Source organism: Rhinolophus sinicus, chromosome 8 (assembly GCF_057876585.1).
Source record: "Rhinolophus sinicus isolate RSI-liver-muscle chromosome 8, RSI-T2T, whole genome shotgun sequence".
NCBI classification, from domain to species: Eukaryota; Metazoa; Chordata; class Mammalia; order Chiroptera; family Rhinolophidae; genus Rhinolophus; species Rhinolophus sinicus.
This window is the reverse complement of record NC_142508.1, coordinates 20,024,357-20,135,875: the sequence shown is the minus strand read 5'-3', so window position 1 is coordinate 20,135,875 and position 111,519 is coordinate 20,024,357. Positions and strand designations below refer to the sequence as shown.

At 34.6% G+C, this 111,519-nt stretch overlaps 1 protein-coding gene across 6 annotated transcripts; it reads right to left on the bottom strand.

Moving 5' to 3' along the window:
• Positions 1-19,305: 19,305 nt before the first annotated feature.
• POT1 (protection of telomeres 1) lies at positions 19,306-92,865 on the bottom strand. Of its 6 annotated transcripts, none has more exons than XM_074315648.2 (20): positions 92,728-92,865; positions 91,811-91,995; positions 88,918-88,990; positions 88,061-88,152; positions 78,889-78,999; positions 78,189-78,236; positions 76,099-76,213; positions 64,549-64,679; positions 56,795-57,085; positions 52,106-52,261; positions 45,784-45,953; positions 44,559-44,641; positions 38,695-38,751; positions 36,453-36,609; positions 34,542-34,747; positions 30,797-30,932; positions 25,854-25,942; positions 23,732-23,823; positions 22,043-22,148; positions 19,306-20,460 (listed from the first exon to the last, which is right to left on the bottom strand). In XM_074315648.2, the coding sequence occupies exons 2-20, from the start codon at positions 91,931-91,933 to the stop codon at positions 20,348-20,350; spliced, it is 2,349 nt and encodes a 782-aa protein (XP_074171749.2). In that variant the 5' UTR covers positions 91,934-91,995; positions 92,728-92,865; the 3' UTR covers positions 19,306-20,347. The 6 variants fall into 6 exon arrangements, with proteins under 6 accessions (XP_074171749.2, XP_074171748.2, XP_074171751.2 ...); XM_074315647.2 differs by having other exon boundaries at positions 92,527-92,817; XM_074315650.2 differs by having other exon boundaries at positions 20,076-20,460; positions 91,811-91,992; positions 92,728-92,788.
• Between the last annotated feature and the right edge of the window lie 18,654 nt (positions 92,866-111,519).

Sequence of the window (111,519 nt, the reverse complement as noted above, 5' to 3'; positions counted from 1 at the left end):
CAGTAAAAGGACTATGCAGCTATTGAAATTCCAGAAAGAATACCTGAGATGTTTGAAGGGATGATGGCTAAAGATTTTCCAGAGCTGTTAAGGGACATCGATATTTAGACTCAGGCAGCTCAGTGAATCCCAACCAGAAAACAATGAAAAATTCACATCTTAAAACATTATAATGATACCAGACAAGAAAAGGCTGAAGGAGTTCATGACCACCAAACCCGTATTGGAAATTGTAAAGGGACATCTTTAAGAAAAAAAAGATAAAAAACATGAATAATAAAATGACAATAACTGCATGTCTATCAACAATTACTTTCAATGTAAATGGGTTACATGCTCCAATCAAAACACATAGGAAGGCAGAATGGATAAGAAAGCAAGATCTTTACATATGCTGTGTATAAGCGACTCCCTCACTTCAGATAGAAAGACACACAAAGACTGAACATACACAGATGGAAAAGGTATGTTAAGCAAATGGAAATGAGACAAAGAAAAAGCTGAGGTAGCAAAAACACATTATAATGAAACACAGGAACCTCTAAAAGCTAAGGAAAGCTACCCAGTTTTTTGTTCTCAATGGTCTCCCAATCTGGAGACATGTAAAGGACCCAGCTATCCCATTTTACAGCAGTTACTTTTGGAATGAGAGGCCCTGATGAAATTGCTTCTAAAATACTATCTTGCCCTCCATTCCACTTCCATTCCTCCCATGCCCTGGTTAACAGAAAAATTGACTCCTGTACAGTTATGCTTTCATTCCGGCTCCAGTTCAGTCTTGAGAATCCAGAACCTCCAGCACAGCAGTCCGTCTAAAACAGACGAAACGTCTCCTCTCTTAGTGCTGCTCTGTGATTCTCTCGCTTCTCACGTTTTCAATCTTTTCTGCTTGTCTATGTCCATCATGCACTCTGCCTGCATTTGTATGCTTAACAGACCTCTCAGCACATGGCTCACTTTTGTTCTCATCTGGACACAAGGATCATCATTTCTATGAGCCGAAAATGGGACACAAAAACTGTACAGGAGAATGATCATAACCTCTCCACACACACGCACACACACACACACACACACGCATGCACACACGCACACGCAAATGTTAAAATAAGAGAAGCCATTGGAGAAAGCCTCCAGGAGCCCGGGCGGGACTCAGAGGGACCACACAATGGCGAATCAGCAGGGGCTAACTGGGGTCAAGAGGTCAGAGATGCACCCTGGAAGTGAGGGCAGCTACTGCGCTCCTCAGCTTCTATCTGGGGAATCAGGCAAGCTGGAGAAGGATGTCACGGAAGGAAGTATTTTTCTGTCCGTTCCTTCTGAGACAGGTCCACGTACTCTGCAGCCATTTGCTCTATACTAACCTCTATTCCCCACCTCTGTCATCTACTGACTTCCTGGTAACTCCGCTCCACTTACTGAAGCCATTAGTGTCTCACTCATGGTTTTCATCTCCATCACAATTTTCACTTCAAAATTCAATTAAAAAAAAAAAGTGAAAATCTCACACAGCATCACCTTGGCTTTCTGTATCCAATGATGTTCAGCTTCACGCCACATCCGTCACACACTCCCAAGCCACACCTGGGCTTCATCATGACGTAGCATTTCTCCACCTCTGGAATCTTAACTGGAAAGACCCATTCTGTACAGATTTGTACTCTTCCAGCTCTTTCCCTCTGTTACTTCCATGAAACACTGTTTTCCTGCAGTGTGCTCAGCTCTCCTGAAACCACTTCTATGAACTCCTTTAGATATTCACATCGTTTGTAACTCAGAAGATCCCCTTCTCTTATATTGCAAGTCCTGGACAATAGATTCCTTAACTATTTCAGGAATCTGCACTCCTCTCTCGATCCCATTGTGATACTGTGACTTGTAATAAGAAATACAGATTTAGTTTTCATCTCGTTTCTGGTGTAGAGCTCCTAAATCCCTTGGAATTTCCGAAGAGCAGACAGAGCTATGTTTTCTTAGGTTAATGAGGTGACTTCTAAGGATGGGGGCTGGTTGCCAGTGGAGCCAACCATATGATTAGAGGGTTCGGACTTTTAGTCCCACCCTGACCTTTGGGAGAGGAAAGGGGATGGAGATGGAGTTTGGTTACCAATGACCAATGACTTAATCAAGCCTGGCTATGTAACGAAGCCGCCATAGAAAACCCAAGAGGACTGCATTCAGAGAGCTTCTGGGTTGGAGAACATGTGGAGACTGGGGAGAAGGGCGCCCCTGTAGAGGGCACGGAAGCTCCATGCTATAAGCCCGTGCCGTGCTCTATGCAGCTCTTCCACCGGAATGTTCCTAATCTACGTAAAATGCCTGAGCTCTGTGAGCCTCGCTAGCAAATTAATGAGTCCCAGGAGGTCGTTGGCACCTCCAGTTTGTCGCCTGTCAGTCAGAAGCACAGGCGACGACTGGGAGCTTCAGGTGGCCTCTGGAGTGCGGAGCAGGGAGTGTGACAGACGTGCAGGACTGAACCCGTAACTGTGAACTCTGATGTGATCTCTGGGTAGACAGCGTCGGAAGTGAGTTGAATTGTAGGACACCCAGCTGGTGTCCTGAGAATTGCTGGTTGGTGTGGGGGAACCCCCAACTCCACACTGGAACTGGTACCAGGACCTACTCACCATTGCCACCACCCCAGGTCAAGTCACCATTAACTCCCACGTGGCTTACTGAATAGTATCCACTGCTGTCTTCCTGACCCTTCCTTCTAAAGTTACCCTCCAGTCCGCTCTCTACACTGTAGCCAGAGTGATCTTTCCACAATACAAATCTGACCAAGTCCCTGCCCCATTTAAAATGATTTCCAGTTGCTTCTGGAATAAACTACAAAGTCCTAAATATCTCAGATCACTTATACATTTTCCATGCTCCAGCACCTACTTTCTTCTAAAGACTCTCTCTCTCTCTCTCTCTCCCTTTCTCTAATTAACCTACTCTCTTTACCCTCACTCCATATTTCAAACAGACTGAATTATTTTGGGCCTTGCTAAATTTGCCATGCCCTCTCCCACCTATAGGTTTTTGCACATGCTGGTTTGTCTTTCTGGAACGTTCTTATGTACTCTGTCCACTTCCTCTATTACGCCCTTAATCCTATTCATTCTTTAAATCTCACCTTAGAGACCACAACTGTCAGGAAGGTTTCTGTGACCTCCGAGTCTGAATTACCTACCCTTGCCTATGCACTGTACTTCCCCATCATGGCACTTAACCCAGGGCTCATAACTTCTAACTGTGGGCATCTCTCATTACATGGAGAGATGTAAGGAGAGCAATAGTAGAAACATAGTCTAGCTACTGAATAAACATTGAGAGAATGAGAAAAACAAAACACATCACAGAGTCAGAAATAGAGAAATTAAGTAGATATAAACCCAAATCAGTATATTAAATTAATAAACTAGAGAATTTCTGAGATTATATACCTAGAAATATGAACCTCATCTGCTATTCTGGAAGGCTACTGAAAACAAATCAGTATCATGATTTCCAAAACGATTATACAATTTGTCTTTATTTTATAGTACTACATTACACAAGCATTTATAATCCATGAATTCTACACTTTCTAAAAAAAGTCCATGTTGAGATGGACACATGTAACCTGCACACTCAGCATATGCATATTAAAACTAGCACTATAAATTACTTTTCCGATTTCAAATCACCATATTTTCTGAAGAATTCCCTTGTACATCTTTGCCTCAGTGTGATGGAAGGTTACATCTAGAGGCCTAAGAAGCAGATGTGTATCAAACCTGTCAGGACGTGGCTATAACGTACTGCCGGTGCCACTGGACTCGGGCATTTCTGACAGGTTCTCCATCTTCCGCACAGCTTTGGCTTTCCATACACACAGGAAGTGCTGCAGACTTGTCTCCTTAAAACGTCGGTACCAAGCTTGCTCAGGCCATCCACATGTGAGTGGACACAAGACATCATGATTCCCCTACAAGTCTCCTTTTCCTATAAAAATGGAAGGGTCTGATGAGGATAATTCTGTCTACATCAAATGCCTATAAAAGGCAGACAAACTGAGGTAAGACACAAGTTAGCAAGCAGTATGTAAGAATCCAAGAAAGAAACAGCAAGCTGTTAAAACTCCCCGAGGCTTTCCTAACTGCTGTCATTTTGATAATACAGTTCTTGCAGACCGTTAGGTCAGGTCGTATCCAGCTCCTTTCAGCAAACAGTCTACTAGGACTTAGTGCTCTTACAATGGAGTGACACATCTATATGAAGGAGAGATTAGCCTGTGAGAGGCCTGAACTTTCATAACATGTGGAAGTTGGTTAAGGTCTACCGACATCAGTATTTTCAAACATGATCATCGCAAAGTATCAATTCCTGAATTCCACCTTCCAATCTTCTGATCCACTAGATCTGTTTTTGTTAATTTTGTTTGTATGTTTCATTTTACTAAAGTAAAATTTTACATACAATGAAATGCACAGATGTCTTTCCCTCTTTTGGGTTAGTTAACTATTAGCATCCCATTTTAAATCTTTTTTGTTTTTTTGCTTTTATCTACAACTCTTGTTTTTTTTTTGTTTTTTTTTTTAATTTACATATAGTTACCACATACGCCTTTAGGTTATCATAGTCTACTAGGACTTAGTGCTTTTCTACTTGACCTAAAATGCTCGAGTCTAATAACAGCATGTCCTCTCTACAGCCATTTTCTGTGCTATCGTTGACAGCTATTGCAAGTCTACGTTCATTATACACCCTATAATATTTGCATTAAAAGGTAGTGGCCTTTTAAAGAAGTTGAAAGAAAAATAAAAAGATATTCCTTTGCATGTATCCACATATGTGTCTTCCCTTTGGCTCTTTGATTCTTCCTGAAAATCAGAGGTCCCTAGTCATGATTTTCCTTCAACCTACAGAAAATCCTTCAGCATTTCTTGCACTGAAAGTCTGCTGGTGGAAAATCACCAAGTTTTATTTATTTGAAAGGCTTTGTTTTGCTTTTCTTTTTAAATGATATTCTTTCTGGAAACAGAATTCTGAGTTGAGAGTTTTCTTCCAGCACTTTCAAGATTTTGTTCCATTGCTTTCTGGCCTCTACAACATTTGGGGAGAAACCTATCATCTTGGAATCCTTGTTTCCTTGTATATAGTAATTTTCCACTCTGACTTCCTATGTCCATTGCACTCTCCCTCACAGCTCCATGTAGCTAAATACGTAATGAGTGTCCACTATGCCTTACCACTGTGGTTAACGGCAAGGGATCAAAACACAGGAGAGGACCATTGCGTAGGCTCCACCCTGAAAAGAATCTACAGGAGATACAGGCTCATCAGAGGTCACCCGAATTCAGTTTACTAAATTGCATGAACAAAGTGCTGTGGGAGACAGAGCAATTGAGTCTACATTCACGGAGATTTGGTCATAGAAAATGACAGAAAGGAGGTGACATTTGCAATAATCCTGGAGAGGTGTGTGCTCATTTGCCAAAGAGATGGCTGGAGTGGACATGACAGGCAGAGGGCATAGCACGATAATGGGTCAGGAAGGTGTGACTTTGAATGTTGCATCTGGATGAAATACGAATTCTCGTGCAGACCAGGGTAAATGTGAGGTGGCAAAAGTGACTGGTGGAGATGCAGAAAATGGTTGTAACTAGGTTATGAAGTCCCTATGTCATTCTGCACGACAGAGGTAGCATTTTAATATGCTGGGAAAGTTGTAGTTTATCTCCCATCTTTCACCAAAATAAATCTAGGGAGATCAAAGATTTAAAAAGAAAGAACTTGACTATAAAAGTATTTGAGTAAAATTATGGGAGTCGCATGGCCTAAGAAATTTTAAGTATGATACACTAACCAAAAAGTATAAAAGAGGTTAATAATTTTAACTTCATAATAAAATTATTTCTCATGACAAAATAAATAACACCCCGAAGCAAAGCGAAAATGATAAACGAAAAATAGGAAAGAATGGATGTGGCTCAGGCCCATTTTTAATCATTGAAATATCCTGCTAGAAAAATGGGCAAAATGCATAACACAAAATGAATTTGTATGTAACTTTACTAACCACTGTCACCCCAGTAAACTTGAATTAAAAAAAAAAAGGAAAAAAGAAAAGAATTTCGGCCTCACCAGAGATCAAGTACAAGTCATGAAAACTATAAAGTAATGAGATTTCGCAGTATGATGGACATTGTTTGGATTCTAGTCTTGCCACTTACTAGCTGTGCAAAGTTGCTTACCATTTCTGTGCTTCCGTTTCTTCACTTGATAAATCCATTCCAAGCACACAGGGATCCATCCAGCCCGTATGCCAGCTTACCTGTAATAAAGCGTGGCTTTCCTCATGGTTGTCACGTGGAGTAAAATGTTTAGCATGGTGCTTGGTGCGTCGTAAGTACTCCATTAATAGCAGATAACTGAAAGGTTTAAAATTATAGATCGATTAGAAATGAATGCAGTTGCAAGTAACAGAAAACAACAAAAATAGAAGTTGAAGCAAACAGGGGTTCATTTTTCATACAGAACAGTGAGTCCAGAGGTGGGAAGTGAGTTCAGCTTCTCAGAGATGCTCTGATGGTCATGGACTCAGGCTCTTTTGAAACACTGAACTCCCTGACCTGCAGGGTGTAGGTTTCTGTACACAGTACCTCATGATTGCAAAGTGATGCTGAATCTTCAGGTACGATATCTGCATGCCACACAGGAAGGAGGAGAAAGTAAAGGCACAGAGGTTATGTTACAATGGGGTGCCAACTTAATGTATCTCTTTTTGTCAGGAAAGCAAACCTCTCAGACAGCAAAGTTCTGCTTACGTAGCTCTGATCCAGAAATGTATGATAGGCTCACCACTAGCTGAAATGTGCGGGAGCGAAAGAGGCTAGTACATGGGTCGGGGCTCAGCCAACCAATAGTGTTGACCGTAAAGGGTAACAATGAAAAAAACATCCAGACATTTAGAGTGGCTTTGCCCTTTACTCTTACTGAAACTCTTCATTGCTTCTTAACAGGAACATCTAATTTTTGAGAAAATACAACTCTGATACACTTCTCTTTCCACTTCACTAAAATCCCCCACCCCACACACATATACCCAAAGAAGAGGGAGAATGAGGGAAATATATTACTAGTATGCTGACATTTCAAAATGATTTTGGCACCTGAACACATTCACCAATTTTAATCTCTCTATTGCCGTAGAGTATTAGTGACATTTTTCTGTATTTGTGAGAGTAAAAAAAAGTGAAGACCACTCCCTTATACCACATGTATACACCTTTCTCTCCTTTAAAATAATTCTGAGAAAACAAGACAAATCGCACATGTTCTCAATGGATTTCTTTACTAAAGTTTCCTTCTGTTACAAATACCCACTTCAAGGACAAAGGCCTGAGGAATTTCACACTTAAACATGGAATAAATATTGGAAACAATTATACAATGCAGTTTCTCAAATGAAAACTTAATTGGATTCTTTTTTTTTTTTTTTAAGATTTTATTGGGGAAGGAGAACAGTGTGTACTTCTAGGACTTTTTTCCAAGTCAAGTTGCTGTCCTTTCAATATTAATTGTGGAGGGTGCAGCTCAGCTCCAGGTCCAGTTGCCGTTGCTAGTTGCAAGGGGCACAGCCCACCATCCCTTGTGGGAGTCGAACCGGCAACCCTGTGGCTGAGAGGACGTGCTCCAACCAACTGAGGAATCCGGGAGCTCAGTGGCAGCTCAGCTCAAGGTGCCGTGTTCACTCTTAGTTGCAGGGGGTGCTGCCCACCATCCCTTGTGGGACTCGAGGAATCGAACTGACAACCTTGTGGTTGAGAGCCCACTGGCCCATGTGGGAATTGAATAGGCAGCCTTCGGAGTTAGGAGCATGGAGCTCCAACCTCCTGAGCCACCGGGCCGGCCCTCGGATTCATTTTAATCAAATAATCTCTCATTTCTAAGAAAAGGTCAAGAAAGAAGAGAATGGTGTACCAGATAACCAGAGCTTCAAAACAAATACATTACAAGAGTGGAGAGCTGTCTCATCAACTATTATGCACCATGAGAACTATAGAGAATAATTATTTGATGTGATGGAGCCGTTAGCTAGAGCTGTGGTGGTGACCATTTGCAGTATACAAATGTATCAAACCAACCTTACACTTACACAATGTTATAAGTCAATTATATTTGTTAAAATAGGATTAAAAATGAATGAAAGCCAATGGATAACTATGAAGTTAGGCTATGTCTGCCTCTGCTTATTTGAAATAAAATCAATATTAAACAAATCAACTTTTTTTTTTTTAAGCTTATTGGGGTGACAATGGTTAGTAAAGTTAGTAAAGTACACAGGTTTCAGGTGTACAATTCTGTAATACATCATCTATATATTACATTGTGTGTTTACCAACCAAAGTCAGTTCTCCTTCCATCATCATATATTTGATCCCGTTTCCCCTCATCTACCATCTGCCTCCCGCCTTAACGTCTGGTAACCACTAAACTATTGTGTGTGTCTATGAGTTTTAGTTTCTTTGACAAACCAAATTCTGAACGCAATTTTTGTTCATATACAAAGGTACACATCTATAAAATATTTATTTTACTGTTTTGTGATATTTCAGGATAAAAGCAATATCTGGTATTTAGGGCATAATTGTAAATAATCCTTGTTATTTTTATTTAAATTGTGAAAGAAATTTAAAGGCCAAATGTATCTGCATTTGAGATCAGAAAATGAAGATTTCTAAAATCTTGAGAAGCGTTTTCTGGTGACCTTAATGAAAATGCTTTGTACTAAATTTGTAGCAGGCATATGCCCTGATAAACTTTATCAAAGTTTCTTTAATTCTTATAAAAGTTCACTACAAGTAGTTAATAGTGCTTCAAAAGATGGCAAATATATTTGCACTTGAATTTGAAAAAAATGCAGCCCGAGGAGGTAAGTCATTTGTGGTGGATCACATAATAAATTAATGCCAGAAACAATGAGACATTTCAGTCTGGCTGACTTTTCTCAGTTACAAGAACATCCCTGGCCTACCAGACATTCCCATCCTTATTCAGATTTTCACACATATAGAGTTGTCCAATTTGTTTTGATAATCATAATGGCTTATGAATTATTATTGTTCCATAGCAGATATTCATACATATATGTTATATGCATGAACAAAAGACTCTCCTCAATGAACCATGTAAACCATTCAGTAAAATGCATTGCCTAACAAACTCTGATGAAGAGACTGAAACTATGGTATCAAAGGTTTCTAAAGCGATCTAAATTCAATCACGGTTTTTAACTTTTAAACAAATACTGGCGTTCCAGTAGACACAACGTTTTTTAGCCTATTTGTTCTATCAAATAGGATAAGAACAGGAACGATTTGATTTGGATCTCGTAGAACTTTACTTCTGATACTTTTACTCAGATTTATTGAGGTCAAAAGGAGTTGCTTTCTAAAGAGAGATGTATAATGGCTACCTACAAAACTAGTTAGTGTTCTGACATTCTCCCTCTTACTCGGGACTCCCTGATACTAAGGCAACATTTTACACTTTGAAGTCTAAAGCACATGTCTGGAAACATGCACTAAGTTTCTTTAGTATTCACAAGCCCGATTCATCCTATTTTCCTTTTGAAAAGCAATTTCAAATGAACTTCTGATGGAGGAATGAACACACCCGAAGCACACAAACTACATCTGCTCTGAGTGAAATAGAAAGTTCTGAGTACTGCAGAAAAGATTTTTCTTTATGTATTATATCTAGAAACCTAGTGGAATGAAGTTTTTCCAATGATGACTATAAACTGATACTTAAACTATTTGATGCCATCTTTAAATGAGCATTTTTAACATAATTAAAAATGACAGACCGTACAGTGTCCTAGTTTATTCAGATATTAGATTAAAAGATTTCATACAAATTCTGAATAGCCAAAGCATGAATAATACAATAGGGTTCTTCCATTTTTGTCCCAATTCTTTCTGGAGACAATTTGACTACATTTTTAAAGAATACCTCTCTTAGTTGCAAAACGGAAATCTCAGAAAACAGTGTGCTCTTTTTAATTAGTTCCTGCCTTATCCCAGAGAGGAGTGACATGTTGTGAAGACTGTTGTAAGTGCCATGATGTAAGGGGACTGCTTTTCTCAAGCTGCTTACGAAAAGCACTTTTATTAATATTCTGCTAGGGTTTCTCCTCATCTATGCAGAGAGTAAAGTGAGTGAGTCAAGTTACAAAAATGTGTTCATGCTTTCATCTGACTATGAATTGATACATGATCCTCACAGGATTCTGAAAAGTATAGACAGGCTCAAAAAATCCCGAACAGTGAGGATTCAGACTGGTTCTGCCTGTCGTTTTTGGCATGCGTGTGATTTTGAGGGAAGGGACTGTCTTTTTACTGCTGCACTCCTAGTGCTCATGAAATTTGCTTGCTGAATAAATGCAGACACACACATCCTCAATGGGGTTAGACTGTGAGAAGGCTGGGACTGCACCTCGTTTTCTGACCCCAGGGCTGAGAGGTGGGGTAAGCGACCTCACCTTCTAGTTCTGCCTCCATTCCCAAACTTCCCCCAGGCTGGGGCCACCCCGCTGCAGCCTGTGTGAGGGGAGACCCCTGCAGTTGTGCAGTGCGGCCCTCTGACTTTTGTACTTGGAAACCCTGAACAGTCCTCTATTTTCAGTAACATGTCAGTTAAGATTTTGGACTACTTTTTAAAATATTCCTAAACAACATATGTTGCCTTTTCTCCAGACGTATTTGCATGGCATGAAGAAGGCCTAAGGAAAGAAGTGAAGCTCTTCCAAGAGGTTCAACCTCTCCCTAGGTGTTCCTTTGGCAGACAGCCAATGATGAAGGCCAGCGTGGAGTGGATTCTAGCTTTCCAAGAGAACACTGATTTAGAGTGGATCTGGGGAAATCGTGTTACAAATGTTTCCATTGTTGGATTTACTTACAAGGGCAGTTACTGAATCGTGCCGTGTGTTTGCACCCTCTTTGCCATGATCCTTCAGCTGTGGTCTGGTTCTGAAACGTCTGTTTCATCACTGTCTTAGGATAACCAAGTGTTGTGTTGTAGAGACAGGAATTCATGGAAGCCAGGTTTCAGTCAAGTTTACCTAATGTGTGTCTTCTCTGTAAGAACCAAATCTCATTTTCTGGGGCAGGTCAACTATGATATATGGCACATGCCCTTTTCGTGATCTTAGAGTAGAAAGTAATTTTGCACATTCAATTTTGGAAATTCAGTGCTTTCACATAGGTGTCAGTTATGGTCTGTGGAACTATAAAATAAGCATTAAAATATCTCACCAAGTATCCTGGCATAAAAAATGCATTTTGATTTGCATTTAGATTTAACTAAAACCATAGGGACTCAACACTAGTCGTGCATTACATCATTATTCTTTGTTTAAATCTCTACTATAAGAAGAGACAGGTACATGGAGTCATATAATAAGTCCATTCCAAAATTAGATCCTACCAAATATTAAGAAGGAACTTTCTTGATGACTCTGAAAAACAGCTTATGGCTAGTGAATGACTTATTAAATACAATCACTCTGGAGTGATAAAAGCATTGGGAAACCCATCACTTTGTGTTTTCATTTTAAGGGGTTCAAATGAAGAAACTGAAGAAACATTTACAGACTCTGTTGCAAAAAAAAGTCTCTAGAATTTACATGATTTTTTCTTCCTTTCCACCATTGTGAGTTTTTTTTTTTTTTTAATCAGACAAAATATTTTCTTTCTCAGGGCTTGCACACTGTGCTATTTTCAGATTCCTCCTGTTGTCACTTAGTTGAGTTATTCCCTATTTTAAAATAAATATTAGCCCTACTGCCACATGATTGCTGTTTATCTTGAGTTTCTTTGTTGTTTGGTATTTTTCACAAGAATGAAATATTGAGAACATGAGATTTGAATTAATAAAACTATCCGAGATAGCCATGTAAGGAGAGGATTCTTTGGTCAGCTGCTCCCGTGATATTCACTCCACCCCATTCCCACCGTGGTGACAGCCTCACTTGACTGGGCCTGAAATGACCCGGAGTGTCACTGGGTAGCTGTTTCTCTTTGTCACCAGTGCAGCAGGGCTTTCTTGGGTGTTAAGGAATTGGTAAAGTGGAAGGATAAATTTCAACTCTTCTTTACAGTGAATAGCATTAAAATTCATTTTTGTCACCAAAGCATACTAGTACATAACCCTTTAAGAGGGTTTCCTATGTGCCAGATGCTGAAGGTTTTACATAGATTATTTCATGTAACCCACCCCTCCATGGTTTTCTGAGGTGGGCAATATTATTAATACTATTCTGTTTTCGAGAGAGGCCAACCAACCCGCCTGAGGCCAAATGCACCTGGCTTGCAGACAGGTTGAATCCACGCATTCCTGAGCAACAACCCGCTGAGATGCCCCGAGACCTGATGCTTTTAAAACTCCCTCCTCAGGTGACTATCACATAAAGCCAGGGTTAAGAATTACTGACCGTTTCAGATTTGAGAGCAAAGTGCTACAACTCAAATGCTTTCAGGGCCAGGCAGGTACAAGTAATGAAGCAAGCCGATACAGACCCCATACTCTGAACGATATCTAAAACAATGCAGCTGAATCTTTTACCTGAAAGGAATCACCTGGGGAGATTAAAAATGCCAATTACTGAGCCTCAGCCCCACAAAATCTTTGTTCAATCTGCGTCAAAATTATCTAGGTTTTATTTTTAATGCAAATTTCTAGGAGCGGATATCACTTGAAGTGCTGATGGTACTTTAGATGCTCTAAAATCACTTGAAGCGCTAATAAAGTCTAGTATTCTCAGATTTCGAGGCTGGACTCTCGAATATTTTATGCATTCTAGGAATATTACTAGAGCACCTCTTATATGCCAGGGACTTCTGGGCACTGGGTAAACAGCAATGAAAAAACCAAATCACTGACTCTAAACTCACTCTGTTGGGGAAATAAAACAGTATGAGCAAATCAATACATGTCAGCTGGGTAAGTGCACGGGAGAGATATGTCAGGGGTGGGGTCGGAGCGTGGTGGGGTACACTGGCCTTCTTTATGGTCGAAGGTGGGGGAGCTTTCCGATAAGGTCACTTTTGTATAGAGGACATGAGGGAGTGAGCCATGGGACCTGGAGCAGCTCAACAATGTTCACACTAAAGTAACATCATCAAGTACAAAGTCCAGGAAGGGAACGTTTGCCTGGCATGCTGACAGAAACCCGGACACCAGTGTCTGGCGAGTGAGACAGGAGAAGATAGTACTAGATGTCAGAGAAGCAGGGAGAAAATGGATCGCACTGGGTGGTGAAGGCCATGGTAACTTCACTCAGTGTGACGTTAGAATATATCAGAAAATGACAGTCTGCCTTACATTGTAATGGGTGAGCCTGGTTGCTGTATGGAGGATATGCCTTTTGGGGAAACCGTGGACGCAGGAAGGCCAGTGGGAGCTGCGGCTCTTGTCCAGGCAGGAGATGGTGGCGCTGCCAGCAAGGTAGTAGAGGAAGTGGCAAGAAGTCTGGATATGTTTAAAGAGTGAGTCAAGATGACTTCTCAAAGGGGCTGTGAATGAAAGAAAAGAATCAAGGATGATGAGATCTGATGTCAGGGCGTTTAGAGTTTAGTAAATCCAGTGTAGACAGAATCCCCTCCCAGCAAATTCCCAGTCGGGCACCACTGTGAAGCTGGTTTTACTGATGATAAAGTAACACCTTCCTGCAGCGCTGAAGGTACTGGATTGCACATCTTCCAAATGACTGTGATTCATTAACACCCACGTTCTTCCTGACATGAAACACTGACTAGAAGACAATTCTTTTATTTCATTACCTATACGAGAAAAGGAAAAGGTAAGGAGAGCTCATTTTCTCAGTGGTATTTATATCAGAAGGGAATTAACTTTTTAATTTTCTCCTGTGGTAATTCATTAAAGCTTCTAATAATTCTTGAATATGCAGAGATATTTGAAACACTTTAATCATTAATAATAAAACCAAAACAAAAAAGTACCTCAAGTGAGACGCAAAGGTAGACAGCCAATGGAAAATCCCCCCTGCTCTGTAACTTCCATCTTCAGGTATTACCGTCTACCATTTGGATCAAATTTCTGCATTTTAAAAGAACTACTATTAATCTTAAAAATCATTGCTGGTTAGTATGCTTAATATAAAACTTCACTTTGTTGTTTCTAATATTAATAAATAAAAGGTTTGTATCTAATAACATATTAAGTTGGTGCAAAATTGCGGTTTTTTAACCTTTTAAGCCACAATTACTTCTGCACCAACCTAATGCATGAAGTAACTTTTGTTATTTAATAAGAGCAATTTAACCTGTTGCATTTTCATATATAATAAGTTTTTGTTCAAAACCTTAGCATCCCACAGGTTAAGGATTTAGAATTGTTTTAACAGTATTCTATTTAGCTCCTGTCTTTTTGCCTTATTTCTAAAAGTTGTGTCTAATGTTTTTTTTTTTTTTACTATAAACCATGTCAAATCCTTTTTGGACAGACACTGTATGAATGATAAATGAAAATGTATGAACAGACTTTTTTAAACACCTATTTTGTACTCGGTATTCTTCATTTTAACTTCTATTTAAGCTTTGATCATTGTACACAAACATTTGTCAATGATTCCAAAATTTAAGAACAAGTCTATCGTTCTTGAGTTTTACCTAATGGGGATTAAGTACAAAGGATTTCCTATCCAATCAAAAAAAAACTACAACCATGCCTGTCTCCTGCAAGCTCTGTTTTCATCTGACTCCACAAGTTAGTAATTCTCATTTTTAAAAATGTGTTACCTTTTGAATTAACTGTTACACAAGCTCGGGACAAAAAGTAATTTAGGAGGTTGCTAAACTATCCAAGAGACTTTAAATTCTAGAAAGACTCTGCCCTCCAACGGAGGACAAAAATCTGAGGAGTAGAATTATATGTCATGACAAACTGGCACTTACCTGGGAATTCATATTTCAAAGGGAAAAGTCATTCTAAAGGTACAGAACAAAAAAGGTATATACCAGAGCTTCAGGACAGTATACAAAAAGGTACTCATTTAGAAACTGCAACAATATTTGATGGAATATTTTATGAATAGATGATAAGTAGGTTAAGGTTTTCAACAAATGCTCCCAATCTTCAAAATACTGTGAACAGATGAAATAAAACCAACTTTTCACACAAGTTGAAAATGTCTTTCTTTGGCAGTGGGAACTAGTTTGTTAAATAAATTACAATATATAGTACCCTGCAAAGTGAACTCAAAGGAGAGAGTAAGAGCAAGAGGCACACACACACACACACACCACACTAATGTGACTTTGTGACCTAGATTTCAAGGGGAAAAAAATGGAAATTCATTAAAATCTTGCCGTCGTCTAACATTAGCTCAGGAGTCTGAACTATCCATGTTTCAGCAACTGGCACATCTGAACACGAGCTCCCATATACATCGATGCATTATCCTTATCATGTAATTGATGTCTGACTCTTCTCAACCCATCAAATGCAGTCCTGAATGGAAGGCACATTCATCTCCTTGTAAGGTGATCATCACTTTGAAACCGTAAGTGATCTCAAATTTCCTAACAGCTTCAATGACAACACTGCAGGGAAAAATAATACAGAGTGCTACTGATTCATTTCCTGACCGCCAAAAGATATGACCCCACATACCTGAGCACACTGGCGGGTCTCTGCTTAGTGAGTCCCAATACTATTTCCAAGTACCAGGGAAAGGGAAGACAGAACACTCTGCCTAGATGCTATTAGCTGACTGGTCCTCCTTTTTCCTGGAATGGGTAGGAGGCTTTGACACTATCCAGAGATCCTGAGGTGCCTGCACAGGAAGATATATTTTATTTCCCCTAAAATGATGCTCTATAACTTTAGTGTGACATCATCGCCTTCACAGAATGTGAATTTCATAATGAAAAGTATTACAGGAGGCATTTTCCTTTCTTACATTAACATTATTCTTTTCACAATGAGTTCTTTAAAGTATGAAAGAATATTTCAAGGTAACTAGGTCATGGCAGAATCCTAATCTGTATTAGGACGTGTGGACAGGCTTTCAAAATACTGATCACCTGAAAACCTCCAGGAGACATTGTGAAACCAGGTCCCAGCGGATCCAGATTTATTTAAAGTGAAAATAACACCAGGTAAAATACAGACTAAAATAATAAAAAGCAATACTATGAATAACTATAAAATAGTAAGAGTCAACAAGAGATAACATGAATATATTTTTACAAAAATGTAAAATTCCAAATTTGGCACAATAATAGAACACTTAAAATAGCCAAAATCCACTACAAAAATAGAAAGTGAAATAATCAGAGAATTTCCCATTTAAAAATTACTTACATTGAGTAGTTATAAACAAGTTTCTTCCTCCATGTGTATTGACATCAAACAGCCTATTCTATAGTGACAAAAGCAAGTTACAGAAATATATTTATAGCATGATGAGGCTATATTTCAAAAAAAGTACACACACACACATATATGTATATACCAGGGTGCCAAAAAATGTATACAACTGGACACTTTGGTCAATGTTGCTCAAGCAGTAGTTCGCCGTGATCAGAAGTGTCTGGACTCTGATGGGAACCACTTTGAGCACCTCTTGTAATTGCAGAAGTCACATATGACTTGTATTCATCTTTTGTTATCGGTATATATTGAGTATTACAATTTTAACAGTTTTCCTTTCTTAAAATGTATGTAGTTTTCGGGGCATTCTCTGTATACGTACACACACACATTCATACTTACATACATGTGTGAAAACAGTCTGGAAAATTATACACCAAATTGTTAAAAGTGGTTTCCTCTGGGGTGTTAGTTAGAACAGGAATTAATTCAACGTTACATACTTTTATGTTGTTTCAAATCCTAAGTGCATGTTACTTTATTAAAAAAAAAATTCTGGAGAAAGACAAAACTTGATGAAATGCACGGTCAAATTCAAAACACTGAAATAATCAGAAGAACCCAGCTTTCCTCCCAGATACCAAAGAAGGCTTCCAGAAAGTGTAGAAGAGAATTGGCTGGATTGAGTTACAAATAGTGACCAGCTCGGGCTTTGACTCTGGAAACAGAATGGCACAGTCAGCAGGGAGGTGAGTAGGGAAAGGATTCGGGCCCATTCCTGTGACCCACAAGTAGTTACAGCACAGGAGCTGCAGTGATGCAAAAACAGGGCGGCCTGTGCCCTACTCCACAGCGACCACTTTCTCAGGTGGACACAGATGGATTCAACTTCCTCAATTCCATGAACAGCAATGTGTAACATGACCAGGAGTTACAAAAACGGGAGTGGTGCACGGCAGTGGGGCATGTATCGTTTCCTATGATAAAGCAGTATATACACTGAGTGGCCACAGAAAGAGCCTGCAGGCAGTGCGTTTCTCATTATCATGTCCACAGAAAGAACAATCGCCTGCCTCAGATATTCTAGCATATGCACTCCCTTCCTCACACGGATCAGTGCAGGGGCCACAGAACAACCCCGTAGTGTCGAAAACAATGGATGCTGCAGACACTGGGAATTGAGCAAGAGGCTATACACACACATTCTCAGATTTATGTAATTTTAAATTTGACAGGAGGACTCTATCAGTATTCACGTGGACAATTAAGTGGGCAGGGCTCAAAGCTGCAAACAATAAACTACCATCTAGTTGCTGGTCCAGAAACGGATTCTCCTAATACTCCGGGTTCCTGATCAGCATAAGGCACACACATCAGCAGTGGATACGCTAGGTGTTAATGGAACTCGTCTTGCTCAAAACTGAAAAGTTACAAAACAAAACAAATGTAAACTGCTGGTGGGAATGCAGATTGGTGCAGCAGCTATGGAAAACGGTATGGAGGTTCCTCAAAATATTAAGAATAGAATTACCATATGACCCAGCAATCCCTCTTTTGGGTATCTACCCCAAAAATATGAAAACATTTATCCATAAAGACATATGTACCCCTATGTTCATTACAGCATTATTCACGGTGGCCAAGTCATGGAATCAACCAGTGTCCTTCGATAAATGATTGGATAAAAATGTGGTACACATACACTATGGAATATTACTAAACCAGAATAAAAGATGAAATACTGCCAGTTGCGACAACATGGATGGATCTTGAGAATATCATGCTGAGCGAAGTAAGTCAGACAGAAAAAGTTGAGAACCATATGATTTCACTCATATGCGGGATATAAAACTGAAAGCAACAAGTGAACAAGACAAATTAATAAAAGACAATAGTTTAGTGGTTACCAGAGGGTAAGGGGTGAGGGAGTGGTAGATGAGGGTAAAGGGGATCCAATATATGGTGACAGAAGAACTGACTCTGGGTGGTGAGCACACAATGTGATATATAGGTGATGTCTTACAGAACTGTGCACCTGACACCTATGTAACTTTGTGACTGACACCTATGTGACTAACCATTGTCATCCTAAAAAATTTAATTAAAAACAACAACAAATGACAATGTGGGGGTTTATTAAAAATAGGAAACGAAAGAGAAATAGACTATGTTCATGAGGATTCACAGGAAGAGTTTTATTACTAACTTGGAGATGGTGCAGGGTGACACTGAGCCTGTGGCACCTTCTGTCCCCTACTCTTCTCAGCTGGGAGCTTCCTGAAGGACAAGGAGATGTCTCTCTCCCCCTTGCACCCCAGCACATCATCGAGACTGAAACACATCTGTTCAATTTCAGAGTTCTTACATTTTTTCCTTGAATATGTTTTGAAACAAGAGTTTAAATCCCTCCAACAGCAGCATCAGTCTCTTTCGTGGTCTCAAACAAGCTGATAAATCGGTGATGGGGAGATGGGTAGTTAGGTCTGGAGATACGCTAACATACTCAGGAACTAGAATTTACTCCTGCACTCTATGATGAGTGCAGGAAATTAGATAGGAAATTAGATATTCTTGCCAATAAGGTGTTACAAGCCTTTGGTTAGTGTAAGAAAATGTAACAGTGACTCCTCTTATTTCCAGTGTTACTTCAGCTATTTAAGGCAGGACTCATTTACAGAAATGCCCATGCTAGCTTTTGTTCTAATTTCAAGTACAGACTAACATTTAATAACTGTGTGAACTTAGTCAAGTCAGCTAATCAATCAAGCCTTGGTTTTCTTATCAGGAAAATGGGATGTTGTGAGACTCAACTGCATGTAAAGTGCTTAGCATATTACCTGGTGTGTAGACAGTCCTAACTACCTGCTATCTTGGCATACCTGCTTTGATTCTTTGCCACAAATCATGCCTCAGCTCAAATAGGGCAAACAAATGAAACAATTGAAATGTGTACATTTATTCAATACTGAACTAGACAGATCTGTAACTCTCTTTCTTTAGCAAATCACATACATAAATCTACATATATAGAGATATACAGAAGGATTTGTATAAAACTGAATATTCATGATTTCAAATTGGACATATTGTCAGGTAAAAAGTAGACTATATACCCGAGTTAACATCTCACTGTTCAACCCGAAATACATTTCACATAAGACTATTTTGAAAAGGGTAATACAAGTAAGCCACTAACATCTGACCACTTTATTAAGCTGAGGTGAAATGGAATAACTTCTAATATCATGTAGAGAAATAAGCAATCAAAACACATAATTCTGGTCTGAATAAAAGGATTTAGCCTATATTGGTCAATATCAGCACTCAAAGAAAGCAATTTCGCCACTTTCACTTAAAGTAAACCACTCTTTTAAGTACGGTGTAGCTCACTCGGAAAAGCGTTTCTTTGACAATACTTGTTTAAGCAAATCCCTTTGTACAAACACAAAACAAAACAAAACCACCAGCTACTAAACAGCATACACTCAGTCAAAGCTGAGAGGTTTAAGGTAAGGACATCTCCTGATCCCATGCCCAGGCTAAAATTACCAACATTGCTGATATAAAAATCTGGGCAGGAAAGGAAGCTAAACCAGAGGTGGTGGACGGCAGAGAAATCAGTGGCTGATACATGGAAAAACCAACAGGAAAAGTGATTGTTAGTGCAGGGTAACAAAATAGCTTCTCTGAAGGGACCACAAAGAGTAAATGAAAACAAATCCTTATTTATTCAATCTCCCCTTTCTTTTATATCCTTAGCAGCTATCATACTCAATATTTGAGCAAAAGGAACATTTTTAACTTACAAGAAGGCATTAAGATAACACAATGTCCATTTATTAAATAAAAAAAATAAAATTGTGGCTAAAATAGAAAATAATGAGCTAAATCTTTTATGTGTTTTACAGCAATCTCACAGAAAATAGTAATGTTTTCAAAAATTACAACATTTTACATTATAGTAAGTTGAACGTCAATATTAGGTAAGATCATCTGCAACTGTGGTGTCAAAAATCTGATAGCAAATTTTCTGTTCCATTCCATTTGTGACATTATACGACTTGATGAAGCATTCCAACCATGGGTATGCATCTATAAATCCAAAAGAAAATGTTACTTACCCATTAAAACTAAACAAATAACTCTGAAATAGGTATCTAAGCATAATGCTTAGCTAGAAAAATTAACATTTACCTTGAAAAGCAAATAAATACATTTACCAAATTTAACATTATCTACTCTTACAAATTACATATTGGATTCATGTTATTGTTTTGCAGCAATTCCAACCAATTTAATTGTTTTCCTAAGAACAGGAAAAAGTAATTAACTGTGGGGTTTTCAGAATGTTGACAGCGAAGGTAATAAGCTATCTCATCAGTCCCAATTTTTATTCCTCTTTTCGCCCGCTAATTGCCTACTGACCTCCCTGTTTTGTTTGTTTGTTTGTTTTTCTCTTGGCTGACTGCAAAGAAACTAAAATCTCTCCTGAAGTTAGAGATCCAGCTGAAGCCCTTACAGTTGTCAAGCTGAAACTACCATCAGGTACCAAGTACCGAGTCAAGGCAAAGTTAGTGGCCACAGATGCTATTTCCTCGCTTTGGTTATAGCTATAGTGAAGCTATTTACAACATCTAGAAAAGTTTCGCAATGATTCTTCAAGTTTGAGTGTGAAAGACATGTATCTAGTCCTCAATATCGGCAAAGGTTAAGAAGACAGGCACTCTCCTACACAGCTGGTAGAACTATAATATAAATAGGTCAAATCTTCTTGAAAAGCAATATTGCGATATGTCTCAGAAGTCTACCAGGCCTGTGCTTTTTGATATGGAAGTTTTATTTCCAGAAATTAATCCAAAAGAATCCAACAGTCAAAATTAAAACTGACATCAAATAAAGGTATACGATAAACTTTGTTACAGTATAAAAACTATCTTTTTGGAATTGTTACCAAATGCAAAGATTGACCAGGGGAAAATAAAGCCTGATTAAAAATAATCTATAAAAATTAAATTGTTAACAGTTAAATCTGTAGCTGGTAAAATGTGTTACTGATAAAAAATTGTTAAAGAGTTTAACTGTCTTAATATGATTTCCATCTGTAAGTTGCACCATAAATAGAAATAATGGCCACAAAAGGGAAACTCAGTGGCAGTGGGTGTATTTGATACAATTTGACCTGACGATCTGGTTGATGAACCAAATGTTACATAGAAAACAACCAAAGCTGATAAAAATAATTAGTAAAATAAAAACTTGTAAAATCTGAAACTAGTTAATATTGAGTAGAAAATTCATCAATGTATTAAAGTGGCCAAATGGAGCTTGTTATAGGAAATGTTTGTCAAAGTTTCATCCATTAATATGATTTTAACTAAAACGTTTGTATGCATAAACATAGTATCAAATGTGTTTGTGATCAAAACTGCCTCCCCTTTATTATAGTTCAAAATATTTGAAAAGTCTTTTCATTTCAGGAATTATGATTAATACCCATTTTATCCCTGCCACTGTCTCCACCAAAAGGTAAATTATGCAGTCATCAGTCACTGCTGAGTAACTTATTTGGATTCACATTTCAAAGTTTTCATACCTCTAACAGTCCATAGGTTAGATATATGCCAGGTGCTACTTTAAGAAAAAGAATGAATGGGATTGTTAAAATACTGCCTACCAATTTTTGTTCCTGGAGGGCATAACATATCCATGATCGTATCCATACTTTGCTGAAGGTCATCACTGTTTAGGATTTCTGATGCTGGGATATGGAAGAATTCGCCCTTAAAAAAATTACAGACGAAAAAGGAAATGAATGATCTTAATCTTTTATTAAAGTTCTATTATAAAAGTATTTCAATACTATCTAAAATAATCTAGACTATGTTACTTTTATCAAGATTTTAGAATTCATAAACTAGAGTGTTAGTCTGAATCCTACAATCTGACTTACTAGTTTAATCTAAAAACAGCTTTTATATGTATGTAAAATCAAGTTAAATTGCTTTGACTTTAATAAAAATAATGATCAGAAAACAGCAAGGCTTATGATACTCTTGACTACGTACACTGAATGGCTACAATGTGTGTTAAGTTTAAGAGTATAACATATAGTAAATATTTATTTTTCTTTCTCCGCTACTAGATTATAAACTTCAGGACGGGATTTGGCTTGCTTTGCTTACTGATAGATCCCTATTCCAAAGAACAGGGCCTGGCACATAGAAGGTACTCATCAAATATTTTTAATAAATGGATAAATGAATTATTTAGGCAGGAGAAAAATTCTCCTCTCAACCTTACCTGAGATTCTTTTCCAATGTGTGTAGTAAAATATTTAACCTTACCAGCTTTTGCCCTTAGCCTCGGGGAGGTAATCTCTAAACCGCTGGAATATCATGCCTGATGGGAGTGTCCATATTTGCCTGAGGATGCTGGGTCACACTGGATAGTCTAACAATGTGATTTTAGGGTGAGGTGTTTGTGTCATGTAGTATTAGTTTGACCTCTGGAGGGGATGAAGACTGAGTTCAGTTGCATGTATTGTCAACCATGACTACATACATGATGGAGATCCAGTAAAAACTCGGGGCACTGAAACTCAGTTGAGCTTCCCTGGTTGGCAATACTCCATGTGTACTGTTAAACATTGTTGCTAGGAAAGTAACACTGCCTTCTAACCCGTGGAAGAAGGACAATGAACGTTTCATATTTGAGAGTTTCCTGGACTCTGCCCTATGCCCTTCTTTCTTCCCTTGGATGATTTTAATCTGTATCCTTTAGCTGTAATAAATTGTAACACTGAGTATAATAGCTTTTAGTCAATTCTGTAAGTCTTTCTAGTGAATTATCAAAACTCAGGGTGGTCTTGGGGACTTCTGAACTTGTGACTGGTACCAGAAGAGAGGGTGGTCTTGGGAACCCCCAAATTTGGAAATGTCAGAAATGAAGATGGTCTTGTGGACACCTCCCTAGCTTCATCCAGTGTAACTCCCTATCAAAGTAATTTTGTTCCCTCAGTAAGAACTGTGGAGGCTTAACAAGCCTAGTGCAATGCTGACAGATAGTGCCTGTAAGGTTTGGCCATACCTCTGTCTTTGCTCCTGGAATAGCACTTCTGTATGGTACAGAGAAGGGCTCTTTCCTCCAATTCCTACTCCTCAACTTTTCATTGTTTGGATATTAAGATTTACAGTGTCAAACCAAGAGATAAACACATAGACAATTTAAGATTTATGTGCTCGTATTTCATATTTCTAAGTTGCTTTAAGTCTTCTCAGTAATAAAGTAGGCATGAATAAATATATTAAAAATAAGAAAGGGATTCTTTTTAGTTAGAAAAATCTTCACTACCTCTGTTACTTACAGAATCCATGAGATAAGCGTCCAATACTCCTGTTCCATCGTCAAGAGTAAATGTCATCACAAATACATGTCGGAGGGGTACAATACCCAGTACTAGTGAAGGAGGAAAAAGACCAAACAAATCATATGAACCCTCTATTCCTTATAATCGAAAATTGTTTTAGGATAGTATGTACCTGTTAATTTTGTTTACTAAAATAATTCAAGAGAGAAAAGAACTTACGCCTTTTTGTTCTCTAATATCAATATATTAGGCTCATTTTAGCAGGCCCACTTTGGAACATCACACTATACCTATATAGGAGCAACGGCTTATGAACAATTGTATCTTTTTTGATTAAATAATAACGTATCTTTAAAATGAGTTGATCTCCATAGAAAACATAAAAACTGTTTCATGAAATACAATTCATTGCATGTTAGCCTTATCAAAGACAAAATTAAAATACCAGAATGTTCTAAAAAATAGCATGCAGTTCATTATTTATGATTATGTAACACGTCTCTTCCTTTTGCATTATAAGCATAGGGATCATCACATTTTTTAAGAGATACCATTTGGTTGAATGGGCAAAAATGTCAGAATCTGGGATTTCATAATTGAAGAGGAGGAAAAAGGAAAATGAGGTACTAAATTAAATCATATGAAAATGTACAGGTTAAAATGATCATCTTACTTTATGTTTGGAAATGGAAGACTTTCAACATGTTTATAGGATGGAATATTGTCTTTCATTTGTGGAATCATTATTTAAATAGACTTGATTAAGAGGGCAAGTAAGAAGAATAAATCAGGGCACACAGACATGACAGAAATTATCAACACAGAGGAACTGAGTTTTAGGAGTCTAGAGGTCTCAATAGGTTTAAACCGTGAGCTAAAACCAAGAAGTATGAACATTAAAATCTACTCTGAGGGACCACACAGACAAACAGACACACCTGCATTAAGAATACGATAGGGAGAGCAAGCAGGATTGCAAGATGCTCATGTGAAAGTAACCTGGAATTTCACTGGACCACAAACAAAAGACGAGATAGCAGTATCACAGCTGGATTAAAGGAGAAGGAAAACAAAACCAAACAGAAATAAATATCTACGTAGTAAGTCCTTACTTAAAATTATCAACATGTTCTTGGAACTGCGGCGAAATGATATGACAACCAATTTTACCATAGGCTAATTAATATAAATGAGAGTTAAGTCCTTGAGGCATCTCATCAACGTTGAATGAGATGACATTATTCTACAAGGCAATGTTCAGGCCAGTAGAAACAGAGTGTCCAATTTTAGGGAAATAAAGGTTTTCTTTATATTCTGAATTGGCCAACATCTGCAGCCCTATTTCCAGCTTTGAATGCCAACCTTTGAGAAGAGCACTGGCAAAATGGAATGTTTACTAAGGAGGAGAAATAAAATAGTAAAAAACGTGGGAAAGTACCAAGGGATGTGAGATGCCTGCTTGGAGAAATACTCAAGGAAGGCTCGACAGATATGTTCAAATGCACAGAGTCAGTCCATCTTATAGAAGAGGGAACAGATTTACTCTAATTCTAGTAGATAGAATGTGGCCCATGTTAAAATTATAGGTAGGCACATTTTGACTTACTATTAAGAACTGCCTAAAAATGAAGGGGATAGGTTGCCCTGCAATGTAATGAACCCCGTCACTGAGAGTTTTAAGCTGAGGATGAATGACCAGAATTGAGAACATGATTTAAAAAGATTCTTATTGTTCCAGCTAAACTCTTGTATTGAGTGAAAAGCTGTAATACCTATCTCTAAAACTTATTTAAATCCAAAGATACTATGAATTGGAGAGATTTTTGAGAAGTTATATTTATGATTAATGATTAATACTAAAGCAAATTACTGAATATTAAAATGTGAGTAATGAATAAAAGATACTAGCAGATGCTTGAAAATAAACTTCCCAATATTTTAAACATTTACCTTATACTTTTATTACAATCACTGTGGATGGTTTTGCTTAAGAAAAATTAAACTTTAGCTCAGCCTTTGCTTTGATATTGTTTTACTATATCCTCAAATACTGAAATATAATCAGTGAGATCACCTTATTCAAAGACAGTTAAAAATGGAAGACAGAAATTTAGCCAACCTTCGGCTACAGAAGAAGGAATCCATGATGTTTTATCAACCACGGAATTTAGATTCCGTATTGGTCTCAAACTAGAACACTGTTTACATCTGAAATTAATAAAAGAAAAAATATTTATTAATAATTTATTATAATTTATAATTAGAAATAATTTAATATTATAGCTTATTTTTGCTGTTCAAATATACAGTTTAAAACGTAAAAAGTAAATTATTAAACAAACGTACTGACTTCCTATATTGTAATGTGCATAGTACAAAAAATAAGCTTTTTACAATAGAAACAATCAAAAAGATAGTATGGTTCAGAATAAACAACATTAAACTGAGAATAAGAGAAAGGTTCTAAATACACATTATTAATTAATTTGGCTGATTTCCTTATTTGGTAAGATGAAAAAGTTTAAACAGACAATCTCTAAGGACTTTCATTTTGTGGCTCTGTGAACAATATATAATAGCCAAGGTCTTAATTAAATAGAGCCAATATAAGAAAATTATTCTGACTAGAATTGTCAGCGCTAGCAACATTTGGGGTAATATATTCAGCAAGCACATATTTAAAGGTCTATAGCTTATGATGCCTAATACTAGTTATTCTTCGTAATATAAATCTATTTAAAACTACACATATACTAAAATTATACATTATTTAGCTTAGGTACTTTGTTTTATTTATATACAAACATACTTTAATTACAAGTGATTTTTTAATTAATACATCATAATGTTTAGGCGATGATAAATATATACTTGAATACAAATACTATAAAAATTAATATTCAAAAGGTTCATACAGACTCCTTTTCATTTGTAATCTGGGGAAAAATAGTGTAACTGTATTTAAAAAGGCAATATTAATTTACACATTGATAAAGCAGGTATACAAATTAGAAATTAAGTATACAAATTAAAAATTAAGGGTAACAAATAGAAATTAAATAGAGAATTCATTACTTCCAAAGTAAAAAAAAGGAAAAGATAAAATTATAATCAGTTTTATAACTCAATTCAATAGAAGACTGATGAAAAATCTAAGCAAAATAATAATAAAAACTGAAGGAGAGGTTAACAGTCTTATAAGTGAAAAACAACATAAAATGCAGAAATACAACCTAACTATATTAGTAGTTAACATATTTTAAACTCATCTATTTAAAAAACAACTAAAATCTAGTCATGAGTATTTATTTATGAGACTGACTAAAGTATAACAACAAAGGAGCATAAAAGCAAAGGGTTGATAATAAGATACCAAACAATTAGGAACCAAAAAAACGCTTGATACAGCATTAAAAAAATACGTGAAAAAAACAAACTTTTGGGCAAAAAATCATGATTAGCGAGGAAACCATTATCAAAAGATATACCAAACAACGAATTCACCAGGAATGCTGAACCTGAATGAACCGGCAAAGAGCCTCAAAATATATAAAACTCACCCTCAAAATATATAAAGCTCACACTGATAGACTGAAAGGTCACAAAACCACAATCACAGAGGCCACGATGCACACTCTCTAAGAAGTGACTGAACAATAAAATTACAAAGGAAAAATAAGTTTTGAGTATGATTAACGAGCTTGTTTAAGGGACCTACCTAAATACTATTAAATACTAAATACAACTCTTAAAGAATACATGTTCTTATTAAAAAAAAAAAAAACAAAAAAAACCTATGTAATATATTCAAAATCTAAATGGACTTATTCTAGAATAAAACAAAGCTAAACAAATCTTGAAATATCATTACAAGATGCATTACATTATTTGGTTATAAAGTCATCAAACCAAAATACAAACAAAAAGATAGCACCTAAAATGTATGTGTAAAATTTTTAATTCATGGGACAAAGATATAATGGAAATCATGAAACATTTAGAAGTGACAAAAACATTATCAATCTTGTGTTAAAGCCAAGGCTATTTTTTCAAGAGGAAAATTATAGACTTAAATATTAAAAAATGTATTAAAAACATTCAATTAAAAACATTTTAAAAGGAAATACCAAAGAAACCTAAAGAAAGTAAAGGAAGAAAGTAAGAACAGTAATAATAGAAAACAGAAAGCATCAACAAAAACAATAGCTTCGTGCTTTGGCAAAAAAAAAAGGAAAAAAAAGGTGCAAATAATATTTCATGAATTCAAGAACAAAGTGGGGATTTAAAAATCATCAGGAAGTACTATGAACAATTGTATGTCAATAAATTTAAATTAAAAAAAATAAATGAAATGAACACTGCTCTAGAAATTTTTAATAGAAGAGATTAAATAAGAAACAAATTCTTAAAAGATGTGTAACTATTCAAAAGACTTAGGCATTAGTTTAAATTCTTTAAAAAAGCATCAGGTCCAGAAATATAAGTAAAGTTTTATAAAACCTTTAATGTTTTGACAAACATTTTGGTAAATGTGACTAAATTAATGTTTTAAAAAATCTGTTAAACAGAAGAAACCATAGTTTTAAAAGGTACAAGACAGACTAGAAGTTTATTAAAACGCATGTAACTGACAAAAGTAGTATCTCTCACTTAGAAATAATTCTTACAATCAGTTAAACACACAAGCACCAAAACAGAGACCAGATAATAGAAAAACAGGTAAAAGGGTATGAATATAAAATTCATAGAATAGAAAACACCATGGATACCCTCTGATGCTCAACAGTCTAACAAAACTGCACGAAGTGTCCGAAAACTTGAGGGAAAGTTGAAACTCGCACACACTGTTGATGGGACCATAAACTGTTACAATCATTGGAAGAACAATTTGGTATTTTCCAATAAAGCAGAAAATATGCATACCACTAATTATAAACACCTTACAGTAGTAACTTTCAAATTTTCTGGCAAGAACTCAGTAAGAAATTTATTTTATATCATGACCCAGAATGTAACATACACACAATTGGAACAAAAGTTTAGGAAACAATCCTAACCATTACTAAGTAAAAAGGTCTCTGTTAACCATTTTGATTTATTCCATTTTATACCATATCATGCCACACCATCACATATCATATCATTAAAAAAAAAATACTGGGCATGATCTAGTGAACTTACATTATGACAAAGGAAATATGTAAGAAAATACATAAAAGGACTTCATTTACCATTGCCTGTAAATGTAATAAATGAAAATAACATATATCCATGAATAGGAAAATGGATTAATAAACCATAATATATTTTATATGAAATAAAATTCTATATAACATTAAAATAATTACTAATCTACATGAATAAATATGGATAACTCTTGAAAATAATACTATGTAAAGGAAAAAGGCAAGTTGCAAAATGAAATGGCATACTATGAAACAGTTTACATAAATTTTAAAAGCACAAAATAATACACTTATACTCCTTAAACGTTCACAGATACATTATTCTAAGAGCATGAAAACAGTGATGAGAAGAGCTGACTCCAAGTTTGGAAAAGTAGTTACTTCTGAGAAGGAAGGGAAAGAAGGGACTGGTATGGTGTTTCTTCTGTTCTGTACAACTTTATTTTTAAAAAACAAAGACTTGAAAAATATGTTAGCATGTTAACATTTGTTGAATCTAAGTGGAGGATGCATAACTGTTTATGATGTCATTTTTGATATTGTTCTGTAGTTAAAATTATTTTCCATAATTAAAACTAAAGGGAAAAGTCAATAAAAAGATGTATTACCTTTTGCTGATGACAAACTAAAGGAAAAATCTAAAGAAAGTCTTAAAATATGGAGCGTGAGCAGAAAATTTCTTGGTTTATGATTAAAATCGGGGGAAAGTTGAGAGTCATACAGAACTTTATTTTAGCCTTCTAGTAAGTGAAGGATATTCCAAAGCTTATAACTAATTATTTGCTTTCCTGGTTCTAGACTGGCCAAGGTGACTGATACTAGGAAGGCAAGAGAGAAGACAGGGAGAGGAGAGAAAGAGCAAGTGAGGATGGGCACATAAAAGACAGAAGGGCCATGTTAATGACTTATTAAAAAGAAACAAATAGAGTTTGATATAGTTTTGAACTAATTATAAACCTTGATAAAGTTGATTCTGAGGTCATGAATCCAATGAGAGATACAATTATAGGCACTGGGCAGATTAGAGTAAAAATAGATCTAAACCAGGGATTTTAACTCAGTGACACTAGTTCCAACTTATAGTTGAAGTTCTATGATATGTGTTTTGTATATGGAACAGAACCCAGGACAGTCTCCACCTACCTCCCAATGACCTCAGCGGTGACAATCAGAGAGAGATCATGACTGCAGTATGTGATTTTCAATTGAAATCAAGATTGATGTGTTACGAGTATAACAATGAGTAACAATTGCGACCAACAGGAATATAAAAGGTAGAAGGATGGTACAAGACGTATTCTATAATCCAAGGTTTCTCAAAACAGAGTATTTTCGGGGTGATTGTTTCATCAAGCCGAGAAGCAAAGGAGATTTTATCTCCACTGCCTCCTTCCAAACCTAAAAACCTGTTTCTAGCTCCTAATGTATTCTGCCATCTTCCAATTACTTAGTGACAATTAATTTATAACTTTGTGCACAGAAATTCTGGAATTCAATCACTTAACTTTTATTAGAATGCAGCTATGAACCTTTCTCTGTAAAGAGTATCTAAATCCTTGTGAAAGAAAATAAATGGTAATTGGCCTCTAGGACAGCTTTATACCTAGCCTAGGGTAGGTTGTCAATATATGTGCTATCAAAAGAATAAATATATACAAAAAAATCTAGTATATATAAACTGGTAGTCAATAAGCATCCACAGACTATATATTAGGTTGGTGCAAAAGTAATTGTGGTTTTTGCAATTATTTTTAACATTTTAAACTGCAATTACTTTTGCACCAACCTAACAGTAGTAAGTGGGATAAGATAATAAAAGTAAAAATTACTCTTAAACAATTTTTAATTCCAAAGAATCCAAGAATTGAAAACATACCCATAGTAATGTGTTTTTCCTTGTATAAGGAATGGTGCTGAAAGGTCAAGGACTTCCAGGTCTTTACGGCCAGATTTCACAGGAATTACACTATGAAAGTTGTTTGCGAGTTTCTGGATCTCACGGAGTGTACCACCTATCAAAGAGAATAAATAAACCCTTTAAGTAGTACAAATGTAATGTAAGCAAAATAAAGCATCTATTAAGTAACACATGAGGTACAGTAAAAGACTAAAGGGACTGACAGAAAAAGACAATGAAAACAATGAATTTAGAGATTTAATTCATTTATACATTTACTGTGAAAAATAATGATTTGTAAACTTAGGATCCTACACAATGATTAAAGAAACCACCGCACAAAAATGCTGAGACTTGAGCAAATGTATGGCTTGAGAAATTTTAATCATCTTCTTAAACTTATACAAATTAGTCTCTATGGCAGGAACATGTTGGTTCAGAAAACTCAAGATAATAAAGTTGAGAGCCAAAGCATGACAAGGTCCTCCGTATTAAATTTGCTATATACTACTAATGTGTAGGCAAATTTAGTCCTGAGTTTGAAACATACCTTTTAAATTTTCAGGTGAACATTAAATTTAAATATAGATGCAAATAGTTCATGTAATACGAATTCGTGTACAATGTTTGTGCATTTTTCCTGGGAAAACCATCACAATCACCCCAATTCTATGACAGAGTGGAGATTAAACCATCATGTTGGCTGAAAAGAAACTGTGCCCAATAGTGCACTGTTATCAGAAGGATATTCTGTAACTCAAAGCTGCTGGTAAATTTTCTGGTGTGCTTTTTACTTAACTTGATAACCATTCCTCTCCAGGAAAAGAGAATATAATTTATAAAAATACTTCTGTGCATTTCCCAAAATTTGCATAAAATTTGTAACGTTAAAATTTCACTGCGAGGGGAAGCACTTCTGGCATAGCAGACTAAGGATGGCCAAAAATAACACTTCTCCATAAAAGCAAAAAGAACATTTACAAAAACTGTTAAATCCTACTTTTTCAGAACTCCAGAAATTAACCAAAGGTTTGCAACAATCCAATAAAAAACTTTTTTCAAAAAAAAGTGGATACACTTTGGTAAGAACAGCAAGCTTTGTGGTTTTAACTTAATTCGGCTCCCATCCCTCTTTCTGCAGCTTAATGACAGTTCTGCCATGTCAAGCTGCAGTTAAACCTTAGACTCTGGTTAGGGTTATAATACTCAGAAATACGATAAAAATGTTAACATTTTGATGAAACCCTTTTATATTTGAAAGTGCTTTCACATACACTTTCATTTGACTTTCATTAAAAAGCTCTGTAAGGTAAGAAAGACAAATACCACATGACCTCATTTATATGTGGAATCTAAAGAACAAAATAAACAAAACAGAAACACTCATAGCTACAGAGATACAGAGATGGTTGCTGGATGGAAGGAGGATGGGGGGCGGGGTGAAAAAGGTGAAGGCATTAAAAAGTACAAATTGGTAGTTCTGAAATAGTCATGGGGATGTAAAGTACAACATAGGGAATATAGTAAAAAATATTGTAATAATTACGTATAGTGCCAGGTGGGTACTAGACTCATGGGGGTGGGGGTGAGGAATCATTTTGTAATTTATATAAATATCTAAACACTATGCTGTACACCTGAAACTAACATAAAAGAATATTGAATGTCTACTGTAATTGAAATTTTTTTAAAAAGTGTCCACTTGAAAAAAAAAAAGCTCTGTAAGATAAAATGTTACTTCTTTGGATGTACTTATTTATTCAATAAATATCTGCTGTGAGCCAGTTACATGCCAGGTGCACTACTCAAGGTGAAGATACATCGATTAAAATGAACATATATCCTGTCCATAAGGAGCTTCCATTCTAATAAGGAAGCAAATCTATAAACAGACAGATATAACACAAATATAATACCAGAAGAAAAGTGCTCTTTTGGAATTTCATACAGGACATAATAAGAACCACTCCAATCTGCCTGGGGAATCAGAAAAAGCGCTTGGTATATACATATAGGTGGTCATTAAATATTCAACATGAATTGCTGAATAAAGGGAATTATTGAGTTTATTTCTGAAGATGTACTAGAGCAGAAATTGGCCAGAGAACAGCAATGGAACGGCCAAAAGGCAAAGGAAATATACTGGGACTCGGAATTGTCAGCAGTGCGATATGGCTGGAGGGTAGGATGGTAATTGAGGCACTGCAGGAGATGAGACTGAAAGTTTGTGAGATGAACGGTTATTAAAGAGGATTGGGAGCTTAAAGGACTTCTTTATTCAAGCTCCCTTTGGACGTTCAAAGCCAACGTGGCCAGCACAGAATTCTGTGGGAGACAGGATAACACAGGGGAGCCCTGAGGTACGCATGGCATCCTTTCAGTTGGCCCTACAAGGACAGTTCGTACAGAATCTCCTAAAACCATGGCTTTATTTTCACAGCGTACAAATACTCCAGTTTTTCTTGTATGCATGTGTCTGTTGTGTCTTTTTGCTTTTACATCAGTCTCCTGGTACAGATTAAAATATTGCTAATGGAATAAGATATCACATTTCACTTCTCAAAGTAGCCAAGTTTTTAAAGTGCTAGTATATGATGATGAGGGTAGGGGAATAAATAATCTCATATGCTGCTAAAGCAGATGCAGACTAGGATAACTTTACTAGAAATTGGGGAATGTTTACTTCATTACTTGTGTCCCATAATTACACTTCACCCAGGGGGAGATGAAGTTCATTAGAGTTACTATGTCAAAAAACTGGGACACTTAATTTCTCTGTGGTTCAGTTTTTCTCATGCATAAAAACAGCTTATAATAGTACCAACTACATACGACTGCTGCGATGATTCAATTAATACACAGAAATTAATTAAAATAGCTTCTGGTATACTATAGATATACTAAAACAAGAGATGTTCATGAAAATGATACCAATGTTTATACACGTGTATTCTTATATATACATATTTTCTAAAAGGATTATGTATTACTTTTACAAATAGAAAAATGTCAGCAAAAATGACCATGACCCACTTTAGTAAAGATCATTCATTTATAAAATGAAACTAAAGATTTCTATAATGCAAATTAAAGAGGATGTTTTCCTTTTATTATGGATTATTAACGAAGAAAAGTCTCAAGGAAAATAATGAAACATTAAATTTGGCATGGAAAAAATATGTGGTATATATATTAGATAAATACTAGATAAAAATAAGACAAAAGTGGAAAGCCAATACAAAAATAAATATGACTCAAAGTTTCATTTTTTCAAAACATGTCAAATTATTTTAAATTGTTTCATGGGTCCCTTCCTTGATTTAGATGATCAGTACACGACTTTCATTCTACTTTTATAAAACAACAGTGACATCCAGAGGCTAAGATAACAGAAACTATATATAACAAGCAGCCTCTATGTTATTCAGCTCGATAATCTGCTTCGATCTGATTAAGATCACAAGTAGCAATCTAACAAAATGAACAAATGTAAATACTTGAGTTTAATGTATACTTTCAAAATGTCAATCAGATCAATTTACATATGTGTGTACGTATATATTTGAATCTAATTGTTATAGATAATATATTCCATTTTATGAAATTTAAATTAACACTGTTTTGACTTTATATGTCCTAGGTAGCCCCTAAAATATATTTAATAATTACAGAAAGATATAAGCAAAAGCTGTAATCTAGTAAGGCAGTAACATAAATATCTTACCTTCTATCAAAATTAGGCAATCATTTGAAAGTGGGAGATTACCATTATTTTTCACAAAATGAATAGCTACTTTTCGTCCTCCTTGATGTTTAGTGGTCCAGATTTTTGAATCATATAATGATGTATTTTGTAGTTTGGTATTTGGGGTTTTAGCTGCACCCTTTTGCAAAATTATATCCAAATCACCCTCATATGGAACTTCTCGCCTAAAATCATCAACAATGCAACAACACAAAATAATTGGCATAAGGTTGGAAATTCAAATTTCGCAAATTATCCAATTAAAAAAAATTGTTTATATACTGATAAGCCAGCTACTTATTTTAAAATAGGGAGATAATTCACTTTGCAGATTAAATGACTGATTCAATAGAAAGATATTTGATAATATTTCATGTCTAAGTAGATCGATATCATAATTACATTAACTGCCAGCAATTTCCTTGCCTGGTTTTGTGATACCAAGGTTACTTATAATTGTTTCTGGCACCAATTTGTTCTCCTCTGTAAAGAATGCTAAACTTCCGACCGAGAAGAGAAAATGCAGCTGTCCCATCTTTACTTACCATTTTAAGTAATCTCACTTTCCTAGGGCACCTACTTTACAAACCAATATTACTTTCAATTCCTTTTAATCTATAATAATAATTTTAGAAAGTCATATGGTCAAGTATGATAGAGTACAGATGGAATGATCTAAATCCAAAGGTCTGTGTCCTCATCCTGGTTCTGATACCACCAGCTGTGTACCCGTAGATAACACCTCTTAACCTTTCTGAGGTAATTTCCTTATTTGTTTAAGAAATGATCATAGACCGTGGTTTTGTTTCAAAAGTTGTTACAGAATTTGATGAACTATAATTTGATAACACTTCAAGAATTATCTAAAATCTATATTTATATTTTAACTCCAACTACCATTTCAAGCTTAAACAGGTAGAGGACATCCCCATTTTATTTAAGGAGATGTGATGATAAAAAATTTCCACAAACAGTATAATGCCTAGATTTAGGAGGGGAATATATGTGTATTAATGAACAAAGAAGTGTACACAAATAATATATAAATACATAAATATAACGGAGGTGTGTGTGTGTATATATGCATGTATGTATATACACACACACATACAATATAGAGGGAAGACAGTCAACTTGCATTAAAAAAGGAGGGGGATTAAAAATAATTTTCAGAATATGGCTTGAGCTAATAAGTACACATTCATTGTCTTATAATTTTATTTATGTTTATGAAATAATTGATGTTTATTAGAATAAAGACTGTGGCACTGAGAAATTCTCAATTACTAAAATAATAATTACTATACTGTAGTTATTAAGCAGGACAGAAATAATTCCAACAAGATTTTCTGTATCACTTAATTAAAAATTTCAACTAACCGGAAGTCTTTTCTATTTAAGAATTTTAGTCCGTAATGGCTTATTATTAAGAATTTTAATTTTGTGACAAATGAGTAAGTCTCTCCAAATATTTTCATAGTTTTTTGTTTGCATTTATCAGAGCTAGTAAATTCAATAAAAATTTACTCATTGCCAGGACTTCACACTCATATATACGTATAAACATACCATGTTTCCCCAAAAATAAGACCAGGTCTTATACTATATTTCCCTGAAAATAAAACTGGATCTCACATTAATTTTTGCTCCAAAAGATGCATTAGGGCTGATTTTCAGGGGATGTCTTATTTTTTCATGTACAACAATATACATTTATTCAAATAGAGTCATGCCATCTTCTGGAACATCGTCATAAGGTACTAAATGTGTCCGTCTGTCTGACGATCTTAACTGGCGTTTATTTTTGGGGTAGGTCTTATTTTCGGGGAAACATGGTATATATACAAATATTATGAAGTGAAAACTTGTTTTATTATAGAAAATACTTACAGTGAATGACATTTAGTACAATGAAGTTTAACAGACTGAAAGAGGCTTCTGGGCTTATATGACCTCAGTTTTGCTCGGATGCGAAATTGTTGAGGAGCTTTTTGTTTCAAAATAGTACATAGTCGGCTGTTCTGCAAATACTGATGATCTGTAAGAACTATAAAAAATTTTTAGATTAAGAATATTAAATATAGTCATGACTTGAATCCCCGTGAACCAAACAGATACAACAAAATCTAAGTTGTATTGCCAACCTTATGAACATTTTACCACATTTATTATCTCCATTTGTCTCTCCAAACACACACACACCTTACAGATATACAATTAATATACATATGTGTGTGTGTATATATGTGTGTGTGTGTGTATATATATATATATGCATCATTTGAGAATAATTTCCAGACATCACACTCCTTTATCCTTAAATATTTCACACTGTGTATTTCACTGACATCAAACAAGAAATTTCACTGACATAATACAGTGCAATTTTCAATATCAGAACATTTAACATTAATGTAATATTATAACTGAATTCAAATTTCTCCAACTGTCCCCATAATGTTCTGATTTAGCATTTTATTTTTGGATTGAGGCTCCAATCCTGATGCATGCAATGCATTTACTTTTCCTGTCTCTTCAAACTCCTTTAACATAGGTTAATGGTTCCTCACTTTTCCTTGTCTTTCACGACACTGATAAATTTGAGGAGAGGTCATTTCTTTTGGTGTGTGTGCTTTTTCTCATGATTAGATACAAATTATGCATTTGGGCAGGAATACTACTACATGAGCCACACTGTGGGCATCCTGGTGCATCACATCACCAGGCAGAGGACATCAGTGTTTCCATTCCTGGAGGTAGCACCACTACTCAGTTAGTGAAGGTGGTGGTGTTCAACAGGTTTCTCCACTATAAACTTATTTTTCTCCCTTTTATCTAATAAGAAAGTATTTGGGGAAATATAAATATCCCGATCTTACACTAAACATTTAGGACCCTGCTAGTTTAGAACATATGGGTAATTCACAATTAAATGAATTATTAGTATCATGGTTGCAAAATCGTGTTTTTTCCTAACTCCATCCTTCCCTTCACATTTATTAGTTGCCATTAAACTTTAATAAGAGCTTTCCATTCAACCTCATTTATTTGTTTTGTTGTTTTATTTACTATGCACATGGAGTAATAGATTCCTACTTTACTCAGTAAGTTCTATTCTAACATCAGTATTTTTTATTTTGATGCTCAAATTGTACCATATTAAATATGTTTCATCATCAACTGAGAATTATTCTAGACTCATCTTGGAATTCTCCTATCCCAACCCAGGAATGTTCTATTACTCCAAGGAGCCCTGATTTCTTTTAAGGCAGAATATTATTTGTAAACTAAGATCTGTACACTAAGTGTGCTCATTGCTACTGGGTGCCATTGTTTCCATGCCCTTTCGTTGACAGAGGTTGGGCATATGTGTACACATGTTCACACCTGTACTACACACATCATGACCTACAAATATATGCATGAATATGCATGGGTGATACAGATACACAAATAATACACATCTATACCTATTTCTGTATCTATCTATAAAACCATGAGTACATACTGACACTACCAATTCCAATACAATATCACCAGCTTCTTTCTTCTAGCCTTCCCCCATTTCATAGTAGTTATATATCTTTTCTCCAATAATGAGAAATGCATTTTATAATAGTACATTATAGATCATCATTTAATATACCTGTACTTAAAAACACTTTTTTCTTAAATTTTTATTTTTTATTTTAGCTGAAGTAACAGAAGGAGGGCATGTGATAGATTTACTATTTTTGTTAATATTAAAGTTTTGGAGCATATTGTAAGGAACTCTTTTATGGACATACTGCTAAGTGCATAATGTGAACTGATTAAAATTAATGCCATGTAAGATATTTTACATTCTCAAACTCAAATAAGCCCCACTGTACTGTCAAAGAGTATACTCGCAGGTTCCATAAACCTTGCAGACACATGACTTAAAATACATATTTAATGTAAAAACATATGTCTTTCTGGGTTCCATTTTATGAGTTAGGATAAGGTGGAGGAGTAAGATAAATATAGATATATTTTTGCCCTCATGGATATCTGATCTCAATAATAGATAGGAATGAATTTGTTGATAAGCATAAGGACAGGTTTTATGATGCTATTCTGCCCGTATTTCAAAAATGAAACATGGTCTTACTTGTAGCTGATAATTGCTGACATCGTTCTTCCTCATATAGTGATACTGATCCAGAGCCTATAGAAAGGAGAAGGAAAAGGAATTATACAGTTTTAAAATCCGTTCAAAATTCAATGTGGTATTCAAAATTATAAAGCATTGCTGAGAGAAACTCAAAAAAATCTAAACAAACAGTGAAATATGCCATGTTCATGAATTGGAAGACACAATATTGTTAAGGTATCAGTTCTCCCCCAAATTGATCTGTAGATTCAATACAATCCTAATCAAAATTACAGAGGCTTGACTGTAGAAAGAGAAGAGCAGACTCTATCCCTTGGGTGGAAATGCAAACAATCTAGAATCTAATCTTGGAAAAGAACAAAATTGGAGTACTTATACTACATGACGTAAAGACTGACATTAAGCTGTACTAACGAAGACAGTATGGTGCTGACATAAAGACTGACCAACCTAAGAACAAAATTAAATAGAAATAAATCCACATTTACATAATCATCTGATTTTTGATAAAGGCAGCAAAGCAATCCAAAGGGAAAGCAAAACTGTTTTCAACATGTGGTGCTGTAACAACTTGAAATTAGTATTAAAAAAAAAAATGCTTACGTCATATTTTTAAGTGTTAAACAGAAAGCCCAGAAATAAATCCACATATCTACCCATGTGATTTTTGACAAAGACATCAAAGCCATCTTACAGAAGAAAGATGGTGCTATAACAACTGAAAATTCATATTTAAAAAAAAAGGTCTACCTCATAGCATACTACTAGCATCAAAAAGGAATAAACTACTGATATATGCAACCATGTGGATGAATATAAAAAAACATACAGTATGTACAAAAACATATAACGTATTAATCCATTTATTTGAAGGTCTAGAACAGGTGCAGCCAATCTATGGTGGGGAAAACTCAGAACTTTGGGGATGGTGGTGGTGATGAGGACTGACTAGGAAGACGCATGAGGGAGTTTTCTGTGACAAGTGTATGTTCTACATTTTAAGAGGGATTCAGGTCACACAAATTAATCAAAACTCATGAAATAGTACTTAAGTTGTCCATTTCATTGCATATAATTTTACCTCAAAAATAAAACAGAATCCGAAACAAATACTGAATTCTAGTTAATGATGTCTATTCTGAAATCTTTAGGAGGTATACTAATGTCTGCAACTTACTTGGAATGCATCAAAAAAAAAGGATGAACTGACAGATTAAGAGAGAGATAGATGACAGAGCACATAGAATAAAATGTTAATTGGAGAAAGACTTTGGCTGTGGGTATATGAATATTTACTGTATAATTGTTTCGATTTTTCTGCACATTTGAAAATTTTTATTATTTTGGAAAAATATGTTGTGAAGGAAATAAAGGGAGAGATGCATAAAAATCATAAACTTACTAAATTCAATTGGATGACTTGCTGATCACCATAAAATAGGATTTTACTTTAACAAGAAAGCAAAAGTAGTGAACACAGCAATAAGTTTAATAATGCTTTCTAAAATGAAGAATTTAAGACTTGAAAAATATCCATACTTTGTAATTACTTTAACTTACATTGTATTATGTACAATAGAATGTATAATAGAATTACGTTTTGATAATTTATGGGGCATCACATATAAACATGTGTCTTTCTTCCTGGGCATAACTAATAAATGGCGTAAGAATCCACGGCAACATAAACTGGTAGTGTATGATTTCAATGAACCTGATTACTTAATATTTGCCATTCTGCATGAAGTGAAAATAATGGCAAAAACCTTAAAAGTAGTCAAATAATGAGAAAATATGTGTAAAATGTATACACGGTCTCCTATAAACTGATAAAAAAACATAAAGTACCCAAAAGAAAATCAGATAAAGGGTAAGAGCAGATAATTCAAAGATGGAGTAAAAAGGGCTGTTAAATACGTAAGATTTTTAAGTTTCCAAGTTGTCAGAGAAATTAAATAACACATTTTACCTTCCAAATTGTCACAAATTACACATATTGTTAACCTCCACTATGCTGAGTGTCAGGGAAGGACATTCTGCTACACGGCTATTTGCATATGAATCCTATGACATTTTGGCATGTAATCTGGCACAAGCTATGAAGCTGAGAAATATGCTTGCCCTTTGATCCATCAACCCCACTTTTAGGAGTTTATTTTACAGAAATAAAAACATGAAAGCGCAACTGTTCAGAATGTTTATTAAAGCATTATTTGTGAGAGCAAAAAATGGGAAATAACCTGAATGTCTATCAAAGGGAAAACAACTGAATTAACAATGCAAGATACATACAATAAAATGTAATGCAACTATTACAAGAATGAGTTTGAGCTATATAAATTATGCCAGAAAGAAGTCTACGATAAAGCAACTGGTATAGTATGGTCCCATTTTTGTAAAAATTTTAAACAGAGGGAAAAGTCCTATTTGTTTATGTACCAGTATATGTACATATGTATTTGTATAAACGTGAAGGTTTTGAAGGAATCACACTAAACTGTTAACATTACCTCAGGGAGTGGGCTTAAAGGCATGGGAAACCTATGAAACTTAATATTATGACTTGCATTACTTTTGTAATTTAAAAATAATTCTAAAATCCTTTTAAAAGGAGAAAAGAGAGTTCAAAAAGAGTAATTACAGATGAGATTGGGGACTGTCAGGGTGCTATGGCTGTAAAGACTCCACCAAAATAACTGTCAGAAACTAAACAAATGCAGTCAAGTTACAGGATACAAAATCAATGTGCAAAAATCCATTGTGTTCGTATATACTAACAATGAAACTTCAGAAAAGAAAAAAAAAGAGAAAAAAATATTCCTTTTGCTATTTCAACAAAAAGGACAAAATGGGAATAAATTTAACAAAGGATATGAAGGACTCATACACTGAAACTACAAGATATTATTAAAAGAAACTGAAAAGGACACAAAGAAATGGAAAAATATTCCATGTTTATGGATTGGAACAATCAGCATAACTAAAATGGCCATATCACCCAAAGCAATAACAGGTTTAATGCAATCCCCATCAAAATCCCAGCGTTTTTTAAAGAAATAGAACAAAAATAAAATCATCAGATTTGTATGGACTCACAAAAGACTAAATAGTCAAAGCAATCCTGAGAAAAAAGAACAAGGCTGGAGGTTCACTCCCTGACTTCAATTTGTATTACAAAGTGACAATAATCAAAACAGCATGGTATTGGCAGAAAAACAGACACAAAGACCAATGGAATAGAATTGAGAACCCCAAACTAAACCCACATATATACGGGCAGATAATTTTCAACAAAGGAGCCAAAAACATACAATTAAGAAAAGAAAGCCTCTTCAGTAATGGGAAAATTGGAAAATCATGTGCAAAAGAATAAAACTAGACTGCTGTTACCATATACCAAAATTAACTCAAAATGCATCAAAGACCTAAACATAAGACCTGAAAAAAAAAAAAATTGCATAGAAGGAGAAAGAAGAAAGCACAGGTACTAAATTTATGGACCTTTGGTTTAAAGAGGATTTTATGAATTTTATCTCAAAGGCAAGGGAAGTAAAAGCAAAAATAAATGAATGGGGCTATATCAAACTAAAAAGCTCCTGCACAGCAAAAAAAACCATCTGCAAAACAAAGAGGCAACCAACTGAATGGGAGAAGACACTTAAAAACAATGCCTCCAACAAAGGGATAATACCCAAGTATATATAAAGAACTCATGCAAATCAAAAACAAAAGAACAATCCAATTAAAAAATGGGCAGAGGACCTGAACAGATAATTCTCCCAAGAAGACATACAAACGGCCTACAGATATATGAAAAAATGCTCAACTTCCCTAGCTATTAGGGAAATGCAAATCAAAACCACAATGAGATATCACCTCACACGTGTTAGAATGGCTATTATCAAAAAGACAAGTAATAGCAAGTGTTGGAGAGGTTGTGGAGAAAAAGGAACCCTCATACACTGCTGGTGGGAATGTAAATAGGTATAGCTGCTATGGAAAACAGTATGGAGGTTCCTCAAAAAATTAAGAATTACTACATGGCCCAGCAATCCTTCTTCTGGTTACCTACCCAAAAAACTCCGAAAACATTTATCTGTAAATATATATGTACCCCTATATTCACTGCAGCATTATTCATGGTAGCTAAGGCATGGAAACAAACAGTGAACTTCGATGGATGACTGGATAAAGAAAATGTGGGACACATATACAATGGAATACTACTCTGCCGTAAGATGAAATACTGTTATTTGTGACAATATGAATGGATCTTGAGATTATCATGCTAAACGAAATAAGTCAGACAGAAAAAGTCTAGAACCATATGACTTCACTCATATGTGGGATATAAAATTGAAAGCAACAAATAAGACAAACAAACAAAAACTCACAGACACAGACAACAGTATAGTGGTTATAAGAGGGGGAGAAGGGGTAGTATGAGAGGGTAAAGGGGGCCAAATACGTTGTAATGGAAGGAGGACCGACTCTGGGTGGTGAACACACAATGCAATATATAGATGATACACTATAGAATTGTACACTTGAAACCTATATAATTTGACTAACCAATGTCACCCTGGTACATTTAACAAAAATTTTTAAAAAGTATAATTACTAATTATACTGTTTCTAAATGATTGTCAATCAAACTAAATTGGCCTCCTAATGGTTGTTCAAGTAATTATAGCTCAGGCTAAAATGCCATCACCAAGGCAGTAGGAAATGTGGAGAATTTTAAGGCAGAGAAAGAAGACATAAATTTAAAATATATACAAAAAAATCGAATAGCTTGCATTGGAATCTGACTTTGCCATCAGTTCAAAGCTAAGTAACCCTTGGCAAATTACATGATTCCCCCATTACTCAAAACCTCAATTTCCTTTCTGTAAAAAGGAGAAAATATTATCAGCCTCATAGGAGTACTGTCAACATTAAATAATCATGCATGTACGCACTTACTAAGTGCCTACCAAGACACACATGTTAATTTTAATGCTTATCATTACTGGTGTAGAATGAGAGTAAATCCTGATAAAATGATTCTTTGGCTAATAGTAGAGAAGGAGTTAGATTCTAAAAAAAATACATATATAGGATAGCTATACCGGGAGGGCCAAAACAATGTGTACACATGACTTGTATTCATCTTTTGTAATTGGTATATATTGAGTATTACAATTTTAATAGTTTTTTTTCCTTTCTTAAAATGTGTATGTATATTTTTTGGCACCCTCTGTATATATACCAGATAACATAGATTCTACGTCCCAGTATGTACAAGGAGACAAAATGATAAAAGAAAAACTCCTTACAGATTGAGTTTTAAAATTTAGAGATTTGAATAGTCACCTATTCAGGTAGACAATATTATAAATACACAACTGTTTGTCAATATATTTCAATTAGGTATTTGATTAACTCAATAAAGGCAGGGGGAAATCATGTATACATCTAAGATCTGTACAATCAAAAAATACTTAGGCTGTTTGAAATAAAGCAGCAAAAACAACCTTTGTTCCTTTTAGATACTGACATGCAAAATAGTTGCCTAAGAAATTAATACAGATATTTAATGAACACACACACATATACATAAACATATATACATAAATACTACACATATAACAAATCCATTAATCCCTACCACCCCAATTTGAGCATGTAATTATACAATTAAAGGAAGAACAATGTTTACCTTGGCATAGGACACACAGACTTAGCATGTTTGTTTACAATGAATATGGATTCAAAAAAAGAGAGACAGAGATAGGAAGATATTAAAAGGGAGAATTAATGTTGATAAAGGCATTTTACTTAGCAGAAACTGAACTGTTAATGTTAAAAATTGTACTTACTTGATGGAAAGCTGTCCTCATAGTCTAATTGACCCGTATCATCTGAACACTGATTGGCTGTCAAACGTGCACATTCTAAAGCCCTGTAAGTAAAAGAATGTAAGTTCAATTGCATAAAACAAAGTCAACACGGTCAGTTTAGCTCTACCCACAGAAATTAAGAACTCACTAAAATTGTATAAAAAAATTCCGTGTGTGTGTATCCATTCTTTAGTAGAAGGTCTGTAACTTTTATGAGATTATGTGGTGTTTCAAGAGAGCCCCCAAATTTATAAAAAAAAAAAAAAAAAATATGAGTCTAGAAAGATACAAGTGTAACAGTGGGATGATGAAATACTGAAAACAAAAATAAATTGGGAATTTAATGGATAACATTTTGAGTCAGAACAATCTCACTTTAGATTCAAGAAGTAAAATATTATACTGCTATACACTGCAACACAAAAAATAGAGACTTGGAAAAAAAACAAAGTAGTGAAACTGAAATGAAATTATTGAAAATGTATATGAAATAGGTAATTTAATTGATTTTAAATTCATTGATTTCAACATATTAAAACAGAAAATATCTACGTCATTTCAATATTCTGAATGGGTATTTTTTATATCTCTAAAGATACGCAAAATACTTATTTTTGTTTCTCTAGAACACTGGTCCAAAAGTTTCTGTAACAGACTGCTAGGAACACATCAAGGAAAAGAACTGCATGTAAAAGAGGATTTAAAGTAATATTAACTTTCTGGAAACAAATAAGTTTTAAAAATACCCTAAAACACTTTGATTACCTATTTTAGCAGTCACAGGCACTTTAGAAAGGCAGTCTTTTTTTTTCATGGCAGGATCATCTGTTTGTGATGCTAGATATGGATCAAGTTTTCCAAACGTTAGCTAAACTCCAGTCTTCACTGTTTGTTACTCTACTTGGAGAACGCAGTAAATGGTAGGAGAATGTAAGTGCACAAAGTAGATGTGAGTGTGTAAGTAACTAATGGAAACCTTAGACTATAACCCCAGCTCTGCTACTATGTAGCTATTTGAAACTACAACCACTTGACTTGTTTCCTTTAATTCATCTGTTTTGTACAAAATGGATAACGGCACAGAAGGCTATGACGATCAACTACAAGGAACCCATTAGCTCCCCGACCCCAGAACAGGATTATCTTGAAAATCAGTTGAATTAATGCATTATTTACAATTTCTATAGGTATATGATATGCTTACTTTTTCAAATGATCCACATCGGAGTTGTTTTCTGGCAAGACTCTGATTCCCCGACCATAACTGGTACCTCCATGGAGATGAAACTCTAGAACTAACGATGTCGCTTGGTCCTCTGAATTCTGTGACTGAAATTTGGTATGGAGGCTATAAATTCTAAGAAAGCTTCCAACCTAAAAATAGATTTTTTTTTTTTTTTTAGAAAATGGAGAACAATTCCTAATACTCAAAATATTTAACAACCATATGGGGCACAGATCAACAACCAGGACACTGACCAATCAGAAAGGATAATGGTGCATTATACTGGTGTGTATTGAATAACTAGCTGCCCCAAGGACACTGTATCCAAACCAAAACATCTGTGTGAGTGTGTGTGTTTTCAAATGTAAGATATATTTCCATTTCAGCGATGTTAAAGTATAAAATAAGATTGAGTCTTAGCAGTGATAAACTATAGTAGTTAAGAAACCCATGACCTAAATCAAGTCCAAGACCTCTGTTTGATTAATAAACCCATTTAATAAGGTTTCTGAAAATAACTTCTTTTAACTTTAGTTAAGGTAAGATTTAACTAAATGTGATCACTAAAGCACTGTCATTATAAGAATACTAGAAAATATTTTAAAATGTGCTACTATACCAAAGTAATACATCCCCTATAAGTTCCATGAAAAGAAAACATGTTATAAACTAATTTGTGTTTGTATATCATAATATGAAACACATTCCATGAGTTCAAATATAGGACTAAACCAATTATAGTTTTTAATTAAATGTTTGATAGTTAATTTCTATAGATATGCTAAACTTACTATTAAAAATATCTTTAATTATAGATTAATGATATGCTTTTTTTTTAAATTAAACCTTACTGGGGTGACAGTTGTTAGTAAACAAATGGCCAAAAGACATATGAAAAAATGCTCAACATCACTAATCATCAGAGAAATGCAAATAGAAACCACAATGAGATATCACCTCACCCCAGTCAGAATGGCTATCATCAACAAGACAAATAGTCACAAGTGTTGGAGAGGCTGTGGAGAAAAAGGAACCCTCATACACTGTTGGTGGGAATGCATATTGGTGCAGCCGCTATAGAAGGCAGTGTGGAGGTACCTCAAAAAACTAAGAATAGAATTACCATATGAACGAGCAACCCCTCTCCTGGGTATCTACCCCAAAAATCTGAAAACATTTATCCATAAAGATACATGTGCTCCAATGTTCATTGTAGCTTTATTTATGGTGGCCAAGACACGGAAACAACCAGTGTCCTCTGATGGATGATTGGATAAAGAAGATGTGGTATCTACACACAACTGACATGCTTTTAACGTAGAAAATTAAAATGAGGCAGATGCAGAATGTTTATCAAAGAAATTGAAACCCACTCAAAACAAGAAGCTAAATAACCTAAATTACATTTATTTGTATAAAGAAAAAATCATAAACAAAAAGAGTTACGAAACAGGAAATTTAATTCATCTGCATGAGGCAGCAGTCCTGACTGCTGATGACTGTGGGACTCTCATTCTCTTTTTTCTGTTCAAGGTCAGAATGAGTAACAGTGATGAGATTCTCTACAACAGAAACGCTATATAGGGGGAATATGAAAAAAGACGAGCCAGTAAACCAACCTCCCACCTCTGCTTATTACTGTTTCAGTTGATTATATTTTTCCTCATTACTGTCCGGATTTGAGAAATGAGAGAAAAAAGTAAAGGGGAATAAGCCACTCCCAGATGCTACTACTTCATTCCAGTAATAGGTTTTGTGAGGAGGTAAGGTATTTAGTCTTTCTTTCTCTGACCTCTTCCACTCACACCTATATCATGGCAGGGGAACAGGTTGGTCAGAGAAGGAAAAGACAAAAGACAAAAAAAAAAAAAAAGAAGACAAAAACTGATTTTCCTCATGGTCTCTAATGTAAGATACTGGAAGAAAATATGAAATGACCTGCATGTATTTACTTTTATCTGACTTTTTTGAACATTTATTAGAATCGGGTTTCTTTTTTATATACATAATACAGCAGCCCAGGACATCCAAGTCCCACAAAGGACTGAAGAAAGGCCAACGCAAGGAGGATGGTATCACATTCATAAATAAAAAGCTTCATCATTATGAAGATAATTTCCCCCTAATTAATCTTTAAAAATCAATGGAATTTCGATAAAATCCTCAGTGTCTTTCATGGAATTTGAAAAGTTGCTCTAAAAAGATATATGAAAGTGAATAGCCAGGTCAATTTTGAAGACTAAATGGGGAGTGGGTGCTTGACTTATGAAATAGCATTTAAAAACAAAGGTATAATAATTGAGACAGTCTGGTATAAATGCAGACACATCAATGAACATTGATAAATCCAAAAAATATAACGTCAAAGAAAACAGTAAATTACAGTATGATGCATATACATTTTTCAGACAAAAGCACATAAAAGTATAATAAACATGGGTGTACATACCTCCCTGTTAAGACACAGAAACAGACTATTGGGGAGCAAAAAATGAGAACAAACAGAGGTACAAAGAAGGTCCAATAGGTATTTATTTCTTGAAAATTAAAAGTGGGAAAAGGGGGTCAAATATATGACGATGGAAGGAGAACTGACTCTAGGTGGTGAACATACAATGCACTACAGTGGTACCTCGGTTTTCTAACGTAACCCATTCTAGAAGAACATTCAAGTTCTGGAACGTTTGAAAACGGCCGACAGCTAAGCCTCAGGATCTTGCACTTACCGGAAGCCGAGTAACATCTTCAACTTCCGAGGCATGCTCGAAAACCGAAGCATTTACTTCCGGGTTTACAGTGCTCGTAAACCGAAATGTTCCTTAACGGAGACGTTCGAAAACTGAGGTACTACTGTACATGGAGGATGCATTACAGAACTCTGCATCTGAAACCTAGATAATTTTACTAACCAATGTCACCTCAATAAATAAAAATTAATAAAAAAACTAAAAGTACCTAAAGTAAATGTGGCAAAACAGTTTGAAATGTTAAGTTTGAATGGTAGGCAAATAGATGTGTAGTACACTATCTTGTCTACTATGGGTTTCATAACAAAACAAAAGTTAAAGACCGAGATAATTTATTTTATATAAATGAGCTATAAAGATGATAAATTGTTATTTCCAGAAATTCCTTCTGGAGTCAGTATTGTATTTTTTTTTAAGGTTGCTAAATATACTAGGAAATATGCCAGATGCTCTATTATAATAGACAAATATTGCTTAGTCTTGTCTGTAATGTGATAGGATTCCAAAAATACAAGCAAAGGAGTCATAACAAAATATTATAAAAAATACTTTACAAATTGTTATAAAAGCCCATTTCAATACAGAAACATTAAAAATAAAGCAAAGCAAATATGGATTAAAGAAATCACTATCCCTTTAGAAATCATTTATATATATTCCTTATAAACTAACATGAATTTCACTTTAGGTTTAATATTTTCAATGACTGTATATACCTGAAAATAACCAAATTATAATTCTTGAGTCACTGAAGGCCAAACATAATTATTAATACATACATTTTATAATTATTTTAAAATTGTGTCAGCATAAGACTGGGGATTCAAAATATACTGCTTTAATTTCTAGACGAAAGATGTGAAATGTCAGTGTGAGTGAGTGAGTGAGTGAGTGAGTGAGTGAGTGTGTTTCTGTAAAATGCTTAGGGAATAAGATACCTTACTTAAAAGCAAGATTTAGGAAAAATGTTAAGGGCAACTTAGGCTGCAAACTGTGTTGTATACAGAAGTCAATTATGTTGTACTTTATAATTGCCTTAACTGTCTCTTTATTTAAAAACATTTTTTTTCTTGTTCTTGTACAACAAAAATACATGTCCATGTATTTTGGTATAAAAATGCAATTTTAAACAGCTGTCTTCAAGTGCGGGTAAGAGTTAATTTCTATCGATGTCATGTGCCTCTGGAGATTTCTTAAATTAATAGGAAATGACTGATAAAGACAGAGGTTGTCTCAGGACAAACAAAATGCGATGTCTATATACGTTAATAAAAGCCTACAGTTAAATTACTTATACACAGATAAAATACTTTTCATTTTTCTATTATAGCAAATAAATAATAAAATGTCCTAGCTGTAGAAAAAAATTGAAGCGCCCTATCTTTAATTATGTGTGCTCACAGCCCCCTCTAGTGGGTGAGATTAAGAAGACAGAAAGGGAAATGGAAACCATCTGAAAAAAAATGCAGTTCTCATTGATTCATTCATTAGCAGATACTACCATGTTTCCTTGAAAATAAGACCTAGCTGGACAATCAGCTCTAACGCGTCTTTTGGAGCAAAAATTAATATAAGGCTCGGTCTTGTTTTACTATAATATGTTATATAAAACTCAGTCTTATATAAGACCAGGTATTATATTATACCCACTATTATATTGTATTGTATTGTATTGTATTGTATTGTATTGTATTGTATTGCATTGCATTATATTATATTATATTATATTATATTATATTATATTATATTATATTATATTATACCCGGTCTTATAGTAAAATAAGACTGGGTCTTATATTAATTTTTGCTCCAAGAGACACCATTAGAGCTGATTGTGCGGCTAGGTCTTATTTTCTGGGAAACACGGTATCTACTTCATCATTTCTCCATGGAAAGCACTGTTCTGGCTGCTGTTCAGGACCTGGACGAGTAAGTCAGGACCTGCGGGGAGAATGGAAAGACCTATAGAAGCAGCATAGGGAAAGAGAAGGGGATTAAATGGGGAAAGTAGATCTAAAATGTAAATCTTTTTCACTTATAAAATAACTCTGTATTTTTAAAATGACTTTAGAACTTGCTTTATTATTATTTATTTTTTTTAAATAAACTAATCGATGTAGATAAAATCAGGGGAAAGCATCAAAATATACCTTCAACAGTCAATTTTCTCCAATGTCGGGTATGAGCACGTGCGCGTGTACGCACACGCACACATACAAAGGACAAGAGTGCAGCTGTCACCTTCCTGGACCCTGATTTTAATGTAATTTATTGACTTGAGTTGGGTGGGCTTATCTGTAACACAATGTGTGAGGGGAAGTATTTACAAAGGAAAACTGGGCATTAAAATTCAGTTCTGAAAATCTGCAATTCACTTGAACTGTTTTCTTCCTATAAGTAGATTGTATAACTTCTATAAACAGGCAGTATAACTCCTTAAAGGTGGGATGAGAACTATTTGCAATAAAGAAAATTATTTCTTTATCCTGGTTTAGAGAAGTGGCTCTGGAAACAGATGTCATAGGTTCAAATACCGGCTTCACCTACACAGCTGTGAATTCTTGGGCTTAATTTTTGACTGTCTCAGTTTTCTAATTTGTCAAATGGGAATGATATTATGTACTGCACAGGACAGTGCTAAATACATATGAAGGATGTAACAAATATTATTATTGTTATTATTAATGCCATTCTTTGCTAGAAAGAATACTTGCAAATGAGATATAATGAAGAAAAATATTCCTTAAAGTGCTATAACCATGTTTCTCCGAAAATAAGACCTAGCCGGACAATCAGCTCTAATGCATCTTTTGGAGCAAAAATACAAGACTGGGTCTTATTTTACTATAAATATACTTTTATAATATACTTTAAGGTCTTATATAATATACTTTAAGACCGGGTCTTATATTAATTTTTGCTCCAAAGGATGCTGTAGAGCTGATTGTCCAGCTAGGTCTTATTTTCAGGGAAACACGGTACTAAGCAAGAAGTGCGATATCTAAACAGTGTATTTTTACCTAAAAAACTATCTCAAAAACAGTGAGGAAGTGCTAATAAACTGTATCACACACACACACACACACACACACACACACACACACACACACAATTTATGATATATATTAGAGGTAGATTAACATTTTCTTAAACTAATGAGTAAAAAGTCACAGGCTAGATTTTATCTAACCAATTATCAAAGCTTAATGTTTAAGTTTACAAATCTTTTATGTATCTCTGTCATTTTAAAGCAGTATTATCTTGCACAATACTCGTACAATGTTGCTTTACTATTTTCATAGTAAAATTGTACACAGCTCTAAGATAATTCAGGAAACATTCTTTAATTTTAAAAAGCTGTTCAAGCCAATATAGTTTAATATATCTACCAGATATTTATTTTGAACATACATTGTATTAATAATACAAATTAAAAAGTTAAAAAAAAAAATTTGGAGTTCATTTCTAGACCTCAACTATCATCTATAAATGTGATTTACACCCCCGATTTATAAAAATGGAAAACAGCAAACAGGTTTGCTACTCAACATCACCTTCAGAGATTTTGCCACTTGAACATGGTTATCATAGACTAAAATGTCTACTGTCAGATTCTGCAGCCGCTGGATGTCACTTAAATCACTATGAAAATCAAGGTCTTGAATTAAGACTCTCCAAGATGGGAACGGGGTCCTGGTACCATCCCACACCTGCCATAAGAGGGGAGAGCCAAGATTAATGATCTTTTTGTAAAACCGCAGAGGCTAAAAGAGTTTTATTTGCTGGCAATGTAATTTAAAAGTAGTTAGAGGTATACTTGCAAATTTCTGCTAAACTTTAAATGATATTTTTTTCTGATTGTAAAAAGGACTACATATATACAGATAGTGCGGAAAACATAAAGAAGTTCAAACTGCTATGACTCTAGGAAAAATATTAATATATTGTTGAATTTATCTTTTTTGTTTCTGTGTACTTACAATACATAAGTCTTTTTTCTTTTTAACAAACTGGCATTATATTCTTTTTGTTCCTTAGTTTACTATTGAACAATTTATCAGGGAATTTAAATATTCTTCTGAAATACGATTTTCAATGGCTTCACATTATTTTATGGTATGGATGCACACCAATTTATTAAACTAATCCTTTCATCCATCATTTGGGTTTTTCAAACTTTTTGCTAATTTAAATAAATTAGTCATTACCATCCTGTATATAAACCTTTATGAGTATCTCTGCTAATTTAAGTATAAATTCCTAGCTTCTAGGAATGTATCCTGACCTTTGCCCATTTTCCCACTTTGTTCTGATTTGGAAAATGCTTTTTAAGGCACAGAGATGAATATTTTGCTTATGTTAGATGTTATGAATCCAAGGCAATAAACAGCACGGATTCTGGGAGAGGAAAAGGTGTTGGATTGCTGCGTAATGTACACGGAGATAAGGATGGAAACACCGGCACAGGCAGGGACGAAGACATTCTACCCCATCCTTAGGCCATGAGCTCGCCTGTTGGTGCTAGGATTTGAAGGGATGAGCTGGGCTATGTTATGCTATAAAAGGGTATGACAAATACATTGGTGTGAGGTTGGAATATCTCTGCATGTCAGAAGTTTGGCTGGACAAAAGTAAACAGGCTGTTTGAAGAAAAAACACTACATTTCTATAGAGAAGGTGTCTGCCAGTGTCAGATTACAGAGGAAGTACAGTCTGGTGACAGTGCTAAGTTTCAAATAAACAAGTACGCATTGGTGTCATTCACTCTGTTCCCTACATGATTCAAAGAACCAGGACAATCACTTTTGAGAGCAGTAACATCATTATTCACTAACATTTTTCTTCAAATGTTTTCATTTTGTGTACACTGTTTTTGCGACATTAAAATGGCTTTATAAACCAATCCATTAAGTCTTTTGGGTGAGGATTTGAGAGGGTAGAGTTGCTATATGCTTTTATGCTTCAGTTTTAATTGCCTAGAAGTCAGACTTTTAATGTTTCTTTACCAATTTGAACCATTACTTAATGTTATTTTCATCACATATTGAATAACTATAGCTATAATTAAGACTTTCTGAGGTTCCTAACCTTGTTTATTGATCAGTCTCACTATAGCTTTAATTATTATAATTTCATGTTTTAATATCTGATATGGAGCTCCCACTTGGTTTTCTTTGGCAAGCCTTTCTTGCTTTATTCCTGATCATTTAATGTTTCTAATAAACTTCAGAATTATAGCCAATTAGAAAAAAACCTGTGGTTTTAATTTAAATTACATTTTATTTAAAAACACTTTAGGAAAAAAAAATATATTTTAATAGTTTAAATTTTGTTTCAAGCTTCTCAGTAAAGTTATGTAGTTTTCTTGATAGAAGGCCAGGTATTTATGGCATAAACTTTCTTGTTTTACAATCATTGAGACTTTGAAAGATCTTTTGTTTAATTATATGTTCTATTTATTATTGATATATAGGAAAGCTATATTTTACTAATGTTTTAAACAAGTTAGGTCACTGAGTAATTTTATTAATCCAAATAGCTTTACAGTTAATTGTTGGGGTTTTTATATCTTGTCAATACTGACCTTTTTTTTTTTATTATTTCTTTCTTTTAAAATACTTAAATCTGGCATTTCTTTTATCTCAGTGAATTTCCTAAGACTTCCTAAACGACATTACACAACAGAAATAGTGGGTATTTTGTCCTGTTTCTGACATTATTGACTCCAGAATTCCAACACTACATATTGTCTGTTTATCTTATGACAGAAATTACTCACCAAGTTAAGGAAGCATGCTTCTACTTTGCTAAACAGTTCCATAAATATTTTAAACATTCATTGAAATGATCATATACTTTTTAACATTCATGGAGATAACCATAATTTTCCTGATATTGAACCATGTCTGATTTCTAAAAATAAACATTTCGGTTTCTATATTAATAAATAAAACTGGGATGCATGTACTTGTTTTGTGCAATATTGGTCTGTAATTGGTCTAACTCAGTCTGAAGGAGTTCACCATCTGGGCTCAATCACTTCAGTAGTTAATTCAACAACCTAAAACAACCTAAATTAAATTTAAATTTTAAAAATGAAAAATAATCAATTTAATCTAGACTCATATTTACTAGCATAGAAGTTGAATATAACATTTTATGAGGTTTAAATACCCCCACATATGTAAGCATATATCTTGCATCATTCCTAATTTAGAAGATTATTTCTTTTAAAAAATCATAATATAACTTTTTTTTAAAAACTTTTGAACTTATTTATCAATTTTATCTTCATCTTTTTCTTTTTTTTAAAATCATTAACTACATATAAGAATTCCTACATACCTTACTTACTGTTAGGAAACAGGTACTTACTATTGCTTCTTTCATACATGAAGGGTAATTTAGCAAGAGCTATCAAAATTTCAAATGTACAAACTCCTTGAATCAGCAATTCTATTTCTAGCAATTTATCTTCACAGCTCTATGAGCACAGATGTGAAATGACAAATGTTTAAGTCAACCTCCTAATGCATCAATAGGATGCAAGTTAAAAACATGCCATGCCTCCATCTGATAAAAAAAAACAAAAAACCAAAGCAGTTGAGTAGTATCCTAAAATTCATGTCTACATGAAACTTGTGAATGTGCTTTACTTGAAAACAGTATCTCCGCAGATATAATCAGTTAGGATGAGGTCATACTGGATTACAGTGGGCCGTTAATCCAATGTGACTGCTGTCATTATAAGAAACACAAAGGGAAGACGTCCATTTGACAACGGAGACAGAGATTGGAGTGATGCACCTGGCAAGCCAAAGAATGCCAGCAACCACCAGCAGCCAAGAAGAGGCAGGGAAGGATTCTTCCCATGAGACTTCGGAAGAAGCATGGCTCTGCCGACATCTTGATTTTGGAGTTCAGGCTTCCAGAACTCTGAGATAATACACTTATGATATTTTCAGCCATCCAGTTTGTGCCAGTTTGTTAGGGCAGCCCGAGGAAACTAATACAAGGAACTTTTTAGGTGGTGATGCAGAAAAATCTCTACAATAGAATTAAGTACAAAAAGCAATGGCAGAATAACGTGTATAGTATGCTATCATATGTACACAAGAAGAAAAAAGTATTTATATATGAAGTAAAATATGTCTGAAAAGATATTAAAAAAACCTCTCTTCAGTGGTTACCTAGTTTTTGGAGGGAGAGACTGAGAAGATGGTGGGGTGGGGGCAAGAGAGGGACTCAAGGAGAGAAACTTTTCACTACATATCATTTAAAAATATATTTTTAATTTCTGGATGTTAAAATTAACTATCCAAAATTAAACACCTTATTAAAATACCACTCCCCATGCTCTATATAATTTTGTGTTGTTACTTTATTCAACTTTTTGAGTTAAAAGCATATTCTAATACACTGTTTTTCTTTCTTTGTTCATGAATGTTTTAAATTTTGTCTTAGAGTATATCTCTGACTATAGCCTTTAATCTATTGTTGTTAACATTATATTCTTAGAAACCTGTAATTATAATTTCTCTTTGAAACAACACTGGGGGAACACTGTCTTTTTTAACATCTAAGTTTTTGGTTTGTAACAAATGTTTAAATTTATGTTTATTGATTTTAGTCAAAAGAATGTATTCTTTAATGTCTCTTTTTGGGGAATAAGTAATTGCAGTATTTTTGTTATGGTAAAATTATTACCTTAGATTCAATCAAACTGTTTTCATTGTTAAATTACAAATATCCCATAGTGTATTCTATTACATTTGAGTTCGAAAAGAAAAATAATTACCAATAAAATAATTTTCAAATTTTAACTAGGAATATGCATATGTAGAACTGCAGCTAAAAAATAGTAATATTCTTTAGTACTAAAATAAGAAACACATATTTTATTAGTACTAAAATACATAAATATATTTTACTAGTACTATAATTTTATTATTACTCCATATTTCATTAGTATTAAAATAAGAAAAACGTAAATAAATATAACATGAACTATACTACATTTAACACATAGATTTGATGATACTATTTTTCTCTGGAAGTACAGGATAAAAAAGAGAAGTTCAAGAGTAGAGTTGCATGGATATCCAGACTTATTAACAATGGTTTAGATTTTAAGTTCTTAACACATGGTATGCATAATTATTCCATCAAAATAAAAAATATAAGCTCTTTATATGCATGTAGGTGGTACCGACTTATAACTGCACGTGTTTAAACATGCCTACCTTAAGGAGAAATGATGCTCCATCCACTTCTGCTTTGCCCAAGAGCTGACAAGTCAGGTCAAAATACTGCATTGGCTGAACATCACACAATTTTACTAATGTCGAAGAAAGCGAAGTATTAGCAGATGCCCAAGCACGTAAGGTTTCTACCATTTTGTAGTCCTCAGTTGTGAAGTTAAAACACTTGTGTGAAGTACGAGGTGTGATAGGAGCTCCGACAGTTCCCTCAAATGTCAAAGACGCAAAGCCACTGCTGTTGATACCTTGAGTCTCGTTTTTATATATTTGGATCTAAGAAAGTGGGACACAGTAGAAAACAAAACAGAAACACACAACAGCTTACTGATACAGATCCAGGAAGTGAAGAAACTTGAGAGATTATAAAATTTTGCCAGCAGTTAATAAAAGACATCATTCTTTAATATTTCATTTAATTTGCATATGAAATTATAAAATTAACTGGGTTCTATCAAGATCCACAAGCACCATGTAAACTGTAAGACATTCTGCAAAATTTATTATTTTTTTAAAGAACAAGGTGGTAGACTCCCTAATCCTATCTATCTTGTACTTTTACATTTGTTTTTTATTAAGATATCATTTACAAAAGGAAAAAGAATAACAAGTGACAGTTACTTATGAAAGTAACATGGGGAACTAGAACACTTCAGAGTTTGAGGTGACTAAAATGCAGCTGAGGCTAAGGTTTCATCAGTCTGACTGAGAGCTGAGATACGCCCCCCTTGGGCTTTCCGAATTTTGTAGCTCAGTCATTAGATGCACATGCATTTGACTGTCACATCGTCTTCATAAAGCAACCCTTCTGTCCTTGTGAAATGCTCCCCCTTTAATCTCTTGTAATACTCTAATATTAATATAGTTATTTCATTTTTCTAATGCTAACTATTTGGTTTTTGCGTTGTCCCAGCTGAACAGTCAACATATTAAAGAGATATCAGGTTATTTTTCCTTTGACTAGGTTAGACCTCCAGCATCCCCACTGCTACACCTCTAGTATCTGTTTCATATTTAACCAAACCGCACAGCCACACAGCAGCTCTTGTAATCCTTAAGTAGTCTTGCCCTTCTGTAATGTGTAACCCAGCTTTAGGCAAGGATTCATGGGCAACAATGCTCCCCAGCAGTCTTTTAGATGGCCCCTTCTGTACAACTCTGTCCTCTCCAGGGAACTGCCATGAAGATTCCAGCTCTTTCAGCGGCCTTGAACTCTGACCTTAGGAGCCTCAACTTAGCAGGACCACTATGTTCTACTTGCACTTTAGTGTGCTGCTGGGCAGTGGTTGGAAAACTGCCCCCAGGCAGAGTTTTGGTGAACATGTGGCTTAACTTACAAGTTACCAGTTTCTCTTCTCTCTCTGATCACACGTGCATTTGGTCCAATGTCTAAAAACAGCTGCCTCACATTTTGTCCAATTTTATGGATCTTTATAGCAATAGGGCTAGTCTAACACCAGTTATTTTCTCATAGACAGAAAAAGTTCACTCTGCAGGTTCTAATTATACTTGTTTCATAAAGATCAATTAATTTGATTTACACATGCTTAAATGGGTTCTGTTTCTTGCATATGCTGTTTTTCTTTTTTGATTTGGGCTTCACTCAAATGTCTAATGATTTCTGATTCTGTGCTCATCTTTCTTTGTATCACCAATTTCACGTTCACTAGTCTATGCTGTTCATCAAAGTTTGCCTCTGCTAACTATCAGGGAAGACCAAAAACAATCTTCTAGCTTAGGTGTGCTGGTAACTTTTTTCACATCTAACTTATCAGCAAGTCTACTTTGTTTCACATTCAAAACATACCTTATCTACTTCTGTGTCCATCACCATCCTAGCTCAAGCCGCCTGCATCTCAAGACTAAAACTGAAATAAACCCATGACTGATCTACTTCCTGGCTTGTCTCTTTACAATCCATTCATTGCCCATGTAACTGTCAGAATGCTTTTCTCAAAATATAAATCAGCTCATTCTATTTGAAACCCTTTAATGACGTCCCTTTGAATAGAATAAAATCTAAACAACTTACCTACCATAAGGCAATATATAATTAGTCTCTGCCTTCCTCCCAACTTTCATCTTGTACCACCCTCTCCTATATAGTTCACTAGGACCCATGATGGCCTTCTTGCTGTTTTTTCAATACCATGCTCATAAGTACCCCAGGGTCTCCGTACTTGTAGTTCCATCTGCCTGGAAAATATTTTCCCTCCTATCTCAATAGAACTCCTCCCCCTTATCATTTGGGCTCCGACTCTTATGTCTCATTTGAAAGGCCTTTCCTGATTCTGTTTTATTTTCTTCATAGCAGCTATCACTATCTGAACTTACCTTAGCTTATATGTTTACTTTTATATCGGCTGGCTATCTGCATTAAAACATAAGCATGTACAAACAGGCACCCAATAAATATTTGTTGAAAAATAAACAGAGAGACCTTGACTCTTGTTTTTTTATATTTTTGCTATGAACCATGATCTCCAAATTGCAACAAGCAAAAGAAAAACAAGAAAAAAATATTAACAAACCTGGACTTCTAAGAGAAGTGTCTATATTTTTAATGGCCTTGTCCAACTAAAGAAAAATTTCAGGGCCACTCAAAACTAGCTGAGATATCAACACAAAGAGGGTAAAGAGGTACTACTAGAGAAAAATAGGAACATTTTCTAACAATAAAAGAATAATATTCTAGAAACATATCTTAATCTAAATCTATACAGTAACCTCAATATATATAAAACATAAAATAAAATTAAATAAACCTAAACCCAATTAATATTGCTTCAAATAATGAAGCAAAGATCAACAGAAACAGATAAATAACATTAAAGTCTTTAAAAGATGCTTTTCAATAGCTCATAGGTATACATAAAATCAGAAAGGATAAAGGAGGTTTGAACAACACAATTAATAAACATGGCCTAATTTATATTCATAGAACATAGTACCAAACAACCAGATTCACCTGACCATGGAACATTTACTAAAATTGATCATATGCTAGAATATTAAATAAACATCAACAAGTTTCAAAATATTAAACATTTCAAGGTATGTTCCTTGACCAAAACATACAACAAAAATAAAAAACTAAATACAAAATAACCTAAGTATTACAAATGCATTTTAATAAACATTTATAATTTATTTTCAATGTATTTATTGATGTATTTTTAGAAGTACATCGATTTCATAAACATATAAAAGAACCAGTCAGAAATGAAGAATACAGTAATTGAAATGAAGAATATATTAGAGGGAATCAACAGTAGATTAGATGAAGCAAACGATCATATCAGTGCTTTGGAAGATAAAGTAGCAGAAAACACACAAAAAGAACAGCAAAAAGACAAAATAATCCAAAAAAATAAGGAAAGTTTAAGGGACCTCTGGGACAACATCAAGCATCATTGGGATACCAGAAGAAGAAGAGAGACAGCAAGGAATTGAAAACCTATTTGAAAAAATAATGATGGAAAACTTCCCTAATCTGGTGAAGAACACAGAAATACAAGCCCAGGAAGCACAGAGTCCCAAAGAAGATGAACCCAAAGAGGTCCACAACAAGACACATTATAATTAAAATGCCAAAGGTTAAAGACAAAGAGAGAATCCCAAAAGCAGCAAGAAAAAAGCAGTTAGTTACCTACAAGGGAGCTCTCATAAGACTGTCAGCTGATTTCTCAACAGAAACTTTGCGGGCCAGAAGGGATTGGCGTGAACTATTCACAGCGATGAAAAGAAAGGACCTACAACTAGGATTATTCTACCCAGAAAAGCTATCATTTACAATCGAAGGAAAGATAAAGAGCTTCTTAAAAAAGAAAAAACTAACGGAGTTCATCACCACCAAGCCAATATTATAACAAATATTTAGGGACTTCTTTAAGAAGAAGGAAAAAATAAAAATATCGATACTAAAATGGCAATAACCACATATGTATCAACAATTACTTTAAATGTAAATAAATTAAATGCTCCAATCAAAAGACACAGGGGGGCTGAATGGATAAGAAAACAAGACCCTTACATATGCTGCCTATAAGAGGCTTACCTGAGATCAACAGACATGCCACTGAAAGTAAAAGGATGAAAAAAGATATTTTATAACAATGGAAATAAAAGAAAAGGCTGGGGTAGTAATACTTGTATCAACAAAATAGACTTTAAAACAAAAGCGCTATAACAAGAGACAAAGAAGGACCCAGTAATTCCACTTCGGGGTCTTTATCTGAGAAACCCAAAACACTAACTCGAAGATAAGAATCCGTATGTTCACTGCAGCATTATTTACAATAGCCAAGATATGGAAGGGACCTAAGTGTCCATTAACAGATGAAGGGATAAAGAAGAAGTCGTACATATATACAATGCAATATTACTCAGCCATAAAAAAGTGAGATCTCACCATCTACAACAACATGGATGGATCTAAAGAGTATTATACGATTTCACTTATCATATGAATCTAAAAAATAAAATAAACAAAACAGAAACAAACTAATACCGTGTTTTCCTGAAAATAAGACGTAGCCGGACCATAAGCTCTAATGCATCTTTTGGAGCAAAAATTAATTTGTAAGCGGGCATTTTCCCGCCAAATCGCGTCGTAACGCGGGGCTTTTTTGACATTTTCTCACCAAAATTAGACTTTCCGTAAAATATTCATATCTTTCGATCTATTTTATATTTTTCTATGAAACTTTCAGTGTTTTAGTTTAAAAAGAGGTCTCTATTTATTTACTTTGCAAAATTTTTGCCGGTTCCAACTAGAGGCGATATGACGAGTTTACTCGTTTCCCACAAAAAATGTGTTAATATAAGACCAGGTATCATATTATGTTATATGATACCTGGTCTTATATTAAAATAAGAACAGGCCCTATATTAATGTTTGCTCCAAAAGATGTGCATTAGAGCTGATGGTCTGGCTAGGTCTTATTTTCGGGGAAGCACGGTAGATACAGAGAACATTTTGATGGTTGCCTGATGGAAGGGTGGTTGGGAGTGTGGGTGAAAAAGGGGACGGGATTCAGAAGTACAAATTGGTAACTACAAAATAGTCACAGGGATGTAAAGTATAGCATAGGGAATATAGTCAATAATATTGTATTAACTATGTATTGTGTTAGATGGGTCCCAGATTTACCAGGGTGCTCACTTTGTAAGATACATAAATATCTATTCACTATGTTATACACCTGGAAGCTAATATAATATTGTATGGCAACTGTAATTGAAAATTAAAAAAAAATATATTAAAAATATAACTACTCATATAAAGAAAAAGATAGTATGGGAACATGTGGATATTCATTTACCAAAAACAAATCAAAATAAAAGAACTTTAATCTGTACCTCACACCAATAGCAAAAATTAGTGGCTCATAGACCTACATATAAAACCCAAAACTAGAAAACTTCTATAAGACATAGAACATCTTTGTGATCTTTGGTTAGACAAAGATTTCTTAGATACAACATCTATATCACAATCCATAAGTGGAAAATAAGTATTTATTGGACTTTGTTCAAATTAAGAATTTCTGATTTTCTAGACACACTGTTAAAATGAAAAGAGAAATCAGACTTACAGAAAATATTTGGAAATCACATATCTGATAAAAGATTTGTATGCTGAATCGATTCAAAACGTTTACCTTTTGTGGTCATTTTGACTTTGGGGAAGAGACAGAAGTCACACAGTGCCAGATCCAGTGAATAAGGTAGATGAGGATACACCATAATGTTTTTATTTGAAAGAAATTGCTGTACCAGAAGCGATGTGTGACACGAAGGCCTTCGGTTGTGATCACAAAATATGGTGAACAGTGCTGCGAGTGCCATACAAAAGCAGGGATCTTCAACACAGAAAGTGGTGGGTCAAATCTTAGTAACAGTGTGTGACAAGTTTCAACTTGTTCTGTGTAGCCAGTCAGGTGTGAGCTATGGTTGAGAGAAGCTATGTTTTTAAAGGGTGCCATAAATTATCCTCCATCATGACAATGCTCCATGTCACACATCGCTTCTGGTATACAGCAATTTCCAGCAAACAAAAACATTATGGTGTGTCATCCTCCACCTTATTCACCAGGTCTACCATTGTGTGACTTCTGGCTCATCTCCAAAGTGAAAATGATTCAGAGCATCGAGGCAGCCATGACAGCACAACTAAAGACACTCATGAAACAGGACTTCCAGAACTGCTTCAGAAAGTGACAAGAACGATGGGATAAGTATATTCGAAGAAAGGGGGAGTATTTTGAGGATTAATGGCAATGTGTCTTTTACTGTAGTAATTTTTTTTTATTTAAACATTCACTGTATTGTTTGATCATACCTCATATATATAATTATAATACATATTCACTAAAAGATATGTAGTAGAGACTGTTTATAATATAACAGCATAATATCCTCAAATTGAAAACAACCTAATTTCCAACAGAAAATACATAAATGCTGACATATGTACATAATGGGATACCACTGAGCAATAAAAATGAACAATATAAAACTATACTTAGTAACATGGTTGAATCACATATGCATAAGCCAGCCATTTTAAAAAAAGAAAAGAAAAAACGATAGTCTGTTCCCTTTATATACAGAACAAATACAGATGAAAATAATACGTGTTGTTAGACGTTATGAGACTATTCCTGGGGATGGGTGCTAATAACTACCTTGGGTGGGGATAAGAAGGAAGTTTCTAGAGTGCTAGTCAAATGATATACTTATATTATGAATGGAGAGATGTAGGTTCTGCTTCAGTTAAACAACAGGAAGAATAACAACAAAAAACGTTAGGAGAGGAGAGTGCATTGTATGAATATATTGTAGGACACAACAGTGTGTGAGAAATAAGCTATTTAGTTAAGTTTGAATAAGCCTGTGATTTAGTGCTACAATGGTATTTCTATTTCTATGTTTATCTTCATGCAAATATTCTCTACTATTCGTCTATTCTCAGAGAAAAGGCACTGATAGATCAAGAAAGGTCATTCCCACCATATCGAAGAACAGAACACACCTGGAATATTGTGCTAATTTATGAGCATTGCGATGACCCTGAGGGACACAGATAAACTGAAGCATTAGAAGAAAAGACAACCAAGAAAATGAAGGGGTTGCATGGAAACCCATGTATCAAGAGGAAAAGATGAAGGGAATGAAATGCTTAGAACCACAGGGATTGAAAATATTAAAGTACTGAAAAGCTGATTTTACAAAAATCACCTCTGTTCATATTTTACATATTTCTCATAAATGAAGATCAACTTATTTTGATTTTATACTTAATATCTCAAAACTTTCATTGTACCTGAATTAATACAACAAACAGCAAAGAATAATACAATCTCCCAATCTTTGTACACTTTTGCTGTCGTTGACCTAATGCTTTTTTTTTCCCCAAACAAGTGGGTTTTTCTCAAACTCTACATGAAAAACTTTTAAAACATCAACCTAAATTTAGAAGCAAGATAAAGTCCAACTAGCCTGAATCACGGCATCTAATACATTTCTGTGGAAGGAGGGAAGGTAATTTGTTCAAATTAAGAGGTTTCCTACTATAAATTATGTGAAGTCTTACACTATTTTACATTTCTTCTTATCTCTCTAAATACTTGATGTCATGTTCTAACAAAGCAACTACATAATTAGTGCTAAATAGTTTTAGTGAACAATACAGTTCTCTTTAAAAAAATATAAGTTCTAGACAGTATGAATTATACCTTCAGCCTGTGAAAGCGAACAATATCTCCATTTTTATAAACCATCGGATGGGCTTCATAATTCCCACTAAACAGCAGGCAGGTTAAGTTTGCATTTGTCGAGTCCACAATTGTTACAACTGAACAGTAATCTGGAAAACATAAAAATATTTCACCCGACTTTTAGTATTTCAAACGATTTGACAAAATAAGAATATAGTGAGTTCAAAACACCGAACAGACTTTATTCCTCCCTTTAATTAACTCTTCTAAGAACAGGTTCAAAACAGACATTTTCTTGGCTCTCAAAATGTGCTACGAAATTATTTTGCAAAAGTGTTCTACAAAAACTAATTCTAGCAAAACAAAAATTAAAATACTACTTAATATATTTGTAAATTATCTCGAGTGGTAATAACTTTATTACTTCAAAGTTTAAAAATCATGATGCAGATAAACATTAAAATATAATTTATAAAATAAACAAATTTAGATCGAAAACAAAAGACTAAAAGATAGTTCCAACAAATGTGATGAAGAGTCAATATACTGCATAAAGATATTATGAAAATTGGTTATAAAATCTACGATTTCACAGTAAACGTGTAATTCAAATGAACAAACAATTCATAGAAAACTGTACAATAACAAATTCAAAAGGGAAAATGATGATTTACTAGTTACCTATAAAAGATTACACACTGGTATAAAAGATACAGTTAAACTGGAAAAAAAATTAACGATAGTTGAATTGCCATGAAAACCGTAACTTCAAATACTGGTGGTAGTAAAAACTGTAATAGATGCTGCCTTTCAATATACACATTTCAGAAAATTCCCCACTGAAAAAGATACGTTGATTTCCCTTCCTTCCCAGTACCTCAGTAATTATAGAGACAGAAAAGAATAAACCTAGAACAGTAAAGGGAGAGGAGTAGGGAGGAAAAAGAGTACAGGAAAGGGGAGAGATATAAACATATTGAGGAAAATGGGAAACTAAATGGTTAAGGGACAAAATGAACAGAGACTACAAACCAGAAGAGATTATAAAGTGGCTACCGCAAAGATGGGAGCCACTAGGATTAAGGATGGGAGTGAAAAGTAGAGCCAAAATCAAGGTTAATTAAAAGGTTACACACAGAACAAGTTTCAGTATCCACCCATCCTGACCCCCACTTCCTGTGAAGATGATCTCATGTAGGCAAGCATAGGATCTTAATCTTTAACCCCATCACTTCCCAGAAGATAGGCTGTTTTCCAAGGAAGTTTCACTGATTAACTGGGAAGTGGTAAGGCTTTTAATATGGGTATTAGCACCCAGAACAAATCCCTCCCTCATGAGCACAGTAGGGGGCCATGCCTGATAGCTCACTTCCCACCCGCCCTACACTGACACTTGCAATGAACATGCCCTATGCGGTACTAAATGTCTCTGTCAGACTTCTCATTTCAAGGAAGAAATCAAGTTGGAAAAATAAACTACTTATATAGAAGGCAAAGGAGACAAAGTCCACAATCTAGTAAGTACAGGTAAGTCGGGAAGCCAAAAAATAAGTCTTGTTGGGAGGCAAAAACAAAAGCTTATGTAGATTAGATCTGCAAGCTATTTTAAAAGAAGCACTGCTGAGAACGTTGGACAGCTTAAAGCCTCACTCTATGAAGAGGAAGACAGCTAGAGTTCAACCCTAGAGTACACTGTCGTCCTGGGACATTCTCTTCGGCAGTTCTTGCCTCGCCATTACCTCCTCTATCTTGACAATCTACTGCTAGAAACTTTTGTTTCCCTTTTGCCTTTTTATCTCCCTCTTTGTTGTTACTTACAAGGGTACAAAAAAATAAATCAAAAAAGAAAAAAAAATCAAGATAGTAAGTTCCCATTTTAATGCTTCCTGAGGTCAAACCAAATGCTAACTTGACTTCTTCTACCCGTCCTGCAGGTGATTAGAAGATGGATGGCATCTTGAAGAATATTGCCGAATGTATAAAAACTATAAAACCAAATGAACTTTGATGCAACTGATAAAACCTGGGTAAAATATGTAACCTTACGACCTGTGTTTAATAATGCAAGTAATTGGCAACCTTTACAGCAAAAGTCCAAAGGCAATCAGAAGAGACTAATCTAGTTTCTATCTTCTTTACATGCTTATTAAAGTTTATAGGCCTGTATTTACAATTTTCTACACAAATCAGTACTTAAGCAATAAAATAATAATTACAGCTTCTCAATTTTTTTAAAGAGAGTCCAAAAGTATTATGGTATTTGACTACATATTTTTATGGACAGAAAAAAAAACAGATATTCAAAAACTTGTACCTGTAAATGTTGTGGATTTAAGCAAACAAAGCGCCCATACATTTCATGGTATATAATGTTTTCCTCAAAAAATTATAAATAAATATTGAACTCTACTTATTGATGGTTACTGATATACATGTTGCAATATTTAGGGAAGATGTGTACTGATATCTTCAACTTACTCTGAAGTGAATAAAAAAAGAAATGAATTAATGGAACCACTGATGATGATCATTACATGGCTATTCATTATATAATTCTTTCAAATATTCTGTATATTTTAATACTTTTATAATAAAAAGCTGAGAAAAACAAGGACTTTATATTTTTTCAGTTAAATAATTTCTGTCAATAGTATTAATAGCAGTCATTTACAACAACTTTATATAATCTTTTGACGTGTTAAAATTCTCAAAAAATTCTGAATCAATCATATCAGAATTTAAAAGGTTTTAATAAACTTATCTGAAAAGTAACAAGCAGTTTCACACTATTATGAAGGATATTATGAGGATAATAATCAATAAACCATAGTTTTGATCTTGGTTCTTTTCTCAATTTGTTCTCATAACTGTAACTCGACGTGACTCTTACTTTCAGTTATAGAAGTGGTACCAGCCTTTGAAAAGTATCCTGTACACGGGAAAACTGAAAGGAGTTATCAGAAGCCTGATGAGTATGCTAAACACTGATGGACAGCTGTTGAAGTGGTGGTGGAGACTGGGGAAGTCCTCATTCTGTTTATTATCAAATGATCAAAATTATTTCTAATGCTGATAGAAATTCATTTGGATTTTTCAGTTCTTATTCTATTGTTGGCACATGTTCCCGATAATCTTTTGCTTAAGCCTGATTTACATAACACATATAAATGATAATAAGTCTTTCAAATATTTAGCCTAAAATAGGAGCTTTCTTATCATGTTTTTGCAAAACAGAGAATATGTTTTGGTTTATCATTTTATTTTAAAAATCAAACACCATTTTTCAAATGGGTAACATCCAAGCATATCCACAATTCTAAGAAGTTCTTACACTGCTTTCCAAATAAAGCAAAATATTTTAAATTCGTAAAGGCAAAGAATTAAAGTATAAAACAATTATAAAAAAATATTCTAATGCACTAATTAATTTTAACTGGTTTTTCTATTCCAAACCCCTTTTTATCTTTTTCTTTTTTTTTAACCTCCTGAAATGTCCTGTTTGTTCTCACTCAGGGAAGGGGCAATAGGGGAATTGGGGTTATGACATAACTCCCAGAAAGTTAAAAGTTTTTGACGAAAGTTGAAAGACAATCTCTTTTTGTGTCATTTGTTTAAGTTATACATTTCAGTAGAATTTCTACTATATTAAAACAACTTTGTCCTCAAATAAGTCATACTATAAATTCAAATGGTAACATTAATATATCCATTATAATTCTGTGTTATGTCAAACAGCAAGCATTTCAAAAATGTTCACAGCAAAGCTTAGGACTTCATCAATGAATTAAACTATTTTACTTTATTCAAATAATTACAGCAATGTACACTACAAACATCTGTTGGGGTAACTAAGGGAAGGGGAATACAAATTGCATTTAAAAGAAATACTGCACAGCGGAAAGAAACTGAAAAATTATAAAACTTCCCTGTACATTATTCTCAAATTTGTTTTATTTCTCCATTACTACATCTCTAATTTTTGGACTACTGTCATAAACTGGAATTATTATTCCTACCTTCAGGTTTTTATCTCTCCATACCAAATTACAAACAGATCCATCATGTCACCACTCTTACCAAGGAACTTCTAGTGCTACCACATTATCTATGAATATTTCTGAGTTGTGGAAAAAATATATACATATACAGATGTGTATATGGTTAATTACAGAATTATCAAAGAACTACTTCCTTAACATAAAAAAAATTACAAAAGTAGAATTTAAAAATATCTCACTTGAAGTTTATTTGTTAGTATATTAAATCTACCTGTATAAATCTTTTCTTTACACACACACACACACACACACAAGCAATTCTATTCAATTACTAAGCTTCAGGCTCAGATAGACTTGTAATAGCAACATTTTTCAAAATATCATGTAGCTGCTACAATGCAGCTCTCTAGAATGGCATAACTAAACATGACGAGGTTCTTAGAATCAACCAAGGTTATCTATAAGATAATGAGGAGTTTCAAAATAAAATACCATTTTATATCTTTGTTTTTGTAGTTAAGTATGCATATATTTATAAAAGATGGAAACAAAAATTCAGATCCAAGAAACCAGTGGCATTAAAAAAAAAATCTGTCTAATAATTTGCTTCTCAAACAATAAAGACAAGTAGAAATCTAAACGAAATATTAAACAGCTTTCGGTTCTTTCAATTTGCATTAGATCTAGGACATGATTGGAAAACAAGCTAATAATTTTAACAAATACTAAAAATAAGTTTTACTTAACTGCTCCAAGAAGTGAAGCGTTCTGCTAAATACATACATACATAATACATACACACGAGTATATAATGGAATATTACTCAGCCATAAGAAAAGATGAAATACTGCCATTTGTGACAACATGGATGGATCTTGAGATTATCATGCTAAATGAAGTCAGAGAGAGAAAGTCGAGAACCTTATGATTTCACTCATATGTGGTATGTAAAATTGAAAACAACAAACAAGACAAATAAACAAAAACTCAGACACAGACAACAGTTTAGTGGTTACCAGAGGGTAAGGGGGGAGGGGTAATAGTAGTAGAGGGTAAAGGGGGTCAAATATATGGTGATGGAAGAACTGACTCGGTGGTGAGCACACAATGTGATATACAGATGATGTATTATAGAAATGCAGACTTGAAACCTATATAATTTTACTAACCAATGTCATCCCAATAAATTTAATAAAAAATTTAAAAAAGAAAGAGAGTATCTCAGATGCATTTACCAACTGTTTTAGTAAGTGGAATGAAAAACAAACCTGTCCTGAGATTGGCAGATTGAAAAAAACAGTATCAGACTGAACCAATCCTTGAAGGATAGTCTACTATTCTAAAAGTTATGCGTGATTTTTTTAAAGTACATGTTGTTCCTAACTTAAAAAGCACTATTTTTCTGTGACCATTTCAATCTCTAAAAATAATAATTTAAAAAAAAACAAGAGAAAATTATATTTAAATTCATTTGGACTTTTGTTTCATGAAAAATGGAAACATTTTGTGTAACTTTTGCTGTTGACATGTAATCTTATTTATTCATAAATTCTTTTCATGTGCTCTCAAATTATACTTTACAAAAAAAAAAAAGTATCCAGACATCATTGAAAAAAGACAAACAACCAAACTGAAAAAATAAGGAAGAGAATATATTTTGATTTTCTTAAACAATGATGTGGGATGGGTGTGAATAGTGTACTAAAGTAAAAGATTGTGAAAATGCAGATTCTAGGGCCCTACATCCCAGCATCCTATCCCAAAATGAAAATCAAAGTAATTTGTAACTTGAAGAAAGTAATTTTGGGAATCCTAAATATTACTATACTCCATTTGACCTAAGAAGCCATTGATGACCATATAAAACCTCTTATTTGTAATAATTCTGAATAATCTTTCAAAGGCCAAATGTTAACTATATGATAGTTCTATCAAATAAATAAAGATGTTCAAGCATACATGACCAATACAATCTGAATGATCGGTTTATTATATATGAAAACCAACAAGACAAACAAAAACTCATAGACACAGACAACAGTTTAGTGGTTACCACAAATTAAATACAGCAAACATTTTTTTATTTAGGTCTAGATTATAAACAACGTGTATACCACAAAAATATCACAAGTCCTTAATAATGATTCCTGAAAAAAACTGCTATAATAGCATAAAATTATGCATCAATGTACTGCTGACATTCTATTGCTTATATTTAATTCAATTTGTTCTGCAGTTAGTTTTTGAAATTGAAAAGTTCCTATTTTCATTATAAAACTCTGACAAGTTTTGTTTCTATTTCTGAAGTCTGGAATGTTAGCCTCTTCTTCCTCATATATCAAAATTCAATTTATCCTTGAAAGTTCAGCTCAAATGCTATTATCTCTTAGAAGCCATTCCCCTGTTAGCACTAATCTCTTCATTCCCACTCCCAAAGCACTCTGCTTGTTCCTTCTGCTACAGCATACCACTGTTCCTTATATTAGCTAGTTGATTACAGTTAGGTTTCCCTTATTTGTAAAGTGAAAGTCCATCATTTTTTCAATATGGACAACAAAGCCCATAAAAACATCTCAGCTAACCCTAGAATGTTATTTTTGGCTGTGTAAATATTATTTTCACTTATGAGAATGACTTGCCATTTATGCATTGTTACGTAGCATAATTGTTTGAAAATCTGTGTTCTGTGTGAATACTACAGGCTTGCAAATAAATTTAATTCAATAAAAATAAGAATGTACCACAAGTTTCAATAAGAATGAGAAAAACAGTACTGATTTTTATGACTCATTAAAATAATTCAGATGATAAACTAATGAAAATAAGGATAATATACTACATTAGCAGTCTAATAATTTGTTAGAGGAAAAGGTCACAAAAGACGGAGTCCTAAGACATGGATGGAAAGCCAGATGGAAGTCTCGAGCTTCATCAAAGAAGTCATTCCTGAACATAAGAAAGCAAGCAATATAAAGGTTCAGAAACAGGGGAAGAGAGATTTTTCTCCACCTTCATTCTCCAAGTGGAAACCTACTTCTGGCTGGCATGGTCAGAATAGCTGAAAACGAGTGTTGAGAAGGGCTTAGCTTGCCTTTCCAAATCCTTAGCAAGACAAGGGATGACTAGCCATGCCTGCTTGCCTTCCATTCCTGAAAGTAAGATAGCCAAGCACTTGGGAAGAGTCTCACCTCCCTCAACTCGACATTCTAATTTTTTAGCTCTTGAGAAATAAAAAGATGCATTATCAATTTTTAAAAATAAATAATTAAATATTACATATAATTTGACATTGTACTAGATGCTTGACTATCTTTGATGAACCAGAGGGCTCTGAATCTTATGGAGTGCCAATGAGTTATTAATTATTCAGTAACTAATAAATTCTTTTTCAACTATTTTAATGTAGGATACATGGGAGTTTCTTATTATTCTTTACAAAATTAAAAGACAATAACTATATAAGCATTTAATATGCAATCAATATTATTCACACAAAACACAAATTTTCAATTATGCTATGTAACAATTGCATAAATGGCAAGTCATTCTCATAAGTGAAAATAATATTTACACAACCAAAAATAACATTCTAGGGTTAGCTGAGATGTTTTTACAGAATAGGAAAAGAAAAATCATAAGGTCCAATGTCCTAGCACCTTATCCCAGGAACCAAAAGGAAAACTGATACAGGCTCTCAGAAGTTCAATGTTTTGGATACTGCTCTAAGAAATTTGACTGTAACGATCCGTAAGTGGCTACGATGGCAGAAATCCTTTTATAAGATACTGAACAGCAACAGAAAGGTCTGCTTGTAAAAATATCATAACATCCCAAACTGCTCAAGTTTAATCAAACTGCTTTTCTAAAACCGAGAATTTTAATAGGTAGGGTAGGAGAAACCACTGAGGAACACAGAGCGCTGCTGAGGTTAGGCAGGGAGCCACAGGTGATGTGCCACATGACGTGGCACAAAAAGGCTGAGACCTCTAGGGTGTCAAAATTTGGGGAAAGAACAAAAAGAGGAGAGGGAAAACATAAAAAATGATATGAACATGTTGACTATTTTCTCCTTTTCTCTGGACTCACCTATTAGGAGAGCAAGCACCCACAGAGTTCCCTTTACGCTTCCCGCTTGATCAGAGTGAGCGGGCATTAGGGTATTAATCAAGCAAGCATGAACTGTACACTGTGAACAAATATGGAAATGTTTCACGGCCTGCACACATTTATCTATTTAGCAAGAACAGACAATAAGAACAGATTAAACGTGTCTCAAGTTTAAAAAAACAAACAAACATTAAGCTATTTCTTGAAGTCTGAGACAATGCTAAAATTAAATTCTTTATATGTTTTCTCTAAGAAAATATTATCAATGTTATCTGTGCAAGGCAAAAAACTGCATCTCTAACTATCTAGCCAGCTCTCCAAAGCAAAGTAAACGTGAGGCTTTCAGAGGAGATAACGGCTATAAAATCTCAAAATCCTAAGGAGGCTGCAATGATCTTGTCTTCCTAGATGGAAAAGGCCATAGTATGGACCCTTGATGAGTTCATTTTGATGATACAGTGGTCTTTCAATATATGCTCTTTCCCTGAACTTTGAGAAAGTCTCAGTTTTCATCATGAATTTTGCCACAATTGAATAAGAATATATTGATCGTTTTTTTAACAACAGGTCTGATAGGCTGCTTCAAAAATAAAGGCTACAACTCCTCCAAGACTGCATAATGAAGCTTGGGAAGTAAGGCATTTGCTACCAGAAATAAGGGAGCAGTATGCCATAGGTCACATGTAATCATTGTTACTGAGGATGAGAGGAAAGTCAAGAAATATTTTCTCAAGAAGGAAGAATGCTTAATTGCACCAAACTGCCTCTACCACATTGAATTTAACATTTATAAAATACGTTTTAATGAAAAACTCTAGCTAATGACATGTAACAGAACAAACTGTTTTCCATCTACCTAAATTTGAGTGGCATGAAGGTAATTTTCCTCCACATAAGTAGTTATATACAATCTAGATGTAATATTTAGATTGTGGACTTCTATTTATGAAATAATATTGCTTTCTGTAGTATAAAAAAGGCACAGCTATGAATTGTTCCTGTACATTTATTCTGATACTTCTCAGTGGTGATACTAATGAAGTTGACCCTTTCCTGAACACAAAACTCAGTGCTATTTGTCTGACTCTCCTACAGCACATTGAAGAACAGGTTCTATCAACAGAAATAAAAATGTGAAGTATAAATAAAGTTACAAGGCAGTTTTAAAATTTTACTGTCTTGCTAGTAGTAAAGACATCTCACTATATCTTAAGACATATTTTAGAGTTTCAATGAAAATGTTCAGATAAAATAAATAATAACAATTTAATTTAGTATCTCAGAAGAAATAGAGAAATGTATTATCTTTGTTATAACAGATGGCTTATTACTACTAGTCATATTTTTTTTTAATTAAGGGATTGGATCCAACTAAACATATCTGATAGATATATAAGATATACACGAATATATAATAAATATTATAGTTCCCCAATGCTTTAATTATACATCATTTAATAACACTATCAGAAGAAAACAATTATGCTAATAACTTAAAATTAGTATTGAGTCATCAATGTTTTAAAAAGAGCTATCATTTTATTCTATATTACTGTTATTTTTTAAATTACTGCTATTTTTTAACTAATTTACTAAAAACTTTTTAATGACAAGAATTAGCAACATATGAAAAAAAGTTTAAAAACGGTACCTTCTACCAAGTTAGATAGACATTATTACCAGCATTGTAGCTATTCCAAAATTTGGCAGGACAAGCAAAGTCAGCCAGATAACACTTGCAAATGGAAGAGCATCAGAGTGATCACATCTTTACAGCAAATTCCCAGAACGGGGACAAATAAGATTCAGGGGGGAAAAAAATCTGATGACGAGAAGAAACCGCTACGGTGCAAGTATGCAAGTATATGTTGAATGGTATGATGGGGCGGGGGATGTAGACTGAGAAAAAGGAAAGTCAAATGAAAATATGTGAGAAATACGTATTTAAATGAAAATATCTCTGCTTCAACCTTAATGTTTAACGTTACGTTTCTCTTTCTGCTAAAACAGAAATCAGGATTTTCAATAAAATATCCCTTTGCAGTCTTCAGACTTAGTTACCACCTATTTCAAATTTCTCATCTCTATATTAAGTCTTAACATGGTAATTTTCACACAGACTGAGTCCTTACGTTACACATTAACAAAATATCCTGATCATATGAAAATAAGATTTTTCCCCCCAGACACCCCACTAAAGGGTATACCTCAAACTCAATTCTACAATACAATTTGTATAATTTAATAAATAAAATCTTTTAAAAATAGGAACTCAATGAGAACATATTTGAGTCCCAAGCGTAAGCCACACAGCTCCCGACACCCAGATGATAAGAAGACAGTGTTCCTCCTCCTCCACCACCACCACCACCACCACCTCACATGTTTAACATCTCTAAAATATGGCTGCATCTTACAATTGACAGTAAAGCACAGCTTAATTGGCAGTGCTTTTCTCTTCTTAATGACACATAAAATAATGATGCCTTGTACAAATGATGTTGTTTCAGATTAGATTAAATAATGTAATAAACGTTAAATGGAGTTGAACTGAATTAAACCAAGGTGAAAGTGTGTTGCCTATTAACTATTCATACATTAACTCTCAGAAAACAGAAATTCATGTTTTTTGGTTCATTCTTTTATGTTAGTCTGTTTAAAAGCTTATGTTATTATATGGAATTAATAGGTTATGCCTTTTTAATTATCTTTAAGAACTCAAGTTTAATCATCTTACATTTAAAGTAATTATTTATAGGGAAGGACTTACTACTGCAATTTTGTTAATTTTTTTCCATCTGTCTTGTACCTCTTTTTTTCACATTTCTTCTTCTCTTATGGTCTTTCTTTGTATGTTTCCTGATTCAGGTCTAATTTCCTTTTGTGTATCTTCTACAGGTGTTTTCTTTGTGGTTCCAAGGAGTTTACATGAAACCTCTTAAAATTGTAACAATCTATAGTAAACTGATAAAAAATAATCTTCTACATACAAAAACTCTACACTCTTACCTCCCCCCATACACAATTTATGTTATTGATGTCACAGTTTGTATCTTTTAATATTGTATATCCATTAACTTATGTTTTCAGGTAATTAGTTTTTATACTTCTGTCTTTTAACTCCTTTGCCAGAATTCAAAATGTTTCACATATCACTGCTATAGTATTAAAGTATTCTGAATTTGTCTATATCATTGTTTTCTAGCCTATTTTATACTTTCATATGCTGTCATGTCACTGTTTATCATCCTTTTCTTCATTTATTCTTTTTTTTTTTATTCTTTAGACTCTAAAGACCATAATTATTTTATAAATAAAAATAGCCAAAAAAATATGCCTGAGTGTTGCTTGGCAATTATAAATCAGAATTGAGCTTCTAAGACAGGGTACTAAAGAAGCTGTGTTCCTGAAACCAATAAAGCAGTTCCAGTCCATTAAAATCTCAACCAATCTTAATACCTACCAGTTCCTCTGCTGAGATATGGAGGCTTAAAGAACTTCACGACACCATAGACATTGACGACCATACCAGCCTTCAGTTTATTCAGGGGTGTGTACTCATAATGTGACGCTGACACCTAAAGAAAGAGAAGACAGCGAATATATCAATAGAAGTATTTAGGTTTTAGAATCACATTATGATCACATCTGTAAATTAGAACAGCCATCTAACTGAATTTGTTTCCTTTTAAGTGAAAAAAGGAAATACATAGCTTATAAAGGTTACTACATAAACCACTAGTACTAGTTTTTCGTAGAAATAACTGATTTTTAAATGGTATAATTTGTACACAATTCTAAGAAATGCAGTTTAAGATATTTGGGTTCTGGTTTTTAACTTTAACTGATATCGCCTCAAAACTTGTGATATATATATATCATAAATATATATACGTGATATATATATCATAAACACATATATGTGATATATATATATATCGTAAACATATATATTTCTATTTTTTTCTATACTGCTATAAAGATTTTACTTAGGCCAAAATGAAGCCAGGCTTTGATAATAAATGGTATAAAGACATTAAAAATGGTAATAAGAGAAAAAAAATGTTTCTGAAATAACTGTATATAAGTTTGGAAGGAACAGAAGGTGATTTACAAGGATATGTGTGCATATTAGTCAAATAATCTGTAAAAGAGTTCAGACGTCTGGCCCCATCACCCACCCATTCCATCCCCAATTAGAAATAAGGATACCTATTACACTAAGAGTTAAAATTTTTCATATCAAGTCAAAATGAATTAGTTGGCTCTTTCAAGGAAGCTAATCCCTCAGGTCAAACATAAGAAGGGCAAAGGCTTAGAAATCGCATCAAACCTTGTTGTAAAAAAAAAATGTTGTAGCACATCAACGATGAAAGAATCATGGTCAGTATATAGGACAGAAAAGAAGATATGTATGTGCTCAGCTGACAAAATAACTGGACCCAGTATGTTGTCTTAAGAAGTATCTCCCTAATGCAGAGGTGAGGGGGAAGGGCAGCACAGCTCAATGACCACAACCAACACAGGCATTAATTCATAACCATTAATTCATGACCAACAAATACTTCTTAATTATAATTTGGCTTCCCATGTAAATTGAAGCCAGTATATGTGCACACAGCAGCTAAGGCATATTCTAATAGTTCAGAATACCTGGGCTTTCTGAAGAACCGTATCTGCCGAGTTCGGAAGCTTCTTTGTTTATTTCTGCCTTATTTGTGGGTTCATGGATGTTTTAAATATTTGAAGTGGAACTATTTATAATAATTTTGAGAAATACTAATACCCAGGGCTAATTCACATTTTTTTAAAAGTAGATCAACCCTCTTATTGGTTCCAGTTTCCTTAAATCAAAAATTCAAATGATACTATTATAGCATTATTCAGAATCCGAAACCTGTATCTCATAGTCATTGTCCATTGGAACCAAGTCCCTGGACTCTGTTCATTAGAAACTAAAGGTTTAAGACAACAGAACACAAACTTAACATTAAACTTGACCAGTGTATTAGTTCTTCCCATTTTCACTCAGCTACAGAGTAGCGCACCTATACAGGTGGGAACCTTCCTATTGTTAGGAGATAGCGAAGTTTTATAAAATACTGAGCAAAAGGACAAAAAAGAGCAAAATGTGTGACAAATATAATAAACTTCTTTACTTAAATTGCATAATTCAGGACATAACAATCTGTTTAAATAGAAGCTGAAAAAACAAAAGAAATACATTTGCCTGAGGTTTAAAAATAGTAAAAATCCCAGTGTCTTCACATAAGAAAGCTTTTTTTCCATTTTAGCCTTTCTTATGTATGTAGCTTATACACATATATCACCAGATATTCCAGACAGCAGAATGACCAGATATTAATTACTAGGTAAATGTATAACTTGAATGTAACATCAAATATCAAAAAAATAAGAGATTATGTTTTCCCATTGTATTGATACTATTTTAAAATCAGACTATAGAGTGGATCGAATATATATATGTATATATACATGTGTGTATCTGCGTATGTGTGTACATATTTTAAACTAAAGTAAATATCATCTTACCAAAGACATTGATTGTGTAGAAAAACCTCTTACGGATTTAACATAAACCTGAAAAACAAAAAAGAAGGGTGTATTTGTATAGAAACAACTTCCAACGTGATTACAGACCTTTAATTGTAGTAAAACTATACATTTAACTGTATAATAGTCAAACTCAGCAGAATGGCATAAAGTTATGGCTTACAAATTAAGAGTGACATGTGCAAATTGTCTAAGCTAAGCTTTAGTCTACTTCATTAATTTCAGTATCACAGGACCACCCCTAGCCCATATAATGCCCTTGTGCATGCTGGAAAAAACCAGGCAGATGATGGCCTGCAAGCACATGGCTTGGCCCAATTCTACGTCTCTACCTGACAGCTTTCACCACATAGGTAGTCTCTAAATATGTGTGTTGAGGGTAGGGAGGGGAGAAGGAAGAGGTGAAGAGGGAGAGGATGAGCACCTTCATAAAGAATAAATTTTTCCTCAATAAATAACTATGTTTAAGGGATCTTTCTTTTCTACCTGGAGTCATTCAGAACACAAAGCCAAGAAAAGAATTTTTTTTTTTTTTTTAACGTAAAATATTAAACTAAAATAATTCAGTCAGACTAAATAGTTTAGCTGCAGAAAAACAGAAATATACTACTACCTCTATTCCATCACCTTAGCTCATTAAAACCAAAATACGAATAGAGACTAAAAGTTACACACTTACATAAACAGTCGATGGCAAGTCCTCAAATGCTTTCAAAACTAAGCCACATCCCCCATCTCTGCTTGTAGATGAAGATGACAAAACAATAAATTCAGTCACTGCAATGGTGTCCTATTTAGGAAAAAAATGGTTTTAATTATCAAAACGTCTATAATTCTGAATGCCATATAAATCCTTATTTTTTATTATTTAAAAACAGTAATCCTTTCTATAAAATGGGAAACTATTAGCCTAATGTTATTTAATGCTTTCTAAATATAAGATTGAGCCAACCACCTCCTTTAAAAGGGTATCAATGTTATACCCAAAATAGATGGGTATAACGCCCCCCGTCATGGACCAGGAAAACACTGACTAAATCACTTAGACAATTTTATTTAATGGGACTTCAAAAATCAATGTTTATCTCAATTTTTATCAATAAGTTTGTATGAGTAAACACAATGAAGAGAAAACAGATGATCCAACAGTATTAAGCCTAGAATTTAAATGAAACAATCTCGGAGTTGAGAGACTACTTTGAGAAAGATGTGTCATTAGTACGAGAACTCCACATTGTTACAAAGGTACATATGTACCTATAAATCCAGGTTATGAGAAGTAAATAAGAAATTACTATTTATAAACTAGTAAGAATTGAGATTTTTCTTTCTACTGAGGTTTATAATAGTAATAAGAAGTCATTCTCTCTTTATCCCTGCCCTTCTCATTCTTTAGTTAAATCTCTCTTATTTTCCAAATACTAGAACATATACACTCAACAAGTTCTAGTTCAACAAGTTCTTGCTGCATTATATATATAATATATACATACATATTCTTACTCCTCTAATTTTACCACCAAAATCTTAAAATACATAAAAATTCCCGGGCTTTACGCAGCTTCCTTCAATAATCTCTACCAAGTGGAAGTCTTCTGCGTTACTCATTTTTGCTTTGCTGGAGTCAATCCCCAGGATTCTATTTAAATCCACTATGCGGCTGTGAGCACCTTGAAGACAGGAATCTGCTTTGTATCTTCAGGGTTTGGCACAAAGTAGGCCCTCCGTAAACAGTCTAAATCAATGGAAGGATCTTATATTGCCTTTCTAAAACCGTGTGTCCCCGAAAGTAAGACCTAGCTAAACAATCAGCTTTAATGTGTCTTTTGGAGCAGAAATTAATATAAGACCCAGTATTATATTATATTACATTACATTATATACTTGGTCTTATAGTAAAATAAGACCGGGTCTTATATTAATCTTTGTGCCAAAGGATGCATTAGAGGTAATTGTCCGGCGAGGTCTTATTTTCGGGGAAACACAGTATCCCTGGCCCTATGCAGACAGTTTAGCTCTGCCAATTTCTGAATTTTCTTTTTTTCTTCAGGTGAGATTGCCAATACAATTGTGTCTGTGCTGATAATGCTAAATAACCACAAGTCTTCATAGTTATATGGAAGAAAATTTTCATTCTCATGGAAGATTTTCTACATTTATACCATGTTTTATGCAATTTTAAAGGGGAAAAAATATACATTAAGATTACTTTTGGAATAAATTATTTTTACAAACTGAAAACTATGGAATGCTTTCAATTTTTATCAGACCAATACACTCTGATTTAAATGAAAAATTAAGATTTTAGTGTAAGATTTAGTTATTCAGTGAAACTAACACAGGAAATAGAAGTAGATGAGTCATTGGTTTATCGGTTCTAAATACTCTTACGAGCACAAAAAATAACCTACCTCATGTTACTGTCTATTTTACTTAAAAATCTCTTAAACATAAATATTATATGGAAAGAAATACACCAAAATGCAAGTATTAGGGATACAGATGCACGTTTTTCTTTGTATTTCCTGTATAATCTAAACTTTTTTTTTAGAATGGGTGTTTCTTTTATGATGGAGAAAACGTTTTATAAAGGGAATTAATAAAAGCTGAACATCAGCATTCCCAAGAAAAATTTTTTCAAAAGTCTACTCTAACATTATTAACAAAATTCAGTAAAAAGTTATGACTTACCCTCTACCATACATTCAAAATGTAAATGACCAAAAATATTTTTAAGGAAAGAAAAACGTGTTTATTGTATTTATAAACATGAGCTTATATTTGAATACACATACATAAATTGCATTGAAGGCCCTCAGTGATCTCATCCTAACTGACCTTGTCTGTTTTATCTCCATATACTTCCATTCAATACCACACACGTCAGACTCTCTTACATGCCTACTGCTTTTCCACATAGACTCTTGGCTTATTCTGAGCCCCCACTAAGAATAAAGAGCATTTTTCTCTTTTGCCCACATCTGACCCTATCTATCTTTTGAAGTCTGGGCTGTTAATGCTTCTTCCTTGTGAGGTCTATCTTAGATTGTATCCCTCTCCCCGAAAAAATCATTCTTCCTTCCTCTGAACTCTCCTACACAGCTTTTTAATCTTTTTCACTTTGTGTGTTGCTCATAAACCTTTCTTAATGGTTTTAATGCCGTTAAACCAGTAAGACCCTTGGGACTAAGAATGATGTATTACCCATCTGTATATTCCACACAAATGACAGGCAGAGGCTTCTGCTCACATTCACTGCTCAACAACTATCTGTTGAATACATGAATTAATACTGATTAAAGGACATTCCCATGAATTTACAAGTCATAATGGCCTTTAAATTAATTCACACACACAGAGGATAAGAAAGATAAATATATAGTAGGCAGTATTAGTTTGTACAAACACTCATTAGAGTGAGTTGAAAATGAGATTTAATATGCATTGTTCTAAGTTCTAAGCTTCTGAGAAGAGCATACAGAAGCCGTTCAAACAAGAATGGGAATTACACATTCAGTGCTAACAGTATATTCTGCTATATCAGAGTGTTGATCTCAATCTGCTAAAAGTCTTAGGAAACAAGCCTGAGAATACCATGCTACTAAAAGCGATAAGGCTTTATCAATATCCGTGCATGAACACTGTAAAAGTGAAAACACATTTGGTCTGAAATATTTGAACTAATTCCGGCTACTCACATATCAGCAAATGGGTTATTTCCCTTTTGCGTCTGTACTCTCCTGTCACAGTGCCTTAGAAAGAGTAAGCCCTTGTCATGAAACAATTTCCTGTTTAGTTTAGCCAACACGAATATTTCTATAACGAACCAGTCTCAAAGAAAATTAACAAATTCAGTACAGATCTTTTTAACATAAATAAGTGTTCTTGAAAAATTAACAATTAAAAGGCAAAAACAAACCAGACAACTTACTGCACGTTTAACAAATATGGTTTTTACATGATAATATGTCCTAATGAAGAACATAAAGTGGTGGAAATAAAAAGCAAATAGGTGAATAGCAAAAATATAAACTACAAGATTAGTGTATTAATTTGCTAATTTTTAATAGACAATATATTAAAAATTCTCAAGTTGTTACACTTGAGCATGAAAAACACATAGAAAATATGAAATGATTGCCAATCGAAAAAGAAAAACACTTACCTGACTTTAACAGGCATTAAGTAATTTTCACTAAATGAACCTTGCAAATCTTATTAGGATATCATATTTTAAAAGACTGTTAAAAAGTGAAAGGACACAGGGAAAAGCCAGGGATCTGATGTCACTAAGTGTAGTGATTGACAGAAAATGTTTCTCTGGTATAAAAAGTGTTTTTCATAGTATTAGCACTTTTTGGATCATGTAACACCAAGGATATAATTGGAAGCAATCTGTGTAATATTAGCAGAAAAACCAAAATCTTTAAATGGACTAAAAAAATAATCTGATGCCCACCCATGTCACCAGCCACATACTGTGGGCCTCCCTCTGGGATTCTGCCTTCTCACAATTCTTTGGCATTCAGGATCCTCACTCAGGGCCTTTGGATATGCTGTTCTTCCTGACTGACCCATCCACTCTTCCCAGTACCCCTGTGCTCACTCTTTTTGCTACTTTTCTCATTCTGCTACTCAATCTTTATGGTTACATATTACATCTGGCTACAGCAATTAATTTCATAACAGTGATTTAATTCTACTCTTCTCCACTGAACACTTTCCATAATGGGAATGTCCATAACTGTCTTATTCAGTTAAGATATCTCTGACATCTAGCACAGAAGACAGAAAACATTCAACAAGTGTTTAGACAACCAAATGAATAACCAAATATACAAATACGTATAAAGAGAATAACTTCATTAAATCGTAAATAAAATAAGTTGTGCATCTACTACAAAACTCACTCGTTAGACTCTTTAACATTTTACAAATTGAAAAGGATCTCAGAGATCATATAATCAAACACCTTCATTTTTCAGGTAAGAAAATAAGGGCCAGAGAGGATAAAGGAACAGCCTAAAGTCACATACAGCTAATTAGTTATAAAGACAAGAATACAGATTTCCTGACTTCCAAGAAGGGTACTATTCTACCTCCTCTTTCAGAACTAATCTTACAGAAATGGGACAAATGCATTAATAAATGTCTATAATGTTGACAGTTTTGTGATGTATTTTTTAAACTTTCAGGATACTTTGGAAAAGGCTTCCTTATGGTTTTGAATGTTTTCAAAACCATAACCACATAACAAAATCTTTGAAGCCAAATACCTGCAAGACCACTATATCTCCCTGAGACAGAAAAAGAATGTATTTGTGGAGACAGAGTAGTTTCTCCACTTACTACAAGTTCTATAACAAACCTTAGCCTTACAATGGTTATATCTTCACAATACTAAGGACCTTCACCACGGATGGTTACTAGAGGTTACTATGTTTATCAAATATATGGAAGTACTTTGCAATCTGTGAAGTACCATACGAATATAATACTCTTAAGAAAAAAATAAGGAAACTGCTAATGCTATTTGTTTTTGGGTTTGGATTTTTCTCTTTTGGAAGGATGAGGAGTCAGGGGAAATATCTGTTACGCAAACTAGTCAATAAATTGTTTGTTTTCACTTCACCACAAAGTATTGTGGTAAAGTTTTCTAGTTCAAAGAAAAAAATTGTAAAGCTATCTAAGTAACTGAATCTTCCCCTGTGCAATACCTTCCTAATAGTCTTTCATTCATATTCCTTCCCTCCCTCTCTGTCTTCATCTTGTCATTTCTAAAGAATATCTTCCTTAAAAAACCAGCAGGATACCAGGCTTTTTTTTTAAACAACAGAAATTTATTTTTGCATAGTTCTGGAAGGTGAAGTTCAAGATCAACTTGCCAGCAGGCTTGGTTATCTCTGAGGCCGCTCTCCTTGGCTTGCGGATGGCTGCCCTCTTTCTGCCTTCACATGACCATTCTCTGTGCACGTGCACCCCTGGTATCTCAGATTTTGGGCTTTTTTAAACACTAAATTCTTAATAATTGAAAACTGTCATTATGAATATTAATTATCTTAACTAAGCTGAAATAGTCAGGCCTTTGTCAAGGGCAAGAATGATAACAGGAATAATAACAGTAATGACAAGGAGTCTTCACTGACCCACCCACAGAACTGCCTCATCAAGATAATTACACAGCGCTTATGATTCCTGCCCCGCCCAAATGGCCTGAGGTAACACGTTTGTTAATATTATTTGCTTCTAGAACCTCGCTGTGCCATTCCAACTAGATTAAAACTATACCTAAATCAAGTTTTTAAAATTAGTCATCTAAAATTACTCTATTATTCTGAGAGAAACAGTCTGCTGAACTGTTCTAGGAGTTTGGGGACATGAACTGCATGACAGCTATCTTATTTCCTCAAATTCTAAAGTAAGATTTTAACATATTAATACCACTGACTTAATAACAGCTTTTCACGGGGAAAAACAGTATACTGATTCTCCTTTTCTTTGTTTAAATTTAAATTAGGAAAAAAAATTAATTTCCAACTCTTCACAGAAGCTTTAGAAAAAAGACAAAACTGGAGTTTGGCAATCTATTTCCAAAATTCTTGTACAAGAAAATTAAAAGGTAGATGTTCTGACAGTTTCCTGGAAATGGATCTTTATCCTAGACTTCAAAGACAAGTTTTGCAAAAAAAATTATTTATAATCATCACATTGTGTGAAACCATAGTATGCCAGAACAATTTAGAATTCTCAGCTAATCTAATACCCTCAAATTTTATATTTGATTACATTCAGATCTGGAGACATTCAATCGTTGTTCAAAATCCAACAATTACCCAGAAAAAGTAAGGACCACACGCCAAACTCCTGGGCTCAGGCCCAGATCTCCCTCCTCCGCCCTGCTCTACCTCACTGGCTGGGGCCGCGTATACTTGCACTAAAACTGTAACAGTAATAGTAATAGGTGCCACGTACTGACGTCCTACTAAGTACCTGTAGTAGGTAATTTCTAACACTGACAACAATCCAGAAACGTACTATTATCCTCGTTTTAAGATTTAAAGATTTTAAATGATTGTTTTAATCTTTAAAAATAAACAAAAAAGGTTGAATGGAGGTTAAGTGTTTGGAAAGCCACGTACAGAACAATGAAGCTAGGCTGCTCTCAGTCACCATCTACTAAAATTAACTCAAGATGGATCAAAGACCTAAACATAACAACCTGAAACAATTGCACAAAAGAAAGCATAGGTATTAAACATATGGGCCTTGGGTTCAGAGAGAATTTTGTGAATTTGATCTCAAAGACAATGGGAAGAAAAGCAAAAATAAATCAATGGGACTATGTCACACTAAAAAGCTTCTGCACAGCAAAAGAAACCATCAATAAAACAATGAGGCAACCAACCCAATAGAAGATATTTGCAAACAACACCTCCAATAAGGAACTAATATCCAAAATATATAAAGAACTCAACAACAACAAAACAAACAATATAATTATAAACTGGGCATAGGATCTGAACAGACACTTCTGTCAAGAAAACGTAAAAAAACCAAGAGATATATGAAAAGATGCTCAACTTCCCTAGCTATTAGGGAAATGCAAATCAAAACCACAATGAAATACTACCGCCTCATACCTGTTAAAATGGCTATTATCAACAAGACAAGTAATAACAAGTGTTGGAGAGGCTGTGGAGAAAAACGAACCCGCATACACTGCTGGTGGGAATGCAGACTGGTACAGTCATTATGGAAAATAATATGGAGGTTTCTCAAAAAACTAAGAATAAAATTACCATATGACCCAGCAATACTACTTCTGGGTATCTACCTAAAAAATCAGAAACATTTATCCATAAAGATATATTACCCCTATATTGATTGCAGCATTATTCATGGTGCCCAAAACACGTCAACAACCAAAGTGTCCTTCAACAGATGACTGGATAAAGAAGATGTGGTATACATACACAATGGAATATTTCTCAGCCGTAAGAGAAGATGAAATACTGCCATTTGCGACAACATGGTTCAATCTTGAAATTATCATACGCTAACTAAGTCAGACAGAAGTAGAGAACTATATGATTTCGCTCATATATGGGATATAAAACTGAAAGGAACAAATAAACAATATAAACAAACAAAGAAACCAAAACTCATAGACACAGACAATAGTTTAGTGGTTACCAGAGAGGAACGGGAGAAGGGTGGTAGAAGAAGGTAAACGGGGTCAAATATATGGTGATTAGAAGGAGAACTGACTCTGGGTGGTGAACACACAGTGCAATACGTAGATGATGTTATAGATATGCACACTTGAAACTTTACTAACATTGGTTAATTTTACTAACATTGGTTAATTTTACTAACCAATGTCACCCCAATAAATTTAAAAACTCAACTGTCCACAGATATATGGGTTTATTTCGTGACCCTGAATTCTATTCCATTTGTATACACATGTATCTTTATGCCATTTCCATACTGTTGATTATATTATCTTTGTAGTAAGTTTTAAAACCAAGAAGCATGAGTCCTTTAACTTTGCTAATCTTTTTCTAGATTGTTTCAATATTCCAGGCCCCTTGAAACACCTTAAGAATTTGAGAATCAACTTTTCCATTTCTGCAACAAGGGTTGGAATTTGCACTGAATCTGTAGATAATTTTGGGTAGTACTGACAGCTTACTATTAAGTCTTCCTATCCAGGAAAATGCAGGTTTTTCCATTTATTTAGGCCTTATTTAATTTCTTTTAGTAATGTTTTTTAAATTTCAGTGCACAAGTTTTCTACCCCATTTGTTAAATTTATTCTTAGGTATGATATTCCTTTAGATGTTATCACATGTGGAATTTTCATTACTTTCATTTCCAGATTGTTCATTGTATCTATAGAGAAACACTACTGATTTTTGTCTGTTGATCTTGTACCCTGCAACACTGCTGAATTCATTTATTAGCTTTAGTAGCTTCCTTTTGGATTCTTTGGGGTTTTCAAATATAGGATTGTGTTATCTGAGAACTAATGGTTTAATTCTTCCTATACAATTTAGATGTCTTTTATTTCTTTTTCTTATTTAATTACTCTGTCTGGAACTTCCAATCCAATGTTGAATAGCAGTGATGAAAGTGAGAATCCCTGTATTGTTCCTAATCTTAGGGAAAAGCTTTCAGTCTTTTACCATTGAGTTGATGTTAGTTGTGGATTTTTTATAATTGCCCTTTATCATGTAGAGGAAGTTTCCTTCTATTCCTAGTTTCCTAAGTGTTTTGATTATGAATGGGTGTAGGATTTTATCAAATGTCTTTTCTGCATCAATTAAAACGATCACTTTTTTCCTTTGCTCTATGAATGTGATATATTACAATGATTGATTTTATCTTGAGTCAAACTGCACTCCTGGGATAAATCCCCCTTGGTCATGGTGTCTACTTTTAATATGCTGTTGGGTTCGATTTGGTAGCCTTTTGTGGAGGATTTGGCAGGCATGTATTTCTAAAACAACTAGAAGAAAATATTACAAACATACAGAGTTATCGCTCATGTTATTTCTTAGTAAGAACTATTTTTATATGAGGGGAAACATACATATCGTTAAGACATTCTATTGAATACTAAAAATTAAAATGAAGTGGTAAGAAAAATTGTCCCATTTTATATTAATGTAACTTTTACTAACTTCATAGAATCATTACAATTTTAAAGATGTTGCTTTTTTAAGTATTATTTTTTATATACCTGCAAATATATTATGTTATCTCTAAAAAAGGTCTGTAGGATGCATGTATCATCAATAATTCTAAATCCAGTTCTAAAATAATACAGTAATATGAAAATATTTTACCCCTTTATAGAAAACTTTTGCACAGTCCTTTGCTAATTTTCCAAAAAATGATACATTGATGGTGCTGATCTCAGAATTTGAATTTTCTTGTTCTATAGAGAAAAACACACACACAGAAAAACAATTAGATACAGCAATTTTATACACATAAAAATAATAGTTACTTTGTAAGATAGTTATGAATAATTAAAATATTTAAGAGTCACTTTTAGTTTACTGTAATACTTAATTGCAAAAACAATGTATACAATGCTATTAGGCATTAAAACCAAAATTATAACAAGTTTCAACTAGAACCCATGTTGCAAATTTCTGTAAATATCACATTAACATCACATAATGCACTTTCTATTTATTTTCCCAATTATAATCAAAAGAATTGAATAAGGTACTAATTATTCAATTTTTATAGTACATCATATATCACCCCAAAATATTTCATTTTTACTTAACTTCTAGTAATCTATAGTTATCGGTGTATTAAGTTTTAATCTAGACAAGTATGGTCTTCTCCCCCCCATATATATGGGTATATATCAAAGAGTAAAAAAGCAGTTCGTGTAGACCAAGCTATCTGTGATTTTAAAAATGAAAATTACTTGGGAATAAGAAATGAATATTCTACAAGTAACTTCATTTGGATCTTCTAGGCTTTGGGAAAAAAAAAATATCCATAATCTAGTCTCCAGAAGTCACCTCTTATAACCACTGCAGCAGGGCCAAATGCTAAGACTAAATTATATCATAAGAAAAATAGTGCTTGTGTGTATTTATCTATGTGTGTACATATATACAAAGTTACCTATTTGTAGATTACAGGGAAAAAGTCAAACAAATGGTCTTATTCTATTATATACCTTGTAGTTCAACATTTAAAGTAGCTATTCTGTTTCCACCATAAGTTAAAGAAGAGATATGTGAAAGTTTTCCCTGAAATGAGAGAAAAAAAGTTACACAAAAAGCCAAAAGAGCCTATTAGAACACCAAGATATAAGTAAAAATTGGAGTAATTTTTTTAAAGGCCATGAACTTACTATCTTTCAAGAAATCAGTCATTACTTGTAAGATGAAAGTGATTTTTCTAGAGAAAAATCAGAGGACCTAAAAATACTTTAGAGTCATAATTTAATTTCTTAAAAAATCGTATTAGTTAACTAATATCAACTACTCATTTTACATATAAAGATAAACTAGCTTAACGTCAGCTAATTTTTACATGTAATACTGTTCTCTACTACGAAAAACATTAAGTTTGTTCCTACGAAGAAATTAAAACTTACTAAATTTCTAAGTAGAAAATGATAATCTCATAATTAAGGAAAATGTGGACAAATCAATGGACAAATACAATTTAGTCTTTGTTCTGCCTGTGTAACTAACCAACTCTGTCAGCCTAAAAAGTTATTTAATCAGAATCTCACATAAAATAAAGTATTTAATCTGGGTAGTTTCTATAATTTCCTCTGGCTCTAAATTTAATGATTCTATGAACAAATATTAGGTTGGTGCAACAGTAATTGTGGTTTAAAAGGTTAAAAATAATTGCAAAAACTGCAATTACTTTTGCACCAACCTAATACATTATAGGGCTCTTTGAAAACATCCACACAGAAATACAATTTATTTAATAAAGTTTAAACAGATTCTATAATACATATCTCCCACACTAATATTCCAGACTTTGATAAAACAACAACAAAAAATGTTTTGTTCACACATCAATTTTACTTAAATGACAGGAATCAGAAAAATTAAAAATATGACTATCAGCAATCTATAACGATTCATTCAAAAGTAAAGGTATCCCACATATGAGTGAAGTCATATGGTTCTTGACTTTTTCTGACTTATTTAGCTTAGCATAATAATCTCAAGATCCATCCATGTTGTCACAAATGGCAGTATTTCATCTTTTCTTATGGCTGAGTAAGAGTCCACTGTGTATATGTATCATATCTTCTTTATCTAGTCATCTATCAAAGGATATTTTGGTTGTTTCCATGTCTTAGCCACTGTGAATAATGCTGTAATGAACATCAGTGACGTATCTTCATGGCTAAATGTTTTCAGATTTTTGGGGTAGATACCCAGAAAAGAGATTTTTGGGTCATATGGCAATCCTAGTCTTAATTTTTTGAGGAACCTCCATATTGTTTTCCATGGTGGCTGTACCAGTTTACATTCATTCATATGTGGTATATGAAACTGAAAGCAAAAAGGAACAAGACAAACAAACAAACAAAAACTCATGGACACAGACAACAGTTTAGTGGTACCAGAGGGTAATGGGGAGGGTGGTAGAAGAGGGAAAACAGGGTCAAATATATAGTGATGGAAGGAGAACTGACTCTGGGTGGTGAGCACACAATGCAATATACAGATGATTTATTACAGAAATGTACCCTTGAAACCTATAGAATTGTATTAACCAATGTCTCCCCAATAAATTCAGTAAAAAAAAAAAAAAAAAAAAAAAAAGTAAAGGTAAATAGTTCCACTTAGGAAGTAGGAAGCTGGAAAGAACAAAAAAAATGTTGGATAATGTGCAAATTCAAAAATTTTCTTCACCCACCACAGTTAAAGTCGGTAACCAACTAATGAGAAATCTAGAAAAAGAGAAGTACCTCCAACGAGAGATGGGAGGCAAGTGAGCTGAAGTCACAGGACCACAACCAACCAGAAATCTAAGTAAAGAAAAGCCCTCCAACGAGAGATAGGCAGTAAGCACTTGCTTACCTGAGGTAAATGGCAAATGCTGCCTGACATCTGTTAAGAAAAATTCATCTAACATTTTTAGTGAGTTGCTAAAGGCCTAGTATGGGCTAGTGAAAAGATAGGGAGCCTCTGGGAGCTGCAAACACAAGGGGAATTCATACCCACTTACGAGCTCTTCTCCACAAACCTGACAAGATCCAGGCCAGCAGCAGGGTAAGGGTGGTAGCAGTTACTGCAGGAAAGGCAAGAAACCCTGCCTGGATCTTTCTTCCAGAACCAAGTCCTTAAAATGCTAGGAGAAGGGCAACAAACCTATGAATCTTAAAGCTTTGGTGAAAACCCACTGCAGCTGGAAGAAGAAAACAGAAAAAAACTAATATAGAAAACTTTATTTCCTCTGAAATAAAACACCAGGAAAATGGAAAAATAAACAGAATAAAAGATAAACAAATGTCTACATGGAGTATCTTGATTAGAAGGGTAAAACTGACATGTAGCATTATTTCTCTTTATTTTATTATCAGACCCATTTTACTAATAAGCTCCTCACTTCCCTCCCGTCATTCTCTCCTTAGTCCCTAACTTAAATGTAGAATAACAAAAATGAAAAATTCACTAAATATGTCTAACAGAATATTGGATATGGCAGGAAAAAGGTTCAGTGAACTTGAAGACAGATCAACAGAAATTACTCAATCTGAAAATCCCTCTCCACCAAAAAAAGAACAATACTGAAGAAAAAGGAACAGTACCTCAGAGACTTATAGGACAATAGCTAACAGCCTAACATACAAATATACATGTGATTAACATGTTAGGAAAAAGGAGTAATAATGTGAGAGGAAAAAAAAGATTCCAAGAAACATTAGCCTATAATTTCCCTGATTAAAACAAACAAACAAACAAACAATGACTTACAGATGCAAGAAGCTCAGTTACCCACAAGCAGGAGAAATTCAAAGAAAAGCCACATACAGGCACCTGACAATCTGCTAAAAGCAAAAGATAACTATTCTGTGTTATGAAAACTCTTACCTGGATATATTTCCCGCTATAATCACAGCCTGGCTGCAGGGATCTGAAATGTATTTTCTGCAGTTTAGTTAGCGGCTCAACTTGAGGCACCCCATTGACTTCTTTTATTAATTCAAGTGGCATAGCAGATTTGCTTCACAATGCTGTCCAAAGCCAATTCAACCTGGGAAGTTGGTATCTGGCTGCTGAAACACAAAGACCAGTGCTGTTCTTTTCCTATAAGTTAGTCATTGTTTGGGGGTTAGGGAAGGACAGTGGATGATTATAAATTTTATTACAAGGATCAATATACGCATCCTCCTAAAGCACTGAAACTTAATTAACCCCTTTCTACTTAGTTTTGCATTTAAATAAGTACCTCGAAAGGCCAGTTTTAAGATCTGTTAAAACCGCGCTAACAATTGCCCTACACTGTGCTTGAAAATATACAAGCTACTGAGGAAGGGGGCGGGGGGGGGGGGCGTTGAAAAGTTTTGGTTTCGTTTTTTAACCCCTTTGACAGTTTTAATGTCAAGTTGCTGTGTACGCAAACTGGACACCAAAAGCAAATTACTCCAAAACATATCTGTGGCCTCCTCCCTCCAGCAATCGAAAGAAACGACTATTTAACTGACGTTAACTTGCGCATTGCAAGTTCAATCATATTTCTCAAAACTCTTGACTGGGGGATGCACTAGTTGCCAATAGTTAATGTTTGTTAATGTGTATGCACCAACCTTCCGCAAGCCAGTAGAGCTCCGTGAGGGCGGGAACATGGATGAACTCAAGTAAGCTGCTCCCAAAACGCCAGGGAACATGCGAAACACAGCAGGCTCACGATAAAGACACGTATGAAGAGTTTCTCCGCAAGAACTACATCACATACTGTTCTAGAGTAAGTCAGCCTCTTCCGAATACCAGGTCAGGTCCCAACCCACCTGGTATTCACGCAACCAAGGGCAAATCGACCAAGGCATTGACCCGCCGCGCTCTAAAGCAGAAGTTTAGACGGGCGCGCCGGTGACGTCACACGCACGCCGGCGGCTCAGTTCCCACGCATGCGTACACGACAGCTAGAGCTAAAGGGCCGCTCGCTCCCGCGCCCGCTGAGAACGCACTGCGTGTTGGTTCCCTACCTCGAAGACGCCCTGGAATACAAAATACGTAGAGGGTGCGGTGCCCGGGGGATGGTGAGACAAAGGTACGATCTCCGCCCGGAATTCTCGCCGCTCCCCTTAGCTCCGCCCCTCCCGTCAATTTCCCGCTGTCGGGGCTGGAGGAACCCGTAGCGGAGGCGGGGCCTGATTTCCAAATCCTGTAACCAATTAAAAACTATTCCAACACCAGGGCCGAATTTGAGATTCGTTAAGTAGATTGGAAGCTCCTGTGGACCGGTACTTCTTTTAACCTCCAGTTCTCCGTCGCCCCCTCTCCCCCCTCCCCCCACGCCCTCCCCCCACCCCCTCCCCCCTCCCCCTCCCCCTCCCCCTCCCCCTCCCCCTCTCCCTCTCCCCTAAGCGATCACCCAAAAGTACATTCTACTCTGCCTGTCTGTAGGGCTATGATTTTGTGGTGTAATTAGTAAGACTGTCCACCGCAAAAAGTGGGTCAGGCTCTTCAGCAAAAGGGATTTAGTCGGGGTGGGGGGCCGGTAGGAAGGTTTGTAATCGAGAACGTGCAGCCATGACAAGCCACTTGGAAAAAGAGAGGCAAACAATAGGAAGCCCTTTTATGCAGGGAAAAGGTAAGGGGGCGAGGGGGCTACAACCACATATCTTTGTTATAACCATACAGTTCTTCCTGTAGGGCTTTCACAACTGACATGGGACATAAGAGGTCCACCTACAGGCCCTCCCCGTTCCAGTCTTGGTTAAGGTCTCATAAGTTTTGACAAGATATTGTTAAATGTGAATCCTCTGCTAATATCTGATTCATGCCTATGATCATTTCATTTAAGTGACACCACCTCAGTGCAAAACAATAATAATTCAAAATATTTCCAAGGCTAAATTTGAACTCAAATATCAGCTGTAGATACGTATTTGCAGGAGGAAAAAGCTATTTTTAACATAAGTTTTTTCAGCAGGAAGCATTTGGTGTTAGCCCATATTCCCTCCCACCCCTGTATTCATATAAATGCATAAACTAGAAGTATGCAAGACTTTTTTGAGAAAAAGTATGCTAAGGCTTACCGGTACATGTTCTCTTTCCTACCCCGGCCTCACTCAGCTCAGAGATAACTGTTCCTCCTTCCTAGTAAGTGAAGTCCTCCACCTGAGATCTGGCTACTTTCATTTCATCTCCATCATCAATTACATATATTTATCAATATATATGTCAATATATTTTCAACTGTTCCTTCTTATTCTTTGCCATCAGATTCAAACACATTCTTCCACAGCCTAAGCTTATTAAGGGCAGGGAGAATTGTTTACTATTATTTGCATAGAGAGAGCCTCTACTGTTTTCCCTCACTATAGCAATTAGTTCGTTCTACAAATCAAGAACATTGAACATGAATGTACAGTGCAATTTAAGATATGAGGGGGAAAAAAGATGGAATCAACTACATAAGGCACTGAAGTCATATATGCGAAAACAATTCATTACTATTTTTCTATGTCTCTTGAAGCATAAAAGCTACTCCAAGACTAACAATTAATGTAATAACTATTGCAAGTTGTAATTTTTAAAGGTGCAAAGGAGAAACTTTTGATACAAAATCTACAATATAAAAATGTTTAATTTTCAGAAAAGTGAAAATAAGATTCTCACTAATAAAAAATGAACACTGAAAGTACCTAATTTCCAATTTCCTTCAAATTAAATGCAGTGAAAAGCCCTGTCTGAGAGGAATGCTAGGGGACAAGCCATACGCTAAAGGAAAAGTCAATGGCCGAAAACAAAAAAATCAAGGTCTAAAAGCCAAGTTAGCATTACAGTCAATCCAAATGTGTGAAGAACAGCAGGGAGAGCACGAAGAGCCAAAATTTCATCATGAAGAGGAATGGATGGATGGTTCCACTGTTTTGGACTATGCCGTGTGACACCTGGATGGCTCATAATGTATAAAAGGCACAGGGTTGAGATAGGCTGTCTCAATAGAGATGACCTTTGATTAAGTTACACCAAAGATACATGTTGAGATGAAAACAACTGCATTCCTAAACACTAACAGAGTGTTAATTTAGAAAAAGTTTCTCTGACCAGCTTATAGGAAACAACCAAGACCTCCAGGTGCCTATATGTGGTAAGAACCAGGTTGTCTAAGAAAATGGTTGGTTCTTCAGGTTTCTCTGTAGAGGTGGGGGAGAGAGAAAAATTGAAGAAGAACCATAAAAAAAAAACAAAAGGTAGGCATGATTCTCAAAAGAGATGTCACCCTTTAATGCTTGTGCTGTCCCCATTCAACCATTAAAAAAAATCTTTGACAAAGTAAAATTATTGAGTTACAGTAAGGAAGTAAGGAACTCAGTTTATGTTCAGATTGATACAAGTATAATTGAGGCAGCACACACAGAAGGGAGATGAAGAAAAATAAGAGGAAAAGATCTGCTGGAAATTAACAAGCATGAAAGATAAATCGAGGATATTTCAACTTCTTAACACTTTAGAAGTAGGGGTTTATGTCTTGAGTTTAGAGTCTCTCTTTCGTACGTGCCCTACATTTTATACTGTGAAGATATGTCCTGAAAAACCCTGCAATAATACTCACATAGAAAACCTTATTTCTATCTAATCTTAGACTAAAAAATTGTATTGATGGTTTGTTTGTCTTGAAAAGACAATGGTCCAACTCTAAAAGATGGAAGGCACAGTGGCAAGAAGCAATATGTTAGTCTGATATTTTTCTCTTTCTTTACCCTCTTTTTATGAGAGATAAAAATAGGTACACTTTAACACTTTCATAAAAAGTAGTTTTGAAGAATGGAAAATTGATCAGGTATTTCATGTTTTTTAAATTCATCATTATTTTGACTAATTGGGTCATTTAAGGTTAAAATGCATTTTTAACACAGAAAGACATTTTGTAACTTCGTTGGATCTTCCTTCTATTAGTTTAAATAGAATCTGCATTTATTCATTATGTTCATACTTTTTTTATCAAGAAATGGAAAACATCGAATCCTCTTGATGAAAATTGAGGGTTTTTATCCATATTTCACTTGTGTACAATAACAGTTAAATTTTCTATGTCTAAATGACGGTTTGTCTTTTCTCCCCACAAACTGCCCATCAAAGATTTTGTGTTGTTAGAATGATAGGGTTATAACTACTGTATTAATTAGAGAATAAAATATCATTTGTGTTGGTCTTTTATCTAATTCTCATCACTTTTATCTAATTCTCAATAATAAAAAATTAGTCCAAGATATCTTCCCTACGATTAAAGCAGAAGAGAATTACCATATAATCACGTTTGAAAAACTTCCTTTTAATGAGGGTATATTCAACCCAGCGTGCAATGTCAGAGTGTATAGCACAATGAACAGAACAGAACAGATGGAGAACACCACTTTGCCATTCCTACTTATTTTCATATTAAGATGGTGTAAACAGGTCCAAATTCAAGAAGCATATTTATTTAACAGTTTTGTAAGTCTATTAGAATGAAAGGATATGGTGAAAAGAAAATTTATTCTTTTTGTCCTGTTATTTATTTTGTCAGATGACCATCAAGAGTTTTTTTTTTTGTATGTAACCCAAGTAATCTGCTAATTTTACTCATATTAGACTGAGAAATACTAATAATATTAACCTTAATCAATCTCGTTCCTAATTTTTCTTTGAATTAGAAATTCCTCTTTTTCTTGCCATTTCTCAGGATATCCTTTATATCAAACTGTTCAGCCATCAGGAAAGCTCTATCTTTGCCGCAGTTACAGATTTAGGAATGATCATGTGACCCAATGCAATCCAAGGAGAGGCGAAGAGACACTTGCTGGGACTTTTGGAACAGATGTTTTTTCTATGTGCAGATAACATGACAAATCAGCCTTTCCTCTTCCTAGCATCAAGTGAAAAAAAAAAAAAAAGAAAAACAACAACAAAAACATGTAGACCAAATACTCCTGGCAGCCATTCCATAAGCAAAAAGAACCAGATTTAAGATGAAGTCCGTATGTGGTGACTGAGCAGAATGTCAAGTTAAAAAAACAAAAACAAAAACCCTGCTATCTTGATGGTAGCGTTAACACTTTGAATCAATGAACTCTGAAACCTGTATTTAACAAAGTATCATTTAACAAAATCTGATACTAGATGGGAGAAAAAAAGAAAATATCCTCTAAGAATTCTGCTTTTAACTTCTTGTTCATCCCCCTTCCCACAATAGCTTGACGTCCTATTTACCAACCACTCCCTTGCTACTCTCACTGCAGTTATATGCTCATGACCTCTCAATTTATATATTCAGCTCTAGATATTTATGTCCAAAAATTATAAATCCCATGAACTGAAGACTTGTTTTTTTTCCAACTGCATACTAGACATCTCCACTTGTATATCTAGAAGATACTGCTAATTTTCAAACTATAACAAGCCCAAAAGGGAACTCTCATTGTTTCAAAGCAACAGCCTCCTAAAATGGTTTCCTAACTTCCATTCTTATCCTCTTACCTCTGATTCTGCACATAAAACTCAAAGTGATTCTTTAAAAAAAACAAAAAAACAATCTAGCCTCTCACCACCTCCACTTTTTTTTTTTTTTTTCCCCAAACAGGTCCCCTCAGTCCCTCTGTGAAACAGCACTGACCTTCTTCCTGTTTTTGGAACATCCCAAGCATACTACCTGAAATTCTCTTTTCCAAATATTCATGAAACTCACTCTCTTCAAGTCTCTGGTGAAAGTCACCTTATCTGAGAGTGCTTTCCTAACAATTTACTCATTACTCCTTTATCACCTTGGAATCTTTTAAAGCAAGTAGGTGACAATATGTTACTAGCATTGCTGTACATCCCAAAGGCCTATAAAAAAGTCATAAAATATTAATGGAAAAATGAAATATGAAAATTGTAAGACTCTTCCCAGAAGTTTAAATAGGGTAATTTCCATAGGCCTATGTAAACTTCAGAATTTCCCAACTTTTCCTGGAATCAAATAATAAAATACACACTACAGTAAGAGTAATATTTGTAGATTGATGGTTTTAAGCATATTCTAATTATAATTGCCAAGTTTGCTTACATTCAGAGAGCTTCAAGTTTTAATATAAGACTTTTCAAGTTATCTTTGATGTATCCTTTTTTTAACGAAAGGAAACATGAGATCAACAGCCATTTATGTGAGCATGCAAATATCCACATTTTTGCAGAGATTCATCTCAGCTATGCCTGAACCCTAATGTTTGCATTCTATGGTGATGACTACCACAGAAATGAAAAACATGGGCACAACTAAATATCTAAAACCCTCAAAACAACCCAAATCACAAGTTTTAAAAAGCCCCTTTCAATTAGGTCATTAGATAATAAAATTTCTAATTATATTCTTCAGTTCTTTCCACCACCAGTTATTGCATTTTAGTACATAAAGTATAATCTGGCCATTCTTCTACCATTATAAGCTCTCTCTTCCCTTAAACACATATAGAAGAACATTTTGCAAGTGACATATTCCCTCACAAAATTCCCACTAAAACAAACAAATCCCCAAATTTGTAGAGGAGACTAAATCCACATAGATACTATATTACCTTCTTAGAAATGTTTAACCCTGGTCACAGAATGAAAAACCACATTTCAAATCAGTAATCACAGGAAGTGCTAAACAAGGCCATTATATGAAAATGGCTGACAAAACATAAGAACCCTCTCCAACCCAAATCACTTTCAAATGGTCATATATATTTTACAATATAATAAGTCTAAAATGGTGATGAAAAAGCAGAATATCATATCAATTAGCCATATCATTTGAGGAATTAGTTAAATACAGAAAACAGAAGAGGCTCATGCAAACCACGACCCAAAAGTTATACAGAAGAGGATTGAGTGGCAGATGGGAAGGGTAGCAAAGGATGTCTCAAGCTCAGAGTAACACATTTAAACAGTTGGGAAGGCCCCCAGGGAAGGGATTTGGGTGAGTGCATGTGGAATAACTGGACAGAGTCGTCTCCTTTCCTGGCCATCAGCTGCATTTGTTCTCAGAGCAAAGTGGAAAGGGTGAATGCATGCATCGCTGAAGCCAGACATAATCAGATAGACATTTCTGGCATTGTCTACCATCATTTTGCTTCCACAATCCTCTGGGGCCAGCCCTGGTGTTAGAAAATACATCCACAGCCAGGCAAACACAAACCATCCAACAGAAATATGAGGAGCTAGAAAAAATATCACCGAAGTTTTGAGGAAAATATATTTTATTGACATAAGTCACCAAACCCAATATGACAAGAAATTAACCTCAAGATTTTAGAGAATAAACAGAAGACTTCAACATCTTCAGAATGAGTCAAGATGTTACAAAAATATCAGAAATAATAAAGAGACCTGTTATAGATGTAGAATGTTAAATGAGGTATAGATGTGGAGATGTTAATGGGTGCAAAAACTTTCACCAATAAGATTTAAAGGCTAAATAAAATGGGCACTTTTCTAGGGAAATATAAATTACCCACAGTCGCTCTAGAGTGATAGAAACTATGAATTAATGAGTTTATAGATAAAATGGAAAGACAGTAAAAGTTCTACTCAAAAAATACACAATGGAGACATTCATTCTTAAGCTGGAGGAAGAACAAAATCCCTGCCACTTCCAACAAAATGATCAGTAGAAATAGAAATTTGATCTTACATATTAGCACCAGTAATCCCAAACTTTCAAACATATTAATAAAAGATACTAAATGCATTGCAAATTGGACCACTTTGAGAGAGCAAGCAGAGATACCACCAACCACTTCATGAGCAAATCTGTCAGAGCAGGTTTGAAAAGCAGTGAGCACCATCCAATGGAAAATTAACTCAGTGTGGAACATTAGGACAGAATGTGCAGCTGAAGAAGCCTTCCTGATCCTTCTTTGTCTTCAAGGAATGGTGGCAAGTGAGTTGGAGTTGAAGGAAAAAGCCTACATATAGTCCATTTTTGCAACAAAGCAGTTTGCCACACTCTTCAGGTTAGCCTAAAGTACACTTCTGGTCTTGTCCCACATGAAATCTGTAAATAACTAGGGCCAGGAAGCATTTCTCACATTGATAGGTCTGCAGCAATGTAAACGAAACATAAAAGACAAAAAGTCATAAAAGAATACAAAAAGCTAAAAACAAGATGACCAACAAATTATTTTAACATGGAGTAGATAAAAACTGATGTCTTTTTCTATGGAATCAAATTGCTTGGTTAAAAAAAAAAACCCCATGCATGAAGATTTCAAGACAGAGATACAGGAACTCAGAGGAAACTAATAATACAACAAAAGAAGTTTGGATTAAAGCAAAATGCATGCTAAAGAAATGAAGTTCATGTGAGGTTACAGTAATAAAAGACATATTAAACAGGAGAAAAACAAACAGAAGCTTAGTAACATGTACACCTCCTGTATACATGAGAGAGACCAGGAAAACTGAGTAACTCTCCAAAAAGGCTCAAGCTCCTGCCAGCCAAAGCACTCCGAAGGGTGGTGGAGCAGTTTATACATATGAACACTCAGTCTGAGGAAGACCAGGAGGAGCAGCTGCCGGAGAGCTGGAACCCCGTGAAGGGGTGGAAAGATGTGGACAGTTCCCCAACCAGCAAAGGCCGGAGAAAGCAAAGGACATTGTGGCCCTGTGGGCTGGGAAGTGCTTGCTGAGGCCCTCACCCCCAGGTTGGGGAGGACTTGGAGCCCTCGCCCTGTGGAGAGGGCATACATTGTGAGGCTAACGCACAGCCCTGGTGAATGACTGTGGACTATGGGGAATGGGCTCCATCCATAATTTAATGGACTGCTTGACTGTTTGTCTGGGAGCATACCACCATGCAGTGGAACTGGCGGATGTTTGCTTTTGTGTCTCGACCAGCCGCCGTGGAGAATATGTGAGAAAGACTGGTGGTACTGTGAGAGCCCTAGCTGAATCCAGGAAGTCTGGCTGTGCCCAGAAGTACTGGTGGTGCCCTGAGAAACCCTGGTTGTGTCCAGAGAGCCTGGTTGTGTCCAGGATATTGTATTCACTTCTAGGCTCCTTGCACAGGACCCCTTGCGGAAGACGCTTGTCGCGTAAATTGTGAGGCAAGACCCTGTAGGGGTGGAGTGTGGGGACAGAGCCAGGAGAGCAGTTTCCAGGATCGGCCTCACGTGGAAAGGTGCTGGCTAAGGTAGTAAATGGCCAACTGTGATTGGATGGCCATCAGCTGTGGCTAGTTGGCTGTCAGCTGTAACCATTGAGCCATTGGCAACTAATATAATTGCTGTGGCTACACTAGTAGTAAATGGGGGCTAGCATGAAGATGGTGGCTGAGGTAGCAAGCGCGGATTGCAGCTAGTAAGTGGAGTCGGTCAGTTGGCAGAAAAGCAGACAGCAGGTTGCATGTCATGTGAATCCAGCCTCCAGTGAGACTATAGTGGTATGACTCCCCTACCTATGGCTCCGTGGGTGTTCCTTTTTGGCCTCACCATGTCCTGCGTTCTTATGTGGGGAGCGGGAGGTGAGACCCCACAGGCTGCCCTGCATGACAGCTCCTACCTTAAAGACAAAGGTATCAACTAAAGACAAAAGATGTATTGGTGGGGGAGGGAAAGCCAGTTATAGGAGGTTGCCAGGAAAAGCACAGTAAAAGATCATCTAGTCGGATGCAGATTTAAGTTACTGCCTTCTGCACTGATAAGACTTTCTAAAGATCTGGTCATCTTCCTATTCCAGGTACAGAGAGGGAGATACCCTTACAAATGGAGATTTTTGTTACAAATTAAAATTTCTCTTGTAAAAGGGTAAGTTCTAATTGGGTTTAGAGAGCTTCTCTTGTGTCTGCTGTTTCTTAAAAATAATCAGTTCAAGATAATCCTTGTACCAGAGATGTATTTTGGGATGGCAAATTCCGTTCCACTTCAAAAGCAAAAATATTTAAGTAGAAAAAAACTTTTTAAAATAGTAGATGTTTAAGCATTTTGAAAGGACTTCCGTCTCCAAAGTAACAGAACCAAGGTCCCATACTCTTTAAGAATTTTGTAGAGCTTAAGATATTGAAGAGAGCTGTGAAATACCTTTGTATTCTCCTTTTCTGACTAAAGTGCCTTATGTACATGAAAAAGGGGCCGCATGTTAAACCTGATAAGCTCAGGGGAGGCCAGCATGGCACGCCCTACAAACTCAGAGACCCAAAGTAAGCACACAGGATGGTCTGAACATCAAAATTCCTAATTAAAAGCAGGCCATGGTGGGTAGTCACATCCTGGGCCTGTAGCTTTATTGACAAAGGTGACACTTTACCTTAGATGAGCCTATCTATTGTCTTTTTTTTTTGCATCTGCTTATGCTAAAGCCTCCTGTCACCAAACTGAGACTTAACTTAATTACAGTTTTGGCTCTTGCAGCAGTGGATTCTTAAATCAATCAATCAGGAATCATTTATTAGCACTAGTTAGGAAATCTGCCTGATAGCCCTCTGCCATCCCCTAAAGCAGGGGTGGCCAAACTGCGGCCCGTGGGCCAACTGCGGCCCACATTCCATTTTTAATTGGCCCGCAGCAAATTCCAAAAATATATTTAGTTTACTTAAATAAACCAGGTGAGGCAATACATACTTCACCTCTAGTGAGTGGCCCGGCTGTTTGTGTATTTTACCGCATATGGCCTTTGGTAAAAAAACGTTCAAAACGTTTGGACACCCCTGCCCTAAAGGAAAGTAACTTTGCAATAACCAACCCACTTTTTTTTGCCTGGTATAACTTTCTTGTTTCTGTTCCCTTCTGCCTATAAAGTCTTTCATTTTGTACAGCTCCTCCTGTGAATCTGCTTGATAGGATGCTGCCCAAATTGAATTGATTTTTGCTCAAATAAACTCTTAAAATTTTATATATACCTCAGTTTATCTTTTAACAAGTATTTATATGTACCAAGCACTGTTTTACATAGAAATATCAACCCAGTTAACCTTTATCACAGCTGTATGAGATGGTATCATTATCATTCCATTTACAGATGACTAAATTGAGGTAGAGCATAGTTACATAATTTACCCCAAGAAAGTCTGACATCGTAAATAGTAGAACCAAGATCTCAATCCAGAAAAATCTCACTCCAGATTATAACCAAGCCCAATCCCGTTCTATGCCAATGTGTAACTGTAGTAATATATAAAATTCTGCAGTTTTATTACATGATAGACAAATTGTTATTACTGATAGAATTATTGACAGAATTTTGTTATTGTTACTACTGATAGAATTTTTGTCAGTATAGTAAAATGCTTTTTGAGTTTATGCCCAGAAATTTGTTTTACTAATCATTTTAATTTGTTTAAGAGAACAGTTTTTTTTAATATATATATATATATATATATATATATATATATATATATATATATATAGTAGTTTAAGAGCGGACAGAACCTAAGAAAGACAGAAATGAAAAGTAATTTAATTAAGTTTCCATAACTTGTTCTGAACATTTTTATCTTGGACTAAGACAGCAAGCACTTAAATATTTTGAAGTTAACACTTTATTAAGATAAATAGAGGAAATTTACACCTCTCTTGGTGTTAAATTGTTCCAGATTGTCTGGTTTCAAAGCGGCTTACATAAGAAGCCAGTGCAATGATTTATAGCATGAAGGCTATCTCTGCAACCAGAGAGGCTAGCTTTTTTATTAATATTTGGTAACTGGAATCTTAGATTGTGTGAACACAGCAAAATCTACAGTGAAAATAGTATGCCCTCACAATCTGTTGCTCATAACACAGCTCATGCGAAATTTAAAGTAAATCAGCTGAAAAGTGAAGTTGTCCTAAAATGAAAAATGTCATATTTATTCTCAATTCTTATGTCTAGCCATTACCTCATACTGATTTTCAAAAATCTTCAAAAGATTGTACATATTTCAGAAAAATTGCTAGGTAAACTGCAATACCAATGAGTTTCCCTATAGGAAAGTTAAATATCACAAGTGACAAAAACTTATGCATTGTATTTGTACTTGACATTATTTTTGCAGTTCTAATTCAAAAATATTTAAGAATTACTTTACAACTAAATTATAATTCTTAATATCTAGGAAATTGCCATCATTTTCAAAATCTCTTTTGGGATAGGCCAGAAAATTAACTTTGAATTTTTACCTTTAAATATGAGTTTGCAAGCAGTCATAACTTTTCCCTTATCTTAATAGAAAAACTCTGAGATAAATATACTGAGGTTTTTCCTGTCATTTTGGGAAGAATAGCATTTTTTATTGCATTTATCTCATGACTAATTGAGATAATACTGTATCTTATATATCTTTAATGAAAGCCCTTATATTTATTTTATGTACTATTGTTATTTGACAGCAAACAACTCAAAGGCAATCTTAAATAATGGATGATATAAAAGCAAATGAGCTACAGAAACATAAGCTAAAAATTAAAATCTTACACTTTGACCTAAATGTGAAAATGAGTAGATTATTTCTAAAGGGAGAAAAAAAATGTTCTCTGGAAGTTAATTAGCATAATAATAAAACATTGTTTCTAAAGGTTTTAAAAGATTAAATTATGAGAAAATGAGATTAGCATCAATATAGAAATGAAACAGGGCAAAAAAAAATTTTTTATGAAATAAACTCAGCTAAGGCAGATTATGTCAGCTGTTAATTTTGTTGAGAAAACATCTGTTTAAAGCTTCATTCCACACTATCAAACCTATATATTATAATTATGCTGATGTGGAACAGAGTTTGCCACCCCAAATATGGCTCTTTGGGATACAGATTATTTTAAGCTAGTTTTAAGAAAGAAAAGACTCAGGAAGAAACTTTGACCTTCTCGCTAACTGCCTAAAAGAATTTAGATAGAGGGCCTGTTCCAGGAGCTATCATCATAGATAACTATAGTTTAATGTGAACTACATGTGTGGACAGGCAGGAACCTATCAAGGCCAGTTTGATCAAAGTCCTCTCTGTGTCCCATGGTTAAAGATGGTCCAGCAAACATTTTTGTACCAAACATTTGCTTTTCCATCTCCATGTAAATTGCCTTCCTGCCCTTTGGAGTCCCAAACCAACCCGGCTTTCTCCTAAGCTTAAGATCGTATACGAGGTGTGATCACAAAATATGGTGAATGTTTAATTTAAAAAATGTATTACAGTAAAAGACACATTGCCATTAATCCCCCTCAAAATACCCCCGCCCCCCCGCTTTGAACATGCTTATTCCATTGTTCTTGACACTTTCTGAAGCAGTTCTAGAAGTCCTCTTTCGTGAGTGTCTTTATTTCATCCTCCATCATGACAATACTCTCTGCCACACATCTCTTCTGGTACAGCAATTTCTGTCAAATGAAAACATTATAGTGTGTCCTCATCCACCTAATTCACCGGATCTGGAACCACACGACTTCTGGCTCTTCCCCAAAGTCAAAATGATTCAGGACATTGAGGCAGCCACAACAGAGCAACTAAAGATACTCCGGGGTAAAGATACCTCAGAACTGCTTCAGAAAGTGGCAGGAATGATGGGATAAGTGTATTTGGCAATGTGTCTTTTCCTGTAATATATATATATATATTATATATATATATATATATATATAATATATATATATAATATATATATAATATATTTATATTTATAATATATATGTAATATATATACATTTTAATATATATATATTTTAATTTAAACATTCACTGTATTTTTTTAATCACACCCAGTGTAAGCCTCAACTGGCCAATTTGTCCTGGGAGGTGGTGGTAGTGGTGGGGAAATATTCTTACAGAACCCTTGTATGTACATATGTAATTATACATGGTTATTTTCTCCAGTTAATCTGTTTTACGCTAATTTGATTATTAGACTAGCCAGAACTTAGAAAGGTAGAAGGAAAACTGTTTTTCCTCCTCCACAATGCAAAACCAAATACCTAATAAATTGGAAGTATGCTTAAATTAGATCAATTTTCACCCAAACACAAGTTAAAAAATACATAAAATAAAGCAAAGTTTACATCTGTACACTTATCCACGTGCTCCTGTCAAACCTTTGTATTGAAGATAAGAAAACTGGGGTTATACAGTATGGTACCTACAGTTATGAGGTGTGTAGCTTAGCAGTTGTTCTAAGTGATGAAGTAACCATATCTGTAAATTCATCCATACTAAGCACATTGTATATCTTGGTTTTTGCTTATCTCCTTTTCTGAATAAATCCCATAGACATTTAATATGAATACCTAACTCGGCTAGCTCTTTGGCAAGGTAAAATTAAGGTAATCAAAGCTGTGTGGTAGAAGATATTTTGGGGCTATGTAAAATCATCCATATTTTGTAAGAAACATTTATTTGTAATAAATATTTTTTTGATCTATTTATTTGAAAAGAATCAGTTTTGGTGTTAAGATACTGATTTATTGCTTCTCCAAATGTATTTGACAGTGTACAAGAAAGGAAAAGCTTTCCAGTAACAAAGACTTTTTGACAAGAACACTTTTAAATGTTTAAAAATATATTTTTGTAGCTAAACTTTTAAAATAACATTAATGTCACTGTAAATAAAATCAGCTTTCAAAGAGCTTTAAAATAAAAATATTAAACATTTATTTTGTGTCCCTTCATTAGAAAATGGAAGATGGATGGTCCATCTCAAGAATTAATGGTAAATGTTCTCAAGATTATTGTGGTTTGTTGTATCATTTCTATGCATTAATAATTGAACTTGGGGAGTTCCCTAGAGCTAATTATTTTTACAGTAAAAATAGTTAAAATTTTCCCTCGAGCCTTTTTTCTGAGACATTAAAACTCAATTATTCAAATCATGCATCTCAATGAATGTTTCATTACAGCGAGGGAGGGAGAGTATTTAGAAATTGCATACTTCATTACAACATATCCTGCCTTATATTTGAACAAATGGTCTTGCCTTCAAGTAAATAGAACCTTACGTATAATATAAAATGATGACACTTTTATTTTATTTCAAAATTTATTTGTAAATTAGTTATTTGGAATTCGGAATACGTGTTTTTTCCTATGGAGAAAGAAACACTACAATGAGTATTAAGTAATTCCCAAGGCAAATTATACACACATGTAATCCAATGTATAACTGAATAACAACAAAATTAATATAATAATTTCCATTTTTAAGTAGCTACTAACTTTTTCTAATTACTAATATCTTTATTTGGACTATCTCATTTAATCCTGATAATAGCTTTGTACATTCAATATATAAAAAGTTTAGTGTATTCATATTAATAGAATTTAGAGTACTCATGTTCTTGTTTTTATAGGAGACTATATCCATATTTGCACTTTTTCAACTGCATTTAAAGTTTTAATAGAGACCTTTGATGATGTCAAACAAAATTGTTGTATTCATATTTGAATTATGCTTCTAGCAAAGATGTAGCTAAACTAGGTCTACCCTGATAAATAATTAGAAAAGATGGAAACATTGTAACTCAAAGTAATATATGTGTAAATATATCTATCTCTCTATATAGACATATTTGCAATGAACAAATGAAAACCTTCAAGTGTTAAAAATAAAAAGAAAGATCAATTAAGAACACAAGTTGGTGCTGCACATCTAGGAGTGGGTTATCAAATTCAAAGATGGGCTGCCATGCTCAAGGACTTGAGTTTTAAAATGCAGGCAGAGACAAAAGGTGAGACATTTCAGGCAAATAAGGCATGAGTTGCAACTGCACAAATCTGGGGTGCTCTGGTTTTTCACCTTTGGTGAAAAAGGGGTTACAAAATGCTTCCAGCAACTTAGTATGCATCGAGTTATCATGTATCTGCTCAGTTCTCTAGGTTGAAAACAGAACTACTTCATGAGAGGTCAATACCAAGTGTTGGCCATGCATGGATTTGAAGCCTGATCCTAAACTGCTTGTTTATATGTGTGAATCCTGAAATAGAAACATAAGTACTAACATTGGCACTTGTGTTATAAGGATAAACATGTAGATAAATGAAATAGAAGGAATAGAATTGAAAATCCGGAAATAAACCCTTACAATTAAGGCCAATTGATTTTTGATGATGGTGCTGTATTAGTCGGTGTTCTCCAGAGAAACAGAATCAGTAAGATATGCGTGTCCATATATGTGTGTGTACACACAATGATACGGAGAGAGAGGATAAATGTTTGGGTACTGTGGCCCAGCCAAGTTGACCAATAAAATTAACCATCATAGGTGTCAAGACAATTCACTAAGCAATGGGGAGTATAAAGATATTAATTAATATTAGATTTTGCCAGGTTAGGTTACATGTATTAGAAATTTAAGGGGAACCACCAAAACAACAGAAAAATAATGTATAACTTCCAATAATTTAGAGTAGAAAAATGGAAGAAAGACACTTGTTCATCCAAATGAAGATAGCAAAGAAGGGGAAAACAAAAGAACACAAAAATATAAGTTGCAGAAATAAAATCCTAACAAACACAGTAAAGGGAAATGTAATAAGTAAACTTGACCATTAAAAGAAGGAAATTCTATGATTGGAATACAAATTTCAGCTATATGTTTTTTAAAAGGTACATCTAAAACATAATGACATGGTAAATTTGAAAGGGGAAGGAAAATGACACATCTGACAAATATTAATCAAAATAAGATGGTGTAGCTTTATACCTCTCTGGGAAAACAGCTTAAGGCAAAAAACATTACGGTTAAAGAGGGTCATTATAAAATGATAAATTAAAAAAAAATACTCACTAGGAAGATACAATAAAAAGATACAGAAATCCATTTTCCTAGCACTTATGAATGTGTAATTCTCAAATGGTTTAAAACTAGATTAGTCATACTTCAGCAAACTTCTTTTTTTTTTTTTTTCATTTCTTCACATTTCTCCTTGAAAGTTTAGGACACATTTCTTTCACTAAGCCTTCTAGTATTGATTTTTTTCCAACCCTTCTCTACCTCCCGTTTTACTCTTATAAGGTACATTGTATATTGAGTTTGATGGGAAACCTCACAGGAGCTTTGTCTTTTATATGTTTGTAAGTGCCGTGTACCCTTACAACTATTATAAATAAATAATCATCATCATCTTGGGATGAAAATAAAACATAAAAGTGTCAACACTTCAAACAAAAATGAGTTACCTTCCTCTGGTTAACCATACCTTAGAGATGGAGCCTTGTAAAATTCTAGAAACTCTTTCAAGTGTATTATCTAAGTTAAAAATGAAAAATAACAATAATGCTATGTCAGTAAAGGTGAACAACCGTCTTTGTTTGCCTGATTTTAGCACTGAAGTTCCCATGTCCCAAGAAACCTTTGAGTCCCAGGCAAACTGGGATAGTTGGTTGCTCAATAACATTACTCTTCTATTAAGAAATCTAAAGCACCTAAACCTTACACCTTTTTTAGATATTTTATCTAAGTGAAGTTTTAGGTAAAAGATCAAAAGTTAACATCCATAATGGAAAAAAGTATAATTTTTCTTAATCAGAGTCCTTGAATCTATTTCTATTGTTAAAAAGAGAAAATGTCTACATTTTTGTAGCCTAAGTATCTGTTTCTAATTTGATTGAATGCAGGGTATTTTATTAAGTGAAAAATTTGCAAAACGGTGGAAATGACTTTTCCCTTAAACTAATATCTGTTGTCAAGAAGTCTCCGGTATTTCTGAAATTTTTATTCTGCATTCTAAAGAAATGCACAATTACTTTTAGGCACTACAACATCTGATAAGTTGAAGAAAGTTTAAGGAGTTATGAAACCAGTCAGCAATTCTTAAGCAGAATATTTCAAAAATTATTTTATAGTTTTGAATTTGCCTATATTGAACAACTAATGTTTTAGCCAAAAAGTGATTAAAATAGACTATAGAATTTACAGATAAACAGAAAATATGTGGTTAAAGTATAATATTTCCACAAACAAAAATAAATATCTCTGCTATCTGAATTTTAAAGAAGTATGTTTTCTATATTTGATGACTTGTACAACTTAATTTTTTTTTATGTGGTCAAAATGGTTCTAGGAAGCTAATAATATTTTCTCAAAAATGTTCATTCACTCACAAAACTGCATACATAGTGGTCTGGAGTTCCAAAGAGGAATGACACAACCCAACCTTTAAGGGGCTTATCTCCTGCTAGAACTCACAAGTAGAATACAATACAATTGTGTATAGAAGGTGCCATCATTATAACAAGAAGTATGTTACTAAGATGTATAGCAAAACTTCAGACAGGATATGGTGCTTAAGTTAGATTTTAAACTCATTCATTTATTTATGCATGCATTTATCAAAATTATTAAGCAACTGTCATGCAGGGCGGCCTGCGGGGTCTCAGCTCCCGCTGCCCACACAAGAACGCAGGATATGGTGAGGCCAAAAAGGAACACCCACGGAGCCACAGATGGGGGAGTCATACCACTATATTCTCGCTGGCGGCATCTGCCTTTCTGTAATCTGCTCTTGCTAGCTCAGCCACCATCTTCTTGTTAGCCCCCATTTGTGATCACGTCCTGTCATGTGTCCTCAAAGTTTGACTGTGACTTACACTTGCTTTTGCAGGTTAGGGAATCCCTCTGAGGGTCGTGTAGCCTAGTGGTTAGGAGCATGCAGTCTGACCCGACTGCTCAGGCTCAAATCCTGGCTCCGTTCCTTCCATCCTGTGTGAACTTTGTTCAGTCACTTACTCTCTCTGTGCCTGTTTCTCATCTTGAAATGGGGATAATAATGGTACCTACCTGATGGGGTTGTTATGAGGATTAATAAGTGAATTTTGTAAACAGCTGAGAACAGTGCCTGGCGCATGCAAAACAGAGCATTTTTGGAATACGGTGACGGTCTGGTTTCATTCACACATCTTAAAGATGCAGCTTGCATGACACTGCGCTTAGGAAACCAGCAGAGAAAATGAGCTCTTGTGTTCCCTCCCGTGTGTGTGTGCGCGTGCGCGCATATGCCTGTGTGCACATGTGTGTATGTGTGTATGTATGCATGCGTGTATGTATGTATGTATGTGTGCATGTATGCATGCATGTGTGTGTGTGTAAAGGGAGAGCCCAAGGGAAAGGAATGGGGGTGTAGGTGGGGAGAAGCAAGAATATGTTTCATGTGACTGAGCCACTGTGCCCAGATATGGTGCTTGAGTTAGATTTTAAATTCATTCGTTTATGCATGCATTTATCAAAATTATTAAGCAACATTTTTTTTTTTTTTTTTTTTGGCAGGCACTGAGCTTAGTGCTGACTGTGAATTGTAAAAAGGAAAGAGAGGTTCCTAACATCATGTAGCATACACTCTATTAGGAAAGAGAGGCAATAAACATGTTCACAGATAAATAGAATATATTCATTACAGATGGTAGCAAATGTTATCAAAGAAATAAGCAGGTCATAAAAGAGAGGCGATTGGAGAGAGAGAGCTGAGTAACAAATAGGAGTTGCTCGGGCAGAGGGTGTGGGTGGACCAGGGCATTCCCTGTAAGCTGTCTGGCTCCTTTCCACAACACACAGCTGGCACTTCAAATAACATCACCAACCTCTTTGCAATTTTTTTTTGGTAACTATCTTAAAGAGTAAATCCTAACATTACATCCACCACATTCTAATTGTTTCTAATCTTTCACCCTTTGGATCTCACA

Bases quoted from the DNA above. Each gene is read 5' to 3' on its own strand.
- POT1 (XM_074315648.2), bottom strand. From the start codon at position 91,933: ATGCCACTTGAATTAATAAAAGAAGTCAATGGGGTGCCTCAAGTTGAG. The intron at 45,954-52,105 runs GTGATGTTGAGT...ATCTATTTTTAG, and splicing joins AAGTGGCAAAATCTCTGAAG to GTTGGAAGCTTTCTTAGAAT. The intron at 36,610-38,694 runs GTAAGACCATGT...AATTTTTTATAG, and splicing joins TCAGCAATTATCAGCTACAA to TTCTTACAGATCATCAGTAT.